The 143495-nt window shown below is 42.8% G+C and overlaps 4 protein-coding genes, 1 non-coding gene and 1 pseudogene across 15 annotated transcripts; 3 read left to right on the top strand and 3 right to left on the bottom strand.

Annotated features, from left to right (window-relative positions):
* Positions 1 to 32687: 32687 nt before the first annotated feature.
* Positions 32688 to 44944, bottom strand: LOC128836152 (DENN domain-containing protein 1B-like; annotated as a pseudogene).
* Positions 44250 to 63804, top strand: LOC128837215 (protein-L-isoaspartate(D-aspartate) O-methyltransferase-like). 5 transcript variants are annotated; one of them, XM_054028194.1, is made up of 9 exons: positions 44253 to 45431; positions 56600 to 56745; positions 58152 to 58256; positions 60813 to 60844; positions 61394 to 61498; positions 61630 to 61750; positions 62516 to 62601; positions 62821 to 62990; positions 63321 to 63804. In XM_054028194.1, exons 2-9 carry the CDS (start codon positions 56628 to 56630, stop codon positions 63331 to 63333), a joined length of 750 nt encoding a protein of 249 aa, XP_053884169.1. In that variant the 5' UTR covers positions 44253 to 45431; positions 56600 to 56627; the 3' UTR covers positions 63334 to 63804. The 5 variants fall into 5 exon arrangements, with proteins under 5 accessions (XP_053884174.1, XP_053884169.1, XP_053884171.1 ...); XM_054028196.1 differs by lacking the exon at positions 44253 to 45431 and adding an exon at positions 51160 to 51248; XM_054028198.1 differs by lacking the exon at positions 44253 to 45431 and adding an exon at positions 51289 to 51310.
* CCDC32 (coiled-coil domain containing 32) lies at positions 45438 to 51057 on the bottom strand. Of its 6 annotated transcripts, none has more exons than XM_054028190.1 (5): positions 50799 to 51057; positions 49781 to 50036; positions 48748 to 48936; positions 48330 to 48486; positions 45438 to 47240 (listed from the first exon to the last, which is right to left on the bottom strand). In XM_054028190.1, exons 2-5 carry the CDS (start codon positions 50022 to 50024, stop codon positions 47102 to 47104), a joined length of 729 nt encoding a protein of 242 aa, XP_053884165.1. In that variant the 5' UTR covers positions 50025 to 50036; positions 50799 to 51057; the 3' UTR covers positions 45438 to 47101. The 6 variants fall into 6 exon arrangements, with proteins under 6 accessions (XP_053884165.1, XP_053884164.1, XP_053884166.1 ...); XM_054028189.1 differs by having other exon boundaries at positions 50921 to 51057; XM_054028191.1 differs by having other exon boundaries at positions 50950 to 51057.
* A 4069-nt stretch (positions 63805 to 67873) lies between the features above and the next one.
* Positions 67874 to 77925, top strand: RPUSD2 (RNA pseudouridine synthase domain containing 2). The gene is made up of 3 exons (XM_054027795.1): positions 67874 to 68728; positions 70543 to 70839; positions 75864 to 77925. The coding sequence occupies exons 1-3, from the start codon at positions 68243 to 68245 to the stop codon at positions 76692 to 76694; spliced, it is 1614 nt and encodes a 537-aa protein (XP_053883770.1). The 5' UTR covers positions 67874 to 68242; the 3' UTR covers positions 76695 to 77925.
* Positions 77926 to 88727: 10802 nt separating this feature from the next.
* On the bottom strand, positions 88728 to 88809 carry TRNAS-GCU (transfer RNA serine (anticodon GCU)). Its single transcript has one exon. It is a non-coding gene; the product is annotated as a tRNA-Ser (tRNA).
* A 344-nt stretch (positions 88810 to 89153) lies between these two features.
* KNL1 (kinetochore scaffold 1) lies at positions 89154 to 138983 on the top strand. 2 transcript variants are annotated; one of them, XM_054028736.1, is made up of 26 exons: positions 89154 to 89268; positions 92795 to 92849; positions 94123 to 94162; positions 96093 to 96152; positions 98567 to 98628; positions 99144 to 99193; positions 99735 to 99774; positions 101025 to 101062; positions 101410 to 101462; positions 103069 to 108396; positions 110440 to 110587; positions 111739 to 111806; positions 111949 to 112047; positions 119848 to 119963; positions 121497 to 121587; positions 126590 to 126706; positions 127510 to 127597; positions 128318 to 128398; positions 128839 to 128878; positions 129005 to 129106; positions 129583 to 129683; positions 129995 to 130063; positions 130233 to 130342; positions 131000 to 131118; positions 136368 to 136490; positions 136623 to 138983. In XM_054028736.1, the coding sequence occupies exons 2-26, from the start codon at positions 92815 to 92817 to the stop codon at positions 136735 to 136737; spliced, it is 7293 nt and encodes a 2430-aa protein (XP_053884711.1). In that variant the 5' UTR covers positions 89154 to 89268; positions 92795 to 92814; the 3' UTR covers positions 136738 to 138983. The 2 variants fall into 2 exon arrangements, with proteins under 2 accessions (XP_053884711.1, XP_053884710.1); XM_054028735.1 differs by having other exon boundaries at positions 102799 to 108396.
* Positions 138984 to 143495: the final 4512 nt, after the last annotated feature.

Genomic DNA, 143495 nt, shown 5'->3' with positions numbered 1-143495 from the left:
TTAGTGATTTAAGCAGGAATTGGATTGATAGTGAAACTTACAAAGGCAGCTGACTGAACAGCTATGGCTCTTAACAAGCATCTTAATTGTTAATTAGCCAGTTATTGGGGTAACCAGTTTTATGAATGAATATTGTTTCATTCATAAAACTTTACTTATGAAGTTACATTAATAAAGTGAGCAATTAAAAACAATTTCTTTCATCAGTTCTACACCATTAAACAGTGAAGTGAGTTGAAAAGGATTGAGACACTCCCATTCATTTAGGGGCCCATCTTGCAACCCTTGCTCACGTCAGGATCATGTAGCGCCACTGAAATGAATGGGATTGCTCTCCTCCAGTACAGATTCCAGGCCTATCCCTGCCATTGTCACAGCTTGGCAGCCTTGTGTGGGCAAGGCTACCATAGCATTAGTGCATGCTGGGCTGTTTTTATCTTTCTTTTGTTTCTTTTCATTAGATACCACTAGGTTACAAAGTTGTAACAAATAGGTAAAATAAAAGCTTCCTGGCTCTTGGGGAAACAATGCTGAGGTAACAGCTGTGTGTCAGATGTTTGAAGGGGTGACATAAAGTCCTCAACAAGAACAAACAAAGGCACAAGATACATTTTTGAAAACTCTCTTGCTTGTCCTGCAGTGCTCTGGAGAGGCCATCCAAGTTGACAAATATTGGTGTGATTTCCTAGATTTTAACATAGCCATGAAGTCTCTTCACACGGAGATTTACAAAATCTTCAAATAACAGAGGTGTTGAAATAAAGTTTTATTTCCCCAGCCACTTTAAAACAAAACAAAAGCTGCCAGAGCAATAGTAATGTAAATATGGGTCCTCTTATCCCAAAACAAGATAGCCCACAGGGAGTGTCTAGGCACATATCTCCATGCTATGCTGTCAAAGTAACTCAGTCCAGTTCTTACCTCTCTGGGTAAGAATCTAATTCAGACTCCAGAGCCATGTTGGGAAATGACTGCCTAGGAAGGAGTACTGCGGAAAGGGATCTAGGGGTAATAGTGGATCATAAGCTAAATATGAGTCAACAGTGTAACACTGTTACAAAAAAAAGCAAACATCATTCTGGGATGTATTAGCAGGAGTAGTATAAGCAAAACACAACCAGTAATTCTTCTGCTCTACTCTGCACTGATTAGGCCTCAATTGGAGTATTGTGTCCAGCTCTAAGCGCCACATTTCAGGAAAGATGTGAACAAATTGGAGAAAGTCCAGAGAAGAACAACAAAAATGGTTAAAGATCTAGAAAAACATGATCTATGAGGGAAGATTGAAAAAATTGGGTTTGTTTAGTCTGGAAAAGAGAAGACTGATGGGGGACATGATAACAGTTTGCAAGTACATAAAAGGTTGTTACAAGGAGGAGGGAGAAAAATTGTTCTTAACGTCTGAGGATAGGACAAGAAGCAAGGGAGGTTTAGGTTGGACATTAGGAAAAATTTCCTAACTGTCAGAGTGGTTAAGCACTAGAATAAATTGCCTAGGGAGGTTGTGGAATCTCCATCACTGGGGATTTTTAAGAGCAGGTTGGACAAACACCTGTCAGGGATGGTCTAGAAAATACTTAGTCCTGCCTTGAGTGCAGGGGACTAGACTAGATGACCTCTCGAGGTCCCTTCCGGTTCTGATTCTATGGTCTTTTGCTTGACTCCACTCCTGCAGCACCAGGGTTGGCTTAGAAAATCAGGGACGTGCAACCAGTTCCCTGACATCCCTGTGTGCATCTTGGTGCAGGAGAGAATCAGGGTGCAGGCTCATTCAGTTGTCAGCCTCTCTATTGAAACACCCAACATGAATGCCAACTGTGAAAGCATTTTTGTGATAGGCTGACCCCGGGATACATAAATGAAAAATAATGGTGAATGTTTTCTGTGCCCATGTTCTGGTCAGCTATGGGCCCCAGCAGATCCTTGCAGATTCTTTGTAGCAGAAGCATGAGTAATCCAAATAAAGGAGGATGCAGTGGCCAGTGACATGACATGAAAAGTCTGTACTAAAATATGCAGACCAGGCATGCCCTCAGAGCTTGAGCCCTGCCCTGCAACACCCCTCTCCAGAGGATGTGTAGACGGCCTGTGTTGCATGAATGGTACAGGTCTGGGAGGAGATGAGAATCAGGGCGAAAGAGAGGCACGTGTTTCTTTTCCTTAGTTCCACCCCTGAATTCCTATTGCCATTTTTAATTTCTATTACTACCAAGTAGACAACCTTTAAAAAACAAGAGAACTTTTGGGGCTATACTTCAGCCCATTTTCAGTTACAACAAAATCATCCCCCCTGCACCCACCTCAAAGAGCTGAGCTGTGTGCCGGGAAGATTAGTGGAGGGAAGTGGGTGAGGCCTCCATTGAACTTGACTTACTTCTATGCCAGAAGTAGCCATGCCCTTCCCTACCATGGCTCCATTGTGAAAGGAGATCTGGAGGGTCCATATAGTAGCAAATCGTTGCATAGCATGCAGCATGGAGGACAAGGATGAGTGGAGACTGTGTGGGTGCAAGAAAGGTTAAGCACTAAGGTTAGTCTGTAACACCTGGAAATGAAGCTCTGTTCCTTTCATCACTCCAAAGAGGCTCTGCACAGGGTAAAAACCGGCTAGGATATGGACAGAGGAGGGTTGTTTCTGAGAAGATGTGGGCTTAAGTGGATCCTCAGCATGAAATCACTCCCTGCTTTGGCCATTCGCCTATGCTAGGCATGCGGAGCTTGCTGGCCATGCAGCAGCATTCCCCTTAATGCAAGATCAGGTTTCCCTGCACTCTCTATTCTGATTCTCCCCCCCCCCCCTTTTTTTTTTTTTTTTTTTTAAATCTTGCATTTCCACATGCAGTGCACATGTGCTGTCCAGCCTGCAGCAGACATTCAGAGCAGGTAGATTAACAGATGCAGCACATGCTGTAAATGCTGCCATTGGGGAGCTAGCTATGTTTATTACCATTCCTCACACCTGCTGAGGGGAAGCTGAACACTGTATGTGACATCATCTATAATGGAAGGCTAAAGTGGCCCTACCTTTGGGGATCTATATTGAGTGACTCCAGGAAATAAAAATGGTAATGGACTGAGTGATTTTTTTTTTTTTCTCTCACCTTCACAAATCATAGATTGTATTGAATTCCAACCAATTCAGATCAACACATTTTCCATTTTTAAAGCTGTAGGGAAGGAGTTCAGATCATACAAGAGGAAACACATTTCAGAACACTTTTTTAAATGTTGCAAAACATGGGAAAAGTTGTCAACACTTGAAATATGTGCAAAGTCTAGTGACTAATACCCAGTGACAATCATAAATCCTTAAGAGCCACAATTTGCTAGAGCCTGCCTATTCTTTTATTTTGAGATGTGTGTGGATTCATTGATCAAGCTTCATTTTCTTCCCTCTCTCCCTTTTCAGTCACCTCTCATTTGGTCCAAACTTAGTTCCTCTCTGGCAGATAAGAAATAAACAGCTTTGTCACCCAGGCTTTCATTTGTGAAGCAGCTTTCACTCTTTTCTAACATTTTCAAGGAAGAAGAGCTAATCGGTGATGGTCATGCAGTTTGCTGATGTGTGGCTAAAGATTTTTAGAAATGTGTGGGTTTAGCCAGAATTAACTCAGATTATCCCTAATGAGTATTAAAGCAATTTAGTTATTCAACATGATTAAAGAGAGGCACAGAACTGTTCTGCTGCATTGATTTCAGTTGTTTGCAAAGATAAATCTAAACTTAGACCTTGATTGGGTGTTGAATGGCTGCTGAATGCTGACTGATAATATTAATGCCACTGATTGTAGTAATTAGTCACTTTCATTAAATTACACGTTGTTAAAACAAATGTGGTGGTAATGTGAGCTGAGATTAAACCATGACATAACAGGCCTCGTGACCTGAAGGATGGATTTATGCTAAGGTACTGCAGAGTGCTCAGTTGTGCACTGACTGTGACTGAGCCAAGGCTAAATTCTGTGTGTATTTGTTTGGGATTGGGGTGGTCCTGAAGAGTGGCTAGTGTTTCTGAATAGCTGCTAAATAGCCATGGCCAGATCACTGGCTACCCCAAGGAGAAGAGAGCTCACATTTGCACTCCCCCCAACTCTGGGCTAGAAGAGCAGATAGGAGCTAGCCAGGGACTCTCCCCTTCCCTATAGCCCCTGGATTATGCTGTGGCAGACCTTTGCTGCCCTGGGGAGAATTCCCTCAACACAGGCGCTTCATAGGACTACCCTAACCTGACCTCCAGAGGCCTCTTGCAGGTGCCCATGTTGGAAGAATACCAGGTGCAGGAGGAGGTGAGACAGTAGCACAAAGTGCTATAGTGATTCTGGAGCAACTCTGGGTTTCAGAGTTGCCCGTAAACAGCCTTGATAAGGGTTGGTGTAACTTAGAGCAGCTAAGATTGCCTAAATTATGCTGTTCCCTAACATTCCAGAATCCAAAGGGCCCTTTCTCCTCTTAGCCTGTTCCTATGTGTGCTGAATTTCTTGGAAACCCAAAGCACAATCTCACCCCTAATTTTTAAGATCATATTGGAAAGACCCATGTACTTCAAATTGCATGGGGCTCAGTTTATCTACTTCAGAAGGATGTCAGAATGAGTTGATTGGTGGAATTTAAAATTGTGGTTCCAGGAAGTCTACCAATGAAATCCTGGCCCCACTAAAGTATATCAGTTTTGGTACCAGGATTTCACCCCTAGGCTCCCTGGAACCACAAACTTAAATTCTACCATACTTTTTCTGATCTAGGAAACCATTTTTAAGTACATCTATCACATCTTCTCCCATTATATTGGTTACATCATAAGATTTAGAAAGAGTGATCAGCAACAATTAATGACTTGCCTGGATGATATTCTAATTTTAAGTTATACAAGTACAACTGAAAAAATAAGCTTTGTATCTGAGGCAGAATGTCTGTCCTGTTTTTTTTTTTTTTTAAATATTAACTAATGGTTTATGACCCGTTTCTGCCAGTACAGATCTATCAGATATAAATGTGACTTTTTTTGCATGCAAAAGCTAATGCCAAAGCCTCTTTTTTTTTTTTTTTTTTTTTTTTTTCTATTTAAACATACTGAAATTCTATTTTTTACATAGCTTGAGATGCATAAGCAACAGGTTTCCTTGGATCACCATACTTTTGTAATCAAACTGCTCCTGGGCCTTGTTTAAATGCATCTGAAGACAATTTTGTAAGTCTGTTACTATCAAATATTTTAATACTGGAGCTGTTTTTATTAGTTACTTAAGCTGCTTCAATTCTTGTTGATGTTGACAGTCCCATTTCCACTGATTATTTTTACAAAGGAAAGCCCTTACATTTGTTTTTGCTAGGTTAGGTATGAGTTGTTCCTACAAAACTAACCAGACCCAAAAATTTCTGTAATGACATCTGTATACAGTGTTGTTATAGACGTGTTAGTCCCAGGATATTGGAGAGACAAGGTGGATGAGATAATATCTTTTATTAGACCATTTCTTTTGGTGAGAGAAACAAGCTTTTGAGCTACATAGAGCTTCTATTTAGGTCTGCAAGACATGTATGTGTTCTAGGAGACCTGAAGAAAAGCTCTATGCAAGCTTGAAAACTTGTCTTTCTCACCAAAAGAAGTTGTTACAATAAAAGATATGACCTCACCCTTCTTGTCTCAGTAACCGACTCCTTATCTTTTGAGTAAGCAATATCATCAATGGTTTGTATTCATTAGTGATCACACTGCAATCCCTGTCTGGTCAGTTTTTCTCCTAGAAATGTTAATTCTTGCACTCTAAATTTACATTCATTTTTAAGTTTCAATCCTGCTTCTTTTGCTCTAGATAATGCTTTAGTTAACCTTATCATGCTTTTCTAAAGTTCTTCCCTATATTATGTTATCTGTGTACACTTTGGCGCCATCTAGATTTTTCAAAATTCTTTTGTATTGCTCTATGAAACACCTCTGGAGCTAAACATAATCCAAAAGGTAATCTTTTAAAACACAAATCTCCAAAAAGTGTGTGAAACCTACACAGCAATTGACTTTCTTGCTCCAGTGGTATTTGCCAAAATCCATTTGAAGCATCTAAAGTAGAAAAGTACTTTGCTCCTGTTGTTTGTCCAAGTATTTCTTCCCTGGTAGGTATTTTTAAATGTTCCCTATTAACATTCTTAAGTCTTTGGGATCTAAACAGAAATGCAAGGATCTATCTTTCTTTTCTATTGTTGTTCATGAATTCACCCACTTAGGCCTGGTCTTCTACACTACAAACTTAGGAAGACGGAAGCTGCCTTACGTTGACCTAATAATATATGCATCTACACGACCAGGTCCCTTCTGCTGACCTAAATCGCCTGTTATGTTGCCTTAATTACTCCACCTCCATGAGAGGCATAGCACTAAATTTGATGTTTATGGGTCAACAGAGAGACCGTGTAGACGCAGCTTTGTGTAAGTCGACTGAATTGGCCTTGTCACGGAGTTTGGGGAAGACAAGGCCCTGCACCCCAGCCAGGGCCACCCAGAGGGGGGAGCAAGTGGGGCAATTTGCCCCAGGCCCTGGGCCCCACAGGGGCCCTGCAGGAGCCCTGCGAACCCTGGCCTGGTGGCGGTCCAGGTCTTCGGCGGCATTTTGGTGGCGGGTCCTTCAGTGCTGCCGAAGATGAGGAGTGACTGAAGAGCCCCCTCGCCGCCGAAGACCTGGACTGCCGCCAGGTGAGTACAAGCGCTGCAGCTCCCCCGCTTTGCCCCAGGCCCCCTGAATCCTCTGGGTGGCCCTGCCCCCAGCTTCCTGCGATTCACCATGACTCAGCCAGGAACACAGGTCTTGCAGGTACAGACCACAGGACCCCCCTCAGTCAGGTCCATCTTGGGGGGGGGGGGGGGGGGGGCGGGGAGGCCAGGAGCATAGGCGCCGACTCCATGGGTGCTCCAGGGCTGGAGCACCCATGGAAAAAAATTGGTGGGTGCTCAGCACCCACCAGCAGCTCCCCACCCTGCCCCCCTGCTCCAGCTCACCTCCGCTCCACCTCATCGGCGAGCGCACCTCCGCGTCCTGCTTCTCTCCCCTCCCTCCGAGCACTTGTGCCGCGAAACAGCTGTTTCGTGGGGCAGAGAGGGAGAGGAGGGGAATGCGGTGTGCTGGGGGAAGAGGGAGGGCCGGGGCGGGGATTTGGGGAAGGGATCCAATACAGGCAGGGAGGGGGCAGAGTTGGGGCGGGGACTTTGGGGAAGAGGTTGGAATCGGGGCGGGGCCAGGGGCAGGGAAAGGGTGGAATTGGGGGGGCCAGGGGTGGCGCGAGCACCCACCAGTGCTGGAGAAAGTTGGCACCTATGGCCAGGAGGTCTGTCTGGCCTCCCCTCCATTTTCCTAGCTAGCTCCAAACTGAAAACTCTCCAGCCCCTCCTCTACCTTTGTTTCTCTCCTGGGCCAGGAGGTCACCTGATCTCTTTGTTCTTCAACACCTTTAGTTGGCAACTTTGCAGGGGAAGGGCTCAGGCCATTAGTTGCCAGAAGACAGGGCGTCGGCCATTCTCTGTGCAGACAGGATCACACTGGCCCCCTAGGGCTCTGCAACAATCACACACCCCTAGACACTCGAGAAATGCAAAGGGGAAACTGAGGCACCCACACAGTATTCAGAGAAAACATGAAGAACATTCCCACTTTGACACAGGCCTCCAGGAGGTATCCCACAATACTCTGCTGTGACCACTCTGGAGATGGTTTTCAACTCTGCTGCTGAGCAGCCAGGTACACAGGAAACAGCCCCTCCCCTGTTAAAGCCTTGGGAACTTTTGAATTCCCATTTCCTGGTTGATCAGTGTGGAGAGCTTGCCAGCACAGCTGATCATGGCAACTCAATGCCCCAAACCCGCCTGGAATACGTAGGAGGTGGTGGACCTTACTGGTGTGTGGGGAGAAGAGCCTGTGCAGGCACAGCTCCAATCCAGTAGAAGAAACGCAGACATCCAAGAAAAGATCACCTGGGGCAGAAGGGCTACAGAAGGGACATGCAGCAGTGCTGCATGAAAATCAAAGCTGTTCGGCAGGCATATCAGAAGACAAGGGAGGAGAACACTTGTTTTGGTTCTGCACCACAGACATGCCACTTCTACAATGAGCTGCATGCAATTCTCCGCAGCGACCCCACCACTACCCTCCAAACGCAGTGTGAACACCTCCCAGGAGTCTGACTCCCAGACCACCTGAGGCAACAACGAGGAGGACATTCTGGATGAGGAGGAGAATGGGAGGCAGGCGAGCAATGGATCCATTCTCCCTAAGAGCCAGCAGCTGTTTTTAACCCCGGAGCCCAGTCAGGTGCAGGACAGCATGGTGGCCGAGCATGATGCCAAGGAAGGCACCTCTGGTGAGTATGCAATTCCAATCAAACTGTAGAGGTTACATGCTCTTATAGTGAACGTATAATCTGAAGAAAACGTGAGGTGCAGTGGGATCTGCTTCTCAGTGGCCACTCCAGCTACTCAGAGGGTGCCCCCTGGAAAAGACTGTTTATGTGCATAGGGATGGCTTGGGAATCCTCCATGGAGATACTCTGCAATTCTTTGCAGAAGGTTTCTGGGGAGAGATGCCGCCTTTCTTCCACCATGGTAGGACACTTTCCCATGCCACTCCAGTATTAACTCTGCTGGCATCATTGTGGCACACAGCATGGTAGCATAAGGACCAGGTCTGTGTACCCAGACCCTTGCAGCATCTGTTCCCTTACCATCTCTGATACCCTCAGGAGACTATCACATAGGGTCACCTAGGGGAAACAGGGGAAGTTTTCATTACAAGTGCTCATACCACAAACAATAGAGCATGTTGTGACAGGTTGGATCACAGAAACCCTCTTGGGGCTGCCAACTGATGTGCCAAGACTACTTCTGACCCTGCTTTCCCTGCCAGCTTGGGACTCCAGCACCCTGTCTTGTTGAGCCAGACACGCCAGTCTGCTCCAGCACAGACCAGGGTCTGAATCACGTGACCCAAAGCTGTAGACTTAACTGAAAGCAACTTAAGAAGTGTTCCTGTCTTTAACATTCACATGCCAAACTCCCAATGGGGTCCAAACCCCAAATAAATCAGTTTTACCCTGTATAAGCTTTATACAGGGTAAACTCATAAATTGTCCACCCTCTATAACACTGATAGAGAGAGATGCACAGCTATTTGCCCCCCACCCCCAGGTATTAATACATACTCTGGGTTAATTAATAAGTAAAAAGTGATTTTATTAAATACAGAAAGTAGGATTTAAGTGGTTCCAAGTAGTGACAGACAGAACAAAGTGAATTACCAAGTAAAATAAAATAAAACATGCAAATCTAAGCCTAATACAGTAATAAAACTGAATACTGATAAAATCACACCCTCAGATGTTTCAATAAGTTTCTTTCACAGACTGGATGCCTTCCTAGTCTGGGCACAATCCTTTCCCCTGGTACAGCCCTTGTTCCAGCTCAGGTGGTAGCTAGGGAATTTCTCATGATGGTTGCCCCCTTTGTTCTGTTCCACCCACTTATATATCTTTTGCATAAGGCGGGAATCCTTTGTCCCTCTGGGTTCCACCCCCTCCTGTTCAATGGAAAATCACCAGGTTAAAGATGAATTCCTGTTCAGGTGACCTGATCACATGTCACTGTAAGACCCCCAAGCCTTCATTCCTCCCAGCCTGACTCACAGGAAGGTCTGCCTGCAAACAGAGCCATCCACAGTCAATTGTCCTGGTTGATGGGAGCCATCAAGATTCCAAACCACCATTAATGGCCCACACTTTGCGTAATTACAGTAGGACCTCAGAGTTATATCTCCTATTCTAGTTTTAGATACAAGAGTGACACATTTATACAAATAGGATGACCACTCAGTAGATTATGAGCTTTGTAATGATACCTTACAAAAGACCTTTTGCATGAAGCGTATTTTAGTTACATTATATTCACACTCCTAAGCATACTTTCATAAAATCATAGAGTGCAATGTCACACATGTGATCTCCCACCTATGGTGACTTCTGGGTCCCTCAACCACGCTCTCCCTAACATGCCAGTGGTTTGGTTGGCAGAGATTGGTGTTGACCTCAGATTCTGCAAGTCCAGGGTGACTACTACTAGCAGTGTTAAGGGAAGGGGGTGGGCGGGCTTCCTGTGTTCTCTCGTGGCTGCAAACCCCACCTCCCAGAGTCGCCTGAGACAAGGACCACAATTTGGGAGTCTTAACGCTGGTCCCTGGTCTCAAAGCAACGTCCATATTGCTAGGGGGAGGGGGCATTGTCCACCTGTGCTCCCAATGCAGGTTTGCCGCAAGTTGCTATGGGACTCACCGTGGCTGGAACAGCAAACCTGTTTATTGAATAGCTTGGGAGTCTGATTATGATCTGGCTTGCACTTTAGTGTAATAAGGGGACTGTTTTTTAAATAGCAACCTTGCACTAAACCCAGGGTATGGGCTGACAATGGTTGCCTTGTGCTTTGCATGCCTTACAGTGGAAAGCTTGTCCTTCAGCATATCCTTCACACCAGCACAGATGCTTTCGCAAATTAGAAGATGGGAGGGGAAAAAAAGGACACGTGGTGACATATTCAGCAAGATAATGAATGCCTCTTGGACAGCTGAGATGGAGCTAAGAGCCCAGAGGATTTAATTGTCTGAAAAACTGGACATGGAGTGGAGAGCATCTGAGGAGCATGAACATGCCATGCAGGATGAGATGCTGTGGAATCTGAAGGACCAGTCAGACATGTTGAGGCATCTGGTTGAGCTTCAAGAAAATAAGCTTGAGGCTAGACTCCCTCTTCAGCCCCTGCAGAACTGCCAGCAAGCATGGCCCTGTTCCCAATTCCCCTCCCCAAAACATTCCAGGAGGTGGGGGAGAAGTTCAGTGTCCCTTCCACTCAACACCTGGGGAGGGTACCAAGAACAAAAGGCAGCCATTCGAAGGTCATTGTTGTTCAAGACTACTGTGGTTTCACAAACGAGCTGACTTGGTTTCTCCTTGTGACATTGTGCAGTCTATATGGTTTTATAAAAATATGTGAATATAATGTAACTGGGATATGCTTCATGCAAAAGGTCTCTTGGAAGGTATCATTACAAAGCTCATAATCTGAGTGTGATCATTCTATTTGTAGAAATGTACCACTCTTTTATCTAAAACTAGAAGTATAAAACATAACTGAGGGCCTATTGTAATTACGTAAAGGGTGGGCCATTAAGGATGGTTTGGAATCTTGATGACTCCCATTGTCTGCAGATGGCTGTATTTACCTGTGAGTCTTCCTGTATATGTATTTGCTGGCAAGTGAGTAATGAAGTCTTGCAGTGACATGTGATCATGTCACCTGAACTGGAATCCATCTTTAACCTGGTGCTTTTCCAATGTGGGGTGTGGAAACCCAGAGGGACAAAGGGTTCCCGCCTTATGCAAAAGATATATAAAGGGGGTGGAAGAGAACAGAGGGAGAGGAGCCATCATGAAGAATCCCCTAGCTATCACCTGAGCTGCAACAAGAACTGTACCAGGGGAAAGAATTGTGCCCAGGCCTGGAAGGTGTCCAGTCTTAGAAAAAACTTACTGAAGCATCTCTGAGGGTGAGATTATCTATATTCAGTTTGATTAGGCATAGATTTGCACCTTTTATTTTATTTTGCTTGGTGACTTACTTTGTTCTGTCTGTTACTACTTTGAACCACTCAAATCCTACTGTCTGTATTTAATAAAATCACTTTTTATTTAGTAATTTACTCAGAGTATGTATTAATACCTGGGGGAGCAAACAACTGTGCATATCTCTCTATCAGTGTTATAGAGGGCAAATAATTTATGAGTTTGCCCTGCATAAATCTGTTTTACCCTGCATAAAGCTTATCTGGGTTTAGACCCCATTGGGAGTTGGGCATCTGAGTGCTAAAGACAAGCACACTTCTGGGAGCTGTTTTCAGGTAAACTTGCAGCTTTGGGACAAGTGATTCAGACCCTGGGTCTCTGTATGGAGCCAGACGGGAGTGTCTGGCTCAGCAAGACAGGGTGCTGGAGTCCTGAGCTGGCAGGGAAAACAGGGGTAGTCTTGGCACATCGGGTGGTAGCTCCCAAGGGGGTTTCTGTGATCCAACTTGTCACACTCCTCTCCCAATTTTATCACACCATTTGCCCAAGGTTAAATTTATTTTACTGTTCTTTAAGTTGCTTTGTGTGTGCAATAAAAGTAAATGTTTCAAGAATTAAATGTTTTGTTTATTCCAATCAAGGGGATTTGTCTGGGAGGAGATACAGGGAAACTGATGCAACTGAGGGATGGTATGGGAAGGCACAACGCAGATAAGTGGCGCACATTACTGTGGAGGCCGGCATACAGCTTCATGAGTCATGGGAGCAAGGGGTAAGTTGGGTCTCCCAGGATCACGATTGGCATTTCAACATCATCAATGGTTATTTTGCTGTCCTTGGTTGCAGCTTTCTGAACAGACCTGTGTTCCTAAAGATATGCGCATCATGCACCTTTCCTGCCCATCCCATGTTGATGTCTGTAAAATACCCCCTGTAATCCACCAGCATTTGCAATACCTTTGAAAGTATCCCTTACAGTTTATGTACTCTTTGGCAAGGTGGTCTGGGGCCAAGATAGGAATATGTGTGCCATCTATCGCCCCACTGCAGTTAGGTACCCCATCACGGCAAAACCATCCACTATGTCCTGCACTTTGCCCAGAGTTACTACCCTTCTTAGCAGATGTTGATTAATGGACCTACATACTTGGATCACAACAGCTCCCATGGTGGATTTACCAACTCCCCACTGCCCAGTACCCATCTGATCATTGCAAGCTTCCATAGAGTGATCGCCACTCAGAGCAGCTCTCATTTTAGTGTTGCTGCTCCTCAGGGCTGGGGAAAGCTCCACACAAAGTTCCTGGACAGCAGTCTTCCGCATTTGAAAGTTGTGCAACCACTGTTCATCATTCCGTAGCTGAATAACTATGAGATCCCACCAGTCAGTGCTTGTTTCCTAGGACCAGAAATGAACCGTATTCAGCTACTGCACAACTGCCAGCAGCAACCAGGAATTGTCTTGTTCTATGCCTTACAGCAGGGTTGCTTGCATGACATTGCAATGTTCTGCATGCCAGCTTCTGTCTTGACTCTGGAAACACTGCAGAATAAGGTGTGAGGTGTTTGTAATGCTCACAACAAGAGTGCACAGCTGATGGAGTCCATGCTTCTCGGGCTACGGCATACACGCAGATAAGCCAGGCTTTCGAAAAAAGGCATGAGAAAGTATGGGTTGTTTGCCATTGATATCAGGCTAGGAAGGGAGGAAACTGCATCAAGGAAGGCTGAAGCCATGTTCCCATTCCCCCCTGTGACAATATTTTGGTCCCATGAGGCATTGCAAGCCCTTCCCAAAACCCCCTGTGGCTAGTTGTACTGTGAGATAGCTTCCCAAGGTGCACTGCTCTGTGCATTGATGCAAGAACTGCTAGTGAGGATGCACTCCACTGACATGATGAGCATGGTGTGGACACACATGACCAACTTAATTATTGTGGTGGCTGGATGTCGACTTACATTAAGTCGACTTTACTTTATAGTGTAGACATGCTGTTAGTTGGTTCTTTCACTCTTATGATTCAATCTAAATTAACTAACTTGTACTCAACTTCTTAAAGCTCAGGCTATTTTTCTAGTTGCATATATAACTGGTTTCATTTAATTCTATTTATACACTGTATCTAATTTACCAATGCCTGGAAATAACTCTGTTAAATTAATATTGTATTTCCAGTGTTTCAGAACTCTGAATAGTCTGAATTCTACCAACTAGATTTAGTGCTAAGCATGTTTCTAAACCTAAAACAGAAATACCTTGTCCCTTAACAACTAAAAATCTTATGTTTTCTAAATTATCTTTAACTTTGACCAGTAATTCACAAATACCCAAAGAGGAATTTTTTTGCCACTATAAGATTGTAAATTATTATGAATTTGTTCTCTTAATACTAGTTTTATTTTTAGACATTTTATAATTTCTTCTGAAATTACATTAGCTTGTGCCACTATATCTATTGCATACAAAATAAATATTCCATTAGTAGATAGTGTAACTGGTAGTTCAGAGTGACTCTGTTTCAATATACCCAGAAATAAGTTTTCTTCATCTGTTATGTCAGCTCTGTATTCTTTATTCAGTATCTTCTCGGAGAATTTTGAACTCAATGTATACTACATTTTTCCTGACTTCCCTGTCTACAAATTTTTGTAGAAAGATTTTGTTTCTTGCCATAGGTGCCAACTCTGTGGGTGCTCCAGCTCTGGAGCACCCACAGGGGAAAAAATGTTGGGTGCTGAGCACCCACTGGCAGCCAGCTTCCCCATCCCTCAGCACCTCCCGCCTGCCAGTGGCCCTGCCAATCAGCACCTTCTCCTCCCTCCCAGGGCCTCCCAAAGCTGTGATCAGCTGTTCCGCTGCATGTAGGAGGCACTGGAGGGGTAGGAGTAAGGGCAGGGTGAGCTCAGGGGAGGGGGCAGGAAGAGGTGGAGTGGGGGCATGGTGGGAAGAGGGGGGGTGGGGGCTTGAGGGAAGGGATGGAGTGGGGGCAGGGTCTGGCACATAGCCAGGGGAGGTTAAGCACCCCCCCCCCCAACAGATTAGAAAGTCAGCACCGCTGTTTTTGCAGGTATGACCATATACTGGACATTGTTTAGGTTGTTCTAGAAGTGGAAAGAGGCACCATTCTTTCATATGATCATATATTTTAACTTTAGTAATTTCACTCTATTTTTCTCCATAGACTTGTTTTTTACTTTTTCTTATTAAGTCTATATTCACATCAGTTTGTTTTCTTTCTAAAATGTGCAGTCATTGTTGATTAAGTTCAGCAGTTTGGCAAATTCTCACTGCTTATTCTAGATTTAGATCTGGCTTTTCAAACAGTCTTTCTATTACACTATCTTTTTTTATGTCCATCACAATTTGGTCTTTTATCATTGACTCAGATTCTGGAAATTACATGTCTGACTTCTTATCTTTTAGATCTCAAAAGTCTCATTATCCATCCGACTTCTTGAGTGAAAATGAAATCTTTCAAATGTTACTTTTCCTTTTGATAAACAGTATTCCTCTTTTTTTTTTTTTTTTTTTTTTAAGACAAACTCAGTCAGCTCTTTCTCTAACATTAAGTGCCAAAGCATTATATACCAAAATTGCTATTTTTTTTTAAATATTGCAGATAATGAAACAATCTTTTATTCATTTTCCTTATGAGTAGATCCTGATGGCCTCAAAAATAAATCAAATTCTTGTTTAAACCTTTTCCAATTTTCTACAGCATTTCTCAACATCTTTATTGATCCATCTTATTTCATTCAAACTTGTTTTTCACTTCTGAGTAACTTTTACCTCAAGTTTGCTTCGTGGGTTTTGTTTTGTTTTTTTAACTTCTTCCAGTTCTTTTGATCACTTCCTTCGCTCCTGGTACTACTTGTTGTTTTATATTCAAGTAATCCACTAGCCTTAATAATAATTCAGTGCTAGTAACTTAAGTCTTTATTAGATACATAGTTAACATATATACAGAGCATCTTAATTCAGGTCAATTTTCAGTCTTATCTAAAACCAACTGTCAGCTCCCACATCCTGGAGACTATGTTCGTTCTCTGGATACCACAGTAACACTACACCTCGTACAGTGCCAGATCTGAATCCGCAGCATGGAGTCAGCTCAGGTGGCAAGATGGCAACTTCTAGCACCCTCACTTTTTCACTCCAGCCTGCACCACTCTCTCAACAGGGTGTCAGTGACAGTAATACAGTATTTCCACTGAATAAGAGAAATTGTGGTTTTGGGCAGCGGGAAAGCTGAGAGAAGCAAAGCTGGAAATGCTGGTAAATGCAGAAGAAATATATTTCAGGCAAGACAATGCAATTGAATTTCCAGTGGTCTTTATGGGGGTTTCATCATTTATTTTAGATCAAGGAATCCATTTAAGACTTTCACCACACAAACCTACCTCATGGTAGCCTTCCAAGTGCCTGGCTGAGAGAGCAGGCAAAGCCACGTGAGAATGAGAAAACACCATCTCTGACTAGTTCCCGAGAATTCTAAATTCAGACATTATTCCAGGAACTCTCAAATCAACAGGAGTTCTTTGTTCTGTTTTTTAAACTAAATACAAGCAGTACCACTGTACAGGCGCCAACACATAGAAATCTGTTGTGGATTTGCATCTGGTCTTATGTTGTCTGTACACTTGGCTTCAAAAATAATCCAAACAAACAACCAAAACACACATTTCAGTTAAATAAGTACACCGTGTAACCTTTGCTGTTAACTGTCACCATGGCAATCAATACATTTCAAAAGCTCTCAACCTTTCAAAGATATGCCATCAGATAGAAATGTCAAATTTATTGCCCTGCACTTGTTCTTCCCCATGAAATGCAAGAGTTTTTTTTTTTTTTTTTTATCATTTTGATTTTTCCTTGTTTCTCTTTGGGATTCACTTTGAAGCAAGTTCTATTAACTACTGTACAAGTCACTAGTTGATATTTAACTTCTGAAATGGGAGTTTCTTGACATTGATGTTATTGTCCATCAGCAGCCTTGCAATGACAGCAGCCTCAAGATACCAGGATACATCCTTCTCTCCAACCAAAACCATCCAAAACATGGAATGGCCACCTACATCAGGCTGAACCTAAAAGACTTAGCCAAAGCACTGCCAACAATGGACAACAGTTTTGTAATCAGTATCAAGTTGGTGAACTGATAATAAATAATGTGTATAAGCTGCTCAGCTGGCAGTGGCCCTCCCCAGCCTTATCAAAATCACAACCCCCATCCATGAACATTGATTTTAATAGCCACCCTACAGCATGGGGCTAGTCAATGAATGACACTGCAGGTACCCACTCAGTGAGCTGGTCATTGGCACAGGATCAGTACCTGCTGTTTGATGCACCTTCTGCTCAGCCTGATGGGAAAAAGAATACACTCCTGACTTACGTTTGCGTCCAGCAGAACACCACTCATTGCATCTCAAACTGCCCTGGAGCCCGGCATACCGTCAGCACTATTCGGAGGCAGGCAGGAGGTACTGAGGGGAGGGGACAGAGCGGGAGGAGGCAGAGCAAGGGTACGGTGCGCTCATGGGAGGGAGTGGAGTGAGGGCAGGAAGAGGTAGAGTGAGAGTGGGGTCTTTGGGGAAGGAGAGGGATGAGGGCAGGCCTAGGGCAGAGTGGGGGTGGAACACCCACCTGGAAAAATGAAATTCGGTGCCTCTGGACACAAGCCCTCCTGATGACTATGTGCACACCAAAGCAAGCAGCCGAGCATGCACACACACAGGCAATATACGAACGGGGGTGGCTTTATACCAACATAAATTATGTCAGCAAAAGTTTATAGTGTAACTATAATATGGCCATAGTTAGAGTGGTATAATTATCATGCTATTAAAAACTCCAGGGGGGTTGAAAATATTTATTTACCAGAGCTCTGCTCTAGACAGCTCTGGGCTGGCTGAATTTAAGCCTTGACTACAGCTATACTAGCCAATTTCCCTGTGTAGACAAGCCCTAAGAGAGAATCCCTGGCCTGCAGAACTTACAGGCTAAATAAACATAATAGATGAAAGGTAAGAGGGGAAACAGCAATACAGAGAGGTCAAGGGACTTGCCCAAGCTAACGCAGAGCAGGTAAGTGGCAAAGCAAGGACTAGAACATAGGTCTCCTGACTCCATGTCCCATCTATTAAGCTGTAGTGCTGCCCTAATCAGAGAGCAGGCTAGCTGGATGGATAAAATCAGAATGATTTATGAGGTATTTCCTAGGCTCTGTGCTGCTAACAGAGGGTCTCCCTAGATACTACAATTGCAGACTGTGATTGAAGCTCAAGCAGACATATCATACTAGTGCTAATTTAGCTCAGGTCCCAGAGCAGTAAAGCTACCAGCAGCATGCACGTCAGTACGGGCTGTATGAGCCCACCCAGAGCCCGGGGTAATTACTCATGGTGCGAGGCTGCTCTAAAGCACCCGCTGCCACAGCCTCACTACTCAAGGCCCTGAGCTAGCTCGACAAAAGCGAATTCAGAGGTGTCTACTCAAGCTGCAGTCACCCCCTGTGATTACAAAAAGACCCAGAGACTCTCCGGTAGTGGCCTGTGCTTTCAGAGGAGGATTGGAGTTCTATCCTGACTGCAAGAGCGGAGTTTGGGGTATGGAGAGCATTGCCCCCACCCACCCCACTGCAAGCCTCAGGCAGGCAGCCGGAGTTTGCAATGCAATGAGTTTTGTAGAGAAGACAGGAGAGTGGTGCTTCCAGCTTGCACCCCTGAGGCAGGGAGTCAGAATTTTGTTTATAAACAGAGTGATTAACAGGTGGTTAAGATAAAAAAGGGCTGTTAGGATGTTTCCTAAAGTTAAATGATCTGTTCCAAGCTTAGTGAGCTGCAAAAAGTAAGTAGCTTAAATGATAGAGTAATTGTAGATTTTTTTTACAATTGTTTCAATTGTTGTATTCAAGAGGTAATAACAAAGCTATTAATATCTTTCTTTGCTAAAATAACTGACTTTTTAGACAAAAGAAATGCAGTAGATCTAATCTGCCTGGATGCCAGTGAGGCATTTGATTCAGTTCCTCATGAGAAATTATTAGTTAAATTGGAGAAGATGGGGATTAATATGAGAACTGAAAGGTGGATAAGGAATTGGTTAAAAGGGAGACTACAGCAGGTCCTGCTTAAAGGTGAACTGTCAGCCTGGAGGGAGGTTACTAGTGGAGTTCCTCATGGATCAGTCTTTGGACCAATCTTATTTAACATTTTTATTACTGACCTTGGCACAAAAAGTGGGAGTGTGCTGATAACATTTGCAGATGACACAAAGTTGGGAGGTATTGCCAATACGGAGGAAGACCAGAATATCATAGAAGAACTGGAGGACCTTGAAAATGGAAGTAACAGAAATGGAATGAAATTTAATAGTGCAAAGTCCAAAGTCATGCATTTAGGGACTAACGATAAGAATTTTTGCTATAAGCTGGGCACTTATCAGTTGGAAGTGACAGAGGAGGAGGAAGATCTGGATGTATTGGTTGATCACAGGATGACCATGAGTCGTCAATGTGATGCAGCTGTGAAAAAGGCTAACACAGTCCTCGAGTGCAGCAGGCGAGGTATTTCCAGTAGAGACGGGGAAGTGTTACTACCATTATACAAGGCACTGGTGAGACCACGTCTGGAATCCTGCATGCAGTTCTGGTCTCCCATGTTTAAGAAAGAGTCGTTCAAACTGGAACAGGTTGAGAGAAGGGCTACCTAGATGATCTGAGGAATGGAAAACCTACCTTATGAGAGGAGACTCAAAGAGCTTGGCGTGTTTAGCCTAACCAAAAGAAGGTTGAGGGGAGATATGATTGCTCTCCATAAATACATCAGAGGGATAAATCCCAGGGACGGAGAGAAGTTATTTAAGTTAAGCACCAATGTGGATCCCAGAACAAATGGATATAAACTGGCCATTAACAAATTTAAGCTTGAAATTAGGTGAAGGTTTCTAACCATCAGAGGAGTGAAATTCTGGAGCAGCCTCCCAAGGGGAGTAGTAGGGGTAAAAACCTAACTGAGCTTGATAAGTTTATGGAGGAGATGGTATGACAGGACTGCCTACAATGGCATGTGGCCCATCGATGACTGCCAATAGCAAAAATCCCCAATGGCTGGAGATGGGACACTAGATGGGGAGGGTTCTGAGTTACTACAGAGAATTCTTTCCCAGGTATCTGCCTGGTGGGTCTTGCCCACATGTTCAGGGTCTAACTGATTTGGGGTCAGTAAGGAATTTCCACCCGGGTCAGATTGGCAGACCCAGGGTGGGTTTAGCTTCCTCTGCAGCATGGGGCATGAGTCACTTGCAGGTTTAAACTAGTGTAAATGGTGGATTCTCTGTAACTTAGTCTTTAAATCATGATTTGAGGACTTCAGTAACTCAGCTAGAGGTTAGTGATCTATTACAGGAGTGGGTGAGTGAGGTTCTGTGGCCTGCATTGTGCAGGAGATCAGACTAGATGATCACGATGGCCCCTTCTGACTTTAGTAAGAGTATCTGAGTAAGAATATACATTGCAATTTAAACCTAACAGTGTCCCTTAAGTTATTTGCCACAAGATGTCAGAACATGTTAGTATTAGAGATGAGTGGGTCTAATATTTATTTTTCTTTCTTGATATAGGAATTAGATTCAATGCTCCTATCATATAATTTCTAAGATGATATCTGCAAAGAAACTAGTTTTCAGTTGCCTAAGTAGCCCCTGGAATCAAGGTTAAAGTTGCACACACACCACCCCCCAGGGTTACCATACATCCGGTTTTTCCTGGACATGTCCGGCTTTTCGGCAATCAAACCCCGGTCCGGGGGGAATTGCCAAAAAGCCGAATATGTCTGGGAAAATGCTGGCCAGGCACTTCCCCTCCCGCGGCTGCTCTGCTCCTCCCCGGACTCTTCGGCTCTGTTTAAGAGCCGAGCGCTACGGGCTTCGGGCAGCCCCCATGCCTCCGGACCCTGTGCCGCCGGAGCCCGGGAGGGGAAGTGCCCAGCCGGGGGCGCAGGGTCCGGAGGCATGGGGGCTGCCCGAAGCCCGAGCGCTACCGGCTTCACAGTTTGCTGGGCAGCCTCCAGACCCTGCGCCCCGGGCTGGGCGCTTCCCCTCCCGGGCTCCAGCTGCGCTGGGGAAGCGCCGGCCGGGGGCGCAGGGTCTGGGGGCTGCCCGGCAAACCGTGAAGCCGGTAGCACTGGGGCAGCCCTTTTCACGTGGCTGGGAGGAGGGGGTGGAGTTAGGGCGGGGTGGGGCGGGGCTGGGCTGGGGTGGGGAAATGGGCGGGGCCAGGGCCCCATGGAGGGTCCTCTTTTTTTTGTGTGTTAAATATGGTAACCCTCCCCAATCTGAAATGGCGCCCCGTGGGCAGGCACAGAATTTCCCCCTCCCCAAGCATAGCCCTGCCTCCCCAAATATAGAAGTCAAATTATGCCTATGTCTTACTGCTCCTGTGAAGTGTTCAGATCCCTATCATGTGGGCCCTATCAAGAAGGCCCAGGTTGCTGTGGATTTGTTACAGTATGTCTCTCTGCATCAGGCCTGCAACAGGACAATAAAGGATAATCAGAACAATCCGGGCCAAAATTTTCACACGTGGCCTCCGCTTCTGGAGCGATGTGAGTACTCAGCTACTCTGAAAATCAGACCCAAAGTATCTCAAGTTGGGAACCTAAAGTCAGAGGTCACATCTGAAAGTATTGTCCCTGAATCTCTGCATACCTCGGTTTTCCCAGCCACAAAATGACAATAATAATAATAATTCTTTACCGCACAATGACGTGTAAGGCTTCATTCCTTAATGTTAGTAAAGCCCATCAGGAGTCTCAGATGAAAGAACATATAGAAATGCAAAGCTTTATTATCATTATTATACACAGTTGCCAGCTCATGCATTAATTATACCGATTTGGGCTATTTAAATACACAGTAGCTACCTTTTTTCATTTGTTGGTGGATAAGCGTGTGTGTGTGTTTGTTTGTTTAAGAAAAGAGAATAATCACTAGAAACCTGCAAGTATTCTAAGAGCATGTACATGCCATGCTAATAGTAGAGTTTATTTATCAGCAGAGATTCTAGTTTTCCGTGATTAAAAAAAATACACACACATTTATCTTTTAAACAACAAAAATCTTCATTTTTCTGTGATTAAAATGAAACAATGAACGTTCGTTTCCCTAGCCACCAGAGATACAGGTATCAGCTGAACGCAATGTTTTACTGATATACAGTAGAACCCTGTTTATCTGAGCCTCCTTTATCCGGCTCTCCATATTAACCAAACCACCAGCGGCCTGGGAATGACTGTGGCGGGGGCTCGGCAGGTTGTCCCGGGTGGCAGGGACTTGAGTGGACCACCCCCACCCAACCCAGTCAGATCTGGGCTGCTGGTGGTTCAGTAATACAGAGAGCTGGATAATGGAGGCTCGGATAAACAGGGTTTTACTGTATGCTTTTATTTTTTCACAAAATGTAAAAACTAAAGATTCTCTGTAAAACTACAAATTCCACATTTTTCCTCAGCAAATGGACTTCTAGGATCCGAGTTTCTCAGTATAGATCGAGTACAAGCAAATTTACCCAATTTTATTGTGTGCAGCTCTACTGCTGGAGAGATCACCTTCCCCCACCTATCCCCCAATTAGTTTTTATGTAGAAATCAGAGACAGAAGCTGTGTTGTGCTAATTTGTTTTTAGTCAAACACCGCTTTGCCTCCTACTTATGTTTAAAACATTCTCATCAAATAAAGCAAATTAATTCAGAAAGGATTGTTGAATTATGAATCATATTAGCTTTGTAAATATGAACACCTCTGCCATGAAGCCATTCATTTGTCTTTAAGCATGATGTATTGTTGTATAAGCTTTTCTGTATTCATGCCCTTTGCCAACAAACTAGTGCATTTCCTGTTTACCAGCCATAGATTATATTTTGCTTGACTGTTGTTGTTCTCTTGGTTATTATTACGGTTCTATGGATGTTTGAGAATGTGAGCAGGCTAGTAAGCAAGCTACCTATTCACTGACAATATGTCTCTTTGACAGTTAACATGGACTAGGCATATCACAATAGTAAATGAAGGGCCATAGCCAACTGCAGTTTACCCTACTGGGCCTGATCTTCCCCTCACACTGGTTTTACACTCGTGTAACTGCACTGATTTCAATAGAATTACTTCTTAGACTGTTGTGAGAGAGAAAGCAGAAATAGACCCAGTGCAGAAATTCATCCTTGCCCTACACAGTGCCTCTAGCTGTGCTGGATTCAACGGGGCCAAAGGCAGGAATAAGCACACAGAGATTTGTCCCTGGACAGAACACCACCGCTCTGTACAGAACAGGTTCTGCCAGCTCTGTTCCCCCTGTAAAAAAACCCTGGTGCAGGGGCCAAGAGGGATGTCAGAAGTAGATCTGGGTGGGCCGGAGGAGGCAAGAAGAGGCATTGCTGTGCCAATCTTATGCCCTGGTGATTCCCGCCGGGGCGGGCATGGCAGTGATGAGGAGGGAACATTTACAAACTAGAGCACCTCTGAGGACTGCTCTAGCCTGCCCTAGGGGCTGAACCAACTAGCAATCTGTGAAAAGAGGAGGAACAAATCACCTTCCCTCAGTTGGTGTGTCAGTCCATGGAGGAATCTCGCCAGTAGGGAAAGAAGGCTAAATATTCCAAGGCGAGCTCCCAAAAGAAGTCTGGGTGATACGAGCAGCCAGAAATGATGCTCCTACAGAGCATTCCAACTGATTCAGAGGACCAGGGTCAGGGATGCCTTGTGTTCCTTTCTGTAGGCCAGGGTGTACTAGTAGTACAACAAGGCAATGAATGAAATGTGGGTTTGTAAACCCTTTGCTAGGCATTGATAGTATGAGGGAAAATGTACTTTGAGATCAGGGTATAGTGGTGTCTCGTAACCAAAGTAAGAAATGAAATGTGCTGATGAAAACATTTTATGAGGAACTCGTGTGATTGAGGGGAGCTGTACCTCGGTGACATTTTTTCAGATGAATTTTGCATAATAAAAACCTGCATTGATTCAACATAACAGTGCAAACTTCAGATTAGTGGAGCTGTGGCAGAACATGCCTAAAGTGCAGAGTGCATGTTTGTACTGATGGGCTCACAAAAATGGGTAGGTGGAGGGGCAAAACTGTTCTCCTTGTCCTTGGGTGGTGGGATGGGGGGTTGAATGGCGTAGAAGGGCCTGATATTTGGGGGAATATGAGGGGGCTCCAAGTATCTGGTGGTCTTCACAAGTGTATGACATGGCTTTTGGGTACGGAGCATGAACATAATGCTACAGTGTTCTCCAGCAGAATTGTTGGCCTCTGCATCCTGTCCAGCAATCTTTCCTGCATGTCCTTTTCTTTGTCCATGTGCTCCCTTTCTGTGTGTAGGTGCTCCTTTGAGAACCTCTCAGACTTCTAAGGGAAATCTTCCCTCTGCTTCCTTGACTGCTGAGGTGCACTCACAAAGTCAGCAAACATCTCTTCCCTGTCTTCTTTTGCTTCCCTCAGACTTTTGTCAGATGTAGACCACCTATATGGGCAGCCCAGGGAAGGCTGCATTGTCTCGCAATGTGTGTGCCAAAACAGAGCATTCTTTTTTTTTTATAATTCCTACAGATCAGCGCAAAGTGCACTACAAAATAAAGAAACTTTTGCAATAATTACTTTGAACCCAAAGAGTAAACGAGCCTGTGAGGGGCCGATTAAAAACAGCCATGAATGCTTGATAATCTCTATTTCGAAATGTCTCTGTAGCCTCATTTTGGCAATTTACCTATAAAATATAAAAGTAGCTAAAACCTCAGGGCATTGGTCAAACTGTGAGCCAAAGTACCCTTTCAATTGCTTTTTCTGTGTCTGCTGTTACGATAAACCTGCCTGCTGTGCAGTGTGTTTGATTTTTAACACCCACAGAGCCATCATCTTGAATGGAGGGACAGAGGGATGCAGACAACCAGGAGGGAGAGGGAGACTCATGTGGCATGGGAAGTGGGGTGGGATGCTGGCACAAGTGGCCCATATTTGTAAGATTTTATACTTCAGGGAGAGAAATCCTGTGGAGCTTAAAGTATCTGGTGCAGACTTTTGAGCATGCTAAGTGCCGGGGAGCAGGTAGACAGAGCTCATCACTCACATCCGCCCAACATGGCAGTGCTCAGACGGTACCCAGAAGAAAGTTGTTTAAATCTTCCTATACAGTTATATTGTAATACAGCACATAACACTAGTAGAGCTCCTCCCCACAGCAGTTTCCTCCTGTTCTGGGTCTGGGGTTGTATAGGTCCCTTACGTGTTCGACTCCAAACTACCCAGCAACCCATGTCAGTGGGTGGTGACCTCCCTTGCAAACATCCAGTCCAGCTCCTCATAGTATCGGCAGGTTATGGGAGCATTAATGGAGGTCATGTTCTTGTCCCTCAGATTCTTGTAGTTCTGCTGGAGCTCCTTTGCTTTGAAGCTGGATAGGTCCTTGTCCCAGAAGTGTCCTTTCTCCTGCCTTTGCTCTACCAGCAACTTGCAGCTCTTTATTTTCCAGTGACTGCTGTTCATATGGAATTGCACATGCTCCTCTCCCCAAAGGGCAAGGAAGGTCAGGGCCTCCTGACAGGACCACACAAAAGCACTGGGCATGGCTACTATCGTGGGTATGTGATTCTGGGTGTATGTGCTTGCTCCAAGCTGGAATTGCAAAGGCGTTCACCTGGCTGGGCTCCAGCATTTAAACAGGGTGGTGGCTCTGTGTCAAGATATATAAGTGGAAAGGCTGATCCAGGCATAAAGCAGAGTGGTGTGCAACTGCTGTAGGAGAACTGCCAGAAGCAGAATTAATCTGCACTACAGATGCGTGTGCACGTGAACTTTACCCTGAAAAAAAATCATTCCAAAATAATCATTTCACTTCCAAATTGGATTAATTAAAACACCTCTAGCAGCATTGCTGCTGATTCCTGTAGTATCCCTTCACCTGCATTCCCCCATGCAATCTGCTTGTGGATGTCCTTGTTTCTGTGCCTGCACAGCTTCTTCTCCACACAGGTCCAGGAGATCCAATACCTCCAGGCAGAAGCATATCTGGCACATATAGCCAGAATGGCCAGTTGGGCAGCTAGACAACACACAACAAAGGAGCAGTGGCAGAGGAGCCAGCAAACAGAGCTGAAACCTGGCAAGTTTTGAGTGGGAGTTCTGTTGGAGAAGAAGAGAGGAGGCAAGCTCCCTGTTCCTGGGGCAGTGAGTGAGTTCTTGAGAGTTTGTTTGCTTGCCAGGGCCATAGCAACAAAGAACGTGGCCCCCTCCGAACATATGTCCAGGCGGGGCCCCTTACAATGCAGAAACTGGAATGCAGTATTTATTTTATACAATATACAGGGTTCATATTATGTATACATAGGCCTACAGTGTATATGTATTCCATATTTACGCAAAGCGCTTCTTTCGAGCCTTGTTCTCCGCAAATTGGCTAATCAATGCGTCATAGTCCAGAGATCCGGAAATCTTGTTTTCGATTGAGATAACTGCAAGCGCAGAAAGCCTGTCATCTGTCATGGTTGAGCGCAGGATATTCTTGATCAGTTTCATTCTGCTGAAGCTCCTTTCAGCACCAGCGACAGTAACTGGTGTGGTCAGAAGAATTCTGATGCAAATGCAAAGATTCGGATATATCTCCTGAAGGCTGTTCTTGTATATGTACGTTAAAAAATTGTTTGCCGTGACAAGGCTTCTCTCTTTCTCGATGACATAAATAAAACGATTCAATTCCATTATGAGTTCGTTGGCATCAATGTCTCCCATTTTTCTTTCAAAATTTTTGCTGTGATTCTCCAGTTCATTTTCTCTGTGAAACTGCTTCAGGCTGTTAGCGTTGTACAGAAATCCAAACAACTTATATCACTCCACGAGTTGGTCAAATCGCGACAAAACAGAAGATATGGCCTGATCAGTGAGAACAAGAAAGAACTACGATTTGAATTTTTCTTTGGCAGAAAGACGACTCGAATCATCAGCACATTCGTAATCAAACATTTTCTTCTTACGTCGCACCCTGGTTTCTGGAAACACCTGCTCAATACCCATATGCTCTGCTATTTCATGTGCATTTGTGACCACAGAGATATATCCTGTATTTCGATAGTCTTCCAAAAACTTCTTTGTAGCACCGACTTCTGCCTGCAGTACGTCAATTGACACATCTGGTGACTGAATTAATTTGCTGGTTTTATTGACGTGAAATAGTATATCGTACTACGTGTACACAATCAGAACAAAAGGCCACGTAGTAACATGGTCTAAAAGCGCACCGGCTTCTGTTGCTGTATTGCCATCTTTCTTTTCGAGCGCATATTCTCGCAAAGATGACAAAGAATTGCACAATTCTTCAAGGTGATAACGCAATGGCTTCACAGCATCAATTCTCGACTCCAAACAAGTGTCAGATAACCCTTTAACAGATATTGGCATATGTTCTTGAAGTATATCCCAACGTGAAGGTGAAGAAGAAAAGATAACGTATATTCTGTTAATCAGACCGAAAAAGTCAACGGCATATTTCAATGACTTTACCGCATCTGAGATCACAAGATTCCAAGTGTGAGCTCCACATGGTACATACAAGGCACGGTCATTTATTTCTAGCATGCAGGCCACGTGCAACAATGTCACATACTTGCCTGTCCGATATTATAGACGGAAAATCTCCTGGATCATCAGTCAGTGGTTCAGATTCAGATACTTCTTTCCTGGCAGCAGCTGGAATATCTGTCAGTTTGTTTGGTAGAACAACTGGCTTCACCTTCAACCTCACTTGAAGCACTTCTGGATATGATTCGTCGCTGCTAGCGCTGTCCGTTTCATGTGCCTGTACCTGTACGTTGGATTGCAGCGCAAAATCCGTTGACAACTTTGGAATTTTCTCAAGTTCCTTCTTGGCATCTTTTGCTGTCTTTCGTTTACTAGCTCCACTCTAATACGTTCTCTTAGACATCACAAAGCACGCTTCTGCGTTGGAAACGAATCGTTTCAAACGATAAAAAATTAAACAACTACATTAATAACATTTATCCGCCGACCGCCATTATGAACGCAAATACACATTCTTTGAATGGGTCCAACTAAAATTCGAAACTAACCGACAGACAACTGATGTAGCCAATAGCATTATGATGTATCATAATGACTTCACGGTTTTGTCAGTAAAACAGACATGGATTGTGCAATAGCGTCAATAAATGTCACTTACCTAGTTATACCTTACATTTTTTTTTGCCACTTTTAGGGGCCCCCTTCCTTGTGGGGCCCCCTCCGGTCGGAGGGTATGGAGGGCGCTCGCTACGCCTCTGTTGCTTGCTCACTGGTTTGTGTTTGTTTTGTTCTTTTCTTCAGTCTGCAGAGGCTGGAAGGAGGCAGTGTGCCACGAGAGAAGCAGAGCCTTTGATCACAGCAGAGCCCTGATTAGGGGACAGGGCTTCTCTGATTAGGGGCCTATAAAGGCAGTGAAGCAGCCAGGAAACATCTGAAAACAGGGGAGTTTGAGTGGGAGTTTGTAAGGGGAGTTTGGGGGAGGAGTGTTTTTGTTTTGTTTTGTTTTTTCCTTGACAGGAGGCGAGGTGGGAAGGCTTATGACCGATATAGAGGAAGTAGTGGTAGTGACCCAAGGAATGGAAGAGACAATGAAGATGATTGGATGTGGAAACTGCAAGATGTACGTTATCCTAGAGCAGGTACCCAAAAAGAGCTCTATCTGTATGAAGTGCTACCTGATAGAGATGATGGAAGAGAGTATCCAAGCTTTGGAAATGCAGCTGGAAACTATGGTTGAGTTTCAAAGGGGATTCAAGCAGATGATGGAGGGAAGGCGAGAGAAGACAGAAGGGAAAACTCAAGACTCACAGATACAAGCTGGACTAGAGAACTGTGAGAGTAGACGGCTGGATGAGGAAAGTGGCCAGTTGAAGCATGTGACTATGCAAACTAGGCAGAGGAAAAGTCCATCTAGAGAAGGAGAAATAACATTGAGCAACAGGTTTGCTGAGCTGGAAAATGAAGAAGGGGCACAGCAAGCAGTAACAGAAGGTGGGAGGGCAAGGAAGAAGAGAAAAGTGGCTAATCCTACAAGAAGAGAGCCAGAGTTTTGAGTCCCAGGAGGACAGAGGATGACTTGCAGAAGATTGCAAATGAGAACAAAAGACAAGAGGATTTGCAGTCAGCAAGATCAGGAAGAAGGCCAGAGAATCACACAACACAAGGAAGAGGCAGGTCAATGTGATTGGTGACTCCCTAAGAAGAACAGACAGGCCTGTCACCAGAGCTCATCTGGAGAACAGAAGGGTGTGCTGTCTGCCAAGAACTAAGATATGGGTTGTGGACCTGAGGCTGAAGAGATTCCATATTGGAGCAGGAAAGAATCCATTGATTTTCCTTCACGTGGGAACAAATGATAGCACTACATTCTCAATGGAATGTATCAAGGCAGACTATGCCAGGCTGGGGAATACCCTTAAAGAAATAGAAGCCTAGGTGCTCTTCAGTGGGATTCTACCTATCCCTAGAGGAGGAGAATGAAGGGGAGACAAGATTATGATGATCAACGGATGGCTCAGGCAGCGGCGCTATAAGGAGGGGTTTGGGATATTCAATCACTGGGAGGCATTCATGGACAGAGGACTGTTCTCATGGGATGGACTCCTCCTGAGTAGGGAGGGAAATAGACTTCTGGGACGGAGGCTGACACAGCTGATTAAAAGAGCTTTAAACTAGGAATCTGGGGGAGATGGTTGGGAGATGCTCATGTAATCTCCATGACTGATTCTAATGTTAACCCGGAGGAAAATCAAGAAAGAGAATACAGCAATGGAGAAAGGAACAGCAGTGGGTAGGAGAATGGACATTAAGAGGAAAGATTGTGCCAACACCAATGACATCAACAGGTAGGCAATACTGGCAGTAAAATGATTTTATCTAATCGGGTGAGGAATCTGGGCAAAGTCAAGCAGAAACAACTAAGATGTTTGTACATTAATGTAAGGAGCCTGGATAACACAATGGAGGAACTAGAACTCCTGGTGCAGGAAGTGAAACCAGATATTATAGGGATAATAGAAACATGGTGAGATCGTAGTCATGATTGGAGTACAGGTATTAAAGGGTATGTGTTGCTCAGGAAAGACAGAAATAAAGGTAAAGGTGGTGGAGTAGCATTGTATATTAATGATGAGGTAGACTGTAAAGAAATTAGAAGTTTATGGAATGGATAAAACAGAATCTGTTTGAGTTAAAATTGTTACCCCAAATTGGGCCAGCTAGTAAGCTTAGGGAGGACTAATGACCCACCAGAGTTTGGCAGAAAACAGCACTTTTATTATACTGATAGCTAAGCTCAAAAGAAGGGGGAGGGTCACTCTCACACTTGCATACTCACACTCCCAGGACAGGCACAGCACTGGAGATGTCAGGATTCTTCAAGGTAAGTGTCCCACAGTGCAGCGATGGATGATGCGACAAAGGTAAGTCTTCCCAAGGCACGATGGAATGCAACGCAGTGAACCACTGGCCATGCGGTCTGGGCGAAGGGCCTTCTATCTGCATCCCAAGCAAGGGGACATAGAAGGCCTAAAAGGAATGAAAAATAAAAATTAAAAATAATCTAGGCATAGCCCAACACCTACATGAATACTTTGCCTCAGTTTTTAATAAGGTTAATGAGGATCTTAGGGGTAGTGGCAAAGTACTGGGTACTGATTCAGGACCAACAAAGAAAAATGCCACTTCCAGATTCCCTGAACAACCTCCTGCAACATCTTGTGTTTTCGTTTGAGCTCCCCCATTTAAACACTGTTCAGACCTGACACTTCCTATTTCTTGATATCTGATAACCCAGCTAAAATGTTTAATAGTTTATGGGTTAATAATAATTTTGGTCTTCAGTAACTCAAACACAGTTTTGCCAAGTGCCACTTTTTGGGATAACACAAATAAAGACTCCACTTGCATCTCAGATACATGGTGATAGGTACTACAGAAAACCCTGAGACAGATCAGGATGCAAATCTTACAATCATCCTCAGCACCAATAAGCTGCTGAGGTCCTCTTCAGAAATATATACTGAACACACCTATAAAAACTTTCATGTTCTAATTAGCCAAGGACATTGTATTATGAATTGTGAGTCCACAACCTGACCCTTTCCCTTGCACGTAAAACGGGGCACTTTGGCGAAGGGGCCTCATACCATTACCCAGTCATGCGGCCCATCCTCACCAGTGGTGTTGCTAAAATCTGCCTCCCCGCACCTTTTCACCCATCCGGAGTCTGTAGTTTGGGATACAAGACCTTCTTTTACAACACCAGGGATGTTGCCAACAAAGTTATGTGAAATGACAAGATAGTATTAAACACTAGATCTCATGGGCAGAGCATCAGCCACCGCCCCCCAACCTCTCCAGAGGGATCACACACCAATTCCCTTGAGCCACTTGACATAACCAATTGACTGATGCTCATGGTGATAAAACGTGAAAAGAAAAGTCAAATCTCGTTAAGGCCAAGAGGAAACTTCCTTTGTAAACCCAAATGTGACAACTGGTGTTAACCTGTGCAGTGATCCACTAACAAAGTACTGCAGCCCAACCTGCCCCTAACCCCTGACTTCTTCAACTTGCTCTCCTTGGTCTGTGCTGAGGGTACCACTAAGCCGTCCTTGCCACAGAAGAAGATTCCTGCTGTTGGTGAGGAAGAGTGGGAGAGCATTCCTCGCAATGACAAATCCTGTTACTCCTTGCTTTGCGTTACACATGCCAATAGACAGTATTCAAAGTTGCCATTTTTGGCCTAGTGTGGTTCACCCCAGAATGTACTCGTTCTGATCCACAGAGGGTGTGGGACAAATAGAGGTGGACAAGGACAATGAATAGATGTGCTCCACTCAGGGAGGAATCTACTTGTTGAATTTTAAATACAGAAATATCCTTTAGGAATGCTATGTGCTCGAAGGGGGATAAACATTTATGCCTAAATATAGTACATGCAGCATCCATTTAATTCCCTTCCTTGTAATTGCAAAAAGATTCTCTGGTACATGAGAGTGGGGTATTTGCATTCTTAATTGCTGAACCAATTACTTTTGATGTCTAGTGTTATAAGTAATCTTCATTCACTGCTCTTTAAAATACTGCACAGCTCAACTAAATAAAACTCCTAAGAAGAAAAGCAATAATGTAATGTTTCTTTTAAAGGTGGCTTGTAAAAATCAAATGGTCATGTTCAGCAGTGGCACAAATTAATTTTAGTACAGAATTATTAAATTGTAGAAATTAAAAAAACCAGCAATAAAATCTATCAATTTCATGTACACTTTCCTTTCTGAAAATTCCTAGATGAAAACGTCTACATTGAGACACTGGATAATATGTCTTTAAAGTGCCTTAGTTGTAAACAGAAGTTAAGTAACTTCACATTATAATTCAGCACTTCATAAGAGAAAAGTATGCACTGCCTTTTCAAGGTCTGGAAGACATGGCCACAGTTTCTGTTTATAACAAGCTCCCTATTAGTCACAAGAGATCCTTTAGTTTAGAAAAGGTCTTTTTCCCCTTTGCTCAAGCAGATACCTGCCATGGAAAATCATTATTGCTCTTCTGAATGTTTGCAAGTCATCTTCTAAGACATTTAAACCTTTTCCCAAATGATTAAGGCAATTAAATCATTACAAACATCGATATTTGTAAGTTTCAGACAAATCTAAACTGTTTTTGTTCATTTCATGCCCAACAGGATTAATACAGTACCTTCAGGATATATGCAAAGGCGATACACTTCCTGCTGCACAAAGGAACATTAGTAAGCACCATGCACCAGTTGTATATTTCACATACATACAAACTAGTACCTGATTTAAGAGTGCATTAGTATATTTAGTTCCATCTTGTGGACTTAAACACAGCCAAGAAATTAACTGAGAAACATATAAGCAGATGTCTAAATCCATGTACTAAACAAACAGAAGTATTTTAAAATGTAAAAGTAATTATTCCTTTGTGATCTTTTGGTTATCATGTATTACGTGGACTCCTGAGTAGTCTCTCTTTAACCTCTCATGGAAGTTGTTTCTCCTCTCAAAGTTCCCTTACACTTTATTTCCACTGCTATTACTGGAGTAATTATCCTCTGAAATGTTTAAACTGTGGTGGAAAGCAGAGGTCATTTTACATAATGACACAACTTCATGAAGAAGCCCGCTTTCTTCTGGGGTTTCCTTTCCTTCATCCCCTTCTTTTTGCCAAGGAATTAGAATGGATGGATGTTAACAAAGGTTCACTGGCAGCTGATCCTCTGAGCTATTGCTTAGTGTTTCATTCGGTTTTATCTTCCTATGGAAGGAGTCATCTACTTGGGAAAATTCTAGAGAAGCAAGCTGTGCAACTGATCGTGTTGGAGAATTTGACTTTATAAAATCTTTAGAGAAATCCACATGGTCAGCACTAAGGATTTTGTCACTATTTTCCTCCTACAGCACAGAGACAGATTCCATCCGGTCACTAAAATCAACTTGCTTTCCTGGCGATGAAGGGAGCTGTTTCCCCTAGAGAACACTATCACCCTGACCAAGATTCCACTCCACTGGATCATTAGTACCACTACAGAGCAGAGTGAGGTTGCTCTCACTAGGTGCACTAGACTTGTTCTGAAACAAAGAACATGTGTTGTTATAGTTAATGTCACAAGAAGAACCCTTGCACTCGCATCACTGAAAGAAAAATCCTGTGTTCATGAAAGGATATACATCCCCTGGATTTCCCTAGATACAGAACGGCATAGCAGGGAAACTGCAATGCAAGCTTTTTGACACTGCCTCATCCCGACGTTTAAAGATCACCTCTAGGAATGACAAAGGAGTTCAGTCTCCATTGCCCATTCAACCTTGACCACACAGCTGTGCAGTAAACAAAGGTATAGCTTGTGTCAACTGCAATGGTGGTTTTGCATTATGAGATAAGAAATTGAGATTCAGAACCATGGCCACTGTTGGCAGTGTTGGTCCCAGGATATCAGAGAGACAAGTGGGTGAGTTAATATCTTGTATTGGACCAATTTCTGTTGGTGAAAGAGACAAGCTTTCAAACTCCACGGAGCTCTTCTCCAGGTTTGGGAAAGATATTCCCAAGGTCACTGCTAAATGCAAGGTGGAACAGGTTGTTTAGCGTAAGTAGTTAAAACACACTGTAAGACCTTTCAAGGTGAATTGGACAGTTAACTAGTCTCCAGTCATAGGACAAAAAAGGGGGGTTAGTGGGTTACAGATTGTTGTAATAAGCCACAAATCCAATGTTTTTATAAGACCAGGATTTTTAGTGTCAAGCACAGTTATGACTTTAAGATCCTGGGCTCACCTTTTGAAAGTGCTGTGCAGGTTTCCTTTGAGGATGAGGACTGACAGGTCAGATATAGAGTGATCATTTCGTGAAAAGTGTTCGCCCCTAGGTGAATAGGGTGTTTTTGTCTTTTATCACTTTTCTGTGTGAGTGCATTCGAGAGTGTAGTGATTGCCTGGTTTCACCTCATAGTTGTTATTGAGCCATTTAGTGCATTGGATGAGGTACACTACATGTTGTGATAGGTATGTGTAGTACCCACAGATCTTGAAAGATGTGTTGTGGGGGACATTGCTCATTGTAGCAGCAGAGATATGTCTACAGGTTTTGCATCTGTTGTTCTGGCAGGGTCTGGTGCTGCTTTGAATTGGTATGTCTGATCTCTGGGGAGCTTGCTTCTGATAATGATGTTGGGGGGTTGTTTGAAGGCCAGAAGAGGGGGTTTGGGAAAGATCTGGATGACCCTGAACACTGGAGTAATAGAAATGGGATGAAATTTAATAGTGCAAAGTGCAAGGTCATTCACTTGGGGACTAACAATAATTTTTGCTAGAAACTGGGGACTTATCCGTTGGAAGCGATATAGGAGGAGAAAGACCTGGGTGTATTGGTTGATCACAGAATGACTATAAGTCATCAATGTGATGCAATCCTAGGATGCATCAGGCAAAGTATTTCCAGTAGAGATATGGAAATGTTAGTACCATTATACAAGGCACTGGTGAGACCTCATCTGGAATACTGTGTGCAGTTCTGATCTCTCATGTTTAAGAAAGATGAATTCAAACTGGAACGGGGGCAGAGAAGGGCTACTAGGATGATCAGGGAAATGGAAAACCTATCTCATGACAGAAGACTCAAAGAGGTTGGCTTGTTTAGCCTAACCAAAAGAAGGCTGAGGAGAGCGATGGTTGCTCTCTATAAATACAATATAGGGATAAATACCAGGGAGGGAGAGAAGTTATTTAAGTTAAGCACCAATGTTGACACAAGAACAAATTCATATAAAACTGGCCATCACCAAGTTTAGGGTTGAAATTAAATGAAGGTTTCTAACCATCAGAGGAATGAAGTTCTGGAATGGTCTTCCAAGGGGAGCAGTGGGAGCAAAAAACCTAACTGGCTTCGAGAAGGAGCTTGATAAGTTTATGGAGAGGATGGTACGATGAAACTGCCTACAATGGCATGTAGCCAATCTGCAACTGCTAGTAGCAAATATCTCTAATGGCCAGTGATGGGACACTAGAAGGGGACGAGAGGGGGCTCTGTGTTACTACAGAGAATTCTTTCCTGTGTGTCCACTGTTGGGTCTTGCAGAAATGCTAAGGATCTAAGTGACCACCATATATGGGTTCAGAAAGGAAGTTTCCCCTGGGATCAGATTGATAGAGACCCTAAGATTTTTCACCATCCTATGGAACATGAATCACTTGCAGGTTTAAACTAGAGTAAATGGTAGATTTTCTGCAACTTGAAGCCTCTAAATAATTATTTGAGAATTTGAGTAACTCAGCCAGAGGTTATGGGTCTCTTATGTGATTGGGAGGGTTAGGTTCTGTGGCCTGCAATGTGCAGGAAGTCCGACAAGATGATCATGATGGTCCCTTCTGGCCTTAAAGCCTATGAGTGCTGCTACCTGTGCTTGCCAAACTGGGCAGTCAGGAAAAGGCATTTCAAAAATATGTGTGGGTTTCAAAGGTGGGGGTGGGAGGTGGCTTCCAGTCTCCATGATCCCTGGGCAGAGGAGGTCACAATTTTGACCAGAGCAGTCAGTGTCAGGCATTGTGGAACAGCTGCTGGAGGACTGTTAAGGTAAACATAGGTCTCACAGTGTTTATAGGTTTATGTACATGGCAGAGGGGCATTGCTGGCACATGATGGCATATATCACATTAGTAGATGTGCAGGTGAACGAGCCCCAGATGGTGTGGCTGATGTGGTTAGGTCCTATGATGGTGTCCCTTGAATAGATATGTGGACAGAGTTGGCACCGCGGTTTGTAGCCATCCACAGCCTCAGAAACAACTCTGGCATCATAATAAAAAAGGCTGACAAAGGAGGTGCTGTCGTCATCATGAATAGGTCGGAATATGAACAAGAGGCTGCTAGACAACTCTGGCACCACATTCTACAGACCATTGCTCTCTGACCCCACTGAGGATTACCAAAAGAAATTTACATCATCTGCTCAAGAAACTCCCTAAAGAAGCACAGGAACAAATCTACACGGACACACCCCTAGAGCCCCGACCAGGAGTATTCTACCTGCTACCCAAAATCCATAAAGCTGGGAATCCTGGACGCCCCATCATTTCAGGCATTGGTACCCTGACAGCAGGATTATCTGGCTATGTAGACTCTCTCCTCAGGCCCTATGCTCCCAGCACTCCCAGCTAACTTCGAGACACCACTGACTTCCTGTGGAAACTACAATCCTTTGGTGATCTTCCAGAAAACACCATCCTAGCCACTATGGATGTAGAAGCTCTCTACACCAACATTCCACACAAAGGTGGACTACAAGCCATCAGGAGTAGCATCCTCAATACCATGACGGCAAACCTGGTGGCTGAACTTTGACTTTGTCTTCACCCAAAACTATTTCAGATTTGGGGACAATTTATACCTTCAAGTCAACGGGACTGCAATGGGTACCCGCATGGCCCCTCAGTATGCCAACATTTTTATGTTGGACTTAGAACAATGCTTCCTCAGCTCTCGTTCCCTTACGCCCCTACTCTACTTGCGCTACACTGATGACATCTTCATCATCTGGACCCATGGGAAGGAGGCCCTTGAGGAATTGCAACAAGATTTCAACGATTTCCACTCTACCATGAACCTCAGCCTGGACCAGTCCACAAAAGAGGTCCACTTCCTAGACACTACAGTGCTAATATATAAGCAATAGTCACATAAACACCACCCTATACCGGAAACCTACTGACCGCTATACTTACCTACACACCTCCAGCTTTCATCCAGACCACATCACATGATCCATTGTCTGCAGCCAAGCTCTAAGCTACAACCACATTTGCTCCGGTTCCTCAGAGAGAGACAAACACCTACAGAATCTCTATCAAGTGTTCTTAAAACTTCAATACCCACCTGGTGAAGTGAAGAAACAGATTGACAGAGCCAGAAGGGTACCAAGAAGTCACCTAATACAAGACCGGTCCAACAAAGAAAATAACAGAACACCACTAGCCGTCACCTACAGCCCCCAACTAAAACCTCTCCAACGCATCATCAAGGATCTACAACCTATCCTGAAGGACGATCCCTTACTCTCACAGACCTTGGGAGACAGGACAGTCCTGGCCTACAGACAGCCCCCCACCCTGAAGCAAATACTCACCAGCAGCTACACACCACACAACAAGAACACCAACCCAGATATCAAACCCTGCTACAAACCATGGTGCCAACTCTGTCCTCATATCTATTCAAGGGACACCATCATAGGACCTAACCACATCAGCCAAACCATCCAGGGCTCGTTCACCTGCAGATCTATCAATGTGATATATGCCATCATGTGCCAGCAATGCTCCTCTACCATGTACATTGGCCAAACCGGACAGTCTCTACGCAAAAGAATAAATGGACACAAATCTGACATCAGGAATCATAACATTAAAAAACCAGTAGGAGAACACTTCAATCTCTCTAGTCACTCAATAACAGACCTAAAAGTGGCAATTCTTCAACAAAAAAAAACTTCAAACACAGACTCCAATGTGAAGCTGCAGAACTGGAATTAATTTGCAAATTGGATGCCATCAGATTAGGCCTGAATAAAGACTGGGAGTGATTGGGTCATTACAAAATCTAAACTTAATTTCCCCAATACTAATTTCTCCCTACTGTTACTCACACCTTCTTGTCAATTGTCTGTAATGGGCCACTCTCTTACCACTTCAAAAGTTATTTTTCCTCCCTTGGTATCCTGCTGTTAATTGATTTATCTCATTAGACTGACCTCACACTTGGTAAAGCAACCCCCATTCTTTCCTGTATTTTTCACTTCATGCATCCGATAAAGTGGGTTCTAGCCCACGAAAGCTTATGCCCAAATAAATTTTAGTCTCTAAGATGCCACAAGGACTCCTTGTTTGTTTTTACGGTGTTTACGCTCACACTGCGTCGACCTCAGTGTATTGACCCTGGCTCAATGCTCTTTGGGGAGCACTGTGATGGGTTCGGTCACAGAAACCACCTTGGGACTGCCACCTGATGTGCTGAGACTACGGCCTGGTCCCCACTAAGCCCCCTCTTCAGACTAAGGTACGCAAATTCAGCTATGTTAATAACATAGCTGAATTCGAAGTACCTTAGTATGAACTTACCGCGAGTCCAGACGCAGCAGGAAGGCTCCCCCGTCGATGCCGCGTACTCCTCTCGGCGAGCTGGAGTACCAGCGTCGACGGCGAGCACTTCCGGGATCGATTTATTGCGTCTTAACCAGATGCGATAAATCGATCCCAGAACATCGATTGCCTGCCGCCGGACCCTCCGGTAAGTGAAGACGTACCCTACCTCTGAGCCCATTTTCCCTGCCAGCTTGGGACTTCAGTACCCTGTCTTGTTGAGCCAGACACAGTAGTCTGCTGCAAATACAGACCCAGGTCTGAACCACATCCCCAAAAAGCTGCAGACTTAACTGAAAACAGCTAAAGAAGTGTTCCTCTCTCTAGCACCTAGACATAGCTCCCAAAGGGATCCAAACCCCAAATAAATCCGTTTTACTCTGTATAAAGCTTATACAGGGTAAACTCCTAAATTGTTTGCCCTCTGTAACACTGATAGAGAGAGATGCTCAGCTGTTTGCTCCCCCAGGAATTAATTACTTACTCTGGGTTAATTAATAAGCAAAAAGTTATTTTATTAAGTATAACAAGTAGAATTTAAGTGGTTCCAAGTAATACCAGACAGATCAAAGTAAGTTACCAAGCGAAATAAAACAAAAACACACAAGTCTAAGCCTAATACATTAAGAAATTGATTACAGATAAATCACACCCTCAGAGATCTTCCAATAAGCTTCTTTCACAGACTAGACTCCTTTCTAGTCTGGGCCCAATCCTTTCCCCTGGTACAGTCCTTGTTCCAGCTCAGGTGGTAGCTAGGGGATTTCTCATAACTGCAGCCCCCTTTGTTCTGTTCCACCCCTCCTCCCCCATATAGTTTTGGCACAAGGCAGGAATCTTTTGTCTCTCTGGGTCCCCACCCCTCCTTCTAAATGGAAAAGCACCAGGTTTAAGATGGATTCCAGTACCAGCTGACTTGGTCACGTCCTGTGAGACCCCAAGCCTTCATTCTTCCTGGCCTGACTCACAGGAAGGCTTGCAAGTAAACAGAGCCATTACAACCAATTGTCCTAGTTGATAGGAGCCATCAAGATTCCAAACCAACATTAATGACCCACGCTTTGCATAATTACAATAGGACCTCAGAGTTATATATCCTATTTCTAGTTTCAGATACAAGAATGATACATTTATACAAATAGGATGACCACACTTAGTAGATTATAAGCTTTGTAATGATACCTTACAAGAGACCTTTTGCATGAAGCATATTCCAGTTACATTATATTCACTCATTAGCATATTTTCATAAAATCATATGGAGTGCAATGTCACACCCTCCTCCTGAACTTACTGCCACAGACTTGGACACTATCCATGGCAGAGGCAGTATAGCTAAAATTCCTCTTTGGGCTCCCCTCTGGGGCAGACACTCCTGTGTCCCCCAAAAGCAAAGGTGACCCTGATCCATCTGTGGGTTCACAGCTACCAGCTATGACAGACCCTTCACTGGCCAGTAAAATCCCCTCCATTTCACTCAGGTTGTGCTTGCTTCCAGCTAGAGTCCTTGGGATCTGTTCCCACCACAGCAGTCACCAGGACTCCAATTCTACCTCCAGGATACATGTCTTTGTGCACCTCTTCCACTCCATTACAGCCAGTTCATGCTTCTGGGTCTCAATTTGTGCTTGTCTCTAGGCCTCAATTTCTTTGTCTTTGTAGTGGGGTGGTCACCCGCTCCTGCCCTGAAGGGCTTGAAGTCAGTCCTGGGAGAGGGCTGAGGCTGCGTGAGGGCTGCAGCTACTAAGGGTTGCAAGCCTCGGCTGATTGGGGAAGGCAGCCACAGACGGGGCCACTCCCCAATCAGACCGTAGCTGGCCTTATAAAAGCCAGGGAAGTTAGGAGCTAAGTGAGTCTCTCTCTAGCTTGCTGAGGGAGAAGGGTCTGGCTGCTGGGGAGCTAAACAAAGTACCCACAGTGGAGCAGGGCTGGGGGAAGGCTAGAGGAGCTGGGGGAGCCTGGAAACCCCCCAGGCTGCAGACCTTGTTAAAGGCCAGAAAGGGAACTGGGGTTGCAGAGGAGCAGCCCAAGGGTAAGCAGAGGCAGCAGGTCCAAACCCCCCTTGCCGGTGATGAGTGGCATTTACACTGCAGTCTACCCCAGTGAATGGGGGGGCTAGATCAAGATTGGCAGTAGCTATAGTCTGAGGTGAGGTGGTAATAGAGGGTGGGGGTTCCCTGGGGAGACCCAGATCTGTGGGGGTACTGCCAGGGGGCAGCACCCTGGCCTGAAAGGAACACCGGGGTCCAGGAAGGACTCAGGCCCAGCAGAAGAGCCTGCAGAGGGTGCTCCGGAGGCTGGAAACACTAATTCCCTGGATGACCTGCAGGAAGCGCTGCAGCGGTGAGTCCCGCCCCGTGACAGTCTTTTAAGTCCAGGATGTGCTGGTGGGGAGTCCTTTGTGCTTCAACTTGATCCTGTTTCTGGGCCTCAAGTTCTTTGTCTTTTTTCTTCTTGGCAATTTGTAACTTGTGCAGTTCTAGCTTCTTCTGAGCTTCACTCTCCCCTATTTTGCTGATTTTTCTGCCTCTATTTCTCTTATCTGAAATAAGCAAACAGAAAATAACGAACCAGTAACCACTTTGTCTGTTCTCCAGCCACCACACTTAACTCATTTAAAACCACTACCAGCATCTCAAAGCAATCAGCTGTGCACAGATCCTGCCGACTATGCCACTGTGACAGGTTGGGTCACAGAGGCCTCCTTGGGACTGCCACCTGATGTGCTGAGACTACCTCTGAGCCCATTTTTCCTGCCAGCTTGGGACTCCAGAACCCTGTCTTGTTGAGCCAGACATACTAGCCTGCTGCAAATACAGACCCAGGTCTGAACCACGTCCCCCAAAGCTGCAGGCTTTAGCTGAAAACCACTTAGCAGGCACTCCTGTCTCCAGCATCCAGATACCCAGTTCCCATTGGGGTCCAAACCCCAAATAAATTCTTTTTACTCTGTATAAAGCTTATGAGCTTACCCTGTACAAACTGTCCACCCTCTATAACACTGATAGAGATATGCACAGCTGTTTGCTCCCTCAGGAATTAGTCATTAACTCTGGGTTCAGTAATAAGCAAAAAATGATTTTTATTAAGTATAACAAGTACGATTTAAGTGGTTCCAAGTAATAACAGACAGAACAAAGTAAGTTACCAATCAAAAGAAAAAGAAAACACGCAGGTCTAAGCCTAATACAGTAAGAAACTGAATGCAGGTAAATCTCCCACTCAGAGATGTTCCAATAGTCTTCTTTCACAGACTAGACTCCTTCCTAGTCTGAGTCCAGCAATCACTCACACCCCCGTAGTTACTGTCCTTTGTTCCAGTTTCTTTCAGGCACCTCTTGGGGGTGGAGAGGCCATCTCCTAAGCCAGCTGAAGACAAAATGGAGGGGTTTCCAGGGCCTTTTATATTCTCTCTCTCTTGTGGGCGGAAACCCCTTTGTTCTTCTGTGCAAAGTCACAGCAACAAGATGGAGTTTATAGCCACAAAGTAAGTCACATGTCCATGAATGATTCAGCTTTTTGCAGGCTGACGCTATTGCTTACTTGCTAGTTTGAACGTTCCCAGGAAAGCTCAGATGTGGATTGGCGTCTCCCAAAGTCCATTGTCAGTTAAATGTTTCTTGATTGGGCACTTACTGAGAATAGTCCTTTCTCAAGAAGCTGACCAAATGCTTCACTGAGGCTACTTTGAATCAAACACATTGAGATACAAGTATATAGCCAATATTCATAACTTCAAATACAAAAATGATGCTCACATACAGACAGCATAATCATAACCAGCAAACTACAACCTTTCCATAGACACCACACTTGAACTCCTCTGTATAAGATCTGGTGCAACCATAGGACTCTGGTTGCAATAATAATCAATACGGTCACAGTTCATGTCAATAACATCACAGTGGGGTTACTGCATCACCATAACATGGCATTTACATCAGTCGGTGACAAATTTAAGTGTGGACACAAGCACAACAAGCAAGGTGGCTTACATCAACCTGATTTTGGAGTGTAGTCCTGGCCAGAGGTTTCCACCTGAAACTAATTTTCCTTTAAACAGCCAGAATTCCTATTTTATTATAATGCCTTCTTAACTTTATTCTCCTCCACATTAAATATGAACTATTATCAGAGTATTGCTGAGCTGTCACATATACCAGAATTATCCACATTTCTGGACAAATTTTGGGGGGAAAAAGTCATACTGTAATTAAAGAAAAATACTAATAGTAAAGGGTAGAAAGCCAAGGAGAGTTAGAAGATATATAGGGAGGTGGAGGAGAGAATGGGAAATTTAATTTGTGATTTATTTTTTTGTAGTCTAGAAACAGCTTCTAAATTTCATGGTAACTTTCCTGTATTAACCTTTCACATGATGCTACTGTTAATGCTGTGGTTAAGAATTTTATTGTTGGTTTGTTTTTCCAGCATCTAATTTGTTTCATCCTTCTTTTCCTTCTGCTATTTGCTCTGTCATATCGCCCAGTGCACATAAGGATACTATCATGTTTTTTTTCTTATGTGGAAAGAGTGAAGTCAGTGGTTAGAACACGTAACATCTTTTTATTATTCTATAATCTTGTTCAGTATCCTGAAGTATATTAGATTAAAACCTGCTTCTTATACAGCTCATTCATTTTCATTTTCCCACAGATGCACTGGGGTAAAATTCAAGTAGGTTTATGGGGTGGTATTTTCTCCAGTTTGGATTTGTTTTTGTTTGATTTCCTGAAAGGACTTGTTTTGGACATTTTTGGAAGTCGTTCATGGTGCACTCTAGATTTCATTTCTTGGTGGTTGTGTTTTCCCCCTAGCTGCAGGAAAGTCATATTTTATCATTTATATAAAAGTGTGTATGGTAGTTTTGGTGTTCCTCTGTTTATCCATGTAGTCCAGTCAAAGTACAATTTCTGTGTTACTGTATACACACATGTACATTTTTACTCAACTGTAGTGCATCTAAATTTTTCTGTACTTTGTTTAACATATATTACTGAGCTATATCAGTTTCAATGTTGATATATGAACCAACTTCCCTTGTTTCTCTGTTTATTCTCAGGTTAATATGCCACTTCTTTCTGCCTTGATCCAGGCAGATGTAGAGATAAGCCTGAACCAGAGGCTTTGGATCTAGATTTCACCAACATTGGGAGGGTTGGATCTGATGTTTGATCCAATCTGATCTCCAGTTAAAAGCCATTTAATAGAGTCTTTAAGTTTTGATAGTTTTTAATTTTCTGTTGTGAAGATGTGGACAGTTTTTTGTGGACCTGATTCACCATTATCCTGAATCTTGTACATCCATTTACCCCCCGACAATCTTTTACAAATATGTTTTTATAAGTTTTTCTGTGGTTTTTTTGTTCAGAGTTAAATTATAGCAAAGACTTATTTCACCCTGTCCTCCAAAAGGCTAAGTACACTAGTCAGTGGGCCTGATCCTGCACCATTTGAAGGCAACAAACTCCCATTGATATTACTGCATGTGGGACTCAGCTTTGTGGGAGCTGAAGGTACTCTGCTCCTCACACAACTGGCTTCACTAATACAATTGAATGGAACTATTTACAGACTACAATGGCCCACTTCCCCTTTCAGTTTTCTGTCTCTGAGGTACCAAGATTGGCTCCCAACGCCATAGGACTACACGTCCATAGTTCAGTGTGTAATCTACTATCTACATTTTACTAATATACATTGTTCAGTGCAGTGACATCCAGTGGGGATGTCATGTGACTAGTGACATATCAGTGTAAATGGGAAGAGCTCAGTTGCTAATGATGTAGTCAGACGACAATGCTCTTTCCACTAATCCTCCTTTTCCTTGGGGATCGCAACACTTTTTAAAATGGAAAAGTCAAAAACCGAAATTGCTTGCTCTAAGCTTCCCCCTCTGAATAAACAGAAGAGCCAATTCATATATTTAGCTTCATTTTATTATATGTAAAATTTAAGTCATAGAAACTGGTTTATTTTTGCATGAGATTACCTCCGTTACTCAATCTGTAGGTTCAAATATTTAAATTTTGTTGAAACTTCAATTTAGGTTGAGACTTTCTGATTCCAGGTGTATAAGCTCCTTACTAGCAGCTTTAAAGGGAAACTACAGTGTAGTATAAAATATCCTAACCACAATCTCTGATTACAAAGAAGAGGAAATCATTAACACATTCTTGTGAACTGTATCAAATAGGAAGTCACCCTCATTATAGTCTGACAACATAGTTTCAGCTACAGAATAGAAACTCAGTATCAAGGTATAATAAAGCAAGAGATTTTCAAATTTACACGTACATTCTATTTTTAAACAGCATTTTAAATTTTGGGGAGTTAAATAGTGGAAATTGAATTAAAAAAAAACCCATCTTGTACATCTCCTGTCCTTAATAATTCCGCACCATCTCATCATTATGAATTACTGTGATTGACATAAGACTGGTACAGCTTAATAAGTCTGAATTTGCTAGGGGATTCTGGGATCACGGTTCCCTTAGCATCAGACAGGTGGTGTGGAAAGTTACTGAGTGAGAGTGCTGAACTTGCATTTGGTTGCTGACACAACTACGTACTTTGGATGTTTAATCGGGGCTCTGTGTATTTGTGCTGATCTGGAAGAACTGTCATGGGCAGTCAATGGTCAGACCACCTAGAAAACACGCTGAAAACATAGATGGTGGACTTGGTACTAACTCACTTGGGTCAACTGATTCCTTGGGACAGCACAACAAAGAGTTGTGGTGAATGATTGATGAAAAGGTAAAGGTCAGTTGGCCTTCAGTCTGTCCCTGTAGTCCCTTCCAAAAATATTAAGCAGAAAAAAAAAAAACAAGTTATGAAATGCCAATACAGCATATTTGGGGGACATGTGACTCCTTGGAGATAAGGGTATAAGTACTGGGGAATAATCATACATGCCACTGCCACCCAACTACTATCTGAGGAGGCTTGTGATGCTGTAGGACTGCCACTATAGCCAACACCCTACTGTGAGGGACTTTTAAAGAGACTTTTGGATCACAAGGGTTTCAGGGTAGCCAACTCCCTGCCCCAGGGACATTTGACAGACAAAGTGCTTGAGAAGAAGAGGAAAAGAAGTCTCCATCTAGAACTGGTAGCTATACCTGCTTTATTTGCCAATCAGGATAATGCGTAGGGCCAACATAGTTACTAAGAGTTTATGCTTGGGGAATTGAGGCTTATTAGGAAGAAGTGGTGTATAACCTTTTTGCTGCTTGTCTGATTCTTTCAAATAAGTAGCTTTACATTGAAGGAAACTTAAGTCTGGGTTTTCACTGGCACTAATACTGTAAATTCTTCCCAGCTGTGGGCCAATAAAAGACCCAGCTCTATATGGTCAAATGACGAGCTGTATTTCCCATGTCTATGCAGGGAAATTTACTGACAGAACTATACCAGTATAGTTCTATACTTGTGTGTATAATATATAGTTATATTAGTATAATTTCCCACATGGACACTTATTCTGTAATAAGAGTGTTCATGCAGGGACTTATATTGGTGTAACTATAGTGATATAGTTCTGCAGGTAAATTTCCCCATTTAGACGAGTCCCGAGTCATCCTACTGGACTTCCTGCTCAGAAGTAGCAGTAAAACCATGGCTCGAATCAAGAGACAATAGCACCACTCAATTATGGAGACATAGAAACAGTGGTAGGTATTTCAAGAAGCTGATTTGCAAGTGCATTTCACAGATCCATTTTTGCTACATAACTTCTACATCGGTATAAAGTATTAGAACTAATCACTACAGTTTTATGAACCCAGCAGAAGCTGTAAGCCATTGCTCTCTATTGCCCTATACTGTTGATATCATAAGAAACTGCAGCTATACAATAATTATAAGAGTCAGTCTCATACAAAGGTCAGGATTACAGACCCTCTGAATAATGATTGGGGACAGTGTGCTGTAGATAAAACAGATCAAGTATCTATACAAACAGGCTTAATGTAAGAATTATTTAACATGAAAACAATCCATTGATCAGTTATCACTTCCCCTGATTTAGAATCTATAATTTAGATTTAGAATCTAACCTGCCCTGCTCTAGGGTGGGGAAAAAACAAATCGAACAGAAGAAAAAAAGTAGAGGAACACTTTTCATACAAGACTGTCTGAAGGTCCAATAAATGTGATATTCCAGGCTGGTACATTATAAAGAGAAGAATGTTAAACAGGCTTTGGTAATTATCATTGGAGAGTAGGATCCCATTTAGTTTGCACCAAATCCAAACAGGACAAATGTTTCTCATCTCTCCAGGATACAGTTTAGAGCCAACTCAAGCACAAATTGTGGAGTTTTATAGATAACTTTACAGCGGAATTGTTGTAACAGATCAACGAGTAAAGCCTGTGAAGCTAGCAACAGGAAAGATATAGCCACAAAGTGAGGATACAAGAAAGGAGGAAGAAATGTCTGTCTTCTGAGTTATTAGCTGCGCTATTCTAGGATATCCCCCTTTTTTGTTCAGTAATCATCTCAGTGAATTACAAATTTTTTTTTTTTTTAAACTGGAATGACTGTTTTGCTACACGATGGGAAACCACGTAGATAAAAACAAGATTTAAGTCCAGCATGCACGAAGTTGCAGGACACTTCACTCCTGTCGATAACAAATGCAATTCTGTCCTCTGGATGTCCATAGCTCTTTCCCTTGCTGACCAAAACCTGGCAATTTCCTCACCCTACCCTTTTATTACTGCCACTGAATGCAGCTCCATCAGTCCTTGGACAGCTGCTTCGCATGGTTGGAGTGCATTTCATTGTTCTGCTGCTGGAGACTCTTCCCCAGTTTCTTGCTTCTCTATATGGGACTCTGGGGGAATCAGGTACTGTACCTCTTCAGTACTGATTGCCACTTTATCAGGCTGCAGCCACCGCTTTAAATGTTCCAGGGTGCTGAGGGAAAGCAGAAGTAAGAAGTTAAATATAAGGTGGCAGTAAAAGCCAGTACAGAATTATAAAATGTGGTGGTGTTAACCCTCCATAGGCCTTTCTTCCATTTTATAGGCTCTCCTATGGCTACACGAAGGATCTATTAACGGACTAATCTGTGTGCCAGAGAAGAAACAAGAATCCACTGTGCTCAAGAAGATGACTGTTTGGTTCCTGACATCCCCACATGATGATTTAATGGCATCTGTAACACAAGTCAGGACGTTGTCTCTAAGGGACTGCAGTTCAAAGTATAGGAAACAGCATCTTTCATGAGACGGAACTAGGACCATTGTTCTATAAGCCCGAACAATTTCTGTTTCCTTTATCTGACCTACCTAATGAGGATGCTAATATTTAGCACTTATATAAAACTTTATTTTCAAGGGAGAGAGCTTACAAGAGCACTACAGGCTAAGCATAGAAACAGGAGCCAGGAACTCAAGAGTTCTAATCTGAGCTCTGACACCAACTCCAGCCCGGACCTGATCTTGCAAGAAGCTCCTCATAGGTCTCTCTCTTGCTGGAACAGTGTGGACTTCAGTGGGGCTCTGCACAGATTCAGGAGCTGGCCTGGATAGAGCTTCTCACTCTAGGCTTAGGCCTAAATTTTTAGATATTTCCTAACTGAGACATATTCAGCCATATTTTCAGCAAGCCTGAGAACCCACCATTCTAAATAAAGCAATTGAAGCCACAGCACCTATGAAAAGCAGGTCCAATGTGTGTCAAGTTGGACACGCCAAAATTGAGGCACCCCAAATTAGTGGACTTTTGAAAATTCAGGCCTTAACCTCTTTGCCACAGTCATCCTATGTATAAAATGGGACTAGGACTACTTTCCTGTCTTGCTGAAATGCTGTAGTAATATCAGTGACTTGCTCGGAAGAGGCCAAGTGTTAAGTATCAATATTACTGTAATGCTATAATTCCCCACCCTACACTCCACTAGAATTCTCCAACAATTTGACTTTTTTAAAGAAAGCTCTGCTCCATTTGCTAATGGTAACCCCTGAATCAGTCTGACTGGCCTTTCCTCATCATGCTTGTTACCTCTCTTCAGATTCATGTCCCTCCACATAAAATTCAGATTCAAACTTTTCCTGCAGGAACCTATCCCAGCATTCCTTCTTTGCTTGGGCAAGAGTATGCAGCATATCCTTGGAGGTCACTTCCTGAGACAAACCCTTAATTCTCATCAGTCTTCTCTCTGGGGGGGGGGGGGGGGGGGAAGAAAAAGAAGTTTTATTGAAGAGAGAGAAAAACAGGTGGTTATGGCGAGAGAGCTTAAATCCAAAGGGTTAGATTAACTCTGCATGATTAAATGATATTTAAAAGTTAACCATTTTACTACTACTTGAAATCTGGATGAGTGCATTCTTTTGTTTAAATCAATAGGGTTGTTGTATTTTTTTTATTCCATTATTGTGGATTTCTTCTTTATTTGGCTCAAGTATTAACTTGTACTCACTATAGTTTTGACAGAGAAGAGTGTCATAGGAAGGAGTCAAATTGGGCCAGCTTGTGGTGGCATAACAGGCCAGTATTTCTTTTTGGAGGCTGTCATCTTGTGCTCCAGACTCTAAGTTGTCGTTTTTAAGACAAGTCTCTAGCCCTTTTGGTTGCAAAGACTGTGAAACCTTGCAATTCTGCACACAGGCTGAAACAATAGTTGTGAGGTACAAAGTGTTCCTATTAGTTGCAACAGGGTACTGACTCCAAAGCCTAGTCATAAGAATTTAAGTGCCAGCATTAATTATTTAACAACTGATCAAAGCACAAGAGAAGAACTGATGTCAGGATGCGTACAGTGTGCAAGAAAGAAGAGGGATGATCACATTATGAAGATCTGCAGAACTCCTGTGAGTGACTTCTTTTTTTGATCTCTCGAGTGTGCAGGACTTAGGAAAGTACCACTGGTATTTGTTTTGAGTTTTTCTCCCCCAAGCTGGACATAGGTCACGGATCAATAGTAAACTGCATCTCTCTCCATAAGCACACAACATATTTGATAGAATGCTTAGAAGTGTCTCAAAGGGTTTCACAACGCAACAAATTAGATACAGGCAATACAGACATAGTAGTCATTAGGAGTTCAGAACATATTCCCCATTCATAGTTTCCACTGCATTTAACTATTTTCTTTAGAAGAAGAACAGTGGTTAACTCTGAATTATTTTTGAAAGACTGTGTGGGATCTTTAATTCACCCACAGAAATACCCAGAAATGTGTAGAAAGGGCCTCAGTTTTACCAGCCCAGCTGAAGCTCAACTAAGTTAATTTTGCAGCTCCTCCGATTGCCAGTACTTCAGTGCACTATCAACATTGGGTACAAGTCAAATCCTCATGTGGAGCTTGAGTCTACAGCCTTTTAATTCAGAGGGAGGAGTGTCATCCCCTGAGTTACAATTACACTAACAGAAATACAGAAGCCATCACCATTCTCTAAACTTACTTTCTGATTGAAGCAAACTCAGAAATCAGAATTTTACCCTATACTCACCTAGTGATGCTAAATATATCTCTGAATCTTTCAGAGGTGCCCAGGGCTTCAGGTTTGCTTGGAAAGAACCACCTGGTTCTTCATCCTGGCTTTCTCCAGTGATGTAAGAATCTGTGAAGGAATCTGTAAAAGTATCACTAAAGTCATCTTTCTGGTCTGGATCTGGCAGACAGGAGCAGATTTCAGCCCAGAGGTCCTGGCTTGACCTAGTCACTACAGAGTCAACATTCTCAATCATTTTCATGATGCAGAATTCCTGAAAAAAATACAGATGACGAATTGTAAGCATCAACTGTAAAACAATGTTTACATCTACATGTGATTCTTTCCCTACCCTTAAGTCTAAATAAAGGGAAAGTTTCTAGATTTTTAAAAAGCTCCTTTCAGAAAATCACAAAGTCTAGTTTCTCACTTTCCATAAAGGGAAATTTGTACTAATTGATTGTATTTGTATACAGGGATTATGTGATCTATTACTGTATGAGTCATAATAGAATGATTCAGAAAAGCTTGCACCTCAGTCAATTTAAAATAATCTCCAGTTTACACTATCTTTTGTAAACAGCCACCCTCATTTTGATGGGTCCATCCTGTGACTTACAGGCCATTCAGCTAAGCCTGAAATTTTCAAACCAAACACTACTTCATAATGCAGCAATTCTGCGGCAGTGAATAAAGTTTAAGGTTTGCCAGAGCCTATTCACATGGGCAAAAAAGGCATGATTACAAAAACCTTGTTGCTCAGGTTATATAAACCCCCAAAAGACAAGTGTGGGTGAGCTCCAGGTCCCATTTTTATGCACATCCCCATTCAGGGAGAGGCTAGGGCTGGGTAAATAACTGGGGGGAGGCTGCCCATCTTCCATGCAGGGCACATTCTTTGCCTCAGGGGGCATAGGCCAAGCATGAAAATGAAGGCTCCAAATCTCAGCAGGGTCAAGTCCAAAGGATGGGCATTGGTGGCGATACTAATGCCCTCATCATGGAGGCCCTTCAGCCTCGGGGGAGCTGCTACTACCTCTGTGGGGAACACCCTCCCAGACCTTTCCCCAGCTGAAGCCAGAGGTGCGCTGACGGCCCCTCCCAGCACAGAGGCAGCAGCGACACCCCAGTACCGGCAGAGCCCAAGAACCCACCTACCTGAGTCCCTCACTGCTGCCCCCTCTTACCTCCAGGGTAGGACGAATGGGGACGTACTGAGATTTCACTGACGTCTAGCCTGACCAATCAGCGAAGGAAGGGCAGCACCGCAGTGCCAGCTATTGGCTACAGGAAAGTGCCAATTATTCTGCCTCCTGGAGAGAGGGGGCGGGGAATGTAGCGTGACGCCACCTTGAAACCGGGCGGAAGTTGTCCTCATAACAAACGGAGCGCGGAGGGCAGTCGTTGTTATTCATAGTAGAGAGGGGCGTGAAAGTGGGTCTGTGCGGTATGAGGGCTCGGAGGAGGCCCTAGTGCGCCTGCGCAGGTGAGGCTGATGCTCCCCGGACCCACTCCACTTCCGTAGGGGCAGCGCAGGGTCCTAGTCAGGTGTGCTAGGGAAGGATGTAGCGTTATCCGTGTCCCCGGCACCAGAGTCCCTGCTCCACTGGGCGAGTGGGAGCTGCGTTCTCGGCCTGGTGGGGTGGGCGGGGCTGGGCAGGGCGAAACTGCCCGCCTCGACCCGAGCCCGGGCGGCGCCCTCAGCCTCCTTCGCCCAGCGCTGGGGCGCCCAGCCAGGCCGGGGCGAGGGCTGCCAGCGCCAGCGCCGGTTCCCGCAGGCTCGAGCGGTGCGAGGGTTTATTTCGTTTGCCTCCGATTTCAACTCGCTGGCACTTGAGTCAGAGGCTTAATTTTACAAACCCTGGTTAGTCGCTGTCTGCTGAGCGCACCGCCCGGGACCCGCCCCACACTGCGCGCCCGCTCCTGGGTGCAAGCGCGGAGGGAGGGAGGGAGGCAGGAAGAGAACGTGCACGTTCCCTTTGCTAGTGGGACACACGTGTTGTTGTCCAACGGGATGTTGTTATACCCGAGTGACGTGTTGCTTTGCCCTTTGCACGTGCTAATCGCAGGTGGTGGGTGGACCAAAACTCTTCAGATGAGTCAAGGGGCAGGAGCTTTAACACAGCAGAGAGCCGCATTTGCAGCTTGATTTGGTATTTGAATAGTGACTTTTTAAAAGGTCCTTGCATAGCTACCGGTTATACTAGAACCTCAGACTTAAACACCTCCGGAATGGAGGTTGTTCATAACTCTGAAATGTTCCTAACTCTGAACAAACCGTTATGGTTGTTCTTTCAAAAGTTTGCAACTGATATTGACTTAATACAGCTTTGAAACTTTATTACATCGAAAAAAATGCTGCTTTCCCTTTGCTTTTAGTAGTTTGTTTAACACAGTACTGTACTGTATTTGCTTTTTTTAATCTCTGCTGGTGTCTGTACTTCCGGTTCCCAATGAGGTGTGATGTTGACTAGTCAGTTCGTAACTCTGGTATTCCTAACTCCAAGCTTCCATTGTAATAACTTGCAACTGGTCATGCTCTGATTCTTATATACATAAACTGATTGTGTAATTAAGTAACCTGTAGTTAAGTGGAGAACACTGTAGGTAATAATCAGCAATATTCTCCAGGGGAATCTTCTGACAAATTAGTAGGTTACATAATGTTGTGAATCCCTGCTGTTGCTTTCAGTTATTCCCATTCCAGTGTTGCCATTGTTCTCCAGATGTACCATTTAAAATTAACAAACTTTTGATATTAAAGGGAGTATTTTTAATTATTTTAAGTTCTGTAAAGAGATGTAAAAAAGGCTTTTATCACTTAAGTATGGAGTAGTTTGTCACACATGCACCCTTGCCTTAAGGTTTTCTCTTTTAGGAGAATTCCCACAGTCTGATTCTCAACTCCACAATGCAACAGCATGTATAGTTGTACATGTTAAAATAAGTGAGGTAATGAAATAGTTTGTGATCTGAAGATTCATTGCTTGTAGGGGTATAGACAGCATTTCCTCCCCTGCCCCTAATGCACAGCATTGAACAATTGATTGGGGGTGCATTTAAGGGATCTTGTTTTGAAGAAACCAGTTTTGGCTGTTGCTGGTGGTCAGATACCACCAGATCAGATGGAGTCAGTGGTCTGACCTTATTCCCATCTGGGGAATGGTTGCTTTTTCACATGTAATTGTACTGAGAGTGAATCCTTAATTCTGATGTACATGTCACAGTGGGATTTCCCTCAGCCTTCTCCCATCTGATTAGCTTTAACATCAGTGGGGCAGGGGAGGGAAAATCTCTCAGCTGAACAAATGCTAGTCAACTCTCATATTGCAAGTAAAGTTTTAAAACTGAAAATAAAAAATCCACCTCACCCTTGTAATATTAACCAACATCACATTTAAACCATCTCAGTGCTGTGTTCTGCACCACAGAGATCTGTACTTTAATGCTTTAACATAGAATACTTTGATTAGTTTCACTATTATTCAATATTCAGCTCTTGTTGCTTATGGAGCTTTCTCATAATTGACAGATTAGTGTGATTTCCAGTTGAAAGGCTTTTGCATATGTGATTTCTGCAGAACCAGTAAAATCTTTATGGCAAAAGGAATAACTGAAAATATTAATAATCTCTAGAAATCTGGTATGGGTGTCAATATTCTTCCATTATAATGAGTTTCAGGTAGAGGTAATCTGGAGTTACCTAGCTATAAGAAGTCACAAAAGTAATTCTTTCTTTTACCTGCCTGTGATAAATCCTGTAAAACCTAGAGCTAGGTTATAAGATTTTATTTAAAACAATTCATGATCTGTATGAGGCTATTCTTGCTGTAGGGGGGCAAAGTGGTCTTTGAAGGGTTTGATGTTCTGTGAGGGAGCTTGACTCTAAAGATGTCCTTGGATGAAAGGCTATAGACGTGCAAAATATCCTCTTCCAATGGCCATGACCCTGGAGTTCTGGGTCACCCTTCTGCCACTCGTGGTATAAGCTGAAGAGAGTAATGGTCTCTCTGTGAGGTGAGAAGGGAATTCCTCACTCTCACTTTTTTTAGAGGAAGGTGTCCTTGAAGACTAAACTTGTCTCTGGGTGGGCAATAAAGTAGTATGTTAAGGAATGTGTAGTGGACATGGAGAATTTGTTACTAGTTCAACACTATTTGTAACTTTCAATTTTAACAGGATCCTGCAGTAAGCCCTTGTGGGGGTGGGGGCAAAGTTGGGCATTCCCGTTGCCTTTCCCAGCATTCTGGGTCAGACCAAGGTAGAAAGCCATGTTTTAGCCTTCTCTTTGCTTTTTCCATCTCTTATTTGACTGCCTGTCACTTCCTTTTCATAATTAAGTTTGCATATGTAAATCACATTGGCCATGGAATGTAACTATAGTTGAGTAATTATAGAGACCCTATGGTTTAATTCTGGTTTCCCTTTGCTTTGAGGGCAGGGGATGGGAATGACTGACGTGTACAGAAGGCTGTATGTAACTGTGATTGAGAAGTACAGGGATGTAAAGATTATTCCCCCTTCTTAAAAATACAGATGATAGAAGGTTCAGAGATCTGAAAATCCACCCTGCCAGAGACTCCACATCTACCTAGCAGCCATCGATAATGTAAAATTTGGACTCTCAAGGCTGTCATCTTTAATGCCTTCCATCAATCCACACACCAATAGCATTAGATCCGCTTAAACTAAAAGCTGGGCAACTGATATTCTGCAAACTGTTGTGGCATGTGGGAGAAAAAAATCAAAATCAGGATGATGTGGTCATAGTTTAGTGAAAACAGATGTTTGAGTTCCAGTACCCTGGCCAAACTCCTATTTATCTAGCTTATGTCTTTTCTCTTAGGTTCCCTCTGCAGCTTTGGTTGGATTCATTCTTTACTTCATGTCCTAAAGTGATATGTGCCTGTGACATTACACAGGATACAGTCTGGACCATTGAACAGCTGTCTCCCCTCAATTCTCCAGCCTGAGGTGTCTTTTATACTGCTGTGCTGTGAAAGCAACCACTCCTGGTCTGCCCACACATATATTCCCAGCTATATTATGAGTGCTATGGCCAGTTCCTCTTGAATTACACTGCAGAGCAACACCAGCAAATTCCCAGTCCCAGACTTTTCCCCAGAAATGTGCATCTTGCACTGCTCAACCCTCTCCTGGATAATACAAGCTCATATAAAGTCTGTCATTTTATTAATAGAAAATGGTATGCACAAATCCTGTTATCCCAAGTGAAGTTTCCTAAACACTTCAATCCAAGCATACTGATTTATTAACTACAGATAGACTTTAAGTGACTACAAGTAATGAGGCATAAAAGGAATAATTGGATACAAATAAATTATTATCCAATTATGACAACTTTAGCATAGTCTTGGAAAAAGGAATGAACAGAGGGGTACAGACTGTCAGTGGCATTGCTGTATATTGTTACACAGGATGATAGGAGGTTTAAGGTATAGTTCTACTCTAAAAGCTTACTGAAATAACATTGTGGGTTTCTTGTTTGTCTTGATTACTTTTGCATCAAATGTGCTTAACTTACAGGTAAGAGTCTCTTCCAACACCCAGTCCTGCAAACTGAGCCTAGGCTCTGACAATCAATCTGGGGTTTTTCCATCTTGCACATCATCACTAGCAAAAATAGCTCTGCAGGCCAAATTAAGCTCAGTGACATCTGTGCTCTACATTGAAGGGGAAGGGATTGCACAAGCATCGCTATCTCACAGGCATCATTACAGCAGAATCTGAAGACAGTAGAGCTGCACTCATATCACTGGCTGGAAGTTAGGAAAAAAATTCTGGTGCTTACCATGGAACAGGAACTTCAGCTCGCTGTCCCATAGCTGTGTTGGCTTTGAGAGGCTAAAAGGATTACAAGCTAATAAAAACTTATGTGTTGACTCTAATGATAAAAAACATACAATAAAACTGACCACATATACACAAGGAGTAAGAAAATGCCATTACACTCTTCAAAGCAGACCTGTACTTGGCGTAGCTCCCCAGTAATCAGGGAACTGTTATAAAGCCCTTAAATGACACAGATTCCTCCCTGCTTCCTTTAATTTTGAGAAGCAATTTTTAGTTGCTGCAAAATATGTAGAAATGCAGGAGCTGTGTTTATGTGCTATAATAGTCTATATAATTATGGACTTGTGTAGCAATAATGTTTAGTTTTTTCCTTCTTTAGACTTTCAAGTTGTGTTTGTAATGTTGGTTAATTTCTTAATTTAAAAAATGAATTTAAGGGCTTATATGAGTCCAAAGACATCTTCATATATTCGGAATGGGTGAGTCTTCAAAAACACAGTTCAGTGGTGGTCATAACACTGAGAAGTGCAGAAAAGTGGTAACTGGAAACAGAACCTTTTATTTCTATACTGCTAGTTAGAATCCAGCCCAGGTTAGTGGTGACAGAAAGCTGTTGCCATGTATGTTTGGGCATCTGATTCTATATTCCCTGAGAATAAGTGTCCACATCATATGAACCATCATCAGTTAGCCCTAACTGACAACTCTGTTCCTAAACTAAAGTACCCTTTTATTCATGGAGGTGCTTTCTCTAGGTCCACATTAAGACATGTTGGCAGAGCAGTATGAGGAATTCTTGCATTGCAGCAATCCATGCTCTGTCTATTGTTTGGTCAGAGGTATTGATTCTTCAGGGTTGGTAATCAGGCACATCATGTAACATAAATTGTTTAATGGCTATCGGATGAGTATATCATTTTAATCTTGGCCATTTGTGACTGGGAAGGATTTTTGCTGGATGTTATCTGAGCTTGTTTTAAAGTCTCTCTCTCTCTCTTTCTCCCCCCATGACTGGCACGCAAGGTCTAGGAGGCCACTGCATTTCTGAGAGATGAGCCGTGTGCTGCAGTGTGCTATATTTACTGTGCTCATGGGACTGTTGCTCACAAGAACCATGGCCTGGACTTCAAGTGGGAAAACACATGCTGAGCTACTCAACAATCTTTACAGTGAGTACCACCAGCAGCCCCTCTTCAGGGCTCGCACTTAAAGCTGATGATGAAACTTCACAGCACTTTAACAGTTGTAGGTTTGATTTTTCACATTTGACTGAGTGGGATTGTAATCCATCATTCTAAAATGTCCTGCAATAGTCTTGGCACTTTTATCTTTACCCACTTCAGAATCTGGATGTCACAGCCTGAAACTGTTCTGTTTCTAATCCTAAACAGGACACGATGCTAGGAAAACTATCCTAGTTTTTCCTACTAGGGGATAAAAGTGTAAATAAATCTGTCCATTTAGTCCTTTGCCTCTTTGCTGGGACTACCAAGTGGGTGCTTGGTAATGCAGACACTTGCCTACTAGGAAAAACTATCCAGGCCCAAAGTCTCTCATATGTGTGTCTAATTTGAGAATATGCAAAACACCTGTTGTATGATTCTGTAGACAATTACATAGAGCAGGGGTCGGCAACCTTTCAGAAGTGGTGTGCCAAGTCTTCATTTATTCACTCTAATTTAAGGTTTCGTGTGCCAGTAATACATTTTAATGTTTTTAGAAGGTATTTTTCTATGTCTAGAACATATAACTAAACTATTGTTGTATGTAAAGTAAATAAGATTTTTAAAATGTTTAAGAAGCTCAATTTAAAATTAAATTAAAATGCAGAGCCCCCAGGACCCCGGGCAGTGTGAGTGTCACTGAAAATCAGCTCGCGTGCCGCATTTGGCATGCGTGCCATAGGTTGCCTACCCCTGGCATAGAAAGACTGAAGCTGATATAACTGACTGTAAAAGTCAGTGCTCTATGCGGTTAACTCCAATGAGCTATCTTGGGACTAGAATAGTTATTGGTATTCCCACTCCATTTTGGACAAATGATTTGGGTTGTAACTGTAATAGCTTTGAATTCCCCTGTTGCTAGAGCAACACAGCTGTTCTCTCAGCAGGAGTTACTGCAGGGAAATTAGAAATGAAGGAAATATGAACTTCTCTGCAGTCATTCTCCTTAACTTCATAATTTTACATCCTGCCAAGGTACCTTAAATATGACCTGAAGAAACCACGTATGGGGATAAAAGTGTAAATAAATCTGTCCATTTAGTCCTTTGCCTCTTTGCTGGGACTACCAAGTGTGGTGCTTGGTAATGCAGACACTTGCCTGCTAGGAACTGACCTGAGATTGTCAACTCATTTGATGCAGGGCATCAAACTCCTATTGAAGGGTAGCTGCTTTTACTCACTATTAACCTGGGATAGATCTGAACCACAAACCTGGAGGCACACAGCTCTATTGCCTGTCCCTCCCAAACCCTCCACTGCCTCTGTTCAAACCTGAACATGTTACAGTACTAAATAGCTGAAATCTTTCTCTCCATCTTTTTTTTTTTTTTTTTTTTTTTTTTTTTTTTAAGAAAATGGAGTGATTAAATCTCAACGGGTCTTGGATGTGTTAATGGCCACAGATAGAGCCCACTACACCAAGTATTTACCATACATGGATTCTCCTCAGTCAATAGGTAAGAAATTTGTAGCAGATTGACACTTTTATGGTATGTGTAATGGCTGCACTAATCTCAGTGATTGAACAGTGGAGGGAAGACACAGGGTGAGTTTGTAGGTCTTGGTTTACTATGCTAACAAGTCTTGCCTGTATGGAATAGTGTCAAGAATGGGAAAGGGGGACAGTTCATGTGCACTCTTACTGCTGGCTCATCAAGAAGAGTATCCGCATGGGTCTACTTGAGGGTTTCTTTGGGAGAAATAGAAAAAGGATCTGCCCTTTGGAGGCTGGGAATGCTCAGATATGATCACGGGGCCACTGTATTTGAAGAACAAAACTCTTTATGAAGTGAAGAAAGAACAAATGGTATGAAGATTAGCCCTGATCGTTGATAGACCATTGTTTCTTGACACAAGGTATGTCTACATTTAGGGCAGTGTATGGTGTACTGACACTGCATGTCCCGCTGGCATGGGTATAAATAGCAGTGGAGATAGTGGGGCATGACTCGGGCAAGTAGAGTGCCCAATATGCCTGAACCCTAGGCTATATACCTTACCAGCTCTCTACATGCCCAAGCGGTGCCTCCCACATCTACATGGCTGTTTTTAGCAGTGCAGTGTCCTGTTTCTGAAGCATTTCCCTGCTGTAGTGAAAGGTTCCGGCAGCTCCCTGACCCAAGCCTTTCATTGCTGCATGTAGCTACACACTGTAGTGACAAGTGTGGATACAGGCTGCAGTGAAAGCAGACTGAAGCTAAATGTGTAGGAGAAAATAGTAAACAGTATTTCTGTATGCCCTGAGTAAAGTATTCGATGCTCTCAGGAACTTGATTGTGATACTTAGCACGAAAGCCTCCTTGAAATAACTCTTTTCTTCCACATGCAAAGTCAGAAAATGGGATTTTTAATTTTTAAAAAAGGATGGCTGCAAGATAAGAGCAAAAATCCTGACTGTGCAATATCATCCATGGCACCTATCCCCTTGAATCACAAGACATGTTTGAATGGGGGGAGGGGATGTTAGGGGAAATAAAAATTTTTGGTTAGACTGTAGAATTCCTGTATTTGAGGGATGAAGCCATTTTGTGACTTGCTCATTCATGAATGTCCACATTAACTGAATAATTTCCATGAAAATATTATGAATGGTGCATATAACTGATATGACTGCAGCTAAACACTATACCAGGGGTAGCCAACCTGAGCCTGAGAAGGAGCCAGAATTTTACCAATGTACATTGCCAGAGAGCCACAGTAATATGTCAGCAGCCCCCCATCAGATCCCCCCCCCTTCCTACCCCCAGCACCTCCTGCCCACTGGTAGCCCCACCGATCAGCGCCTCCCCCTCCCTCACCATGCCTCCTGCCCACCACAATCAGCTGTTTCACAGCGTGCAGGAGGCTCGGGGGTGGGGGTGGGGGGGAAAGAAGTAGTGAGGGCACAGCAGGCTCGGGGGGGAGTGGCAGGAGCCTTGGGGAAGGGGTGGAGTGGGGTCAGGGCCTGGTTCAGAGCCAGGGGTTGAGCAGTGAGCACCCCTGGCACATTAAAAAGTTTGCTCCTGTAGCTCCAGCCCCAGAGTCAGCATCTATGGAAGGAGACGCATATTAACTTCCAAAGAGCTGCATGCGGCTCCGGAGCCACAGGTTGGCCATCCCTGCACTACACCCACACTTTTTTGTTTTAGTTTTACTCCGTTCTATGAGACAGGTTTTTTTCCTAAGTCACAAAGCATAGTAACCATACTGCACGTTGATATTTCACTCATGCATGCTCAGTCCTGAAAGCTTCCCTTGCAACTTGGTCTACATCAACATTGTAAATAAACAACTGGAGCTGAAATCTCTGTCACTGAGGTATCTCAACACAGACATCTAAATTTCCTCCACACACATACATCTGTAGCACAGGCAGATACTGTTTGTAGCTTTTCTTCCTCCTCTCCTGAAATCTTGAGGGGTGAACCTTGAATTATTATTATCCATTCTAAGACTTCTCCCTGCTGCCTCCACTACCACCTTTCTATTGATTTCTCAAACAACTTATTTTTCTACACCAAGCATATTGAAATATCTGTTTGATTTTTTTTGTTGGTCTTCTATTTTGAGTGTATCCACTTTGTGGCTTAATGCTAGACAATTTGTTATATTACAGTAATTAACTATTTTTTGTGAGTGTTATGCCCCCCTTCCTTACGAACAAACTCGTAACAGGTCAATTCTGTGCTCGGAATTCTTATTGATTGGAGTGGCTGCAAAAGTGGGCTCTAAGCAGCAGAAGATCTGTCTTGGTTGTGAATGAGCCTGAAAAGTTGTGTTGATTGGAACACTTAGGTGGTGATTGGAACAGTCAGGAGCTGAAATATTGCTCTTAGCTGCTTTGCTGTCATTAACACCCCCTAGAGGAGGTAGTTTAAGTCAGTACATCACCTCAGATAGGTGGGAGAACAGAAAAGGTTTGCGATATTGAAAGAAAAATAAAAACAAACAGTTTAGAGGAGGTAATAGTAATTATTCAGACATGGTCATAATTTCATATTACTTGTGTTTAACGGTCAGTGGTTTCTTTTCAGGATATAAGGCTACAATCAGTGCACCCCACATGGTAAGATAAATTTTCCGTTCTATTCATAGACTTGGAGGATAGCTTTAATTTAAAAGATGTAATAGCAAGTTGACGTAGGTCTGATATACATGAGCATTGGACACTGCCTTGTACCGCATGTAATTTATTACTGGTGTCCTGTACAACTGTGTGAAATACTTACAGTTTTAAGGAAGGACAGTCAACCTTGAAAAATCAACTGTTAGCCTTAGTAAGACAGAATTATTGTTTAAAGTGAAGTTTTCTATTTTTTCAAGAGATCCTCTTCCTTCACAAGCCAGATATTTTCTGCTACACATTCCACTAGTTAAATTCATATTCCTAACAACTTTCAAAGGTGCTGTCATCAGAATGGTTTTACAAACTCAACATTGGGACATCACTGCAAAATGAGTCCTGGGAAGGAAAAAGTTCTGTTTTTAAACATAATATGCTTGCACAATTAACACAATTCTGACTGGAAAAACTGGGGGAGGGGCATGAGATAAATTAATATCTCTGTGTGAAAGTGTGCATCATGATATCATCTTGGTGGTGTTATCCCCATAGCATGCCCATGCTCTGGAGTTGCTGAAGGATCAGCTAGTGGAAGGAGCAAAGGCCCTGGATGTGGGATCAGGAAGTGGTTACCTCACAGCTTGCTTTGCTAGAATGGTGAGCAAAGTATAAGATTATTTGCTTCTTCATATTTATCTCAAGCAAAGAGAAGTAATCTGCAACAGTAAAACACTCTGTACAATGCACAATCTCTGTATGCGCATAATGAAGCATCTATCTGTTTTCAGGTGGGTCCCACAGGGAAGGCAGTAGGCATAGAACATATTGAAGAGCTGGTTCATGAATCCATTAGAAATGTCAGAGAAGATGACCCAACTCTGCTCACTTCTGGCCGTCTGAAACTTCTGGGTGAGCTCTGTAGCCCATGCCCTTATTGTTTCATTCCTGTACCTGAATGCATTGTAGCCTGGCAGTGCTTAGCCCTTACTGTTTCTGGAGACCTGCCTCTCTCAGTGGTTGGCATAATTGTTTTTGGTAGTACTCAAGTGCTTGTCTCAGTATTATTAATTAAGAAAGAAACTATTTTTCTGTTGAATAACTTAATTTCCCCAGGTAAGTGCAAATTAAAGGTTAGGTGGCTAATAACACTGACTGAAGCCATATATAATGTAGGCAGATGCCATTCAATTGATCCATCTCCAAACAGCTCTGTCAATACAACTTTCTCCTTATGGGTGTGCAACAACTCTTTTATTTTAGTACTAAGCCCCTCTTAAGTAAAGATTGCTGTTAATACCAAATAACTGGGCTTGGTTTTTGACCATATCTCCATTGGAAACTACCAAACTCTACTTCCGTTGTGACCCATCAGATTTAAATGTCGGTCTCTGGAGTCCTGTGTCTGCACTAACCTACTTTGTCATGTACGGTCCGTCCCAGCTCTGGTGTTTCCTTCCTCTAACGGTGTTGCCTGTTTCCAAAATCTATCTTCCTTTAAAAATTAACTTTATAGAGCAGCCTGTCTTAGGAGGCTTCTTGTAGAAATCCAAATTGCCATCACAATTGACATACAAAAGCCTTCACATACCTTTCAAGTGAAAGGAAAGATAGAGGGTTCTCTAGGTTGAGTTGCCATATGAACAAGGATCTTCATTGCACATTCCCTCTCTGCAGTTGGAGATGGCAGGCAGGGATACCCTGAAGAAGCACCTTATGATGCCATCCATGTTGGAGCAGCAGCAGACACTGTACCAAAGGAGGTAAGAATTAACAGACATGTCATCTGTCTGTATTCATACCCTTACACCTGTGGCTGTAACAGATCTGGAATAGCTTCCTTTCTGTTCTGTGTGAAGTTGGCAATCCTGTAAACGCCTTTGGTGGACATAATAGACCTTATAATCAGCTTTACTTTTGTCTGTCTTTCCTTGTTCAAACTGTTTCTGGTCCTTGCTGATATTGACTCCTCTGTTTGCCAGTTGCTGAAAGAGTTGAAGCCAGGTGGCCGGTTGATCTTGCCAGTTGGGCCTGCAGGTGCAAACCAGGTTCTGATGCAGTATGACAAAACCAGTGATGGGCAAATTGTGGAAACGCAACTGATGGGCGTGATCTATGTTCCCCTGACAGATAAGGAGAAGCAGTGGCCCCGGTAAAAAATAAGTTTCCCTGATTGTAATTTGTCTTTTGTTCCACTTGCCCTTATCACTGGCAAGATGTTGACAGAAGCTCATATCTCCAGAATCCTAGCAGATGCAGCCAGGAAGATGAAGGGAAGAGGGGCATACATGCTCGATCACAGCAAGAGAGCTGTATGCATCTCCTTGTATTTTAGAAACTAAAGAATAATGGAGCATGCTAGCTTCCATCACAATATGGCCTTTTGTTTTCATAAGTATTATATTCATATGCATTATCATTGTAAAGGAAGATTGTGAATTTATTCACAGCAGTAACCCAGTTGCCTTTTTTCCACCCATAGGGATGAAGTTTGACAGAATATCACTTACAAAATGATCTTGGAAAGCTCATGAACCAGGCCCTGAAGAAGCAACTATAGATGTGTATGGCTTTGCTTTATAAATCAATTTTTTTTTAACTTGGACACATCACAAAGGCATTTTCTGCTTTTTAAAGAACTCAATACGGAGGAGTGAGAGAAGAATATTCCTCCAGATCAATCAGCACCCAGTTCCTAAGCTGTGGAGATCTTGTCTGATTTCTTCCTGGACTGAGTAAAACCAGATAAGCCCAGTTGTCCTCTTTGGTCAGCTCCACATACAATATCTATGTAAGAGAATGGAGTGTGTGCAATACTGTTACAGATTTGAGAATTCATCTGTATTGTACTTGATTAAATGGTAGTGCATTTATATTCATGACTTGCTCATCTGATGCCTGAAGAAAAATTACAGTATGTATTTGATCTGATTAATCTTCTAGATTAAACATATTCTTTTCTCATACCCTTTTTGGTGAGCTAGTTAATCAGCTGTATGAACACACTATTCCCCTGATGAAGCCAGGACTTGGTGTTAGCAATCATGTATGCTTACTCAGAATTGAGATACAAGCTCCTAAGGCTTTCTCTTAAATTAGGCACTTCTTTTCAATAGAGGGGAAAAAATGGGTATTATTTAAAATGAAACAGACAGGTCCCATGTTTCATATGATTCTGATTAGCACCATTGTTGTGGCATCTTTTCTGAAATTGGATTGTGCATGTTCTAGGAGCTGGAATTCTTTTCTCCCTTCAAATTGGGCCCTGAATGGTGGTGATCAAATTAATAGGGCTAAAATGAAGAAGCTCCCACTAGGGATGTAAAGGGGTAACAGGTAAGCATTAGGGTTAACGTTAACCGGCCTTAACCGTTAAGCCCTTGCACATCGGCCACAGCAACCCCAGCCCCGGCTGCGCCAGCCGCAGGGACCCCAGCACGCACTTCACACCCCCCCCCCGGGGGGGCCTGGCTGGAGGGACCTCGATTAACAGATATAATTTTAATCGTTTAACCAGTTTAACTTTTAAAACAAAATGTACACCTCTAGCTCCCACTAACATTTTATGCTGTACCATTCTCTAGGTAAAGGATTAATAGATTCTAGGGCTGGAAGGGTCCTCGAGAGGTCAGAGTCCAGTCCCCTGCCCTCATGACAGGACCAAATACTGTCTAAACCATCCCTGATAGACATTTATCTAACCTACTCTTAAATATCTCCAGAGATGGAGATTCCACAACCTCCCTAGGCAATTTCTTCCAGTGTTTAATCACCCTGACAGTTGGGAACTTTTTCCTAATGTCCAACCTAAACCTCCCTTGCTGCAGTTGAAGCCCATTGCTTCTTGTTCTATCCTTAGAGGCTAAGATGAACAAGGTGCCATAAGGAGGAGGGAGAAAACCTTTTAGATACACCTCTACCTCGATATAACGCTGTCCTCAGGAGCCAAAAAATCTTACCGTGTTATAGGTGAAACCGCGTTATATCGAACGTGCTTTGATCCACTGGAGTGCGCAGCCACACCCCCCCGGAGCACTGTTTTACCGCATTATATCCGAATTCGTGTTACCTCGGGGTAGAGGTGTACCTAAAAACTGCTATCATGTCCCCTCTGTCTTCTCTTTTCCAAACTAAACAAACCCAATTCTTTCAGCCTTCCTTCGTAGGTCATGTTTTCTAGATCTTTAATCATTCTTGTTGCTCTTCTCTGGACCCTCTCCAATTTCTCCACATCTTTCTTGAAATGTGGTGCCCAGAACTGGACACAATATTCCAGTTGAAGCCTAACCAGCGCAGAGTAGAGCGGAAGAATGACTTCTCGTGTCTTGCTCACAACTCAACTGTTAATGCATCCCAGAATCATGTTTGCTTTTTTGCAACAGCATCACACTGTTGACTCATATTTAGCTTGTGGTCCACTATAACCCCTAGATCCCTTTCTGCCGTACTTCTTCCTACACAGTCTCTTCCCATTCTGTATGTGTGAAACTGATTGTTCCTTCCTAAGTGGAGCACTTTGCATTTGTCTTTATTAAACTTCATCCTGTTTACCTCAGACCATTTCTCCAATTTGTCCAGATCCTTTTGAATTATGACCCTATCCTTCAAAGCAGGTACAATCCCTCCCAGTTCGGTATCCTCTGCAAACTTAATAAGCGTACTTTCTATGCCAATATCTGCCATTGATGAAGATATTGAACAGAGCCGGTCCCAAAACAGACCCCTGCGGAACCCCATTTGTTATACCTTTCCAGTAGGATTGGGAACCCTTAATAACGACACTCTGAGTACAGTTATCCAGCCAGTTATGCACCCACCTTATAGTAACCCCATCAAAGTTGTATTTGCCTAGTTTATTGATAAGAATATTATGCGAGACTGTATCAAATGCCTTAAAGTCTAGGTATACCACATCCACCGCTTCTCCCTTATCTACAAGACTCGTTATCCTATCAAAGAAAGCTATCAGATTGGTTTGACATGATTTGTTCTTTACAATCCATGCTGGCTATTCCCTATCACCTTACCACCTTCCAAGTGTTTGCAGATGATTTCCTTAATTACTTGCTCCATTATCTTCCCTGGCACAGAAGTGAAACTAACTGGTCTGTAGTTTCCTGGGTTGTTTTTATTTCCCTTTTTATAGATGGGGACTATATTTGCCTTTTTCCAGTCTTCTGGAATCTCTCCCGTCTCCCATGATTTCCCAAAGATAATAGCTAGAGGCTCAGATACCTCCTCTATTAGCTCCTTGAGTATTCTAGGATGCATTTAATCAGGCCCTGGTGACTTGCAGGCATCTAACTTTTCTAAGTGATTTTTAACTTGTTCTTTTTTTATTTTATCTTCTAAACCTACCCCCTTCCCATTAGCATTCACTATGTTAGGCATTCCTTCAGACTTCTCAGTGAAGACTGAAACAAAAGTCATTAAGCATCTCTGCCATTTCCAAGTTACTGTTTCTCCCTCCTCACTGAGCAGTGGGCCTACCCTGTCCTTGGTCTTCCTCTTGCTTCTAATGTATTGATAAAAAGTCTTCTTGTTTCCCTTTATTCCTGTAGCTAGTTTGAGCTCATTTTGTGCCTTTGCCTTTCTAATCTTGCCCCTGCAGTCCTGTGTTGTTTGCCTATATCCATCCTTTGTAATTTGTCCTAGTAACCATTTTTTATAAAATAGTTAATGATTTTAACCATTTTATCTCATGGTTAAGCCAAGGTGGTCTTTTCCCACATTTTCTATCTTTCCTACTTAGTGGAATAGCTTGCTTTTTGGCCCTTAATAGTGTCCCTTTGAAATACTGCCAACTCTCCTCAGTTGTTTTTCTCCTCAGTCTTGAGTCCCATGGGACCTTACCTATCAGCTCTCTGAGCTTATCAAAATCCGCCTTCCTGAAATCCATTGTCTCTATTTTGCTGTTCTCCCTTCTACCCTTCCTTAGAATTGTGAACTCTGATTTCATGATCACTTTCACCCAAGCTGCCTTCCACTTTCAAATTCTCAAGTTCCTTCCTATTTGTTAAAATCAAACCTAGAACAGCTTCCCCCTAGTAGCTTTTTCAACCTTCTGAAATAAAAAGTTGTCTGCAATGCAGTCCAAAAACTTATTGGATAGTCTGTACCCCCCCCCTGTCATTTTCCCAACATCTATCTGGATAGTTGAAGTCCCCCATCACCACAAAATCTTGGGCTTTGGATGATTTTTAGTTGCTTAAAAAAAGCCTTCCCCCCCAGTTAAGTGGCCTGTAGTAGACTCCTAGCATGACATCACCCTTGTTTTTTACCCCTTTTAGCCTAACCTAGAGACTCTCAACACTTCTGTCTCCTGTGTCCATCTCCACCTCAATCCAAGTGTGTACATTTTTAATATGTATAAGACAACACCTCCTCTCTTTTCCCCCTGTCTATCCTGCCTGAGCAACTATGCCAACAATGTCATAGTTGTATTTCCAATGCTGTTGTCATGGCAGCAGTTTGTGGGTGTTACAGGTTACTGAGTAGGATACAAATCACATGGGCATAGTTGGGGGGGGAGTACACGGGCACATTGCTCTCCTCCACAGAGGAGCAGCTTGGGGGGGCATGTGGGGTCATATACTACTCCCCACCCCTGATTTTCTGTGAGGGCCAAGCTGAGGGGGAGGGGAGTTCTAGCCATCCCATGCTATGCTGCCTCCATCTGCACCCCCAGTGGCTCCCTATTGGTGCAGTAGGGCTGGGTGGGGAGCAGGTTGCAGCAGCTACTCCCAGGTTGCTACTTCTGCAGCTGGATGCTGCTTCGTGTATTCTAGTGCCCACCTGTTTCCTATACACATTAGGTTGCCAACCCTTCAGGATTGCCATGGACTCTCCAGGAATTCAAAATTAATTTTTCATTATAGATTGTCATGTGCTGAAACCTCTAGGAATATGTCTAAGCAAAATTGGCAAACCTACAACTGAGTGGCCATGGGGTGAGAGGGGGCAGGGCTGGGGGTATAGGCTAATGGGGAAGAGACGGGGCTAGGGGAGGCAGGAGCACAGGGAAGTACGGGTGCAGCCACATCACCGCAGCAGCCGCTGGCAGAGTGCTCAGGTCACCGCAGCAGCAGGGTCTCTTTTCCCCCCACGAAACTGGCTTCAGCGTGCACGTGTGTGCCTGCGTACATGGGCACCCAGCCCGCCCCAGCAAACTGCGCCCATGAAATCACGGCGGCGAAGAGCTCAGGGGAGACGCGCAGGCCCTGCTCCGCCCACGCTCCCACCGTGACCCGGCGGCGGCTCCAAGCGCGGCCATGGAAAAGAGGCGGTGTCTAGCTCTAGGCCCGGGGAGTTTCGGGTCGCTTGTGTTAAACGTCACAGTGAGCGGGCTGGGGCGATTGGCTGGACTGCGGGGGGTCACGCGCCAGGGTATCCCCGTCCGAAGCCATGTGGGCGAGGCTGGTGGGGACTCCAGAGCCGTGGCTGCTCCTCGCTGGCCCGAGAGTCCGCTGGTCGCTCGCCGCGCTAGCGCCCGGGGGCGGCTGCATGGAAGAGCCTGGCCCGGGGAGCCTCGAGGCGGGGGACGCGCCCCCTGCGGCCAAGAGACGGCGGCTGCTGGCCGGGGAGGAGAAGCGGCCGGGCCGCGGCGAGCGCTACGTGCCGCCCCCGGGGAAGCGCAACCCCGGCGTGAGCTTCAGCGAGACGCACTTCGCCGAGACCCACTACTACTTCGAGGGCGGGCTGCGCAAGGTGCGGCCCTACCACTTCGACTTCCAGACCTACTGCAAGGGCCGCTGGGTGGGCAAGAGCCTGCTGCACGTCTTCAGCACCGAGTTCCGCGCCCAGCCCATCGAATACTACCGGGCCGCGGCCAGCGCCGGCCGCCTGCGCCTCAACGAGCAGCCCGTGCGGGACCTCGGCATCGTGCTCAAGGCAGGTCCCAGGCGCCCCCGCCCGCCTGTACCAGACCACGGGTTCCCTTACCGCGGCTTGGCACCGGCGGGGGCTTATGTCTCGGGGGGGGGGGCATCGATTTGGTAATCTCAGGAACATGTTCCCCACCCTTGGGGAGAGAGATCCCTTCCCGCGTGCAGCGCCCCTTGCCCCACCCGGACCCTCATCTTCTCACTCTCCTTCCTGCTACCCCCATGGCCCCAGCTGGCCGCTCTGCCTCAGTCGGGAGCAGCCCTCCCCTCTGGACCGCTGGCTCCCCTACAACAGTTACTGCAGTTGCGGGTTCATTGCCTGGCTGTGTGTGTGGAGGAAGGGGCGTCCTGTTTCCCAACGCTAGAGCGCAAGCCCCCAGTCTAGACTACAAAAAACTGCTAATTAAAACAATATTTTGAAATGTGTGTAGCTAATTTGTGGTGACCTGAAGTGGGGAGAATAGCCTACATAAAGAAAACCTAGTTCTCTAGTATGTCGTGATGGTTTTTTGTTCTTCCATTCATATGGGAAAAGAAAATAATGTAATATCTTTTGGCCACAACCACATTTAAACATAATTATTGTTTTGTATTGTGGTAGGACCCGAAGCTATATGCAGTACAAACCTACAGGAAGATCTAGTCCTTTATCTGAGGAGCGTGGAGTAAGGCTTTCTCTGCATGGAGATGCTTTTCAGTATAACTTAAAGTGTGACTTTAAACCAGAAGTGCTGGATGTAACTTAATGATGGTATTTGAAGCTGTATTAGTTAAAATTTCAGGGCATAGGCAGTTCACCTGCAGGAGCCAGGAAAGAATTTATCTTCCCTCAAGCAGCATTGCACACAAGTGGCCTTTTCCATTATGAGTCTTTCCCCCTTCCTAAGAAATACTAGGCATGGGAACATTGTTTGAGATAGGATTTGGTAAATCAGTATGCTTAATGATTAGAATACATTCCTATTTTCCAGTATACACTGGAACCCCGCTGTAACGCGCCCCGTGATAACGTGAATTCGTTTATAACGCGGGGCGAGTCTGGCCCCGGCGGCTGCAGCAGGCGCAGGGCGTTTGGGATCCATGCCCCAGCGGCTGCAGCAGGAGCGACTCTCCCTGCAGCCCTGGCACGCCCCTGGGGTTCTCACCTCTGTCCCAACCAGGGCCCGCTCTAACCCGCGTCCTTCCCTCCCCGCCGACTGATGTAGTGAGCGGCAGCGCGGAGGAGGGGAGCGCCCTGCTGGGAGCGGGCTGCAGAGTGACGCGGAGCCCTCCTGGCAGTCGGCACGGCAGGCCGGTGGCGGTCATCTTTGGGGGCCCCGCTCCCCCGGACAAAGCACCGGCCAGAGCGCGGCAGCCCCGCGGCCCCGGCCGGAGCGTGGCAGCCCAGTGGCCGTCCCGCGGCCCCGCTCTCCCGGCCGGAGCGCAGCCAGCCCAGTGTCCCTCCCTCCCTACCCCAGCCAGCAATCCCAAGTGTTGCCCCAGGAATCGGGCCCTGGTGGCAGGAGGGGCTGAGTGGCCAGCGCCCCAGCTGAAGGAAGCCCTGGCCACCCCCCTTCTCTCTCTCCCCACTCCCTCCCTCCCCCTAGCCAGGGCACGGAAGCTGAACACAAGTACAGTGGAACCCCGCTATAACGCGACCCCGCATTTACCGCGATTGGACCCCAATGATTGCGTTATAGCAGGGTTCCACTGTATTTTTAGCTGGTTTCTTAATGTTGGATCCCACGTTATTCTGGACATGTGTTTTCTATCCCTTATTTCTCACAGATCGAGGATATTTGGGGAAATCATATCTATTCTAATAATCTGTTTTGCTTGTAGAATAACGATTTTCTGAGGAATACAATGCATCGCCATGAGCCTCCAGTCACTGCTCAGCCTATCCGGATCTTGGTAGAGAATGATGAGGTGGTTGTCGTGGACAAACCCTCATCTTTACCTGTACACCCATGCGGCAGATTTCGACACAACACAGTCATCTTCATCTTGGGCAAAGAGCATAACTTGAAGGAGTTGCACACTATTCACCGGCTTGATCGCATGACTTCTGGTGTGCTTATATTTGCCAAGACTGCAGAAGTGTCTAAGAGGATTGATGAGCAAATTCGGCAGAGACAGGTGAGGGCTGAGGACTTAAGTGATTTTCAAAGTGCATCTTTAAAGAGCTCCTGAAGCAGGTTTGGTCCGAGTACAGGCTGTTGGCCAAACACAAGTCCCAAAGTTTACATTGCAGCCTGTGGCTGCTTTAATTTTTAATGCATAAATACAGCTTGTGTCTAGGGGCATTGCATTTTAGGGCCTGTGGTCTCAGTAGGTTAGAGCTTTTTCTTTAAGATGAAGACAGGTGCAAATTACATGCACCCCTTGTGCTCTTGGTAAGATGCTAATGTGGTGCTCCACGGAGCAGAATTTGGGTGCCTCAGTAGGTTGTATAGTGGATAAGTGTGGTAGTTTGAGAGACAATAATTGAGAGGATATTGATGGAGCAGGTCCTCAAGGAATCAATTATGAATCATTTAGAGGAGAGGAAAGTGATCAGGAACAGTCAGCATGGATTCACGAAGGGGAAGTCGTGCCTGACTAATCTAATTGCCTTCTATGATGAGATAACTGGCTCTGTGGATGAGGGGAAAGCAGTGGATATGTTATTCCTTGACTTTAGCAAAGCTTTTGATACGGTCTCCCGCAGTATTCTTGCCGCCAAGTTAAAGAAGTATGGGCTGGATGAATGGACTGTAAGGTGGATAGAAAGCTGGCTAGATCGTCGGGCTCAATGGGTAGTGATCAATGGCTCCATGTCTAGTTGGCAGCCAGTTTCAAACGGAGTGCCCTAAGGGTCGGTCCTGGGGCCGGTTTTGTTTAATATCTTTATTAATGATCTGGAGGATGGTGTGGACTGCACTCTCAGCAAGTTTGCAGATGACACTAAACTAGGAGGCGTGGTAGATACACTAGAGGGTAGGGATCGGATACAGAGGGACCTAGACAAATTAGAGGATTGGGCCAAAAAAACCTAGTGAGGTTCAACAAGGACAAGTGCAGAGTCCTGCACTTAGGACGGAAGAATCCCATGCACTGCTACAGACTAGGGACCGAATGGCTAGGTAGCAGTTCTGCAGAAAAGGACCTAGGGGTCACAGTGGACGAGAAGCTGGATATGAGTCAACAGTGTGCTCTTGTTGCCAAGAAGGCTAATGGCATTTTGGGCTGTATAAGTAGGGGCATTGCCAGCAGATCGAGGAATGTGATCGTTCCCCTTTATTCGACATTGGTGAGGCCTCATCTGGAATACTGTGTCCAGTTTTGGGCCCCACACTACAAGAAGGATGTGGAAAAATTGGAAAGAATCCAACGGAGGGCAACAAAAATGATTCGGGGTCTGGAGCACATGACTTATGAGGAGAGGCTGAGGGAACTGGGATTGTTTAGTCTCCAGAAGAGAAGAATGAGGGGGGATTTGATAGCAGCCTTCAACTACCTGAAGGGGGGTTCCAAAGAGGATGGAGCTTGGCTGTTCTCAGTGGTGGCAGATGACAGAACAAGGAGCAATGGTCTCAAGTTGCAGTGGGGGAGGTCCAGGTTGGATATTAGGAAAAACTATTTCACTAGGAGGGTGGTGAAACACTGGAATGCGTTACCTAGGGAGGTGGTGGAGTCTCCTTCCTTGGAGATTTTTAAGGCCCGGCTTGACAAAGCCCTGGCTGGGATGGTTTAGTTGGGAATTGGTCCTGCTTTGAGCAGGGGGTTGGACTAGATGACCTCTTGAGGTCCCTTCCAACCTTGATATTCTATGATTCTATGATGTTTTAATAAAACCCTATTTCAGTTTTGAAGGACTCAAATTATCTTGTTAATATTCTGTGCAATAGCCTGTTGTGACATTCCCCAGGGTGCATGCTGAACTGCTATGGCCCCTTAGCTCTCCAGCCTGGGATGCCTTTTACATTGCTTTGCTAGTGAACAGCAAACCTCTCCAGGTTCTGATCACTCACAGCCACCAGCATGCAAAGTCTCTCTCAGCTGAGTACATGAATGATGTGTCCTGCCATCCATAAATAGATACAGGGCAACATCCGCATATCCCTGAGTCTGAGCCTTGTACCTTCAGTAGCCCACTGGATCGTACAAGTTCATAAATTAGTCCGTCATTCCTACAAAGGGTAATGAATATGCATCAGCCTTTGTTGTCTCAAGTGGAGACTTTCCAAACACTTCAACCAAACACACTGGTTTAGATAAAACAGTATCTTTCTTTAGTTAATAAACTTGTTTTAGATTTTAAGTAGGGCTGTCTATTGATTTCAGTTAATACATGAGATTAATGCAAAACAAATTAATTAGATTTTTAAAAAGTCATGATTAATCGCAATTTTAATCACACTGTTAAACAATAATAGAATAACAATTTAAATTTATTATCTTTTGGATGTTTTTCTACATTTTCAAATATATTGATTTCAGTTATAACACAGAACACAAAGTGTACAGTGCTCACTTTATATTATTTTTTATTACAAATATTTGCACTGTAAAAAAAGATAAGAGATGGTAATTTTCAATTCACCTCATACTAGTCCATTCAGTCCTACTTGTTCAGCCAATCGCTCAAGACAAAAACGTTTGTTTATATTTACGGGAGATAATGCTGCCCCCTTCTTATTTACAGTGTCACTTGAAAGTAAGAACAGACTTTTGCATGGCACTGTTCTATTCAGCATTACAAGGTATTTGCGTACCAGGTATGCTAAACATTCGTATGCCCTTCATGCTTCAACTTGTGGACTCTAAAATTTTACATTGTTGTTTTTGAGTGCAGTTATGTAAAAACAAAAAATAATAATTCTACCTTTAAGTTGCATTTTCACGATAGAGATTGCACGACAGTACTTGTATGAGGTGAATTGAAAAACTATTTTTTTTACAGTGCAAATATTTGTACTCAAAAATAGAGTACTGTATGCTTTGTTTTGTGTATTGTAATTGAAATCAATATATTTGAAAATGTAGGAAAACATCCACAAATATTTATAATAAATTAAATTGGTATTCTGTTATTGTTTAACAGTGCAATTAAAACTGCAATTAATATGCAACTATTTTTAAATCTTGCGATTAATTGTGATTATTTTTTTAATAGTTTGATAGCCCTAATTTTAAGTCATTTACAAGTAATAAGGCATAAAAGTCAGAGTTGGTTACAAAAGAAGAAAAAAGATAAACATGCAAGCAAATTCCTAAGCTTTTCCAAGATTAATAAGTTTAAAGCAAAAAGTTTCTGTCACCCAAAAACTTTCAGTAGTCTGTACTGGCTGGAAAAACCTCTAGGCCAGGACCATTTAAACTCATAGGTGCTGGAACTGGGGGATGTTTCTCTGAAAATATCCACTTAATGTGCAGCAGCAGTCAACAAAGTGAACCGAGTGTCATTAAGAAAGGGATAGATAATAGAAATCCATAGTATGCCCACATCTTGAAGAATGCTTGCAGATGTGGTTGCCCCATCTCAAAAAAGATATATTGGAATTGGAAAAGATTCAGAAAAGGGCAACAGAAATGATTAGGGGTATGGCATGGCTTCCATATGAGGAGAGATTAATAAGACTGGGACTTTTCAGCTTGGAAAAAGACAACTAAGAGGGATATGATAGAGGTCTATAAAAAATCATTACTGGTGTGGAGAAAATAAATAAGGAAGTGTTCTTTACTCCTCCTAACACAAGAACTAGGGGTCACCAAATGAAATGAATAGGCAGTAGGTTTAAAACAATCAAAAGGAAGTATTTTTTCACACAACGCACAGTCCATCTATGGAACTCATTGTCAGAGGATGTTGTGAAGGCCAAGACTATAACAGGGTTTTAAAAAGAACTAGATAAGTTCATGGAGGATAAGTCCATCAATGGCTATTAGCCAGAATGGGGAGGGATGGTGTCCCTAGCCTCTGTTTGCCAGAAGCTGGGAATGGGCGACAGGGGATGGATCACTTGATGATTACCTGTTCTGTTCCCTCTGGGGCACCGGGAGTTGGCACTTGTCAAAAGACAGGATACTGGTCTAGATGAACCTTTGGTCTGACCCAGTATGGCCATTCTTATGTTGAAGTGGTTTATGTTATATACAGGGTTAACAGCTTGGTTCAGTGACTCTCAGCATCCCCACTATAAAAATTGTTCCAGTACCCCAGCTTGCCTTAGTTTAGTGATGCACCTTCTGTCTTTCAAGTGATCTTCTATGAGTAAAGATGGGAGAGGAGAGGTATATAGAGGCATTTTTTCTCCCTTCTTATACTCTGACCCTTTGCACCGGAAAAGTCTTTGCTGTGTCATGGTGTCAGGCAGTTTCATGGCGTATGTGAACTGCCAACTGACCTTCAGGTGAATTATAAATTTCTTGTTTACAGTGCTCATGCTGGTATATCTCCGATTAAGCAGGTAATGGCCTTTTAGCACCTAGGTGATGTCTTTGTCTTTGAGAAAATGGTCTGCGGGCATTACCCAGAACTACAGCGTATTTCAGTAACAATCCTATAGTAAAATCTCAGAGCTCCATATACAATGTTGATGCACAGATTTTTACAGGACAGTGTTGTTCAGTAGATTGAGTTTTCAAATGATACCTCACAAGGCATACTTTGTACAAAATATATCATAACCATATAAAAGTGCTGAACATGGGGTACAAGGTGTCACACCCGCAACCTGCCAATCCCAATTATGGGACTCTGGCTTTTAAGATTTGCAGCAAGGGCCCAAAAGTAAGGGGGGACAACAAAAATCTGAGAATAAATCTTGACATAAATTTGGGTTTAATGTTGTTAAAATAGTTTCCTAGGACTTAACTTCGTAATTCAACATTTCAACTATCAAACTCCATTAATAAAGTACACCTGAGTGGGACAGAAGCCATTGTAGGTCTAAATAGAAGACTTCACTATATAATGAGGTACACTTGAGACGCTTGTTTGCTTCTCCTGTTTATCTGCAATCCTATAACTGAAATGTCTGAACTTCCCCACATATCTGTAAGTGAAGGGGAGGGCAGGAATGGTTCGTATTAAGCTTAATGTAGTTGGAGCTCGAGAGAGATTTACATTGAGTCTGGATTGATGTGTTTCTGACGTTCACTCTGTCTTCCCCCTGTAGCTAGAAAAGGAGTACGTCTGCCGCGTGCTTGGGGAGTTTCCAGAAAATGAAGTGACCTGTGAGGAACCCATCCTGATTGTTTCTTACAAAGTGGGGGTGTGTCGTGTGGACCCCAAAGGCAAATCCTGTAAAACTGCCTTCCAAAGGCTTAGTTATAATGGCAAGACCAGTGTGGTCAAGTGTTTTCCATACACGGGTCGCACCCACCAGATCCGGGTCCATTTGCAATTCCTGGGATATCCGATTATTAATGACCCCATCTACAATATGGAGGCCTGGGGTCCTACTAAGGGTAAGGGTGGTGAGATTAATAAAACCAATGAGGAGCTTCTCAGGGCTTTAGTGGAAGAACATCGTTCCAAACAGAGTTTGAGCATCTTGGACATTTCAGAGGAGGACCTGAAGCCTATTGTGGGAAGTGAAGAATGTGATCGTTCAGGTTACTGTACTAAGCCAGTTGAGATTACGTCCATAAGCGCAGACTCCTGCAGAACTGAGGTCTCTAAGGATCAGAAAGAAGCTGAAATACTGGCTTGTTCACCAAATTCTGATACCAGACCAGAAACACATGAAGCAAACCCTGAAGGAGCTAGTTCAAGTGGGAATCCAGCTGGAGCAAACCCTGAAGGAGCTAGTTCAAGTGGGAATCAGGCTGGACATACAGAAGAAAAGGACCCTCTGTGTGAAGAGTGTAAAATAGTAAGGCAGGACCCATCTCCTAGGGAGCTGGTGATGTACCTGCATGCCTTACGCTACAAGGGAGCAGAGTTTGAATACAATTCCAAGATGCCAGACTGGGCTCTAGAGGACTGGGATGAGAGCCAAGAATAGATACTGAGACTCTTGTTTCATTTTAGTTTTGTTGGAAGGAAAGTATTTGGTAAAGTCCTGAACTTATGTGTGGTAAAAATATCTCATTGGAGCTACTGCGATCTTACATCATTATATATTGTGTTGTGCGTGGATTGCTTGTGAATTTTGAGGAGGTGGGAAGAGTTCTTCCTGATTAGTCTTGAGAACTGTTTCCTAACAATGAACCTGCTGACAGCTACTGAAGGGAGAGATGGTTAATCCAAGACACCTTAACTGTTTTCCTTTAAGATAGTAACAGTGATGGGTAAAAAATACTACTCAAAGGTGGGAAGCTTGGAACAATTGCTTCCTCTTCTCACCACACGGTGTTTGGGTTGCATCCTTGTTCACAAATTGAATGCGGTTGCTTACTAAATGCATACAACTAAGACAATCAGCATCTTGGCTCTTTTCCTGTATGTCAGTTATCTAACTCCCTTGTCTTTCTGGGTAAGAGTTAGTGACATGTTAGTCAATCTAAAATACTTCAGGTGTCACACCCAGATCAATTTCAGTTATGTTCTTAGTTTTGTTCATACCAAGGCACTGTGCAGGCTGGTTCTTTTCCTGCCAGGTTAATCTTCATTCATTTTATTTGGGTTTCTGTTGCCTTGTGCAGTTCTTGTCAATAAGACATTTCCATCCTCCTGTGTGTTTCCAACTTCCTTCCTTCTGTTCTAGCATGGAGCACGGTCTGTCCTTAAATCAGCTTTGCAAAATTCCTTGGACACGCATACTGCTCCAACTAAAAATTCAGTAGCCCAAAGAAATGGTATGTTTTGCTGTTAATGAGTCCATATCTGTAGGTACTCCCATCCAAAACAATCTCTACATACTTTAACCAGTCTCTTGTTTCCTTTCCCTATATTTTCTACCTCCTCCCATATAGTTTCTCTCCTTATTACTTAACCCCCATTACGCTCTATACTGTACATCTTGTACTGTGCATATCTTTTCTAACATATCTTGACCACCCCTTTCCATGTACTCTCACACTGGGCTTAGAAAGCTTAACAAATACATAATAGCCAGAAAGCTAAGTCTGAGATGGAAGGTGGCAGGGGCTTGCTGTTTCAAGGACAGTTCTACTCCACCTTCTTTTGGCTTTTTGGTTGTTCTAAGCAGGGGTGTTTCTACTATCCTAGCCTTCATTTTACAGCTCCCAGCCTCAGTAGAAGGAGCTTCAGTATCTGCCTCTGCAGACTCAGAGACTTTGTGAGCTGCTGCAGAATGAAACACCTGATTGCAGCAGTGATACCAACAAGCTACAGGGTTCTGAATAGTAAAAGTAAAACTGAAAATACTTAGGTTAGTTTTCACTTTGCTGCAGCTTGTTCTGAAAGTTCTAACCCACAGCTGAGGCATTTCAAGTATTAGAGCACTCCATCTGTGTGTGTGTGAGAGAGAGAAAGAGAGAGAGACTTTAGGATATACAAAGAGTTAACCTTGCGTGGGTTTTTTGTTTTGTTTTTTTAAGGGAAGGACAGTGGTTTACTCACCGGGACATTTCCTATTTGCCATGGCAAAGTGGATTTTTCCATCCCAACCTTAAACGATAATGCTTATGTTGGTAGATGTGTGCTAGCTCCTTTGTACTTGCCCTGCATTGGACAGTAAATCCAAACATGTACAAGCCAGTGCATTGCTGGTAAATTTTCTGTCTGACATTAGGAAGTCTAGAATGTTATCGGCTTACTCCAAGGATGCCAAGAGTGCATCTAGAATAGAAAAGAGTGTGTGGATCTTCGCCAAACAAAAATCCTCTCTCACTACCGAGTGCTTTGTTTGAACAACATGCATGTCCTTTGATTATTACAGCAGCACTTAGAGGCCTTGACCAGAGTCTTACCGTGGTATGCATTGCCCACACTTAATAAGAAGATAGCCCCTGCCCTAATAAGGCTTACAGACTAACTGTGAACATTCGCATCTAATCTTCTATTTGCCCAAACGAGCCATATCTTCAAAGAGGGTTTCTTCAGTATTCATAATCTTGACCGTGTGAAATACAAAGGTGACTTAAAGTAAGAAACTGCACAACTGCCACTTTACCTAGTAATTTACGTGTGTTAATGCTACTTGCTTTCTTTATTATTCTGTGGCTATAGTGTGTGGGGGAGAAGTACAGAGGCTCCATGATTTACCATCTAGTTTGTCACATTGCCCCATTCTGCAAAATAAAAGATTAGTGTAACAGCAGGGGAAGTTTTTTTTTTTTTTTAACTCTGGTTTAACTTTGCGGACTGACACATTGAAGAATGTGTTGAATTTATCATTCTGCCTCTTGAATAAATACAGACCAGAGTTGCTGAGAGTGCATGCACACACCAAAAAAACCAACCCACCCTGCAGCATTTTAAATAAATAAATATATTCCCCCCCCCCCCCCCCCAAAAATCCTTGGTGGATCACTGCATAAAGCTGATGGTAAAGAACAAAGTGCTGTTCTATAAATCTAGGTAAACCCTTCTGTCCGCCCTTTGAAGAAATTAATTTTGAGCTTGAGCCTGGAAGCCATGAAAGCTCCAGCTGGAGCTCTCAGGGTTTCCATGTTTCCTGATGAGGGAAGGGCAGCCCTGCCTCAAGTTGTTGCTCTCAGGAGCTGGACTCCCAGTACCATAGGGAGCTTGGAAGTTCAGAGAGCCCCATCTCCAGTTGGGGCTTCCAGGCTGTCTGCCACTGAGCCAGACTCCCCAGTCAACTTGCACCCCAGATGCCTATATTCTATTAGCTTGGGGAGCCAGCTGGTGTGGGAATTTGGTAGCCCTAGGGTTGCCAGCCCTGGGCCATCCATGTGGCCAGGTTGCCATGGGGCTAGTGGACCATGGAATCCCTGGCAGCTGCTCATGACTGAATGGTAGCCTTGAAAATGACTGTTTGATAGCTGCGATTTAGTGGAGGGAAGTAGTGAAACTGACATGAATTATTTCAGTTTCACTAAGTAACTACCCGGGAGCTATTTCCACAGGTGCTGGAACTAAGAGTGATATCGCACCTCGGACCTTGAAATGGTTTCCGTTATATACAGGGTTTACCATTAGGTTTAATGGCTCTCAGCACCCCCCCCCCCCCTTTAAAAATTGTTCCAGTACCCCCTGCCTATTTCATTTTGAAAACACTGTTTTGGTGTTTCTGAAACATGATTTTTCAGAATCTCCAGTTCATGGGGAATTTTGAACGTTGAAATTTCCCATGACCTGGAAATTCCAAATTTCAGCCAACTGTAGTCCCCAGTTTAATTCTGCTGTCTTCTCTATCTCTTCTGTAAGAGGACTACCACAGGAAGCAAATCCCTTATAATGCTAAAGTGTGGAGGTAATTTATGTTCCTGTGTGGCCAACGGAAGGCTGAAAAGCCTCTTGTGGAAAATGTTGGGGAAGGAGTAAGTCCAAATGTTTTAAGTGCTGTGTCTCAGCTTCATTTTTCTCTGGCCATGCTTAACCGTTACTATTAAGGCCTTAATACACCACAACATTGTCTAATGTATCCCGTTGCTGATAGAGAAACTGATTGTGATTATTGGCCCCAAAACAACTTGAACGGTGGGAAGTTAAGGTTTATTATTCAAGCATCCTCCCTGTGAGCATTGCAATTCATTGTTTTATTTGAGTTAAAAGCTGCTGCCTACATTACATTGTGTGTGCATTGTAATTTGTATGCAGATAGATTGGACTCTGCACAAATTTGCTGTTTCCTTTATAAAGATAATTGAACATACCAAAGGCAATTACAAGGTGGTGTAATTAAAGATGTCAACCTGTTTACCATAAACCCTGCTCTATGACTGGTTCAAGGGGGGGAAAAAATTCTCCGCTAAAACCATGGGGTAGAGGGCCTTGGTGATGGAGTGATTCTGTGCATGTTTCATGTAGGTGGATATGCTGCTTGGGGAAAGGGAAGAATGTTGAGATTGAAGTTCGTTCTCTCTCTCTCTCTCTCTCCACAGAACAGGTACAGCAATGACAACAACAGTATGGGCTTCTCGCCCACTCGCTAATGTGCCTTAACCATGATCTGAAGAGGCTGCTGGCTAGTCAGTCTCTTGTGACCCATTCATTCCTGGCCCTTTATGCCAAACTGACAACAAGGGGGGCTAATTGTGATGTTTGTGTATGTGATGTGAATGCTACCGGCTTTGGTCTTAATGTGGATAAGGCTTTTTGGGTGGGTTCCAAAGAATGGACTTGGCCAGCATGCTAGCTTGGCATCATGCGCTGTCAGTCAGCAGTTTCTAGCTTGGGGGCTGCTGAGGGCAAATACATCCCTTGTTTCCTGGGTCAATGGACTAGATAGAGGCTGGTTACCTTTACATGCAAATCACCACTTATTATTTTGTTGCTGTAGTTCATAGGAATCCCAGTAATGAACTAGGACCTGTAGAGTGATGGCCACACACCAGAAGGCACAGAGACACATAAGGATGGGGGAAGGAGTGCAGGGACAAATGGGGATGAGGGGCAGGGGGTGCAGGGCTACAATAGGATGGGGGAGAGGGCTGGCTGGGGGTGTGTGGTGCTACATGGAGGAAGGGAGATGGGTGAGTTGGGGCACAGAGATACATAGGGATGGGGGACGGAGTGCAGGGACACATGGGGATGGGCAGATGTGCCTGAATGGGGGAGGCTGGGGTCAGCCAGGGTCTGCATGGGGGAAGCTCCCTAACAATCCCTCCCTGCCTCCTCCACCCCCCAAAAATGGGGTCCATACTTTTCCCAACCATGTCCAACAACCCTCTCAAGTTCACACCCAGACTCCTTTCCAACAATTGCTTCCCTCTCCCTCAGCTTCTCCATTACCCCTGATTCCCCCAAGCCTTTGCACTGCTTCTGAGGGGTGCAGGAAATATGGTTCTGTATTGTAGTTTGAATGAATTACTCAGTTCTGTATTAATATGCCTAATAAGGAATCTATTTGTCAAAAAACATGTCCTGAATCTTTTTTGTTGTCTGTATTGTTACAGACATACTTGCTGACAGGTATTTTGAAATAAATTACCAAAATAATTGAAACTGGTGTGATTATATTGTGCTATATTGACCTAAAATATTCAGAATTTTAAAATATTGTGCACATAATTTCTTATTTTTTGGTACAGAATTCCTCCAGGAGTAACACAGCAATAGCCCCTGCTGGCAGCTCTCTTAGGGAGCTTTGCTTTAGTACACCTGACCCAGAAAATGCATCAAGGGCTGGGAAGCAAGAAGATGATAGAGTGAATCCCTAAAATGTGTCTGAGATATATGTAGTCCTATCTTGCTTACCTTACTAACTCATCAACCTGCCGAGGTGCCTGTTTGCATAGATAAAGCTATCGAGAATTGGCCGAGAGAGATTATTTTCTTTCTCTAACTTCCATCAGGATTTTTAGTACGGTTAACAACTTTTCAAATCTACCATTACACTATGCACCTAAAGGTACTGTAAACAGTTGTAATTATGTTTTTAAGCCATGGAACAGAATTGCCTCAGGGGAGCCCTTCTGTTTCATTAACTGCATATTTCATCTAAAAAGAGATGTATTAGAACTAGAAAAGATACAAAGAAGTGTTACTTGCACAAAATTCTGTTACTCGCACACTCTAGGGGCACCCACCTTTACCCAGTTCCTAGGGCTTAAGGCGTAATCCTCTTAATTTAGGCACACACCCCCTTCCCTGTTCCTAGAGCTCAGGCATAATCTTACGCTCTAGGGCAGCCACCCTTACCTTGTTCCTAGGGCTCAGGTGTAACCCTAGTAATTTAGGCACCCACTCTTACCCATCTGTGGGCTCAGGGCCTAACTTTACACTCTGGGTTTGTGGGGTCTTTTATGGGTGAAAGAGCCTTACACAGTAATATCCTATTTAACCTCTATTAACAGTTACCAAAACAAAATACTCAAGCTAAGCACACAATGCTCACTACTCCCAATAAGGCAGATGAACTTTTCTTGACGGACAATTAGGATCAGGTCATCTGGGGACTCTAGCTTCTGTATGGTGTGGTTGGTATGGTGTTTGAGGTCTGGCAGCTCTGATCTTGGGGCTGTGTCCTGGAGTTGGTTCCAAAAAACTTCCTTTTAGATCACAGTTTATATAGTGAAACTTGAGTCTTGCTTAGCTGTACCTTAACCAATCACTTTACTAAACAATTTTCTAACCAATCCTAACATACTGTGAAACAATCCTTTAACCAATCATACCCCATCACCTTAATTGATTTACACCTAGCAAAATTAATTATGTAACAGACAGAAACAATCAAAGAAACAGACAGAGCTCATACAAACAAAGAAATGAGGATTTCACAACCACAACAATTGATAAGTGATTTCTTGCTAGACAGAATGCTATTGAACTAAGTTTTCTTTAACCATCTCAAGATGAGTTTCTTTATCTGGTGATGGTGGCCCATTGGTCTCAGCCAGCATGGCCACTCTTACGTTCACTTTTGAAAAAGCAATCTAATGATAGATTGAAAGGACAGAAGGAGCCAATTTGCTTTCTTGCATACAATAATTTGTTTTAAAATCTGCTTCATTTCAGGATAGACTGGACTAGTTCCAATAAATAAGCATTTGGAACCAAAAAAAATGGTCTCCATGTCATTTTATTAAAGGGATTGGAAGCAATTTGCCTGAGCCCCTGACCTTGCAAGCCTTACCCAAATGAATAACTTCACTGAGGTCAATAGGACTACTTGTATGGGGCTACAGTGAAAATGCTACAGCAGCACTGTAGCTGCACTCTTGTAGCTCTTCAGCTCTTCACTGCAGCGACAGGAGGGTTTCTCCCATCGCTGGAGTTAATCCACCTCCCCAAGAGGTGGTGGATAGATTGAAGGAAGAATTCTTCTGTCGACCTAGCACTGACTTCACTGGCTGTGGATTTTTCATACACCTAAGTGAGATAGCTGGGTCAACTTAACCTGGCAAAGGCTGCCTGGAGTGTAGGACTGCAAGAATAGACTCAAGAGGGGCTTGCTCTAGGAGCCTGCAGTACCTGCAATAGCAGAGAGCAATTGCTTTCTAGGTACTTTGATCCCAATACAGCTTAGTTTTCACGATTATTTGTAGGGTGCACTTTATGACCTTGGGCCAGCCAACACACTCAGGAAAGTGAATAAACATCACTTCATTTTGTTGACGATACAAAGAGACTAATTTGCAAGGGGAACATGACAGAAATGAACATCAAAAGAAACAAGTTTATAATCAACTCCCAAATCCCAAACTTCAGCGGACTGATACTCCTTCCCTTAGCAGCTGTGTGGGCTTCCCTCCAGCCCACACAATTCTTGTCTCGGCAGGATGAGTACAGGATAGGAAGGCTGTTTTGCCACAGTGGGATAAATTAAAGATGTAAAGACATCCTGAATATCAATCCCTTTTACTTAGTTTGGTCTCACCATTAAAGGCTTTTGTGTGTCTTTGCAAATCCTCCACCGTAAATGTCACTGCCTTTCAGAGGCGTATGAAGTGCTTTCTAAAAAGCTATGAAACCTGCACCCCCAACAGATGAATCTGTTGTCTTAAGTAACTGCTTTGAGTATTCCTAAGGATTCTGCTTTCCTTTGGTCATAAATATGTCCACTTGGTCTAGTTGAAGACAGCTTCTAGAAAAAGAAGTAAACAGGGAGGTGGCAAAGTTTGCAGATGATACAAAATTATTCAGGATAGTTAAGTCCAAAGTTGACTGTGAAATTACAAAGGGATCTCACCAAACTAGGTGACTGGGCAACAAAATGGTAGGTGAAATTCAATGCTGATAAATGCTAAGTAATGCACATTGTAAAACATAATCCCAACTATATATACAAAATTATGGGGTCTAAATTAGCTATTGCCACTTAAGAACGAGATCTTGGAGTCATTGTGAATAGTTCTCTGAAAACATCTGCTCAAGGTGCAGAGGCAATCAAAAAAGCTAACAATGTTAGGAGCAATTAGGAAATGGGTAGATAAAACAGAAAATATAATGACACTATATAAATGCAAAGTATACCCACATCTTGAATACTGTGTACAGTTCTGATTGCCCCTTCTCAAAAATAAAGATATATTAGACATTGAAAAGGTACAGAGAAGGGCACCAAAACTGATTAAGGGTATGGAATAGCTTCTGTATGAGGAGAAATTAAAAAGACTGGGGTTATTCATCTTGGAAAAGAGATGACTGAGGGGGAATATGACAGAGGTCTATAAAATCATGAATGGTGAGAAGAAGTGTTATTTACCCCTTCATATAACACAAAAACCAGGGATCACCCAATAAAATTAATAGGCAGCAGGTTTAAAACAAACAAAAGGAAGTACTTCTTCCCACAGCACACAGTCAACTTCTGGAACTCATAGCCAGGGGATGCTGTGAAGGCAAAAACTATATCTGGGTTCAAAAAAGAATTAGAAAAGTTCATGGAGGATAGGGCTACCAACAGCTATTAGGCAAGATGGTCAGGGATGCAACTCCATGCTCTGGATGTCCTTAAGCATCTGATTGCCAGATGCTTGGACTGGACAGCAGGGGATGGATCATTTGATGATTGCCCTGTTTTATTTGTCCCTTTGAAGCACCTGTCATTGGCCACTGTCAGAAGACAGGATATTAGGCTAGATGGACCACTGGTCTGACTCATTATGGCCATTCTTATGTACAGCTGATTTTTGCTGTGCTCTAATGTGTTTCAATGTGCTTAATTTAGAAAGTGCTTTGGAACCCTTCAGATGAAAAGTATTATTTACATATAAATTATTATCACAAATTTGATCTCTTCCAGTTTAATATATATATTTTTAAAATAGCTAAAGCAAATCTATAAGTTTATCTGATTTCCAAGGCATTTTGCTCTTTAAAGATAACCTGTAAGGAATTTTTTTTAATTGGATTTCCATGTTTTTATTTTTGTATTTTGTTTTTGCTGCTTTATGATGTATAAAAGAAGACTGAATCAGTTTGTTTTCCTGCTTCTATTTTGCTGTGGAAATATCAAGACTGTTGTCTTTTCTGGTTTCCTGAAAGGCCTCTGGGAGATCTCTGTGATATTTATTGCGAGCTCTCAAACATTCATTGAAGGGGTGAGGGAGGTTGAAACTTTTAGCAAAGACATCATCAATCATCCTTATCATCACTACCAAAGCAAATCCCAAAGGGACATAGCTTCCTTGCAGATCGAGCACCACTCCAATCAATCTTTAGTTAGGACCTTAAGATAGTCTGGCTGGATATTCAGTCTTTGTCCATCATTGGTAATCTTATCATGTCACCAAAGCTTTTGGTAACCATATAATCACTGTCCATGCCGCAACTTTCCTTAGTAAATATGCTTTATAATTTGTTGATCTTCCATCCTAATACTATGTCTGTATCCAGAAAGCTGCTGAAACGGAATCAGTGCTGATGGAGGTGGTTGGTGGGTTTGGCTACAAATATTCTCATTTTTGATCTTGTCCTTCCACTTAATATGGAACAGTTTATAGAGATGATGAGAATCAAAAATGCCAATCAACTGCTCTTCACCCTACCTTAGTGCACGCATTTCACTGCCATACAACAGAGTTGGTATAACTGCGACTGTAGAGCTGAAGATTCATAGCAAGCTTCATGTCACAACATCACCAGAGAGGCTACTGAAGGGCTCGAAACAAAGCAGCAGTTGCTGCTATATGAGTGGCCACCTCTCTCTAGCCTCCTTCAGCATTGTCTATGATGCTTCCTAAGTATTGTACAATTGCCACCTGCCGAGTGTCCCATCTGGACAGGTTAACAGTGAGCTGGTTGTAATCTGGAGTTGGAGGATGCTTGACGGTAACGGCCAGAGACTTAGTTTTGTCTGGATTAATAACCAGGGCAATGTGTGCTGCTTCTCACCTGACCTGATAATTCAAAGATAACCTTTCTCCAAAATATGAGTTACTAATATTAAACAGTTGTAAATAAATAAAATTGGCATTTTAAAAAATCTGACTAAAAATCCCTTCCACTGTCAATTGCTCAGTTTTCATTCTCTTGATTTGTGCAATTTCACTGGCTTGTAGTCTTCCACTCTAGACAGGAAATGGACCTCTTAATACAAAAAAACAGGGCGAAAAACTTTTTTTTTCTTTTTCTTTTTTCCAGGGAACTTTGTTGGCCTTTAAAAATAAGAACTAGAATAGGGGATAAGTCTTTCCCCTGCCCCCCGCCCTTGTTAATCACCTTTAAAGCATGTAGCTGGGAGGATAGGCATACGTGTTAGTGTGAAACACATAGACACAGGAAATGTTCATGAAAGTTCAGCTATTACTTTCTACTATAAGGAAGCACAGATGTCCATCTGCTATAACTAGGCTTGGCAGAATTCAATTTTTTAAATATAGTTTTGATGGATAATATCTATGTTTATTTTTAAGCATTTTTTTTATCAGTTTAAATTTTCACAGCTGCAGGAAATTATGAGAGGTGTAACATAATGGGATCAGTCAATAATTATTTAATGACAGTTGATGTTGAGAATCAAAAGTTAAAGCTTTCCACCCATTAAAACAAAAATTGTCAATGTCACATGTCAAAAATCTACAAAGTAAATATCCTTAAATCAAACTCTAATAAGTTCTGAGGCAGAATTTTTCTTACTTTACTTATCTGTAAATTTTGATTATTACTGATAGAAATAATTTTCATCAGTTTGTGTGTGTATGGTGAAATCAACATTTACTGACATTTACCAATGAAAAATCTAACTCTTCCAAGCTTACCTATAACAGAAAGCAGCTCAGTTCAGCTTGTTAAAATAGGGAAATCCAGATAAATCCCTATTACCATCAGGGGACAGCCAAGATGCACCTTCTCACCTCAGTGACAGAGGTCAAAAGTCCCCTTTGCAAGAAGCCCAGATGTTATTCCTTGCTCCCTGGGAAAGTGGATAGTTCAGGCCAGGGAGGTTACTCCCACTACAGGAACAAACCTAGTTTTTGTTCTTTATCACAGGGTGAGTGAAGCAAATACCGCAACCACCATAGCAGGGAGTTTCAGGTTATCCTAATAACAGAGGAAAGCCCATTTGTTAGCTCCAATATCAAAGGGGACTCCATATGTCTCCCCAAAGTTAGCCCAGATGCCTCCCTAGTCCACTCTTGTCTGCAGTGTTGTTGTAGCCCTGTTGTTCCCAGGACATTAGAGTGACAAGATGGGTGAAGTCATATCTTTTATTGAACCAACTTCTGTTGGTGAAAGAGACAAGCTTTTGAGTGCACAGAGCTCTTCTTCAGGTCTGGGCGGTTGGGCCAGACCAGCACACAGCAGAGAGAAGCATACAGATGTTCCCCCCACCACAGTGAGAAGCACAGTGTCTTTCCTGCCACAGGAAAGAAGCTATTCTGTAACAACGAGCTGCCCAGATGTTCTTCTGTAACTAAGGAAGTGTTGCTTGCCTACAGCAGAGGGGCAGCCCAGATACCGTATTTCCCAGTAACAAAAAAGGACAAGTGCCCCCCCCTAACAAAGAGCAAGTGGGCTGTCTCCCATAATTCAGTAGTCCAGATGTGTCGTCCCCACCCCGCCGCCCCATGAAGGAGATCTGAAATGTTCCCTATAAGAAAACAGGGCAGATATTTCCCCTATATACTAGAGAGCGGTTCGGATTATTCCGCCTTAGAAGAAGAAAGGCGGAGCGCTCCCCTGTAACAGCGCGGATCAGATCTTCCCTCTGTAACGAGGCAGCCCGCGTGTCCCGCCTAGAACAGAGCAGCCTCCTTCTCCCCCTAGAACAGGGCAGCTTGGGCCGCCTGGGTGGGAGGGAAGGCAGCACACGTCCGCCCTACCGAGCTGCTTGGGCAGCAAACTGCCTTTCAGCTGAGGAGGAATGAACTGTCTCTGGCGAGCTCCCCATCACTTTATAGTCACTCAGCGCCCTGATAGGAGACTGTGACTGAGATTAATGAACCTGTCGGGGATGTTAGGCTCGCTGCTAAATAATCAAGCGCCCCTGCCTGCCCGCCAGCAATAATGTAAATCCATCCACTTCATTTATCTATTAAAGAGAACAAAAAACACTTTTCGACGAGGATGGGATTCGAACCCACGCGTGCAGAGCACAATGGATTAGCAGTCCATCGCCTTAACCACTCGGCCACCTCGTCACAGAAATCTAGAGCCTCCCGTAGTCTATAAGAAAGGACTCCAGCTAGGTTTAACTTGTTTTTGGGCTCCCTATACGGTATACACATACAGAGGTTCCCACCACGAACGAACAATCCTCCCAGCCGCGCTTTTGGCCCGGGGCGGAGAGCCCTGAGATAGTTTAGGATGAGGCATTGTAATGCAGTACATAGAGCTGACTAAGCGGAGGCTGCCATGTTGTACGGAAATTCGGTGGCCGCCACGTTGTACGGCAGAGGGTGTAGGGGCCACCATATTGTACTTGCGGAGTTCGGTTTGCCAGGAGCCCAGGGCGCATGCGCAAGAACAGGCGGTTAGGTTTGAATAGTGAAGCGGCGGCCCCGGCCGAGCCTAATGGGCGCAGCGGGAGTAAGCGGCGGCGGCGGCGGCGAGGAGGCGTTGGTGCCTTGAGGGCTGGATTTGGAGCGGAGCCGCGGAGGGTGAGGAGTCCTTAATGGCGGCGGCCCCCGAGGGGCCGGGAGCGGGCTCTGCGGGGGGCCGGCGCGGAGAGAGGTGGGAGGGCGCGGGCCCGGCTCGGGTACGTGCAGGGAGGGCGGGTCACATGAGAGCTCCCCCCGACACCGGCTGCGGGACCCGCTCGGACACCCGCCGCGCCGCCGCTCTGTGTAGGGCGGGAGGGTCTCTGACCGGGCGGGGGCTCCTTGGAGCCGATGGGCCCCTCTCCCGGCCTGGGGCTGAGGGCGGATCGCCTCCCGCTCCTCTGTGTGTCGTGAGGTGACGGCAACTGTCTCATTGAAACTCTTACAAGAGGTCTTCGCAGTGGGGTTAGGGGGAAAGTCGAGATCTCGGGGTCCCGCACATGCAGGTCTGTGCAGCGCAGCGCAGCGGTCTGCAGATGCTAAGCGTTCCGTTTTAAAACACTTCTTTTTCCATTGCGAACACGGCCATCACATCACCACTGATCGAAACCTGTTCTCAGCCAAACAGCAGCAGTTTTGGGGGGACCCCAGTGCAGCCTGTCCCATTAGTAAGTTTTGGGACCATTTGCATGCTAACGTTCTTAAGCACAGACAGTCGTTTTTTACAGCTATTTTGTACCAATATTTTGTTCCTCCCCCTTCTTAGGCCACATCTACACTAGAAACTTTTGTTGGTATGCGTTATTTCTAAGCAGAATTGTGTAGTAGTAGAATGTCAGTAGCAAGGCATAGGGCCTTTATTACAAAGGATATTTTCAGCAGTGAAGTGGAATAGGAGAGAATTCCAATGCTTTAATGATAGCTAAAAATAGCAGTATAGTTGGGGTAGCATGGGTGGGAGCTCCCAGCACAAGCCAACCTGGACTCCGAGTACATTCTCGGGATGTTAGCTTGAACCATCACCCATGCTTCCTTGGCTACAGTGCTGTTTTTAGCGTGCTAACTCCAGCAGAGCAAGCATGGGTATATCTATGCGAGCTGGGAATCACAGCTCTCAGCTCAAATGTAGACATACCTTTAGGATAAAGGAGTTGTAAAAGGACATAAAGTGGTTCTTAAATTGTACACACGTGGTATTCTTTCTGGGGAGTTGACTGAGTGTTTGAGTGTATCCCGGGATCTGGCACCTGTTGAATCTTATAGTGCCAAGGGCCAGTGTGAATTTGAGCAGTGCCTCAATATTCACAAGGAGGGTAAAGGGATGGTGGTGTGAGGAACCACCCCCCTTTTGTCCTTTAATAGTGTTATATGGAATCCTGTGGGTGAGAGAGAATGGGTTGTAAAAGGAGGTGAAGAGCTTGTATGTTTCTGCCACTGTGGTGTTGGCAGACTGAAAGTATGTGTGTTAACAGGAGTAGATGAAAGAGGGCTGAATTAAGGTTGCATAGGCAACCTTAACTTAACATTTCCTGGCTTGCAGATGTTTGAGTTGTGCTCAAGTCAGCATTCTGCAAAGGGATGACCTACTGTGAAGCAACCTTAACCCTGTGTTAACATAGTTTTTCGCCACTGAATTTCCTATTTCTTTAAACATGATAAGCTACGTTGTTGATAGGAGTTAGTAGTTATTTAAGTAGTTGTACTTATCATGTTCTGCAATTAGCATGCTAAGCCAGCTGCCCTTTCACCCCAAACATACATCACCTGTGCCCCACCAGTCCAGCTTTGGCACACCTCTTGAGCCAGGCCAGTTTTATGTTTGAGAGAGAGATTCTCTGACCTCTGTCCAATAGATGTACCCCATATACGGGAGACACTGAGATATCAGAGCTTGTAATATTTCTATGTCATATAGTACACATTTCCAGTCAGCCATGAACCCTCCAATTTCCCAATCAATATACTTCCAACACGTATTAATAACTTTCATCCCATGTTGGGATGTGCTGACAGGGCTGTGGGATGCAGGAAGCTTAGGGTGCAGGGGACTGTGATGCACTGGCAGAGCTTTGAGGTGCAGGGGACTGGGGTGAACTGGTAATGCAGGAGGTTGGCGGGCACTGGCAGAGCTGGGGTGCAGGAGAGTTGGGGTGATATTAGGAAAGGGATAGAAAATAAGACAAAGTACAATGACACTATATAAATCCATGGTATGCCCACACCTTGAATACTGAGTCGAGTTCTGGTCACCTCATCTCAAAAAGGATGTGGGACTGGAAAATGTTCAGAGAAGGGCAACAAAGATGATCGGGGTATGCAATGGCTTCCATATGAGGAGAGACTGAAAAAAATTAGGGCTGTTCAGCTTAGAAAAGGGATAATTGAGGGGATATATGATAGAGGTCTATAAAATCATGAATGGGGTGGAAAAAGTGAACAGAGAAAGGTTATTTACCCTTTCTCACAATACAAAAACCAGGGGTCCCTTGATGAAATTAACAGGCAGTAGGTTTACTACGAGTTAGAGGAAATACTTTTTCTCACAATGCACAATTAACCTGTGGGACTTATTGCCATGGGATGTTGTGATAGCCAAAAATATAACTGGGGGGGGGGAAACTAGACAAGTTCCTGGAGGATAGGTGCATAAATGGCTATTAGCCAAGATGATCAGGGATGTAGCCCCATGCCTGGAGTGACCCTTAACTTCTGACTGCCAGAAGTCAAGAGAGGAAGGCGGAGTGGATCTCTCCAAAATTGCCATGTTCTGTACATTCCCCCTGACACTTTGGTATTAGCTACTGTTGGAGACTGTATACGGGGCTAGGTGGACCATTGGTCTGACCCGGTATGGTAGCTCTTACGTTTTTATTAGTACCTCTCAGTTTTAACAGTACAAGGCAGCAAAAGAAAACCATTTGGTGATGGGGGCTTTAATTCAGGAACCCCTGGGTCAAATGACCCCAAATTTGGATCACTAACGCTACCCTGTCCTCTCTTGAGGCACACCAAATTTCAAAGCAATCTAGAATTTGGATTCTAGAGCACTTACAAAAGTCAAGTTTTAAGCATTTATAATGCAAGGAATTGAACTCTAGCTGTTTTTCTAGTATTGGCACATGCACAGTGTAAAAATGTACATTTTCTTAAATACTACTCTCAGTTTGGATCCCCCAAAGATTTAGTGAATGCCATACAATACCTTGGGCAAAACTTGACAGATGAGACAATTTTGATCCACATTGCATCAATAGTTTGACTTGTAGCTCTGGCAAAAAAAAAAAAAAAATCCTAGAAACTTTTCAACTCTTCTGTAACTCCTAGCTTAAATGACTCCAACTTTTTGAATCCCTAACCCTGCCCTGCACCTCCTGAGGCATGCCAAACTTCAAAGAAATCCAGCTAAGCATGTTGATTTTAGAGCAGTGGTTCTCAAAGCCAGTCTGCCGCTTGTTCAGGGAAAGCCCCTGGTGGGCCGGGCCCATTTGTTTACCTGCCGCGTCCGCAGGTTTGGCTGATTGCGGCTCCCACTGCTCCAGGCCAATAGGGGCTGCGGAAAGCGGCGCAGGCTGAGGCTTAATGTGATTTCCCTATTGCTTTGACTCTTAGCTGTTTTTTGGATTTTAATGTTGATTGTTTGTTACAGGAAAAGCACGGCCTTCAGAAATGGACAGGATTTATTCGGAATCAAATGAGGAAAAGTAAGTGGAAGCTTCCAGCTGAGAATTTTAAGGTGCCATACGTTGTTTTGTTTTAGTGGATAAAGATGAATTATTTCCTGTCCTTGGCCCTACACACAGCAGCTGTCCCCAGAGTCGCTAACATCTCCATTAAATCCAAAGGACAGAGGGAGCTTCATTGGTACAATAAGGGAAAGTTCTACAAATATTTCATAGCAGTATGTTTTTTGAGGTGTGTTAGGGTTCCCTCCCCACTCTGAACTCTGGGGTACAGATGTGGGGACCCTCATGAAAGACCCCCTAAGCTTATTTCTACCAGCTTAGGTTAAAAACTTCCCCAAGGCAAAAATCCTTCCTTGTCCTTGGATGAGTACTGCTGCCACCACCGACTGAGTTAGACAAAGATTCAGGAAAAGAACCACTTGGAGTTCCTGTTTCCCCAAAATATCCCCCCAAGCCCTTTCACCCCCTTTCCTGGGAAGGCTTGAGAGTGACCAAAGTGAGCACAGATCAGACCCTTGGGTTTTTAGGATACTAAACATCCAATCAGATTCTTAAAAAACAGAACTTTATTATAAAGAAAAAGTAAAAGAAGCACCTCTATAAAATCAGGATGGAAGGTAATTTACAGGTTCAAAACACAGAGGATTTCCCCTCTAGGCAAAACTTTAAAGTTACAAAAACAGGGATAAACCTCCCTCTTAGCACGGGGAAAATTCACAAGCTAAAACAAAAGATAATCTAATGCATTTCCTTGCTATTACTTACTATTTCTGTACTATTAGATGCTTAATTCAGATATGGCTTAGGGAGATGTATTTTCCCTGCCCTGGTTCCTCGCTGACCCGGAGAGAAGACAAAGGAACACAAAACAAAAATCTTCCCCAACAGATTTGAAAGTATCTTCTCCCTTTATTGGTCCTTTTGGTCAGGTGCCAACCAGGTTATTTGAGCTTCTTAACCCTTTACAGGTAAAGGAGGGATTAACCCTTTACAGGGTAAGGAGGCATTTTATGCTACCCGTAGCTGTATGTTTATGACAAGGTGTTATCAGAAAAAAAAAAAAGGGGGGGGGGGAGGGAAGGCGAGGCACAGCACTATATTTTCCAGAACTTCTTTTCTGCTCTCTAGTATTGGGATCAGTTCTCCCAAGAGGGCTTGGATTGAATTATTTTCTAAACATAAATATAATGAAATCCTGCCCATTTTAGAAACTTCTTGTTAAAGATAGTGTCATTGAAGAACGACATCCCTTGTGTGGGTTTACACGCTAACAGTTTTTCTTTTCTCTCAGTGATCATACAGAACGCATCAGAAGGCAAAGGCGTTCCTCGGTGAGTGTGACTTTGAATAAGTTCTATCAGTAGTGGAAGCTGGTATAGATGAGCCTGCTTTTCTCCCTAGCATACGGAAAATCCTCAGAGTCAAAAAAGAGTGAGTCAGCTGGGTTTGCCTACCCATCTCTTTCTGATGGTCATTCTAGTTGCTTTTATAGTGCAGTCTGGCCACTTACTCAGTAAGCATCTACATTAAAATGTCGCTCCTGCCAATGTAAGTCGCCCACTACATCAATTTAATAACGCCACTTCTGTGAAAGTGGAGTGCTTAAGTTGATGTAGTTAAGTCAATGCAGTGTCTGTGTAGACCAGGGATTGGCAACCTTTGGCATGCGGCCTGTCAGGTAAATCCGCTGACAGGCTGGGACGGTTTGTTTACCTGCAGCATCTGCAGGTTTGCTGATTGCAGTTCCCACTGGCCACGGTTCACTGTTCCAGGCCAATGGGGGCTGCAGGAAGCAGTGGCTAGCACATCCCACGGCCCATGACGCTTCCCGGAGCTCCCATTAACTTGGAATGACAAACTGCGGCCAGTAGGAGCTGCGATAGGCTGGACCTGCAGATGCCGCAGGTAAACAAACCGTCCCGGCCAGTCAGCAGATTTCCCTGATGGGCCACGTGCCAAAGGTTGCCGATCCCTGGTGTAAGCACTGTGCTGCTTACATCGCCCTTTGCCACCAGGGGCTGACAGCCAGAGCCCACTGCTGCCCTCCCAGTGAGGAGGTGGGGATGGGGAGGAGAGCCAGAACCTCACCTCTGCTTTCCAGTGACTATTTGAGGGGAGGTGGGGAGGAGAGCCTGAGCTGGGGTGGCCTCCCAGTGAGGGATTGAGGAGGGGTAAGAGGGGAAGGAGAGTTGGACCCCTGCCGCCACCTCTTGGTGAGGGACTTGGGTGTGTGTATGTATGTGGAAGGACAGCCTGAGCTTCTTCTATCTCCTGGTGAGGAATTTGGGGAGGATGGAGGGAGAGTCTGAGCCCAGGTGGCAGGGCTCGGGCTGTCAGTGCCCCACACTGTCAGTTAAATCCGTGCAAGTGCTCCTGATGAGGATGCGCACTGCCGACAGGAGGAGCATAGTGTGGACATTAAAAATCAAATTAATTATTGCGGTGGCTGTATGTTGACTTAATTTTGTAGTGTAGATATGTCCTCTGTGTTCTCCACAGCATACTGAAATAGCCGTTCGGTGGATATACTGGTAGATCGGACAACTATTTAATGGTCCATATGTTGCATCATGGAAGAGGATGGAAGCATTGCTATTAACAAAGTGACGTCACACAGTTTGACACGGTTTCTGTGGAAAGATTTATAATTTTAAGAAAAAACATACATGGGTTCATCTAGTATCTTTCTGACAAAAGTGAAAGAACTCATTATTGAAAGGGACAGCCTGATGTTCCTTATTGTCTAATAGACGAATTGGAAGTGCTTAAAACAGTGAAATGAAACATATGCTCAGAAATTCAGTGTGAGCTCTCTGCCTGAGATGTACATCTTGTATGATTGCTTTAAAAATTCCTAAGAGGTTTTAAGAGTTGCTGCACTTTCATCTTCCTTTGGTCATTAACATCTCTTTACAAAAATCTTATCTTCTGCACCAGTGTGCAATACCAAATTAACCTTACTGTTTCATCCATTTTCTAATGTCCCAATCCAGCACACTACTTTTCTCAGGTGGAGTTTTGTACTGTCTTGCTTTTTGGAAACTGTCATTTGTGGTACGTGAAGTTCTAGAAATCAGGACGCAACAGCAAAGTGTGTGCTTGATTAGCATTCTGATCATAGTAGAGGAGAGGAGAAAGATGGTTTGTATTGGAACATGTTACTCATTTGTTAGCTTTCCTGAGTGCCTGATCTTTTGTAGGAGACCAATTGTTGAAGCTGCAGAAATCATCTTCTCAACTATTATAAATATTTCCTTTTAGATTTTAAAAGCTCCGCGGAGTCCTCTCAAGGACCTTGGGAGTGGGAATGAATTCACTCAGGTAGGCATTAACCCTTTACTTGTCAATATTTTTGACGACTGCAGTCTGTTCTGAACAAATGTCATTGATTGAGTCACCTCACTGGTACAGCTGCACATGTAGAAAATCTTGTTATAACTGCTCAAGAATATGAATGCTTCAGTTGCTAAAATTATGTGGACTTCCTCTAACATTTATCTGATATTTTGTAGGCTAACTAAAGTGTTTATTCCAGTCAGTTTTTTATTTTTTGTGTTTTAGTTAACAAAAGCAAACTTACTTAAAGTAAAAGGAGAGGGACAAGAACAATAATTAACAATTAGTAGATATTACTTGCTTTTGTTACAGTCCATAAGACTTACAGTTTTAAGGCTGATTAGTGTTTATAGACTATTGTGGCAGTTAAAATGATTTTACACATGTAAAGCTAAAATTAACTTATTAAAAACTAGGCAGCAAACTCTCTATTTAAGGTAAAGGTTAACAAACATTAATATTTTCATTTTATACAGAGTAACTTTTAGTACATGATTTAGTTCAAGTATACGTCTGCCACCCCTTAGTACGTGTGGAGATAGTCCCAGCCATTCTACAAGTTTGTAATACACTCCTTTAAATCTGTGCTATAGGATATACATGGACTACGCTGTTCATTACACTATGATAAATATGAATGTGGAAAATTTAACTTACTCACCAGAAAGCGTTTGCTGTGTATATGTGGTTTTCATTGATCACAGAATCTAAATTTTCAATTGTTTGCTTGTCCCATTTTTCACTGAGGAATACAAGAAAGATATACAGGATGCCAATATTTGACCTTTGAGCTTTTGAATGTGGCTAGTTAGTTTCTGTTTCTTACTTTTATGGTCTATTTACTTAATCACTATGTTGGCCATTTTTCTTTGTTTCTTCAACTCCTCTATTCAAAATACTCCTGTCTAGCCAACAGTCTCCTCCTGTATCATGTAGAGTAGGGTTTTCAACCTGTGGTCCGCGGACTCCCGTGGGATCTTCAGACTACGTTTAAGAGGTCTGCAAAAGGTTGTTGTTACCATAGAACGGTGGTTTTCAACCTGTGGTTCATGAGCCTCTGGGGATCCACAAACTGTCTAAGATTTCCAAAGGGGATACATACCTCCATTTGAAATGTTTTAGGGGTCCGCAAATGAAAAAGGGCAAGGCACAGAGGCACTATTGATCAGGCTGTTCATCTTCATATTTAGTCAGTGGCAAGAGCAATTACAATGAGTCTTAATGAATGTCAGTCAGCATATGTTTACTGTAAGTGAACAAAAGGTGAATGTTTTCCAACAGTATATGCAAATAAGGCCTGAGATACTTACATACAGTACATATGCCAAATCTGGTCAAGTGTGAAGAACAGCTCATAATCCACCTTGTTAGGGATCTTCCCAACAACAGATGTCTCCTTAAACTATCAAGGTTTTTGTTAAGATAGATGTTGATCAATGTAACTCCATCATTTCTTAGCAGTTTGACTTTACTCACAATTGCTCACGTTGCTGGCATTGTTTACGATTTTTGAAATGTATTTAGAAGAATTCCACGGAATTAGTCTTGTTGCAGGTATATAATCTGGACCCTGTCATGTAAGTCTTCTGTATATTCCCTTAAATAAGTGATCCTCAACCTTGCTGAGATTCAGAGCCGCTGGATCTGTGAATGGAGTCAGAGAGCCATAGAGCTGTGAAGTTCTAACATTCCATTGCACTGTTTACCTTGTGACTGTGTCATCACAGTGACGCAATACGAACAGTGCTATTGCAAGACACTGTGCTGTGGTTATTTTGTGATTCTTTGATACATCTCTTCCCACAGTAATGAGGATGGTGAATCTTTGTTTCTTCCCATCCTTCTTGGCTACTTGGTAGGATTGAGAGAAATTCTGTAAATCCCTTGCTCAGCACCATATGCATTTTCTAGTGTGTCAGGCAGTATGAGAAACACTCCCTGTCAGTAGTGCTCTACTTACTGTGCCTGAGAGATGACTGACTTTTGAGAGGAAGACTCCACAATAGCTGCTTGCTCTAGGGTGGGGATCTGTAGGTTAGGGAAAGGGAAGTCTGAGAAAAGCTGCAGATGGAATTCCTGTTTTTCTAGCTAAATTAGGCCTGGCTATATTGAAATCTGAAACTGTGCATCAGACATATCACATTAGCATGGAGAATAGTTAATGCAGAAGATGTACTTTAAGGGCTGCATCCTTAAGTCTAATTGGTTCTCTACTGCATGACTTTGTGGATTATATGTGAACTCCAGTTTTTGTGCTCTGATGAGCTGTTAAAGATGATAGTAAATGCATTCTATGTATTGTGCGCCCATCTTTTCCAAGGAATGGTTTGCTGGTTTATATGGAATAAGATTAACAGTCACCTGTAAATCATATTGTTGTGTCCTCTCTCTATTTTTAGGATTATGACCCTGAGAAGCGTCGGAAGAACTCTCGCCGTGTCAGCTTTGCAGATACCATAAAGTACGTTTAATCTGAAGGTTGCTGATCTACAGATTGTTTATGTATAAATATACATCCCAGGCAGTGAACTGGTGGCCAGTGAAACTGATAGGTTTGCATAAATGCATGAGAATTCAAGTGAAGGAACTGACTATTATTGGTGGCGGGAGTAAATTGAAAGTCCGAGACCTCAGGAATTTGAAGAGATCTATAACCCATTCTTCTGCCTGTCTCGAAAAGAAGGCAAAAGGGAAGATGTTATAACTAGAATTTTTTGGTTGTGTCATTAATTCACTTTCGTGGCTTTCATTTTAAGTCCAATAAAGATAATTTCCCATGGGAAGTTGGAGGTAGATTCAGGAAGTTCTTGTCTTTCTGAGCACTTGTGTTCAGGTATTTTGCAGAACATACAATATAGAGAAGGGCTGAAATCAAAAGCGATTTTTTTTTAACTTGGTTTTAAACAGAACATCTTTTGCTCTAGTAGAAATAATTTTGTGTAGTTTATACAATGGCTATTCTGTTCTTTGTTTCAGAGTTTTCCAGACAGATCTTCAAATTAATGTGGTAGAGCCAGAAAATACAGGTAAATACTCATTTCTCTTTCAATTATAGGGTCTACAGATCTGTTGGCCAGTGGGTTTTCAGCGTGTGTGCAGCTACATAAGCAGAACTAGACCTGTCAATCACTGACTGATAGGGAAGGGCGGGGCCAAGCGTCAGTGACTGACAGGTCTGATTCAGCCTATGTAGCTGCATGCAGGCTGAGAGCCAATTAGTTAACAGTTTTGTAGATCATGTAACTAAGAGAGGAAACTTTTGATAGATCAAAATAAATGTTTCTATTTTATATATTTAGCCATTTGTATTCAATTTCTACAGACCCAGCAGAATATCCTTCTATCTACTCCCAGCTCCCAAAAGTTTGTGTAGCAAGTACCTGAAAAGAGTTAACAGAACTTCAAGCTGTTCTGTTCTGTTCTTCTGGTTTTCTGACTGTGAGAGGGCACAACAAAAGTCAGAAAGAGTAGAACACCTTTTTCCTGCAGTTAATTCCTATCTCTGAATGTCTTGATGTCGCTTTTCATATTGTTGCTTTAATATTTGTATTCTCATTTTATTTTTAGAGAGCGCAGCAAATATAAGGAATCAAATCCGATTTAACCAGTAAGTTTGGAAAATTGCTTTTTTGCACACCTTAAGAGCTGTGCTCTGAGGGAGGAAAGTTCCTTGCATGATACAACCATCAAAATTAATGTTTCTCTCAAAAACAAAATTAAACATGGCATACTCTTATTTTAAAAATTAGTTTAGGGGGTTTAGCTTGGTTATGGAAACAATAATCTTGAAGAAAGCACATGTTCAGTTCAACCACTCAGAATAATAAGGCTGTATGGGTCATGGTATTCACCACTAGTCATAGCTCCCAAAGAATCTAGAACAGTTTCTTCTTCAAGCTTTCTGCTGCTAGTGATGTTTAATTCTATGAAGATAGTGGAAGTCTTTAGAAAATAACAAAGCCTAGATTTTTCCCAAAGATTTTTAAAGGATGGACAGAAATAAGACCTGTATGTTTCAAAGGCTTCTACTCCCTATGCAGTACCACAGTGGTGGTATTTGCACTTCAAAAAACAATTAATGGGACAGGGAAGATAGTTTGGATCATATCTATACTAGATAAAAATATTTTTAACATGTTAGCTCTTTGAGGTGAACCCTATTGAGTTTACTAATTCATGCTAAAAATACACCTCTTTTCATAGTGAAGACAAGCCCATGGAATCTGGGCTCTAAGGCCTTGTCTAGATGAGGGGGAATGTGGTGGTGTTTTAAAAAAATATTAGTGTGATTTTGATTAAATTGTTTAAAACATATTGATGCACGTCGTGAATGTAGAGTTTGATGCCTTTAAAACATTTTAGTTGGTGAGGGAGGAGCTTAGGATTGGCTACGAACAGATAACATTTTTAAAGGCGTCAAGCCCTGTCTAGGTACTAACATGCTTTAAACCAATCCTCGTCCCACCTCCCCCCCTTCATTGTGCTAAAGTCTATCAGTCCTGAAAGAGCAGTAAAGGACACCGAAAGGAGGGGGCATCAGAAGTCACACTGAGAAGTGTTCACTTGATACTCCCCTTTCCCCTGAGATGGAATGACTGGAGCCTTTTAGTTTACAGAAGATTGAACTCAAACTGCCTTATAGCTCATTGGGATCAGAAGGGGATAACCTAAATCAGAAGGTCTGGGCTTAGAATGAGGAATTAATTTTAGCCCTTCTCTCTTCCTCAGTGGCAAATAATAATTCACCAGTATGCAAAATATTTGGGATGCTCACTTCTTGTTATAGTACTGAAATAAGAGCCCTGTATTTTGAAATCTTTTACTAAATTGTTTATGTAAAACTACTTTTTGTTTTAGAAATGAAGGGCCTGAAACTGTTCAGTGCGAGATTACTGGTAAGTTTGAAAGTAGATTTCTTTATTAACAAGTTACTTTTGTCCAAAACTGCTTATTGTGGAAAAAGGATGTGAGCGGTCCTGGAACAGTCTGTCTGTTAATGAAGAGAACTGTTGTGTAACTGGGGTTTTTGCCCCATAAACTGCTTGGCAAGCATCCTGCTGTAGGACCTCAGCTACTTCCTCACAAGAGACTGATGAAAACTTATTTCAGGGTATATTTGTCTTAGTTGGCTGTATTTTTGTTCAGTCCACACTCAGTTACTGATACATGTAGAGTAAGTTCACAGATCCCCATTTCCTATGATCCCAAACTCAATGGATGCAATACTTTTTTCTCTTAAAAGGGATGGACACTTTGCTTCATGCCCCAATCCAGACACCAGTGCAGCAGACTGAGGTATGTGAATACTTTCACTCTTTCATGCTGAGAATATTTGGGTCCAAAATCTATTGCATTCATTTGTGTAGGAAGTTGTGATCTCAGGGTATGCAGAAGAGACTTTTGTGCCAACTGCCTTTTCATAGCTAGGAGAGCTCACCCATGCTTTTCTCATCTAGTGATCTTCTTTTGAAGATTGAGGCAAGAATAGATACATTAACCCATTATCCCTGTGGCCACTGGTGTTTGAGCGTGTCTCTGTAGTTTACCCTACTGACTCAGGCAGTGAAAAGCCCAACCTTGCAGCTAATCTTATTGTAATCATGGTTGGTCATGGTAAATCATTGAGTTTGTGTGTTGTTACACTTCACTCATGCATCCTGGGAGGATGTAACCCAGTGTTGTGGAACATGCTCATGCTTCTTTTTTTTCAAGACAGACATTTGCCAAGATACTTGCTGCTGTTGCAATGCCATTTGACTTTTTTTAGACTAGGATTTAATGATGGGTTATCTAATACAAACTAACTAAAATGTTCTAAAGTCTAGTGTAGACAAAGCAGTGTATACCTTAACACATGCTAAACTGGTCAAGTTAAAGCCTAGACTCGTGATCGTTTTAGAAAAGCCCAAACAGATTATGCTTCTTCTAGCATACTGCTTATTGCTTGCATTGCATAAAAGAATTGTACTTTAAATAAAGTGTGTATAGAATATTTTTCCTTGATGTACGCTTTATAAAATATGAGGACCCTGGTCAGTTGTGGATCATTATTGGTCAGTTTTCTTTTACTACGTTTGGTTGTCTAAATCTTTTCTTCATTATCTTCTTGGTTGTGGGGAAAAAGAGTTGTATAACTTCCAGACCCCATTGCTGATATGAGCATACACATGCCAGCAACAAGGCAGGGCTTTTGATTGCAGCCAGGAAGAAAGGATTAGGCCACAACATATGACTGGAAAGAAAAATGGAACATTTTTGATCCATAACTGACCCAACTTTATGAATAAGGATCAGTGATCCAGCTATAATCTAAGCAAGATAGATCCAACATATTATAAGTTTATATATCACTGTAGAATTCTGAAGGAAACTCTTACTCTAAAATGTTACATAGCATTATGCTGTAATTATGGAGTCCTGTCTCTTTCCTTGAAGGTGTGTAAGCTTTCATTTTTAGCTACAGCTGTGTCTGTACTTGCTGCTCACCCAGAAGGTCAGATACAAGTGTATTTTTAAATAAATAAATAAAACTGGCCTTTATGCCACATTAATTGAGCCTTGTATTAACCAGAATAATTGATTTAGCACTTCTTGTAAATATCAGTAACTTTCATTTCCTGTCCTTCATTAGTGGCATGATACAGACAACAATCAAATGAATAGAAACGACAGAACACTTATCTTTTTGGATGAAAATGAAATGGATATGACAGCTAGTCACACTGCAGTGATCACACGTAACCTTAAAAACAATGAAGAAATTGACAAACCTAGGAAAATAGACATAAAATCATTTTTAGCTGGGTTAACATCTAAAAACGAAGGGCCAGAAATGAACAAGGAATTTCGCTTTTTCTGTGATCCTACAGAGGCAAATGATGCATGTCCGTCTCTCCAACAGAAGCCAGACTTTGACCCAGTAAAGAAAATAGATTTCAGTGAATTCTTGACAAGCCTGAAGTCAAGTGAAATGTTTACCAGCCCCACTCTTGAAGGACCTGACAAGGAGAACCTGTTTTTTGTCCCTTCACAACTTCCAGAAAGTAGTGCATTTCCTCTAGGGGAGTGTGTATATTCCCATGCACAAGAGAACACCGGCAATGTGACTAGAATCTTCAGAGGACAAGATGATGGAATGGATATTACGAAGTGTCATATATCTAACATTAATACCATGTTCCCCAATACTTGTGAGGCCTTATCAAAGCAATTAGAATGTGGTGATGTAACTGTGGCTTGTGGAGATATGGATATGACTGCCAGCCAAACTGTAAAAATGTCCCTCACCAAAAATAACACATTCAACATTGAGAAACACAGTCAGACCATCAGAATGGATTTATCCGGTTTTGTGGCTGACCATTCTAGATTAAAGAGAACATCTAACCATCAGTTGGTTGTTCCACAGGACCCCCAAAGATGTGTTGAAAAGAAAACTGTAAGTGTAGAAGATGAGGAGGGTATTACTCAAAACCATACTATCTTGATAGACAGTCACAAAGCATCACAGACCTCTAATCAAGGTTGCAGAACAAGGACTGGGGTTCCTGGATGTGTTTCTTTTGAGCCCGTCTTCCATGGTGATAAAACCATTGTCTTTTCCAGCTGTAATGATATGGAAGTTACTGGGAATTGTACAGTTGTAAGCTGTAATGAAACTTCCAAGGCAACTGGCAAGTCTTGTTATGAAGCTTTTCAAAAACCAGGAAATGCCATCTCTTTGCTAATGGAAAAAACAGTTTCAAGAGATGACGACATGGACATTACAAAATGTCAAATAACTTCAGATAATCAAGTTCTCAGGCAATGTAAAAAGAATGCACACACACTATCTTCTGTGCCAGATAATGGAAGTGAAAAAGGGATCCAAAATCACAGAGCTGCTTCTGAGACTCTGGGGCTAGATTCAAGTGCAAATCCTGGTTCTTGGACTTCTAAGGGCACATTTCGACACAGCACAGTGACTTCTCTGCTCGTTTCACGGCCAAGTGACAAAACAGTAGTCTTCTCAGGGGAAGATATGGACTTGACTAGAAGTTATATTGCCAAGGATGTTGAAAAGGGCATTGCAAGTCAACTTCCTCCTGTCTCTGCTGATATGTTCACCTCTGTGAAATTCAAACCTCAAAGTTTTGGTAACAAATCTAGCTCTTCTAATTTAAATGAGCAGGAAGAAATGGAAATAACTAAATGTCATGCTGTAGTCATTGACAATCAAAACACTGGAATAACTACAAGCCAACAACAAATGCAGCCTAAAACTATTCCAAGAGAGAACTGGAACAAAGAAGTGAATGGAGCTGTAAGTCTTCTAAACCTTGACAAGGAAAATCCTCTTTCAGGAATGAGTGATCACATGGATATTAAAAGAAGTCATCCCAATCCCAAAACCATTATTTTTTCATCACAAGAGCAAGAGATGGAAGTCCCTAAAAGCCACAGCAGTGCCAGCAACAACTGTGTGCCGAAACCTTTGCAAAGGCAAAACTGTGAAATATCTCAACAATTGAGGAAAAGTCTAGTCAACCCTTCACTTGCCTATACTAATGACAAAACTGTTATTTTTCCAGATGATCAAAGTATGGATATAACCAGAAATCATACTGCTGCTCTTGACTTTGCTCCTATTCTAGTAGCACAAGAATATGAGAGTACACATATTCAGAACAGTGTAATATCTAAACCAAAACAACTACAAAATAAGACCCTCTTATTTTCTGGTGGTTCTGATATAGATATTACTAGAAGTCAGACTGCGGCAATAGAATGTGGGAGTCTCAGAATGAACTCAAATCAAAAGAATGACACTCCTGGAAATAAGCAAATTCCAGCCCTTGCTGTTCCAAGGTTTTCTTTCACTTCTGGTGATGAGGCCCTTCCCTCTGATATTAAAGGAAATGTGCATTTTGGGAAGACGGCAGGAATACACATTGACTCAAAAAATTCCAAATTGCAACAGCAAAGCCATACTATGGTAGCATTAAACAAGGTACTGTCAAACACTGCAAATCCTGAGAGACTTTCTTCAACTAGTAAAGCAGCTTCACTTTCTTCAAAACAGGACTTCACTAAAACAGCCAGAACATCGATGCCAGATACAAAAAATTCACAGATGGCTTCTCTTTTGGAAAAGTCAGTTGTTTTTTTCTCTGAGGAAAATATGGATTTGACTGGTAGCTGTGTAGTAAGTGTTCCTGATACAGTTTTAACAGAAAGAAAAGATACTTTATTTCCAAAGAAAAAGGAGTTGACCTCATGCCCTACCATTATAGCTGCAGATAGTGTGCAGCAACAAGGATGTGACCAATGCCCCTTAAAGCCATCGTCTCTTTCAAATGAGAAGACTGTCATATTTTCAGTGGATGATGATATGGAGATGACTAAAAGTCACACAATGGCAACAGACAATAAAATTTACCTACAAGGCAAGAGTTCAAGTAATGGAATACCCTTAATCCCTGCAGATAAAACTGTTGTATTTACATACAATGATGACATGGAAATAACTAGACCCAACACTGTTGTAATTGATAAACCTATGGAAAAGGCTGCATCCCAGACTGTGCCAGAACTAGGTAAAGGGACTGGAAGGAAAAGTCTGATTGGATCAACCAGTGAAAAGACTGTTGTGTTTTCACTGGGTGACGAGAATGACATGGAGATCACCAAAAGCCACACCATGGGAACAGACAATAAAATTTACCTACAAGGCAAGAGTTCAAGTAATGGAATACCCTTAATCCCTGCAGATAAAACTGTTGTATTTACATACAATGATGACATGGAAATAACTAGACCCAACACTGTTGTAATTGATAAACCTATGGAAAAGGCTGCATTCCAGACTGTGCCAGAACTAGGTAAAGGGATTGGAAGGAAAAGTCTGATTGGATCAACCAGTGAAAAGACTGTTGTGTTTTCACTTGGTGACGAGAATGACATGGAGATCACCAAAAGCCACACCATGGCAACAGACAATAAAATTTACCTACAAGGCAAGAGTTCAAGTAATGGAATACCCTTAATCCCTGCAGATAAAACTGTTGTATTTACATACAATGATGACATGGAAATAACTAGACCCAACACTGTTGTAATTGATAAACCTATGGAAAAGGCTGCATCCCAGACTGTGCCAGAACTAGGTAAAGGGACTGGAAGGAAAAGTCTGATTGGCCCAACCAGTGAAAAGACTGTTGTGTTTTCACTGGGTGGTGAGAATGACATGGAGATCACAAAGAGCCATACAGCACCAATAAACCGTGAAATTGCCTTACAAGATGAGAGAGCACCTCAAACCCAGTCTGTAGTTCATGGAGATAAAATGGTGTTTGTATTTAATCAGGATGATATGGAAATAACTGAATCTCACACTATTGATAAAACTATGGAAAGAGTCATGCATGTGGATAGATTAAAACCGGATAAGTGGGTTGGACAGGAAGCTTTTTCAAATAGCAAAACAGTTGTGTTTGCAATGGGTGATGACATGGAGACCACTAAAATCCATACAGTGTCCTTAGATGATAAAATCGCCCTACAAGGTAAGCAAACCACCCACGTTGGTCCTGTTCTTCCTGTTAATGAAACCATTGTGTTTACATGTAACCAGGATAAGATGGATATCACTGCATCTCACACTGTTGCTATTAATAGTAATAATCTTAAAGGATCTGAGAACCAAGAAGTGTCAAGTAAAAGCCACCAGCAGCAGAATGTATGTAGAACATCGGCCCCTATCTGTGGAGAGAAAATGCATTTTATGCATGCAGAAGATTTGGGTAATGGATGCCACTCAGATTTTAGGGACAAACATAGACCAGATTTCCCTGCTTTATCAGTTTTAGTATTTCCCTATAAAAAGGAAGAAACAGATACACTGAAAATCCACAATGTTGCCACGGAAAAGTCCATTGGTCCTGTCACTCTGTCACTTCCTGAAGTCACTTTGGATAATATTCAGGAACCACAGAATGTTATTAACCTTCCCAAGGGCAACTCAAGTTCTGTATACTGCCAGGATCTGAGAAAACAAGTAAAACCTAAATCAAAGAGAGTGTCTTTCAAGCTTCCAGAGAACCAAATAGAATCCCCAACTTACAAGAGTGAAAGTCAAAGAAAAGTTGCTGAGAATAGGCTCCTGGATGGTGATGAAAAAAATTGTAATGGTGTGTCCCAGGTTCAAATTCCAGTCCAGCAGTCTCACTTATCTAAGGAGATCACTGATAGTTTGAACAGGGGTGCACTTAATGTGTTGGATACTGGAAGTATAGACTTGAAAGATGATCCAGGGAAGTTGACTTCATCTAGACATGAACACAGACCCACAGAGTTAGACATTGATGGACCAGATACTGTTATACTTTCTTACAAAAAGACTAAGGAAAATGAGGGAGTGTCTGCTGAATGGGAAAAACTTACAAAAGATTCCCCAAAAGACTCTGAACAGACTAAGCAATTCTCCCAAGTCAATGACATTCCTGCAGAACAAGTAGACCCCAGCCTTGTGTCTGAATTATCAGGTATTGTTAATATTTGTTCAAGGCTAAAAAATTGTAGAAGGAAGTCTGAAGTTGTCCCAGTCTCTCAAACTGCTGCTGTGTCTAATAGTGCTGAAACTTTTCCCAAATTGGCAACACAGCCAGAAGATCCTTTGAGCTTAGGAAAAGATGTTGAAAAGGAGCCCAATAATGCATTTTATATCAAAGAACAGGAAAATATATATTTTGAAACTGGAGATGCTCCTTTAGACACAACACATACAGATAAATGTCAAGTGAGAAAGCTACCCCTAGGTATCTTCCCGCCTAAATTGCCAAACAAAAAAAATTCCACTGTTCCAAGTGTAGAAGACCTCAATGCCAAATCAGTGGGCGGAGTAGAAGCTCAGGTTCCAGAAATAAATTTAGTCACCAGCAAAACCTCCGACAACATCTATCCCATTGGAAGGCAGAACTTGAGCCCTTCTCAGTATATAGATGAGGAATTGCTTCCTACATGCCCAGAGGAAATGGATTCAGTTGAGTTTGTAAGTTATGAGCCCCTTGATGGAACCTGTAATGAGATGAACAAAAAAGAGATCTTTCACAATAAAAGCTATCCATTAGAGGAGCAAGAAACTTTCAGCAACCAGAAGAGAGCTTGGGAACAAGAGGAAGAGGAACTCCAGAAAGGAAAGAAGATCAAGAGGAGTGAGAGCTGGGATGGAGATAGCACAAAAGAACAGCGGGTGAGCCTAATCACTCAGTAATCAGAATGTGGTCAATTGTCCCAGGGCTTTGATTTCATTCTGCCTGAATTATAGGAGTGTGAATTAAAAAGTTTCTTAGTGTAGTCTTTACTCTTGGGTTTCTCTCAATCACCAGTTCATTAATGTTTATGGTTCTCTGCCTTTCCCCACTGTCTTTCCTGTCTTTTGCCTTAGCCACAAAATAAATTGATGTGTGGAACTCCCTACTGAAGTGAGAGGAATTTGGGATAACGGAGAGAGTACTGATTTTCATGCCAGTTTTAAAGCACCCACCCTTAATAGTTTCATGCTAATTCTTTCTTTGGTATGTGTTTATAGTCATCAGACTATTTGGCAGGGTCACATTGCTTCGTTAGCTTTTCCCTACATACCCAAACTTAGCAACATTTGTGTTTCTAGTAAGAAAGATGGAGCAGGATGTTGTTAATACTTAGAATTATGACCTGTTCTCCAGCAGATTTAACTTAATTCCTGCCAAATGCACAGGCAACCTTAATTATAGCATTTTTCAGTGCTTGAATTTGCAACCTTAATAATGTTCTTAGTTCTTTGTGTCTAATAGAGATTTAACTTAAACTGATTCCTTATCCAGGCTTAAATTGAGTTTGCCATGTCCACACAGGATTTTGCACAGATTTAATTAAATTGGTTTAAAATTATACCTTGAGTTAAACCACAGTGCAACTTGGAATGTAAACAAAGAATAAGTTATTGTCCTTGCCCTGAATAGCTTTAGCTGAGATAAGGCTCAACAAGTGAGGGACAAACAGCAGGAAGAAGGGATAGGGAGAACAAGGATAACAGTAATGAGGTCATGTGGTTATATAGACTAGTCGTAAGTCATGCCTTTATTTGGCTCTTTTTAATACCTTAGCTTTTTCTGTTTCTTTATTTTTAATTCCTGTACCTACTTTTATTTTTATAACTTTGCCTGGCTCTTTTCTAAAATTATATTTTTTAATTCCTTAGACTATTTCTGTAATGAGGGCAGGTGGGAGGCATGAAACAGAGCAAACAACAAAATAGTTAGCATTACCAACTGCATACAAAACAAGGGGCAACTGACTGGTTGTCCTTGGAGGAGTGATGTTCTGGAGTGGGACTGAACTGGGGTTTTACTTCACAAAGAGTTGTGAGACTGTCCAAAAGCTGGAAAGTTGACTGCAGCCCCAGCTGCCAGAAGAGCTGGGAGTTAGACAGGTGGCTGGTGTGGTCTTTTGGTGGGATGCCTTACTATTTAGTACATATAAATAGGGCCCTACCATATTCATGGCCATGAAAAATGCGTCACAGACTGTGAAATCTGGTCTCTTGTGTGCTTTTACCCTATACTATACAGATTTCACGGTGGAGACCAACGTTTCTCAAATTGGGGGTCCTCACCTAAAAGGGAGTTGCAGGGGGGTCACAAGGTTATTTTGGGGGGGGGGGTGTCACAGTATTGCCAACCTTACTTCTGCGCTGCCTTCAGAAGTGGGCGGCTGAAGACTGGCAGCTGTTGGCCGAGTGCCCACCTCTGAAGGCAGTGCCCCACCAGCAGCAGCACAGAAGTAAGGGTGGCAATACCACACATGCCACCCTTACTTCTGTGCTGCTGCTGGCGGCGGATCTGCCTTCAGACTTGGGCTCCCTGCCAGCAGCCGCTGCTCTCCAGCTGCCCAGCTCTGAAGACAGCGCCGCCACCAGCAGCAGCACAGAAGTAAGGGTAGCAGTACCGCAAACCCCACTACAATAACCTTGCGATCTTCACCCCCCCCCCCCCCCCCAAACTCCTTTTTTGGGTCAAGGCCCCTATAATTCCAACACTGTGAAATTTCAGATTTAAATAGCTGAAATCAGGAAATTTATGACTTTTAAAATTATATGACTGTGAAATTGACCCAAATGGACCGTGAATTTGGTAGGGCCCTACATATAAATATGCAGACGCTAAACATGATTTGCTATGGAAAGTCACAACATAGCTGTTATATAGCAAGTGTCGTAATAAATATCTGTTTTCTTAACGCTGTTTGATTTCAGGCTACCTCCAGCATCATTTTATCTCATACCCAAGCAGAAACTCATGAGGGTGAAAATCCTCCAAGTCTATCAGCTAAAAGCCTGGAGAGGACCAACTCTAGCAACAGCAGCTGTCTGGATTCTCTTAAAGCTGACATAGATCTTAGTAGTAAGACTCTCTTGGCAGTATTCACCTAAAACTGTTAACTTATTTCAGTTTTAATCAACTTAGTAGATAAGGGTCTCTTACCAGCATTTATTTTCTCTGGGAATGTTGCATGTCATGTAAGCTCTGTATGGTAATATGTATTAATCTTTTTCAGTTAAGATAGCTCTTTGATTCTGTGGATGAGTACAAATTGTAATGGCATTTTTCCTAAGAAGTGATTTAGAAAAAGCAGACTGTTGTTACTAGTTGAAGGAAGGCCTGCAATAATTTTTCTCTGTCCTCACCAGAAATGGTGGTTATATTCATAATAGAGAGGCTCAGGTGTCACAGATCAATTGAGATGACACAAGGGGAACATATAATAGAGAGAACTGAAGAAAATATAGATAAGTTTCTTTCATTTGATTATTCAGACAAATAAGATTTGAAAGTTGGAAATATACTTTGAACAGAAAATCGAATTAAAATGTAACTTAAAAACAAAAGCAGGCTTGAAATTTGAGAATGTTGGAGTTAAGATTCATAAGCAACTTAACTCTGATCCCATAACCCTTTTCACCACCAGCCTAATAAGTCATGTGAATAATATTCAAATGGTATTAGGATATATTCTAAAACATAAACATTAGAAACTTCATATCATTAACTACTAATGAACTTTCCTATTACCTCAAATTTCTCCAACAGTATTTCTTTGGCTGCTAAGCCCTGGTCTACATTATAAACTTATGTCAGTATAACTACATTACTGAGGGGTGTGGAAAATCCACAGCCCTGAGCGACATAGTTATACCGGCCTATAACTCCCAGTGTAGACAGCACTATGTCGACGGGAGGGTTTCTCCTGTCAACATAACTACTGCTTCTCAGGGAAGTGGAGTACCTACGTCGATGGGAGAAGCTCTGCCTTTGGCGTAGGTAGTGTCTGCACTAAGCCCTACAGCGGTGCATCTGCATCGCTGTAGTACTGTACGTGTAGACAAGCCCTGCATAAGTATATTTTTTAGGCAGAAAAAGCATTGTTCATATGGTTTGAAGGTCAAACTCTGAATTATATGAAAATTGTTCTTGTAATCTGAACTGGTATGGACCTACGGTCATGACTTCATAAAGTTTTATTTTTGAACCACAGCAATCTCCTTTCTCTCTAGTGCAGCGAAGCAGTCAGATGGAGTCTCAGCTTCTCATGGACAGTATTTGTGAACAGAATTTATTTGAGGTATGTAGATATCTAAAAGGCTTTTAATTTTTTTCCTAATAAGAAACATGTTGCCTGTCTTCTCTTTAGATACTTTTTTGGATGCACCCTTGCTAATAAGCTTACTTTAATTATTGATGTGTACACTTTATTCACTCTGTAGAAATTTCAGGATGGTGTTATCACTGTAGGGGAGTTTTTTACGCTTCTCCAGGTCCATATTCTAATTCAGAAGCCCCGGCAAAGTCATCTTCCAGCCAATGTGAGTATCTAACCTCTCAAACGCATACTCATCACTGCCACTTAAAATGTGTTTCTCTGTCTTTATTTCAATATTTTATAGAATCTGACTAAAGACAGCTAAAGAAGTTGAGTTGTAAAGATCTTTGTTATCAGGCCCACAGACTAACCATTCCCTTTCCCTTTTCCCCAGTTTACTTCTGAATAAATATAGATAGTTTATTTTCCAACCCTGTAGATCAGGTCACCTCAGAATTATTATACATTAAGGGCGTATCTACATGAACACTTAGTTTGTGGCATGCCAGGGTGTGAATCTACCCCCACTCGCCTGCTGCGTGCTAAGTATCTGTGTGGGCACTTCTGACGTGCACTAGCAGTTCTTTTGTGTGCATTGATCTACTCCCGTATCCTGTACTCTGCTTTGAAACTGGCTTTGTAAATATATTCTGGAGTGCAGCTTTTATTTGGTAAAATGGCAATGATTACATTGGGGCTGGTCTAGTAGTCCAGTTTCTGTTTCTGATCTCTTCCTTGTGCCAGTAGGAACTGCTCGTTGTGCCAGAGATAATGCACACAGCACTCCTGGAAAGTGGGAATATTTAGCTTCTTACAACAGCAATCTCTGTCTAGTTTAGGAGTAGCTTTGGCAGGATATTTTATTGTATTTTATTATATTACTCCTGAGGGCATTCTGCACCAAAAAATTAAAAATTATGCGCACAATATTTTAAAATTCTGCAAGTTTTATTTGTCAATAAATAAATGCAGAGGCTCCGGCATGGCAGTATGGGAAGCACAGGCCACTGGCTGCACAAAGGTGGAAGGTCACCTGCTGCCTCCTCACCCCCAGGACACAGACTCAGCAGTGAGGCTGCACCTGACCCTGACACAGCACAAGACCTGGGTCTGCCCCAGAAACACCCTGGGGCCATGCCCCTCTGTACCAGGTGTGGGGCAGGTAGGCTCAACTAGGCAGGATCCAAGTGTGGAGGGGCTCAATGTGGGGGAATCCACGTGTGGAGTGAGAAGATTCTGTGTGGGACAATCTGGGTACAGGCAGCTCAGTCGGGGGGTCTAGGTCTGGGAGGATCTGGGTGCACAGTGGCTTGTTCCAGGTGCAGGAGCAATGAGACTCTGCAGGGGCTTCCAGGGGAAGGTTGTTGGGGCTCAGCAGAGTGGTCTGGATGTGGGGGTCTCAGGAGAGGCATCTGGGTGCTGGGGGAGTGGGGCTTGCTGGGGTGAGGGTCTGGGTGCAGCTAGTTGGGGGTCAGTCACATGGGGGTCTGGATGTGGGGGCTCAGGGTGGTGTAGGGGGTGGGGCATCAGGTTGGGGGTTTGAGTGCAGGGAGCTCAGTGGGGGGGTGGTCTGGGTGCAAGGGTGGGGGTCTGGAGACAGGGGGTCTGGGTGCAGAGGGGCTCCAGATGCAGGGGTTGAGGTACAGTGGGGTAGGGTTTGGGTATGGAGGGCTAGGAGGGTTCTGGATGTACCGGGTGAGGTTTGGCAGGGGTGTCTGGGTATGGGCGGTCTAGATGCACAGGGGTTGGGTGGATGGGGGAGCAGCACCCCATACAGTGACCCCTTCCCCCACAGCTGAGGAGTGATGCGGGGAGGATGCTGAACTTCCTGCAGCTGGGGGAGGTTTCTGGGGGTGGGTCTGACACAGCCACAGCCACTCCTTGCAGGGGAAGAGGAAGTCCCAACATCTCCTGCCTCCAGCCCAGCCGAGACTAGCAGCTGATCCCGGCTCAGGGTAGGAGCCACTGGCTGGGGTGTCCCCAGCCCTGCAGTGATTTACCTCTTCACCGGCTGCTCTGGGTTCCTGAAATGTTGTACCTGTGCTGCTAGGGAATGGTGTGTCACTGCTCTTGCAGAAACCTGGTGGAGTGAGGACAATCAATGGGACACAATCATTCCAGGGTACAAAATACATCGGAAGGACAGAACAGGTCGTGAGGGGGGAGGGAGGACTGGCACTATATGTGAAAGAAAATGTAGAATCAAATGAAGTAAAGATCTTAAGTGAATACACATGTTCCATAGAATCTCTATGGATAGTAATTTCATGCTCTAATAAGAATATAACATTAGGGATCTATTATCGACCACCTGAGCAGGACAGTGATAGTGACGATGAAATGCTAAGGTAGATCAGAGAGGCTATCAAAATGAACTCAATAATAGTGGGGAATTTCAATTATCCCTATATTGACTGGGAACATGTCACCTCAGGACGAAATGCAGAGACAACATTTCTTGATACTTTAAATGACTGCTTCTTGGAGCAGCTGGTTCAGGAACCCACAAGGTGAGAGGCAATTCTCGATTTAGTCCTGAGTGGAGTGCAGGATCTGGTCCAAGAGGTAACTATAACATGACCGCTTGGAAATAGTGACCATAGTATAACAACTTTTAACATTCCTGTGGTGGGAAGAACACCTCAACAGCAAAACACTGTGGCATTTAACTTCAGAAAGGGGAACTATGCAGTTAAACAGAAATGAAAAGGTACAGTGACTAGAGTGAAATCCCTGCAAGCTGCATGGACACTTTTCAAAGACACCATAATAGAGGCCCAACTTAAATGTACACCCCAAATTAAAAAACACAGTAAAAGAACTAAAAAAGAGCCACTGTGGCTTAACAACCATGTAAAAGAAGCAGTGGGAGATAAAAAGGCATCTTTTAAAAAGTGGAAGTCAAATCCTAGTGAGGTAAATAGGTGCATAAACACTGCCAAATTAAGTGTAAAAATGTAATAAGAAAAGCCAAAAAGGAGTTTGAAGAACAGCTAGCCAAAAACTCAAAAGGTAATGACAAAATGTTTTTTTAAATACACCTCTACCTCAATATAACCCTGTCCTTGGGAGCCAAAAAATCTTACCACATTATAAGTGAAACCGCGTTATATCTGAATTCGTGTTCTATCGGGTCGTGTTATATCTGGGTAGAAGTGTACATCAGAAGCAGGAAGCCTGCTAAACAACCAGTGGGGCCCCTGGACGATCGAGATACAAAAGGAGCACTTAAAGACGATAAAGTAATTGCGGAGAAACTAAATGAATTCTTTGCTTCAGTCTTCACAGTTGAGGATGTTAGGGAGATTCCCAAACCTGAGCCAGCTTTTGTAGGTGACAAATCTGAGAAATTGTCACAGATTGAGGTGTCACTAGAGGAGGTTTTGGAATTAATTGATAAACTTAACAGTAACAAGTCACCGGGACCAGATGGCATTCACCCAAGAGTTCTGAAAGAACTCAAATGTGAAATTGCAGAACTAACAACTATGGTTTGTAACCTGTCCTTTAAATCGGCTACTGTACCCAGTGACTGGAAGATAGCTAATGTAACGCCAATATTTAAAAAGGGCTCTAGAGGTGATACCAGCAATTACAGACCGGCAAGTCTAATGTCCGTACTGGGCAAATTAGTTGAAACAATCATAAAGAATAAAATTGTCAGACACATAGAAGAACATAAATTGTTGGGCAAAAGTCAACATGGTTTCTGTAAAGGGAAATCATGTTTTACTAATCTATTAGAGTTCTTCAAAGGGGTCAACAAACATGTGGACAAGGGGGATCCAGTGGACATAGTGTACTTAGATTTCCAGAATGCCTTTGACAAGGTCCCTCACCAAAGGCTCTTAGTAAATTAAGTTGTCATGGGATAAGAGGGAAGATCCTTTCATGGATTGAAAACTCGTTAAAAGACAGGGAACAAACAGTAGGAATAAATGGTAAATTTTCAGAATGGAGAGGGGTAACTAGTGGTGTTCCCCAAGGGTCAGTCCTAGGACCAATCCTATTCAACTTGTTCATAAATGATCTGGAGAAAGGGGTAAAAAGTGAGGTGGCAAAGTTTGCAGACTATACTAAACTGCTCAAGATAGTTAAGACCAAAGCAGACTGTGAAGAACGTCAAAAAGATCTCACAAAACTAAGTGATTGGGCAACAAAATGGCAAATGAAATTTAATGTGGATAAATGTAAAGTAATGCACATTGGGAAAAATAACCCCAACTATATATACAATATGATGGGGGATAATTTAGCTACAACTAATCAGGAAAGAGATCTTGGAGTCATTGTGGATAGTTCTCTGAAGATGTCCACGCAGTGTGCAGCAGCAGTCAAAAAAGCAAACAGGATGTTAGGAATCATTAAAAAGAGGATAGAGAAAAAGACAGAGAATATCTTATTGCCCTTATATAAATTCATGGTATGCCCACATCTTGAATACATGCATACAGATGTGGTCTCCTCACTGCAAAAAAGATATACTAGCACTAGAAAAGGTTCAGAAAAGGGCAACTAAAATTATTAGGGGTTTGGAACGGTTCCCATGTGAGGAGAGATTAAAGAGGCTAGGACTTTCCATCTTGGAAAAGAGGAGATTAAGGGGGGATATGATAGAGCAGGGGTAGGCAACCTTTCAGAAGTGGTGTGCCGAGTCTTCATTTATTCACTTTAATTTAAGGTTTCGCGTGCCGGTAATACATTTTAACGTCTTTTTTAGAAGGGGTCTCTCTCTAAGTGTATATTATGTGACTAAACTATTGTTGTATGTAAAGTAAACAAGGTTTTCACAATGTTTAAGAAGCTTCATTTAAAATTAAATTAAAATGCTGATTTTACGCCGCCAGCCTGCTCAGCCCGCTGGGTGGGGGGTTCAGGGCAGAGGGCTGGGTGTTGGGGCGGGACTCGAGGTCAGGGCAGAGGGCTGGGGTGTGTGGACGTGCAGGGCCCAAGACTGGGTGTGGGGGGGAGGGTTCAGGGAAGAGGGCTGGGGTGTGTGTGGAGGTGCAGGGCAGAAGGCTGGGTGTGGGGGGGTTCAGGGCAGAGGGCTGGGGTGTATGTGGAGATGCAGGGCAGAAGGCTGGGTGTTGGGGGCAATTCGAGGTCAGGGCAGAGGGCTGGGGAGGGTGTGGGGGGTTTAGGGCAGAGGGATGGGTGTGTGTTGGGGTGGGGAGGTGCAGGGCAGAAGGCTGGGGTGCTCGGCTCGTGGGGGTGCTCCCAGCCCCCTGCCCTGAGCGGCTCACGGCAGGGGGCTGGGAGGGATATGACCTGTTCCACCCCTTCCCCCAGGCCCGTCCCTACCTCTCTCTGCCTCCTCTACGGAGCAGCCAGCATGCTGCGCTTGGCTCTGCTCCTCTGGGAGGAGGAGGGGCTGGAATGCACCACGTTGTGCGAAGAAGCGAGGGAGGAGGGAAGCTTGGCTGCCGCAGGACCAAGCTTCTGCCTCCTGCCCCTGCAGGGGAGAGCGGTGGGCGGGCGGGGGCTGAGTGGGGCAGGGGGCTGGGACCCCCTCCCCACCACTCTCCCCTGCGGGGGCAGGAGGCAGAAGCTTGGTCCTGCGGCAGCCAAGCTTCCCCCTCCCCCTTCTTCCCACAGCGTGGTGCATTCCGGCCCCTCCTCCTCCTCCTCCTCCTCCTCTCAGTGGGCAGCAGCGTGCCACTCAGAATCGGCTCGCGTGCTGTAGGTTGCCGACCCCTGTGATAGAGGTATATAAAATCATGAGTGATGTGGCGAAAGTGAATAAGGAAAAGTTATTTACTTGTTCCCATAATATAAGAACTAGGGGCCACCAAATGAAATTAATGGGCAGCAGGTTTAAAACAAATAAAAAGAAGTTCTTCTTCACACAGCGCACAGTCAACTTGTGGAACTCCTTGCCTAAGGAGGTTGTGAAGGCTAGGACTATAACAGGGTTTAAAAGAGAACTGGATAAATTCATGGAGGTTAAGTCCCTTAATGGCTAATACTTTCTCTAAATAGTGAGTTTTGTGGGCCTATAGACTAATGTAGCTATTTCTAGAGCCCTGCGTGGATACAAAAATGTGGATCTGCATCCGCAAGAATCAACTTGTATCCAACCCACGATCCACACTCCAGCTTTTATCTGTATCCACACTGCACCCGCAGCAGCACACTATCTCACAGTGCCTCTCGGAGGAGCATCTGTGTCTGTGTGCATGCGTGTGTACTGGATAAAGAAATCTATATGGCTTAATAAATGTACACACTACTATTATTGTTATTTTAAATATCAATCTTATTATAGAACAGGCATGAGAACAAATAGCCTTTTACATTAAAAATAATAAAATAAAGTCTCAAGTCAATAATACTCAAAATCACAAACTGAACTGTAAAATAAAAAAGTCTGCCACCTATTTAGCTTGTGATTTATAAAGTCCTCACACTTAGAGCTCAGCAATCCCAGTTTCTTTCCACCTGCCACTGTTCTCCCTGTGGAACCATGCAAGGGGAATACTATCTCAGGGCTACAGTGCTTCATTTTTTCCGGGGCTCAGCAGGTCGTCATCCTAGGCGGGCTGTGAGCAGGGGAGCGAGGAGCGACGACAGGCGTGCTGTGACGCAAGGCCAGTTTCCCCATATGGGCGCAGGAGGGCGGTGCAGGGGTGATGGGCATAGGAGGGGGGGTGAAGGTACTTTCCAGCTGCCTAGCCAATGTTTTGGTAGGTTATCCTCCACGGCCCCCTAGAGGGCTGTGAGTGGGGGAAAGGAGCAACGATAGCAGGCGGTCCGTGACTCCAGATCAGTTTCCTCAAATGGGCACAGGAAGGGGTGCAAGGGTTAGGGGTGAAGGGGGCACAATACAGGGAATAGGAGCGATGGGGGGAATGCAGGGATTAGGGGTGCAGGAGGTTGGTGCAGTGGTATGGGGTGTAGGAGGGGGGTGAAGTAGCTCTTTGGCTGCCCAGCCAGTGCTTAATTTGTGCCGTATCAGGTCAGTTGGAGAGGGAAGCAGCTGCTTCTGCAAAGTAAGTCAATATGGCTTCCTGACTTACTTTGCAGAAGTAGCTGCCTCCCCCTCCAATTGACTTGATATGACAATGAAGTTGGGAGAGGTTTCCTAAATTGCTTGGCTACTTAAACTGTGGTGATAGGAGCATGGGGGATTTTGCTACCTGTCTTGATGTATCACCTCCCTTTTCTCTGTACATGTGGGGAGAGGGAATATAGGATCTGGAAGGTGTGGAAGTAGCCTCATAGGCTATGAGCTGAAGACAGCTGCTTCCCTGCCTTTGAGATCCTATATTTAGAGCTCTGCGCGGATACAAAATTTGTATCCGCAACCGATCCATGATCCGCAAAAATGGTCTGTGGATATCTGCATCCACGTATGTGTATATCTGCTGATATAAAGCGGATATACACGGATTTGCAGGACTCTAGCCATTTCACTAGTGAATGAACAGTCAACAAAACCAGAAGCTTCCTTCGGCCATCCTTGCTTCAAATTAGAACAGCCTACATAAATTCTTGTCTATGAATAAAATTTTCAAAAGCATCCAGTGACTTAAGCACTTAGGAGTCTGTCTGATTGAAAGTCAACTGGACTTGATCTAAGTCAGATGCATGCTTTTGAAAATTGTATCCTACATGTTTTACTCTAGCAGTTTTCCTGAACTGTAACCTGTGTACAGATACTCTAGGGCTGGCCTTTAAGAATAAAAATAATATTTGGCACTCATATAGCATGCTTCATCCCTTGATCTCAAAGTGCTTCACAAAGGTGAGTAAATTTGAGGTACAGAAGTGATGTGTCTTACCTTAAGATGCATAGTAAATCTGGTACAGGATGGAATAGAACTCAGCACTTCTAACTCCTAGTGCTCTGCCCTTTCCACTAGGCCATGCTGCCCCCCATAGGAACTTTCTCTGCAATAAAATTTCTGCTAAATAACTATCTCAATCCTGGTACTAATTTCTGGATGTGGATTTGACTTGAAGTTGGTGTTTCTGAAATGCACTCTTTTGGATTTTTCAGTTTCATTCCTCTTTCCCTCTCTAGTATGCAGTGAACACAGCTCCTACTCCAGAAGACCTGATTTTCAGCCAGTACATTTATCGCCCCAAGCTGCGGATTTATGAAGAAGATTGCCAGGTTCTTTCTCAGATGATAGAAGAGTAAGAGAGGGGTTGTGTCTTTTGTCATTCACAGGGAATATTAGTTTTTTGTTTGTTAACCCATCATCTTAGATTTGGCTGCATGCGTGAAGGGAGTAATTCCATTATTTTCCAATGGACAGGTGGAAAAAAGTTCAAGACTGTAGTAAGCCTGTTTAATTTTAAACAAGTAATCATTTAAACCTATGTATTAAAGCTGACTGTGGGAAAGTCTTAGTAGGACTTGTGGGTCTGGAGGTGGGTAGAGATAAATCTGCCAATAGTGATTTAATTTGTTCTTTATCTCATCAGACTTGTAAATGTAACTTAATGTTAGCAAAAGTAAACATTTTTGGACACTTTTATCAAAGACAATAAAAGATAGCAAACAGAAGAAAGAGCATGATGGATTACAATCTGCCATTATCTGTTCTAATTCTCCAGAATTTATCAAGTTAAAATATAGACAGTACGATATCCCAGAGTCTTAAGTTTTCTTGTTCATGATTGATTCTAGTATCTGATTCTTTAGTCACCCCGGCAGTTAAACTGCTAAAACAAAACATAGGAAATAGAATGTAAAAGCCCTCCTAAAAACTTAACAACCACACCACCAATTCCATTTCCTCCTCCGTTGTTCCCTGAACAATTCTGCCCTTCATACTTATCCTTCCTTCAAAAACAAACAAAACAAAAAAACAAAAACAAAAAAAAGACAGCTGGGAAAAGCATGAGCTTTGCATCATATTCTGTAGGTATCAAATCTGGGCTTGTGCAGATTTGAGATGCAAATAAATTCCAGGTTGCCTGTTGTTTAAACCAATGGATTGTTAGATTATCCATGACAGTAAAGTTAACACAGTATCTCACAGGGAGAGGCAGTCCCTCAAGTAATGAAGGAAAAAGCCACTTGGGAATTTATAGCTCAAAAACACCACCTTAAACTTCACCTGGAACACAACCAGTAACCAATGGAGATATCGGAGCAGCAGACGTTTAATGTGCTTTCAGCATGAAAGCAAGCTGCAACTTTCAAATTCAGCTTCTAGATTTCATTGCAATAATCCAGCCTCAAGGTGACAAAAGTCTCGATAACCATAGCACGGTCCATATAAAAAAAATGGTACAGCCTTTATGCCCCAGGCCGGGGATAAAAAAAAAAGTCACTCTTGGCAAATTTTTACATGGATATCCAATAAAATCTCCAAGTTGTGAATAAAACAGTAGGCGTATCCTGTTAATTGGGGTAGATTCTGATATAATGCAAAGCACTTCTGGGTGCCTTGCTTATTCTGTAAACATTATGGATGAAATCTTGGCCCCACTGAAGTCAAAGACAAAACTCCATTGACTTCAGTGGGTCCAGGATTTCATCCTAAGTTACCTTGACCTCATCCATGCCCCAATCTTAGACACCAAATAAGTCATTGCACTGCACCAGCCAGTTCAGATATGGAAATAAGTTGAATGACGACAGCATATGTGCTGGCTTACATATGTGCTGTCTTACATGACTACAACAAGACCCTTCTCTAACCTTTTTTCATATTTCAGTTTAAAGTTGTGTGCAGGTGTCCAGGATAAACTTTTGGTGGATGTGAATAAGAGCCTCTGGGAGGTGATGAGGACCTTCTCTGACAAAGAGGTAATGCCAACTGTTGCAGTCTTATTGCATGCAGTTATAAAAACTTGAATGGTGACTGGGCATGACGAGCTAATTGTAGGACAAAAAGCAAATTATTATTTATTATAGATCCAAAACTGGCTAGGAGACAGGAAATAAAGAGCTGAAATAAATAATGGTCAATTTTCATCATGGCAAAAAGTTAACAGCAGAATGTCTAAAGATTGTTTATTAGGTCTTGTGCTTAGTACACCTCTACCCCGATATAACGCGACCCAATATAACACAAATTCGGATATAACGCGGTAAAGCAGCGTTCCAGGGGGTGGGGCTGTGCACTCCGGTGGATAAAAGCAAGTTTGATATAACACGGTTTCACCTATAACGCGGCACAATTTTTTGGCTCCCGAGGACAGCGTTATATCGGGGTAGAGGTGTTTATTAATCTGGAAAAGGGGAATGAGTTGTAAGGTAGCAAAATTTCATAGGTCTAAGGCCAGAAGGGACTATTTGGATTATCGTGTCTCACTTCTTGTATAACAGGCTGTAGAACATTCCCAAAGTAATCCCGAGAGTATTAGCTTTTAGAAAAATATCCAATCTTGATTTAAAAATTGTCAGCGATGGAGAATACACAGGACCGTTTGTAAATTGTTCCAATGGTTAATTAGAATAACTGTTAAAAATTTACCCCATATTTCCAGTCTGAATTTTTCTAGTTTTAATCTTCAATTTGACGGTGATACAAAGTTATTTGGGTTAGTTGAGTTAAGAGAAGAGTTAGGAATTTCAGAGGGACCTAACCAAGCTAGGAGAATAGACTACACAATGGCAGATGATGACCAGTGTTGATAAATGCAAAGTAATGCACATTGGATGGAAAATTTTGAACTACTCACACACCTTTCTGGATTCTAAATTAATTCATCAACTCAGGAAAAGAATCGGCATGTCAGTGTAGACCACGCAATGAAGAATTCTGTTCAGTGCACCCCTACAGTCAGAAGAGCAAACAAGATGTTAGGATGTGTAATGAATGTTATGGATAACGCTGTGTCTGTCACGAAAGTCACTGATTCTGTGAGTTTCTGTGACCTCCGTGACTTCTGCAGCGGCTGGTTCTGGCTCAGAGGCTGCCCGAGCCGGGCAGCCCCTGGGCCAGCAGCAGCAGCAGTTTGGGTGTGTGGGAGAGGGCTCAGGGCTGTGGCAGGGAGTTGGGGTGTGGGGCAGCGCTTACCTGGGGAGGGGCACCCCGGCTTCCACCGGCATGTCCCTGCAGCTCCTAGGTGGAGGGACAGAGGGCTCCGCGCACTGAGCAGTGCATGGAGCCCCCCAGGCCGCCCCTCCCCTAGAAGCTGCAGGGACATGCTGGTGGGAGCCTGCCAGCCCCACCAAACCCTGTCCCCCTCCCCAGCACCAGCAGGGGTCCTGGGCCATATGCTGCCACCTGTCTCCACCCCACCCCAGCACCAGCACCCATAGCCTCCTGGCCCAAGTTTTAGTTAAGGGTATATAGTATAAGTCATGGACAGGTCACGGGCCATGAATTTTTGTTTATTGCCCGTGACCTGTCCATGACTTTTACTAAAAATACCCATGACTAAAGCATCGCCTTAGTTATGGATAATACAGAAAATATTATGCCATTATATAAATCAGTGGGCCTCCTTCCATCTGGAATGCTGTATGCAGCATTGGTCACCCCATCTCAAAACAGGGTTTGGAGAAGGACAATGAGAATGATTAGGGGCATGGAAAAATTCTTATATGAAGAAATTGAAAACATTTGGATCTGAAAAAAAGGGGGACACACTAAAAGTATACACAATAATTAATAGTATTGAGAAAGTAGATCAGGAGCTTCACTGTCTCAGTACAAGAACAAAGGGACAATCGAAATTAGAATATAGTAAATTCAAAAGTGATAAAGCAATACTTTTTCACACAGTTCGTAATTAAACTGTGGAACTCATTGTCACAGGATGTCATTGAGATCAAAACAGGATTCAAAGATGGGTTGGACATTGTTATGGATAACAACTTTTGGATATTTTTGTTATAGTTAATGCTAACAAATGTTACAAGGGATACTAAGCCAATCTCTATTAGGCATTAGAATGAAACCTTCATGTGGAAGTAGATTGTCATGTATCTGTGTGTCTAGAGTGTGGATGGTGCGTGTCTTTAACCCTACCCTGAAGCTTCTGGTGTTGGCTACTATTGGAGCCAAGATATTAGACTAGATGAACCACAAATGTGATCCAGTATGGCAATACCATATATATATATGGTATTGGATATATAAATATATATATATAATATATATAAAGTTGGATATATATAATTTTTTTTTTTTAGAGTTGTGCTAAGTGTCTCAGATAACCAGGGTAACAAACTTTCAGAGTACTTAAGGCAAAAAAAAAAATGCATATCACGCCTTGTATGTGCTGAAAGCTCCTCTTTTCTGGTTATTTGACATAAGTGTCCAATGCTATTGGTGTTTTGATACTTTGTGTGCTCCTCTACTTTTGAATAAGAGATTTCCAACTTGCTATGTCTTTGCAAAGAATAAAGTACTAAATTATATTAAGCCTGATTATCATTATGGAACTTCCTGACCCAAATTTTTGATTCCTGGTGTGTAGAGCCCTGTGTGGATACAAAAATGTTATTCACATCGTATCCACAAACATGGTCCCTGCCCCAAAGAGGATTGTGATGGACTTCCCTGGGATGCAATCCGGAACTGGGGTACCGCTGAGCCCTCTGGTATACCAGCCTGGGCCTCGTCTCGCGCTGTGAGGCAGTGACAAGCTGAAATCCTCTCCAGACCTTATACTTACACAGCCATACACAAGCAGGGACACCCCAAGCTGCAGTTACATGAATGTTTCTCCTAGCCACTCATGAACCAAGAATAGAGAGGTTCCAGCCAGTCTCCTATTCCCCCCACCCTCCAACTCCACAGTCTAGGACCCCAGAGCTGTACCATCTTGCCCTGGTCTAAAGCCTGACCAGTGTAAGTTTATTTCCCAGTCCACCTCTCCCTCAGTGTGGAAAGAACAATGCATCAGCCCCTGTTCCTAAGCAGATTTACCTTTGCACTTCTAACACACTCTTTTAGTAAAAATATAAAACAAATTTATTAACTACAAAAATATTTTAAGTGATTATAATTAATAATGTATAGCTCAAAGTTGGTTATCTAAGAAATAAACAAAATCGCAATCTAAATTTATTAAACTAGATAAGATTTGAAATAAGCAGTGTCTTACCCTGATGGTACCAACAGTCCACCAATCTTCCACACATAGGCAGTGCTTTCTTCTTTCTCGCCTGGGACCCCGTCCCCCTGATCAGTCTTTCTTCCTCAGGTGTTTCCAGGTTGTTCCCCATACAATATGATGGGGGCTAATTTAGCTACAAGAAGTCAGGAAAAAGATCTTGGAGTCATCGTGGATAGTTCTCTGAAAATGTCTGCGCAGTGTGCAGAGGCAGTCAAAAAAGCAAACAGGATGTTAGGGATCATTAAAAAGGGGATAGAGAATAAGACTGAGAATATATTATTGCCCTTATATAAATCGATGGTATGCCCACATCTCAAATACTGCGTACAGATGTGGTCTCCTCATCTAAAAAAAGATATACTGGCACTAGAAAAGGTTCAGAAAAGGACAACTAAAATGATTAGGGGTTTGGAACGGGTCCCATATGAGGAGAGATTAAAGAGGCTAGGACTCTTCAGCTTGGAAAAGAGGAGACTAAGGGGGGATGTGATAGAGGTATATAGAATCATGAGTGATGTGGAGAAAGTGGATAAGGAGATGTTATTTACTTATTCCCATAATACAAGAACTAGGGATCACCAAATGAAATTAATAGGCAGCAGGTTTAAAACAAATACAAAGAAGTTCTTCTTCATGCAGCGCACAGTCAACTTGTGGAACTCCTTACCTGAGGAGGTTGTGAAGGCTTGGACTATAACAGCGTTTAAAAGAGAACTGGATAAATTCATGGTGGTTAAGTCCATTAATGGCTATTAGCCAGGATGGATAAGGAATGGTGTCCCTAGCCTCTGTTTGTCAGAGGATGGAGATGGATGGCAGGAGAGAGATCACTTGATCATTGCCTGTTAGGTCCACTCCCTCTGGGGCACCTGGCATTGGCCCCTGTCGGTAGATAGGATACTGGGCTAGATGGACCTTTGGTCTGACCCGGTACGGCCATTCTTATGTTCTTATGTGTGTTGTAGGGGGATTGAGGCCAATGGTGATGTCACTTCCCCCTTTTATAGTTTCTTCCATGTGGAGGGGACTTCATTGTTACAAGCAAAGCCCCAGCACAGTTAGTGGAAAAATACAGGCACAGGATGAAGTTTAATATCACATGATCTAGTCACATGCCCTTGCATGCTTCGATAAGTCATAGCAGCCATTATCCATATATTGGCTCAAGCATCCACAGGAAAGCTCATCAGGTGAGGCTAAGCCTTTCCCATGGCCCATTGTTTTCGTTGATGGGCAATTACCGTGAATAGACCGTTCACAATTTGCTGGCTAGACTGGGTGTAAATTAACTTATGGGAGTTACCCAGGAGCAAGCACATTTGAAATACAGATGCATAGTCAATATTCATAACTCCAGATACAAAAATGATACATGCATACAAATAGGATAATCATATGCAGCAAACCATAACTTTTCCATTAACACCTCACATGACATATTTTGTACAAGATTCATCATAATTATATCACAATCATATCATAATCCTATCACAATGGTGAATATGGGGTGCAGAGTTTCACAAGGATATCTGCAGATTTGCAGGGCTCTGGATATAAAACTTGGATCCGCATCCATCCGTGATCCACAAACATGGTCCATGGATACCTGCAGATTTGCAGGGCTTTGCTTGTGACTCATATATGCTGCTACCAGATAGCTGAATCAGTCCCAAAGACTAACATTATGTAACTTTCTAATTCACCTTGCCTATTGTTGTTCTTCCCATCCATTGCAGCTGAAGAACTTTGGAACAGAGTTGAATAAAATGAAATCCTGTTTCACCAAGAAGAGTAAAGTCCTGGCTCACAAGGGGAAAGTGAAATTGTATGACAATTTGGTGCAGAACACACAGGTATTAGGGTTGGAGAAGGGAAGAGGGTGGTAGAGGGCCATTAGGGATTCCTGATTTATTTATTTAATTTATATTTAAAATTTGTAAGGTGAGTTGTGACTATCAAGTTATGCACATAACTATCCTATGTAAATATGCATCCTATTACTGTTAATCTCCTACTTACTCCCTCATATTGTTGCATCTTATTTTAAATTTAATTGGGAACACTTTAGGGCAGGGGCAATATCTTTCTATGCACTTACACAGTGGGGACCGTGCTCCTGATTCAGACCTGTGGATGCTACACACTACAAAGTATAAAAGGGGAGGGAGAGTAGCAATGACATGGGCACTGCTATCTTCTTACAGTGTGATCATATTGTACTACACGTAATGAGAGAGTGGGGATATCGGCATAGGCCACCAGTCAGAGAAATAAATGCAGCATTTGTCCCAATGTGAAGGACATCTCAGAATTTGCTTATTTCTTAAAGAGTCAAACAGGTTAGCATTTGCTAAAAAAAAAATCTTCTCAGTTAGCACCCTGCATCATCTCTCCTCTTCTTGAGAAAAGTGATTGAAAGATTATGGCAAAGCAGCTTTGGTATAATCTGAAATCCTGTGATTGCCTTAACTGCTCTATCTGGTTTTAGGTCAAAGTATGGTAGATTGCATTGGTTTCATTGGTCCATCTCCTAGCAAGCAGAGATCAGTGTGAGAGTGCTAGCAACACAGAACTATTATTTAAATGCAGCCATAGATTTATGTGAAAATATATTACTAAACAAAAATGAAACATAATTGTTTAATTTTGCCCTTAGAGCCAATGGGAGAAACTACAGTCAAGAATAGCAAAAGTGGATGAATTCCTCAGGGAGATGGATAGTTGTCTTTTAGCTCTGGAAACAGGTAAGTGTTTCAGATACCAATTCAAGAATTTTCATTTACTTGAGTGTAAACACCTCTTAACTTCTTTGGAAGAGCTACTATTCAAATGTCAGGGGGTAGCCGTGTTAGTCTGTATCTACAAAAACAACAAAGAATCTGGTGGCACCTTAAAGACTAACAGATTTATTTGGGCATAAGCTTTCGTGAGTAAAAACCTCACTTCTTCGGATGCAAATGATCACTTACAAGCAGAAACTAGAGAAGGGGTGTTTGAGCATTACAACTCCTGTTCTATGAGTAACTTGTCTGTATGAGGCTGGTTGGGTAGGCCTGTGACTGTAGATTTGGCTTAAGGGAACCTTGTAAGTAGGACGTGGAGACTAAGTGACCAGTTTGTTTTTTTTCCTAATATATTTCGGTGCTCGAGACAAATGTGCGCCATGAGTTTCAAAACTGCTATAATGAGATATAGCACAAATAAGATTTTTACCCATCATCCACTCCTACCTGAAATTTTCTGTGTAAATTGTAGAACTACAGACTTCTTGTCATATGTGTCCATATTGTCATTTTTGACAAAGTAAAACTGCAGCTCATTATTATAATAGCTGAAGACAACTGAAACCTAAACATTGAGCCTGACATTCATACAAAGAGAGGCTGCATTCTTGCAGGAGTCACGGCTGTGCCTCAGAATAGTATGGTGGGTAGAGAGTGGCTTCTAATGCTTCTTTCCTTTAGTTACTAAGTTGGAAGATTGTGAAGCAGATATCAGTGATCCAGTGGCAGAATGGGAGTCCAAAGTGAGAAACTCTGAGAAAGGTAATGGGGCCACCTGAGGTGCATTTCTCTTAATGAACTCTGAGGGTGGAAAGGTTTGTGGCCCAGAGTAGAGGATATGTACCTCCAGGCTAGTGTGAAAGCAAACACTGAAGGTGAGCATCTTACCACCACAGTTATCTTCACTGGGTTGGGAGATGGCTATCCACATAAACCATCCTTTCTGCATTTTATCGCCTTTTTTCTGGAAAATCAGAACTTGGAATACAGTGAGCTGAAAAGAACATGAGCTGGCTACAATGCATTGTTCTCCAAGTGCTGAATAATTGCCCATTTCTACTGACATCCTAGCAAGGGTAACTACCATCACCCTGGGATCTCTCCTGATGTTGAGAACCAGGGCTGCACAGCCAGTCAGGGTTTTTTTTCATGCTTCTCGTACTGCTTGCAGATCTCTTTCATAGCTTTTTTAAATTTCTTAGAGCTTGAAAACCTCAAAGCCCAAGAAGAGGAGCTTCAAAGGTAGAATTTTACACAATGATTCTTTTACCTTTATTTAAAGCCTGCATGTGCACTCAGGTTCTAGAGATTGTATCAGGGTGCTTTGTCTTCCCAGGAGCATCTGATTTTATTGCTATATTTCTATAGGGATCTGTCAAATTTGGAGGTTCAGAAGAAGCAGGGGTTTTCTGAGATAAAACGTCTGCAGAATAAAGCAAGTGATTGTGAGGAGCTCCTCGACAAATACAAGTAAGGGAAGGAAAGGGTTTTCACCTTTGATTTTTATCCCAGAGATCAACCAGTTCCCTCTCCTCACAGTGGTAGTGCTAATGTATTTTTAATTGATGCTACATTTGGGAGCCTATCTCCTGGCAATATAGGATTAAAGTAAAGCTTCTGTGAGTTTAGTGAATAGTAGGATGAACTGATTTTATATACATAAGGGTTATTGCAAAATCTCTTCCTATAGAGGTCTCCTTCCCTTCCAAAATGAGTATTTTTGTTTTAATGTTTAGTGTTACTTCTTAATAGAATACAAACTTTTCAATATTTCCTGGAAGGTCATGCTCATGCTACTGTTTCCATCTGATTTGATGATCCACAGGAACAAAAAAGTGCCAGCTACCATTAGCACATTTATGTGGTGATAGATGTTGTATGTACATCTAGTACTTTTATCTTTTTCCACTTTTTCTTTGGTTGTAACTCAGGTTTTTCTTCTTTAGCTTCACTGAATGGGAGATCAGTGACTGGAGTGATCAACACGCAATGTTTACCTTCCTTTATGATTCTATAGAACTGACTATCACATTCGGACCACCAGTGGGTGAGTGGCAAAATTTGGCAGGAGCTTTTTCCGGTTTACAAACCAAAAGGTTTACATAATATAAATCCATCGGATCAGGCTGACATCTTTAGACCTTATACTAGTAGAAGAGGGCAAACATACTAGAGTGGAAGCACTCAAACTGTGAGTTAAGCTAGCTATGAATTGGAGTCCGGGCCTGATTTTTTTTTTAACAAAAGGATTAAATTATACAACCTAGATGTCTGCTTCTGGAGAGAGATTTCTGAGGTGTTAGGAAGTCCGCACAATCTGGAAATACACACTTATGGTTTGTTTTTGGTCTCTCACAGATGGTGCTGTTTTCAATGGCAATCCCTGCAGAAAGATTGTTGATATGAGCTTTGAATCTCTGTTGGATGGTAAGGCTCTGAAGTGGCTTGCTGCTCTGATCCTTGGGTTTGCCTGTTTATGGGAAGGTATCTTCACACTTGCACTTTATCTGCAAGTGCATTGCCTGACAGCCCCCAAAAGATTATTGATTACAAATATAAACAGTTCTGAAGAATAATTCTTTCTTTTGTCTTACAGAAGAAAAAGCTCCACTTTCATCATGTCTAGTCCAAAGGCTCATCTTCCAGTTTATTGAAAGTCAGGGTTCCTGGCAGACAAAATGCCCAACAATGCACCACCTGCCCCAGGTAATGTTCCAAGAAGCAAAACTACAGAGCCCTGAGAAGATGATCATGGAATCTGTTTTGTTCAACAGAATAAAGATGATATTTTTTAACAATGATTTCTTAAAATAAAGTTCAGCCTTGAATTAATGAATATTCTGCTGCTTAAGTGTTTGCCATAAGGAAAGTGATTCTAAAGCTGCAGTTTCACTCAATCATAAATTATACAGTAAAGTATGTGGTTCTGCTCTGAATGGTGACTGTTTAACTGTAGATTCCTCAATCAATAGATCTGTTCCCTGATTGAAGTCTGCTTGCTTTACAATTGGAATAAGTTTTACTACTTCTATTAGCATTACAGAGCCAGCACAACTATCCAAGACAGAAATTCTATTCTGGTTCCTACATAATTAATAGAATAGTGGTTTTAATTGCAGAACCAAATTTGGCCTTCCCACAAGGATGCAGAGGTATATTTGAGGGCAGAATTTGGGCAGCAGAATTTTTATCTATAGTAATACTTGACCAGTTTCATTTTTAGATCCCAGACTGAGTGTAGAGCTAGCAGTCAAGATTATGGGGTTTTTTATGTACTTTCTAGAATAGAATTGCAATTTAAAATGTTATATAGCTTACAAGAGTGACCTATAATGTGATTACTTTTTCTGACTGTCCACTTAGATGCTGCATGAGGTCTCATTAGTGGTGAATCGCTGTCGACTCTTAGGAGAAGAGATTGAGTTTTTGAACAGATGGGGTGGAAAGTTTAATCTTCTGAAGACAGAAGTGGATAATACAAAGTGAGTGATTAAAGTTCAAACCTACTCCAATTCAACCCCCAAAAAAGTGCTGTTAGTGACTACTCACAAACGGAAGACTTTGAAACACACTTTCCATTTAACTTTAATAATGGAAGCCAGCTGACATCCAAAAATTTCATTGTTTTTGTTTCAGAGTTTGTTTTTGTTTTGTTATTGTTTTTGTTTGTTTGTTTTTGGGTGGTGGTGCTGGTGGTTTGTTTTTTGTTTACAAATCCAGCATCTTTTAAAAAAACAAAACCCTAACTTCAGAATAGCAGAAAATGAACAGTTCATGGATTCTATCAGCTTCCTTATTAACATATCTTTCATCACTTGCTACCTGCCACTTTGACACATACCTCTATCCAAAGCATTTTAGATCAAGGTGCAGCAACGTACAGAAAGTCAGGACCAAGAGTAGTTCTGCAAATAGATGTAGCTGTGTATTCCACTTAGGTGTGTGCGCACCCAGCACACTGAAGCTGGAGAATTTTGCCTAGCAGTACCAGTAGAGGGGCAGTGCTCATACCTCATGGCCACAGCCCCTCCCTGGCTATATGGGGCAGCGTCACCCCGAAACCTGCCCCTCCTATGCCCCCCAGTTCCTTCTTTCCACTTGTGGCTGGAGTCAGAGCTCTGTGTGGTCTTAACCTCTCACTATTTTAGTGTTTTTTCTAGTTGTATATAGTTAATTAGTACCCTTAGTAGTAGTTAAATTAGTGTTAGCTGTATTTAGTTAAGTACTCCCTTCTGATAACCTTGCCAGGGTTTAAACATTGTCTGTCGTGTCGGGGAGCGATCTCTAATAACAATCCTTCGGACGTGGAGTTTGCTGTGTTTGGGTGAGGCCCACATCTAGGAGCAGTGTTCGATCTGTAAATCAATCACAAAATGAACTCAAGTGGCTAAGGGCCTTTGCCTAAAACAGCACCTGCTTGAAGAGGCCATGTGGCTTCCTTTGACAACAAAGCCCTTGTTGGATCAGAGGTTGCCCTGGGGTTCTCAGAGTGCTGTCACTTTGTGCCCTGGAGCAGGTGTCTCTCCAAAGAGACAGAGGAACCGTTCCCTGTGGAGTATACCAATGAAAAGGTCGCATAAGACCAATCAAGACTACTCTAGATCTTGTGAGGACTCTTTTGCCTCTTCCAGGAAGAGCATGGAGCAGCACAGAGTTAGTGCCAGCCTCTCTACCGCTCCCCAGGACTGAGTAGGGAGGTTAGAGATCCTGTTAGATTGTTTCCATGTCGGTAGCATGCCAGGTGGCTGCAGACCTCCTTTGCCTTTCTGTCCTGACCTCTCCTTTGGTCCTGGACTTTGCCACGGCTAAGTCATATTTAGCCCCATTGGCTGGATAGGCCACTGAATCCTTATGTCTCCCCGATGTTCCCCTTCCACAGTCTGTGGAACTGGGGAAGTACCAGGCTCAATGCAAGGGACCTTGGCACTGGGAAACTCCTTAGCACTGTTGCAGTTGGCGCTGCAGATGTTACTGTGGTGGTGCTCATCACCTTCCGTTTCAGCACCATCAATCACCTCGGTACCAGGGCCAACGTTGGGGTCAACTCTACTTCCACCACCAGAAACAACGGAGGTGTACTCGGTGCCAGCAATACCATTTCCACTGTCAGTGTCAGTTTCCTCTTCGATGTGGGCTACGGATGAGTCAGACTGGTTGCTCGCACCCTCAGGGCTGGCTCCATCTTTATCCCCTTAAGCTCAGGACTCATCAGCATCCAGATTAGGATCTTCCTCTCTCTCCCACTTTCCATTGCCTGACTCACAGCGGGGGCCATTTATGGAACGCTGTTGCTATCAGAATTGGTGCTTATCTTGCGGTCAGGAAGCCTATTGGCCACCAATGCCCTTACCGATACTGTGGAATCCATGGATGCTCCTCATCTTGCCCTAAGGCGAGGTCACCAAGCAAGTCTGTGACGTGAGTGTCAATCCACCACAGGCCCAGGCACTGGTAAACCTTCCCATCACCTCCAGTCTCATCCATCCAGGTCCATTGGTCCTGGAGCAGGATCTGGCTCTGGCACAGTTAACCACTTCCTCTTTATCCCTAAACAATTCTGTATTGCCAAGCTCTTGCTCTCCTTTAGTACCAGTGGATGCCAAGGCATACCAGGACCTCCCTCAGTATTCAGGAGAAGTTTCTCTAGAAGAATACCCATATGTTGGATATCTTGCAGCCATCTCTCCCTGTCAGAGTCACCCCCCCCTCCTCCGCCCCCACTAACAATGCACTCCTAAAGCCTGCTACAGTTCTCTGGAGCACTCTGGATTCAGTACTGCCTAATGTGAAACCCATGGAGAAATTCTACTTCATTCCAGTGCAGGGATTTGAGGGGTTTTAGTCCCATAATGCCCCAAACTCCATGGTTGTAACTGTGGTGAACAATAGAACCCAACAGGGCAGGTTTATTTCCACTCCCACCGACAAGAACCCTAAATGGATCATCCTGATGGGTAGGAAGATTTACACAGTCTCTTCCTTGCAGATGTGCATTGCTGACCAGCAGGAATTGCTGTCCAAATACGATTTTCTGAACTGGATGGCTATGTCTAAGTTTGCAGACTAGCTGCCCGAAGTCTTGAGGAAGAACTTCCAGGCATTTATCACTGAGGGCTGCTTGGTGGCTAAGGCTTTGTTGCAGTCTGCACTGGATATGGTCGGAGAGTTCAGCCAGAGTGATGGCCTCGGCAGCGACCGTGAGAAAAGCATCTTAGCTGCAGAATTTGGGCATTGCTCCCAATGTGCGACAGGCCATAGAAGATTTGCCCTTCGATGGACAAGTGCTTTTTTGGACAAGACAAATGAGACTCTGCACTCTAGGGCTATCCTACGGTTCTTGGGGATGTACACACCGGCAATGGAGAGGCACCACTGCTGTGGTCAATAGCAGCAGCAGTATCATCAACAGCATGCATTTGGGAAGCCTTTCCCTCCCCCAGGACAGTGGGACTACCCCAGAAAGGGGCATAGGTCCAGGAGGAGGAGGCATTCGGGTCTGGGGTTTGACCAATCCCACACACCTTCACCCGGCACCCCCCAAGCACCTGTTTTGACTCCTTGGTCCAGAGCAGTGTTCCAGTGGTCACTCCCTTCTTCCTGTCCCCTTTGTTTGGGGACTGGCTGACTTGCTTTCACTATGCTTGGGGTTTGCTCTCCAGAGACAGCTGGGTCCTAAGTACCATCAGATTGGGCTACACCATCCAGTTCCTTTTCACCTCTTCCCCAACCCTCCCTCTGTGGGTTCCTCTTTAGGGACCCCTCTCACGACATACTGCTCCTTGAGCAGGTTTGCTCGCTATTGGCTTTGAGAGCGGTAGAGGACATTCTGCCAGAACACTGGGGTCAGGGCTTCTAATCTCAGTCTTTCTGGTGTCCAGATCCAAGGAAGAAATGAGACCTATTCTTGACCTTCGTGGCCACAACAAATATATCAGATACATGAGGTTCTGAATGGTCGCTCTATTGACTGTCCTCCCTGTGTTGTCTCAGAATGTCTGGTTTGCTGCTCTGGACCTTCAGGATGCAATTCACGTGACGATTTTGCCGAGCTACCAGCTATTCCTTTGATTCATCTTAGCGGAGCACCATTTTCAGTATACGGGGCTTCTCTTTCGCCCCTGGGGTTTTTACCAACTACATGTTCATGGTGATGGTGTACCTCAGGAAGAAAAAATCAACATCTTCCTGTACCTGGATGACTGGTTACTGAGAGGCAGGTCCAGAGAGGAAGTCCTTTCCCACGCGGATGCTACATTGCGCTTGCTTGACTGTCTGGGTCTCATATTAAATACCAGTAAGTCAACTTTGGTTCTTGCTCAGAAAATCGAGTTCATTGGGGCTTTACAAATTTGAGAGCATTTTTGCCTACCAAGAGCTTTCAGGCCATTTGCCACCTTTGCCTCAGTCTGTAGTCTCAGTCTTCCACAACGGTTTGGACATTTGCAGGGCTGCTATGTGGGCATCCATTCATACGTTTACGAACCATTATGCCTTTACCGCATCTTCCAGGGCAGAAGCAAGTTTTGGTAGGGCTGTCCTGTAATCTTTGTTTGAGTAGACTGTAAGCCCTGCCTCCTTGGGTGGGTACTGCTTGTGAGTCACCTAAGTGGAATATACGGCTGCATCTACTCGAAGAAGAAATGGTTACTTACTTTAACTGTGGTTCTTCGAGATGTGATACAGACATGTATTCCGTGACCCACTTCTGTCCCCTCTGCATCAGAGTCTACTCTCTGCATGTTTGGTGTGAAGGAACTGAGGGGGGCTGTGGCCACAAGGCACAAGCACTCCCTATTTATGGTACTACTGGGCAAAATTCTCTAGCTTTGGTGCGCTGAATGTGCACACATCTAAGTGGAATACACAGCTACATCACATCTCAAAGAATCACAGTTACAGTAAGTAACTGTCTCTTTCTTACAGTTGGTCTTCAGGGAAAAAAATCAAAACAACAAAGCGAAGACATCTTAAGTTTTCTTCAGCCAGGTAGAAAAACCACAGTGCTTTATATGAACTTAAAGTTCATATAAAGCACAGTAATCCTTCATTTTCCCAGTTCCCACTTTCCTGTGGTGCTTCCTTGTCCTGTGGCATGGCTGGGCTGAGCTGGACAAGTACTTACTCTTCACTGCAGGATCCCTCTTCCAGATTCCCACTGCCTCTTTGTATCCCTGTTCTAGTTAACCCTTTCTCTATGTTCCTTAATGTGGGGTATATACACATCATCACAGGCTGTTTTTTTTGGTAATATCCCTCACTAATATTCTGTGTCCCTCATCACAACATAACAACAAAAGAAAAGGCAGTACTTTTTAGCGAGGTCAATAAAACAAATGTGCAGTTACAGATTTGGAGAAATTAGGGTTTTGTTTTTTATTTTTTGAAGGGTAGAAATCCAGAAAAGGAATCTTTCCTCTCCCTTCCTGCCCTAGTCTTTCCAAAACAATTCTGCCCTAAGACAAAATGGGACATATTAACCTTTAGGGAGATTGGTTTCTTCTGAGGGGAACTTGGGCCTTATTACTTAAAATGGGAAGATTCCTTCAACCTTACCTACTGCTACACGATAAACAAATTTTATTGATGCTCTTCAAGAATATAAAGTGAGGCTGTGTATAATGTCTGTGTTAAGACACTAGGCTTTCACATCTGGAGACACAATTTCAAAGGAAGCTGTATTATAGGAAGCCATGACTTAACCCTTTGCATGTACATTTTGTTTTCCATGCAGAGTGAAGCTCTTGTTCTCCACTTCCATAGCTTTTGCAAAGTTTGAGGTGACATTCTCTTTATCTGCCAACTACCCATCAGCTCCACTCCCTTTCACTGTCCAAAAACGGATTGGGAACCTTGGGTGAGTAGCAAAGGCAGAAGAATAAAGGACTTCGGGCATACTTTTCACTTCAAAGCAGGGAACAGGAAGTTAAATGCTAATAAGTATACTGTCAGAAGTTCATCTGAGATAATTTCTTTTTGTCTTTCCCAGCCATGATGAAATTTCTGCTGTTGTGTCCAATGTGCCACTGGGCACCAACTACCTGACGAGAATGGTCAAAATGATTCATCATAACTTGCTCCAGGGTTCCCTGATCGTTCACTAAATCCACTCAGGTCAATACAGTTCTCAAGTTGGATGTCTGTCCTCTTCAAAGTTACAAGAGTTGCCAGCTTCTTTTAATGCTATGAGAATCTGATTTAGCAACTGACTGTGAAATTGTCCAATATTTAAACCACTGAAATGAAATCTCAGTAAGCCTACTATCAAGCACCTCTCCTATACCAAAGCATGTTGAGGGAATGCAGAAATCTGTAGAGCCAAGGAGGAATTTCAGATGGCTTCCATTAACTTGTCCCACTTTTCTCATATTTTTTTTTCTTCTTCCCCAACCCCTCCAGCCACTGCTGGTTGTGGTTTCCCTTTTGTTACACCGCCACATAAAAGAAATTCTAGCTCCTATAACCACCAGAATTAGCCTGATAATTTATCTCTGGTTTGTTATTACCAAGGTCTATTGTCTGTCTTCCAAGGTTTGCATGACTGGAAGTTACTATCACTAACTAGCCCAGATTTTAAGTTTGATTATATCAGCTGACTTGGAATGTCTCTCAGATCACAGAAACTATCATTCTGGTTTCTGCTGCTTGACAAAATTATAATTTACAAAATTCACAAGTGGCATGCACAGTTAGAAGTTTCTCTTTAAGGTTACAGATCCCTGTTTCTAACCATTGATTTTGCAGTGCAACAGAACCCAAAGTCACATGGATCAAGTTGTGAACTTTTCCTTGTGCTATTTGGTTCTAATCATTCTGCATATAGAGCCTTTTCTGTTGCTAAGGTGTTAAGCTATTTGATGCACTTACTTAGGCTAGGCTCCCTATTTCTCAAAGGGGTAAGCAGGCTAAATATGTAAATCTGCTTTTGCTTAATGTGTTCAACAGGTGACATGGTAGGAGATGTTCAAAAGGGCTGGATCTAGCAGGCACACTTCTAGCACTGACCATTAAGTTACTGTCTTGCTTGAGGCAGCTGTTTCCTTAGAAAAAAACTCTGTGGTGATTTTCATTAAATAGATGGACTTTTCTCTGCCTAAACAGAGACCCAAATAGTTTTTGCTCTCTTTTTATCTGCAGTATTGGTACAAATGGTTAAAATAGATACAACAAATCCAGCTAAACAAATTCAAGCTATCTGAAAATGTCTTATGATGTGCACTGTGGTCTCAGAAACAAGCAGCTCTTTTAGCTGTATTTCAGTCAAATTGATCATGTTTTGCTTAATTATTTTATAATTAAGTTTCTAAGGATCCTTTTAGTAATTCTAATGAAACTGACACTACTAGACTTTTTGCTTTACCTTTAGGGATACTTTATGGCAAATTTTTTTTAAAATTTCATCATAAATTCATGTTTCTTCCAAATACAATCTCCTTTACCTGTCCTCCTTTTGTGTCCTCACTGGAATAGGATCCTTGTTTAGCAAACCACCCATATCATTGTTTCCTTTAACTCTTTGTACTGATCCTGGTAATAGATAAACTAGTAACAAATTCTAAACATTTGCTGAATGCCCTGGAGAAGTTGGTGTATAATTTGCCACAGAAATCACTAACTGACATCCTGTCTGTCCCCAAGTTTCCTATAAATTGCATAAGCTTGTAATGTTCTACGAGCCTTAAGAAACAATCAGTGCACTATATTTCAAAACTAGGAGATCTGAATAATACCTTTGGCATACTCTGGACTGTTTTATTAGTCTTAATAGTCAAGTACATTCTTCAGATTGTTGAGACTGACATAGTCATGTCCTGGGTAAACAGACCCTGTTCTTATGGTGTTGAAGCATCTAGCACTTCTCAACTCTCCGTTCTGTAGGTGCCTGACCGTTTCTATCTGTCTGTAAAATATAAGAATTTTAAAATGTGTTTTCAGATGTTTAAGCATTGATATATTTTTATGATGTTCTCTGGTTTTTACAATTTTTTCTTCTACAGAAGGTAGTGAAAGACTCATTAAACATTTGTATTAATACTTTCCTTCTCTTCTTTACTGTGAAATAATTTAGAAGTTAAATGGATATTGTCAACTCATATCAGATTTCCATCTGAAAATTTATCTGATAGCATGGGAGTAACTTTTGTCATTACCTGTAAATTATTACAGCAATATATTTCTTCTGTCTTTTGTTTGTAAATTTGACAGTATTTGTGTGTGTGTTGCACTGTTTCTCCTGTATATAGTCTTAATTTCCTCCATTGTCTATGCATGACTTTCACAAAACAGGAGAAAAAATATATATAAAAATACCTAGGAAAATGACCACAAATTGGCAGAAGACTCTTGAGACTCTTGCAGTACTGGAAACTACTTTTAATGCATTTAAAAATATATATATTTAAATTGATGAAGTATTGATCTTTTTAACCAGCAGAGGGTGCTCCTGCAATACTTCATAAAGTGCTATGCTGCATGGTGGTAAACAAATTGTCTGAGAGACATCAAAGAAAAATTAAGCCAAAGAACATCAGGGGACTACAAGGAGGGGGTTGGAATGTGGTGAATTGTCTGATCAGAGCTGTCTTTGTAGCTGCTCTGGTTGGAGACCTAGAGGGTAGGGGAAATAGCAGAGAGAATGTAAACACAGCAGAAATGAAGCAGCTCTAGTCTTGCATATAATATTTATTCATAATGTGTGTACACATGAACTCCTCCAAGAGTTTTAGAAATTGACGTTCACAGCATATTGTCATTCAAAGAGTGATTTTCCCCCAGTTTTCCTCTAGTTTCAGACTTGACTTACGACTCTAAATATCACAAGGTATTAGTTATTTCCATAGAAGTAATATACCTACTAGAATTAATTTGCAAAGATAAATTCAATTAGAACCTAATTTCTAAAGTTTTAACAATTATTCTGCCATATGCCCATTGTTCAGTCAGGGAACTCCATGAATAACTCTGTAAAGTATCTGACCATTTGCCTCAGCAATTGGAAGTGTTGAACTGGGTTTAGAACCCAACACCTCTGAATCCCAGGCCTGTGCCACTTTTTTCAAAAGCCTAGGTGGTAGTTAGGTTTTGCGTAAAAGGAGAGAGACGACTTCCATATGAGTAATCTACAAATGACAGTATTTGCTCCTTTTAAATTCTGTTTTATCATAAGGATACAGTGCCATCTGTAGAAAAGGCTGGTGATGCAAAAGCAGGCACATGCGTCAGAACTACCCTATAAACTAGGGCTGTCAAGCGATTAAAAAAAATAATCACAATTGTGTGATTAAAAAAATAATTACAATTAATTGCACTGTTAAACAATAATAGAATACCATTTATTTAAATATTTTTGCATCTTTTCTACATTTTCAAATATATTGATTTCAATTAGAACACTGAATACAAAGTGTACAGTGCTCACTTTATATTTATTTTTATTACAGATATTTGCACTGTAAAAAACAAAAGAAATAGTATTTTTCAATTCACCTAATACAAGTACTTTATCATGAAAGTTTGAACTTATAAATGTAAAATTGTTAAAAAAAAACTGCATTAAAAAATAAAACAATGTAAACTTTAGAGCCTACAAGTCCACCCAGTCTTATTTCTTGTTCAGCCAATCACTCAGACAAACAAGTTTGTTTACATTTGCAGGAGATAATGCTGCCCACTTCTTGTTCACAATGTCACCTGAAAGTGAGGACAGGAGTTCGCATGGTACTGTTGTAGCTGGCATCGCAAGATACGAATCTTTAGCGCATCTGGCATGTAAATATGTCCCTTCATGCTTCAACCACCATTCCAGAGGACATGCATCCATGCTGATGACTGGTTCTGCTCGATAAATCCAAAGCCATGTGGACTGGCATATATTCATTTTCATCATCTGAGTCAGATGTCACCAGCAGAAGATTGATTTTCTTTTTTGGTGGTTCGGGTTCTGTAGTTTCCGTAGGTTCTGTAGTGTTGCTATTTTAAGATTTCAGAAAGCATGCTCCACACCTCATCCCTCTCAGATTTTGGAAGGCACTTCAGATTCTTAAACCTTGGGTCGAGTGCTGTAACTATCTTTAGAAATCTCACATTGGTACCTTCTTTGCATTTTGTCAAATCTGCAACGAAAGTGTTCTTAAAATGAACATGTACTGAGTAATCATCCAAGACTACTAGAACATGAAATATATGGCAGAATGCAGGTAAAACAGAGCCGGAGACATACAATTCTCCCCCAAGGAGCCACAAATTTAATTAACACATTTTTTTAACAAGCATCATCAGTATGGAAGCATGTCCTCTGGAATGAGGGCTGAAGCATGAAGAGCCATACGAATGTTTAGCATATCTGGCACGTAAATACCTTGCAATGCCGGCTACAAAAGTCCCATGCAAATACCTGTTCTCACTTTCTGGTGACGTAAATAAGAAGTGGGCAGCATGATCTCCCATAAATGTAAATAAACTTGTTTGTCTTAGCGATTGGCTGAACAAGAAGTAGGACTGAGTGGACTTGTAGGCTCTAAGTTTTGCATTGTTTTGTTTTTGAGTGCAGTTATGTAACCAAAAAAAATCTACATTTGTAAGTTGCACTATCATGATAAAGAGATTGCCCTACAGTACTTGTATGAGGTGAATTGAAAAATACTATTCCTTTTGTTTATCATTTTTACAGTGCAAATATTTGTAATCAAAAATATAAAGTGAGCACTGTACACTTTGTATTCTGTGTTGTAATTGAAATCAATATATTTGAAAATGTAGAAAAACATTCAAAAATATTTAATAAATGTCAATTGGTATTCTAGTGTGTAACAGTGTGATTAAAACTGCGACTAATCGCAATTAATTTTTCAAATTGCAATTAATTTTTTGAGTTAATTGCGTGAGTTAACTGTGATTAATTGACAGCCCTAATATAAACAGTAAATTTAAATCTTAACTTGACTGTGGTGTTCTGTCTGGATAGTTTTTTATAGATATCAGTGATAAAACATGATAATTGTACTTATTGTACTTTCACTTATTAATTTGATTTAATTTAAAACACCTGTTTTTGACTGTAAATATTAAGTGATGTACAGGCATCTAAAATCACCAATTACAAAACAATCATTTGTGTAAAATAAACAGTGTATGTTTCAGGAGGGGTTCAAATTTGACTAATGGCTTGTTTACACAGGGAATTATTCCAGAATAGCTATTCCTGATTAACTCTCTGTGTAGAAGTTTTATTCCAGAATAAATCTAAAATAGCTATTTCACTTTAAAGTCACACCTTTCCTTAATCTGAATTAATTTCCCAGTGTAGACAAGTCCCAAATTCACAGTGTCATGAGAAGGAAATCTTTCTGAGGAAACATAGGGTATCTGTTTCTCTCCAATTACTGATTTGGGATGGATTTCTGTGTAGCAGTAAGTGCAGAAGCCACTCAGTACTCATGGTGTCCATTCTTCATGTTCAGTCTTTATATCTTGTTTGAGTAAATCAAATCTGATGCTGGATTAAATTCTCCATCTAGCTGCAGAAGGATTAACTGGGATGAGGATGAAGGTCACTTTGCCCTGTATTATAAATATTGCATTTCTTGTGCCCTCAACTTTGATTTTCATAGGAAATTCTAAAAATCTGCCCATAGGAGAGCTGCACTGGTTGAAAGAAGGTGCGTGCTGCTGCTCTCCATTCAAGTCTCTGCCTTCAGTCATGTACACCAGGTAGTGCCCCAATGTAGTATGCCAAGTGATTAACCTACTCATCAAAGCTAATGAGAGAATGAAAAGGAAATTGAGTTGGGATTAGATTTAAATCTATCCCCAGAGCAGAAGTAAAAATAGGACGTAAAATAAAGCCTGATCTTGCCTGTGCTTCTGTCTTGTTGGGCCCGGTGTCTCTAGCTCTTGAGAAACCAGGTTCTTTTTAAAGAGCCCCATGTGCCATTATACTTGTAAAATAACTTAAAAATTTTTTTTAATTTTAACTTTGTGAAATACACACTAACTTTTTTTTACATCACCTGCAAATAGGGAAGCTACTAATATTTACATAGCTTCAATGTAAATTCCATTGGTTTTTTTTTTAACTCTATGAGGAAAAAGCCTCTTCTCAGGCTCCTGGATTGGAAATGGGGTCTCTAAATATGCTTCTCAGGGTTATGCTTTCAAAGTTACTTCCATTTAACTCAGAATGACTGGTTTGGTATCAAGGACTTCATTACATCTAATGGCTTAGACTTTTGCACTTACAGTACACAGTTCATTTAATTTTATTCAGATAAACTGATAATCCTGTGTAACACTTTCTCAGCCAGGCTCCCAAAACTGTGGACATTTTTTATGATTCCTCCAGTCCAGCTGATGCAGTGCAGTTGCTGGTCTGGATAGATATTTGTAGTTAGTTCTCATTATACTTGTACCTTATTTTTCTAACCAAACCTATAAAGGCCCCTCTATTATCAGAACTATTCTATATGTTAATGTGAAAAACAGGGCCTGCTGCTGTCCACTTTTCAGACTGGTGTGGCTCTAAGCCATATGAAGCTCCTGTCTGGGGCTCCAGCGCATGTGAGCAATAAACTGCTCCTAACCTTTCCAGCCCAGTGAAAGTTGGTATGAGTGGTTCCAGGAGTCGGATTACAATAATTTCCTGTTCTTTCAGCTCAGTGCTGTGAGGTCAGCAAAGTTCAGTAATGAATCCAAGGCTACAACACCTCTGTTAACCCTTTGGCTTCCTCTTGTGCCAGGGATTTCTTCACAATGAGAGAAAATCAGGCTTTATGAGATAACTAGTTCCCTTTTTCCTGTCTCCCTCCTGCACAGCCCACAGTTCTCAAACTAAAGCTCTCCAAATTTGTAACCCAGTTTTGGCAGA

Source organism: Malaclemys terrapin, chromosome 4, assembly GCF_027887155.1.
Source record: "Malaclemys terrapin pileata isolate rMalTer1 chromosome 4, rMalTer1.hap1, whole genome shotgun sequence".
NCBI classification, from domain to species: domain Eukaryota; kingdom Metazoa; phylum Chordata; order Testudines; family Emydidae; genus Malaclemys; species Malaclemys terrapin.
This window is presented reverse-complemented; position numbering and strand designations above follow the sequence as displayed.

What these genes read in the sequence shown, in the direction of transcription:
- KNL1 (XM_054028735.1), top strand. Translation starts at nt 92,815, where the DNA reads ATGGACAGGATTTATTCGGAATCAAATGAGGAAAA. An exon ending in TCGGAATCAAATGAGGAAAA is followed by an intron (nt 92,850 to 94,122) that starts GTAAGTGGAAGC and finishes CTTTTCTCTCAG; the next exon opens with TGATCATACAGAACGCATCA. An exon ending in GGACCTTCTCTGACAAAGAG is followed by an intron (nt 121,588 to 126,589) that starts GTAATGCCAACT and finishes CATCCATTGCAG; the next exon opens with CTGAAGAACTTTGGAACAGA.
- LOC128837215 (XM_054028194.1), top strand. Translation starts at nt 56,628, where the DNA reads ATGAGCCGTGTGCTGCAGTGTGCTATATTTACTGTGCTCATGGGACTG. An exon ending in GCTACTCAACAATCTTTACA is followed by an intron (nt 56,746 to 58,151) that starts GTGAGTACCACC and finishes TTTTTTTTTAAG; the next exon opens with AAAATGGAGTGATTAAATCT. An exon ending in GGATTCTCCTCAGTCAATAG is followed by an intron (nt 58,257 to 60,812) that starts GTAAGAAATTTG and finishes GTTTCTTTTCAG; the next exon opens with GATATAAGGCTACAATCAGT.
- CCDC32 (XM_054028188.1), bottom strand. Translation starts at nt 50,069, where the DNA reads ATGCTTACAATTCGTCATCTGTATTTTTTTCAGGAATTCTGCATCATG. An exon ending in TCTTCTCTGTCAAAACTATA is followed by an intron (nt 48,487 to 48,747) that starts GTGAGTACAAGT and finishes CCCCCCCCCCAG; the next exon opens with AGAGAAGACTGATGAGAATT. An exon ending in GGACATGAATCTGAAGAGAG is followed by an intron (nt 47,241 to 48,329) that starts GTAACAAGCATG and finishes GCTTTCCCTCAG; the next exon opens with CACCCTGGAACATTTAAAGC.
- RPUSD2 (XM_054027795.1), top strand. Translation starts at nt 68,243, where the DNA reads ATGTGGGCGAGGCTGGTGGGGACTCCAGAGCCGTGGCTGCTCCTCGCT. An exon ending in ACCTCGGCATCGTGCTCAAG is followed by an intron (nt 68,729 to 70,542) that starts GCAGGTCCCAGG and finishes TTTTGCTTGTAG; the next exon opens with AATAACGATTTTCTGAGGAA. An exon ending in AGCAAATTCGGCAGAGACAG is followed by an intron (nt 70,840 to 75,863) that starts GTGAGGGCTGAG and finishes TTCCCCCTGTAG; the next exon opens with CTAGAAAAGGAGTACGTCTG.